Raw genomic sequence first — 144,179 nt, forward strand, 5'->3', positions numbered from 1 at the left:
TAGAACTTTACATATAAAGGACACCTCAAGAATTAATGCTCTGGGCAAATGAATAAGTTTAACATCTGGGTAAATTAATATTTCTTCTTTTCTTAAATCCATCTCAAAGGATGAAACACACCCAACCTCGCCTTGTAATACATTACTCCATTTTATCCACTTAATAGCTAAGAAGTCCTTCCTTATGTCATCATCACTATTTATTAAGCATTTGCTGTGTGCTACTAACTAACTACTAACTAACTAACTAACTACTAAGTAGTTAGGAGAGTGCAATACAACAGAGTTGGTAGACATGTTCCCTGTCCACAGTGAACTCCGTGTCCTAATAAAATATCTGTTGCTTTAATTTCAGACCATTTTATTTTGTGCAATAAAAACTGACATAAAAAGCAACTGATGAGACCCAGTCCTTAAAAGTCTCGAAATAGGTGAAGAGTTAATATTGTCCAGAGGTTGGATGAACATCATATTTCTGGTTTAGGGAGACTAAAGATCAGGTAAATAGGCTAGTAATTCTAATATGTTGGGACTTGAATATGTTGCATTTACATTTTCTGAGTTCACTGTAAATAGGGACTAAAATACAAGTTTAAGTCAATAAGGAGGAGTCAAGAATCAATCTACATCTTGGCATACAAAACAACTCAGTAGCAGATTCAGATTGATTTTAATTTAAAATTGACTTCCATCCCTCAAAATGCTCTTTTTCCCATTATACTGATTTTATTCTGAAGTGTTGAATATTTCATTCCAAGGTACAATAAGATATTGTTTCCAGACTTGAGAAATTTAGGCAACCCTGACATCTGGAAACCAGTCATGGACTAAGTGCCTGTCAGCCAAAAAACTGCCACCCTAATTAGAGTCAGAGCACCGCGTATTTTATTGGGTAAGCTAGAAAGGAAGTCTTACTAAAATGAGTTTTTTGGATTGGATACTTCCTTTCTATCAATCTTAAAAATAGCATTAAAAGATATAATAAAATACTTCAAGTATGTATTTGATTTGATTAAAAATTAAAAGTCCTTCAAAAGAGAATCAGCAAGGGCAGTGCCATATGATATTATTAGAAGTGCATTCACTGTAGTATAAAAGTTTTAGCTTTGAGCAGTGATATTTTTAAATAATAATACTAATTGTGATATTTGGTAAGTGCATACTGTGTGCCAAGCACTGTACTAAGCATTGGAGTGGGGGAATTAGGACTGTAAGCCTAGTGTGGGACAGAGACTGTGTCCAACCTGCTTACCTTGTTATTACCCCGGCACTTAGTAGAGTGCCTGGGAAGCAGCATGGCTTAGTGGAAAGAGTGCAGGCTTGGGAGTGAAAGGACAAAAGCCTCCAAAGATTAAGGCACATATGCAAATCTTTATTACCTGATTAACCCAAGTCCAATCACCAATCTCTTGGTCACAGAGTAGCCATAAATTTTGGCTTGGAGTAAGTGACTGGTAAAGATATTCAACTAAAGACCCTAAATCTGCTCTCTCTAGCCTTACTTCTTACCCCAGGAACAGTTTAGTGGAGAGAAATACATTACCACCTGAACCATCTTTTACCTGAGTCCCAAAGGAACAGACAGAGAACAATAACACAATAAACTAAAAACTAAGCTTTTTCTACAAGCTCTCACTGATCAAAATGCCCCAATACCCACAGGGAGTAAACTTTTCTTCTATTTGGCAAAGTTCCTCCCATAATATCTCAATAATAATTTAATGAAAATAATTTAATGATGACAATAATAATGTGCCAAGCACTGTACTAAGCTCTGGGGCAAATACAACACAATCAGGTCAGACTGTCTCCATGCCACTTAGAGCTCACAGTCTAGAAGGACTACAGTAGCTACAATACCTTCTGAGAAGTATAAGCAAAGCCATCCAGGGTTGTTAACCATCTGAGAATTCACAGAAGTGTCATAAAAATGAGCTAAAAGTGGTTGTGCTTGTAAAGCCCATAAAATATGGGCAACAGTGACCCTGGAATAGAGAGGGACTTCTGGATACATCACTGCATAAAGTGGGCTCTGGTATCGCAGTTCATCATGATACCTAGGTAGGAAACCCCACCTGGTTTAGATCCCAGGTCCTTTGACTCCCAGGCCTGTGCTCTTTCCAGTAGGCCACACCACTTCCCACTAACTACAACATTTTGATTCCCTGAAGTAACAAATACTATCTGGGCATTGGTTAGAAAGCTAAAGAAATTTTTTTTGGAGAAGAGCAGTTCAGCAATTTTTTAAATTTAGAACTTTATGATTATAAAATGTACAAGTACGATGAATGGAAAAGTTTCCTTGGAAATAATTATTAATATAATCCACGGAATTTTTGTAAAGATGTAGGAAGAAAAAAAGTAACCTCGAAGAGAATCAGATTTAAGAAAGTCAGAGTGGTGCCTGTCAGCTTATTTTTTTTTTCCTAAGGCTACTAATCAGGTAATATGCAGTCCCAAAGCATCATAGTAGGAGAGGGGATATATTGTTATAACACACATTGGCAATTGTAACAACAATAGCAGGAATATAGGAAGCTCAAACAGTAAATAACTGTTGCACATTAAAGAGCAACCAACTGGTTATTTCAAGGAAACAAGTAAATCAACGGATTGGCCTCCTAGAAAATCATAGATTACCAATTGTTTATCTAAGAAGCTTCTACCAAGTTCCACTCAGTGAGCTGTGAAAATTCTATCAAAGGCCCTGGTATAATAGGCTGAAAAACAATGGCTTTGAGATGTTTTATGAGAAAGAGCAATGCTGCTAAGTAAAAAATAATTGAAATAATGCCATTTGCCTTGCAGTGTCTATGATTAATAGTATGCAGCTCTAAACAAAGGTTACAGCTCTACAGAGTTTTTTTACACCATAGTATACATAGTATATTTTTGGTTAAAAATAATGAAAATACAATTAATCCAAACAGATGAATGGAGAAAATAAAGTGTCTTACCAGAGAGAGTTGAGTGTTCTCTTTCTGCTGTGGGTCAATCAACAATTTCCTTAAAAAAATATATAAAAGTCTCATATAATATGCTGCTTTGGGGAGGTGATCATTACCTAATCTTTGAATGAAAGTTTATGACAGACATATGCTTACAACTTCAACATAATAGTATGGGCTTTTACGGTCTGATTCAATTTCTACCTTTAATTCATTTTTCTTAAAAATTAAGGTTAAACTTGAAAATTAAAACCCCAAATCTAATTTACCAAAATGAATTAAAGTTAATTTTTCACTGCCAAAACGTACTTAGATCAATTTACAAATCTATCCAAATTTTGACATGACTGACATTAGTGGAAGGTTTGATCAATTTTTAAATGGCTCATTCATCTCCCCACTCATCCCAGGATTTCCCCTTATCCTCACTCTATAAAAAAGTTATAATTATACTTATCCATGTGTTTATCCTTAGCATAAAAATGTTTTTATATTTTGACAATTTTCATCTTAATTTTTAAGTAATCTTATTGGCTTCCTTAGCAAGCGTTACAATGCTTCTTTAAATATAAGACTGCATTTTTACTTTCTGGAAGAAATTCAAAAATATCAGATTTCAATCAATTACCTATATTCCGATTCAAATTATTTTAAAGTAATAAAGTGATGAATAAATATTTTATTATTATTAAGGCTAGAGCACTGTATTTTCATCACCACTTTTTTAAGCTTCTGGACTCTGGAAGTCAAATTAGAGGAGACTGTCATTAAAAAGGTCCTAAATTTAATTTCAGTTGATTTTAAATAGTTTCAAGATATTGGTTTGCCTGTAAAATATCTATCTTCCCTCTCCTTCTTTTGGCAATTTGATTTTCACCACCAGACTTGGGATTTATATTTGACTTATAACTTTAAAATCAAGCAAATGCAGAACATTTCAAAACTCAAAAGGCAGTTGAAAATCACAGTGTATTAAAGGAAAAATATACAACCAGCATAGTAGTTTATTTGAAAGGAAAATTATCCATTCGTTGAAGAATACTGGTAGCACATGATCCAACTGTTCATCAGTTCCATTAATATTAGAGATCTCTTTGAATGATACAACATCCCATAGAGGCACATTTTTTCAAAAGTAGAAGCTTCAACTACACTGACTAAAATACCAGTTGAACAATAATAGTATTTTAAGTCAACTAAGCATTGAATTCATATTGTGCTTTTTCCCTGAAGGGCATGAAGTGCTTTCTAGGAATGCTTAATACCTCTATAGCCTAAAGCAGGAAGGACATAGACATTTGAGAGACAGATGAACCAAAACTTTCATAACTATAGCCCTTCTACACTGAATTGAATCACTACTTCAGAGTTCTATGCAAAAAAAGAGAGCCTTGCTTTATCACATCAACCTATGGGATTTTCACTGGTAATGATAGTAAAGCTTTCATTCAATATGATTAAGGGAAGTCATAGTTGTGCTTAATAATACCAAACCAGATAGGAGCTTCTTAAAATAATCATAGGAGAGAAAAGAATTATCAATAGGTCATTTATGCTTTTTTAAGCTTGTAAATGCTTTTATGTAGGGACCATAAAGCATACTTTGGTCAAAGTATATTTGCTAAAAACATTGACACAGTACTAGTTTACTTTCTTTTCTAGAGTCTTTATTCTATATCTGGATGATACTCTATAGTTTTATCTAATTATTTTTATGTCTAAGATTTTAATGAATTTGCTCTTCAATTTTACTAGAAGATAAAAGGAGGGAAAATTAGTAGATGGTGAAGCTACAGGATAATTGAAAGAAGGGAGTCCTAACTGCAAAGCGCATAATGAAAAGGGGCTAGTTTACAAATAGTGTGATTAAAATTACTGACTTCAAAAATTTTAACTGGTTTATTGAAAGCACTGGGAACAGACTTTAGGATTGGGGAGCTCAAGAATAGGGGTTGGCTGCTCTTTCAATGAGAATAGTCAGCCACAACCACAAGTCTTCTCTGAGAGGGGAAGTAAAAGTAGCAAGTAAAAGTAAAAGACAGACCAAATGAGGGCTCCCTGGTTTCTCAGAAGTCCAGAGGAGCCATGTGTCTTTGAATCCCCACCCCCATCCCCACCCCCTACAACAAAATTAGTCTCAACAATCTTCTTTCAGCTGAGCCCTCTTAGAAAGGGAGCTCCCTAGCCCTGACCATGTTTCCAATTGTCCTGGCCATCTCCCAAGGATAATTTGCTCTGCAGGAATCCTGCATCTTGATAGTTGGCCGTATTCTTCAGAGCAGCAAGTGGGATTCCTACCTAGGCATCACGATGAGCTGTGATACTAGAGCCCACTTTATGCAATGATGTACCCAGGATTCCATCTCTAGTCCAGGGTCACTATTGCCCATATTTTATGGGCTTTACAAGCACAACCAGTTTTCGCTCATTTTTATGACACTTCTGTGAATTCTCAGATGGTTAACAACCCTGGATGGTTTTGCTTATACTTACCAGAAGCTACTGTAGCTACTGTAGTCCTTCTAGACTGTGAGGTCTAAGTGGCATAGAGACAGTCTGACCTGACTGTGTTGTATTTGCCCCAGAGCTTAGTACAGTGCTTGGCACATTATTATTGTCAATATTATTATTTTCATTAAATTATCATTGAGATATTATGGGAGGAACTTTGCAAAATAGAAGAAAAGCTTACCCCCTGTGGGTATCGAGGCATATTGGTCAGGGAGAGCTTGGAGAAAAACTTAGTTTTTAGTTTATTGTGTTATTATTCTCTGTCTGTTCCCTTGGGACTCAGGTAAAGGAAGCTTCAGGTGGTAATGTATTTCTCTCCATTAAACTATTCCTGGGGTAAGAAGTAAGGCTAGAGAGAGCAGATTTAGGGTCTTTAATATAATATCTTTACAGTCACTTGCTCCAAGCCAAACTTTATGGCTACTCTGTGACCAAGAGATTGGTGATTGGACTTGGGTTAATCAGGTAATAAAGATTTGCATATGTGCCTTAATCTTTGGAGGCTTTTGTCAACCTCAACTTTGGTATATTTTTGTTAATGGTCTTTATTAAGTACTTACTATGTGTCAGGCACTGTACTAACTACTTAGGGTAAATACAAAATAAACAGGGTGGACACAGTGCATGTCTTACATTGGGCTTGCAGTTCTAATCCCCATTCAACAGAAGAGGTAACTACGGTACAGAAAAGTTAAGTGACTTGCCCAAGGTGACTCAGCAGGAGAGTGGCAGTGTCAGGGTTAGAACCCCTGATTCCTAGTCCCATGCTCTTTCCACTAGGCAACACTGCTTCTTATCTTTTGATGGTATTCTTTCTGGTTTCTAATATTTATTAAATCTCAATTTTGGATGTTATATTTTATGGTTATCTGGTGTGACCGTGAATACTAGAGGATTTCACAGACTGTGAACTGGATTCTGCCTAGAGTTGCTCAATACTGTACCTTTCTTTGATGTGTCTGAACAAAGAAAAGATAATTTTAAAATGTCTTAATGTGCTTATACTAAATGGCTCCAATCCCAATGTCATGCAGCAAAAGCTTCTGTGAAGTTTAGTAAAAACTCACTTGATATTTTTTCTCCTTAGATGTATAAAGCCACAAAAATATATGACTACAAAAATCATAATTGATCAAAAATGATAAAAATGCCACTTGTGAATTATCTCATGCTAAATTGAGATATATTATCCTGTTTTTAGGTTATTCACATCTAATGTCATTTGAAAAATATTATTTAAATTAATATTAATATAAATGCATGACTGAGGAGTAGTCATTAAGGGTACTGTGTTTACCAAAACCTAGGCCTTTTTATTTATTCTCTAAATTATGATTTTGTAGGTTTTTAAAGCTTCCTACACCTCCCCATTAACACAGAGACTCTTAGGAGAGGAAATACAGCCAGAGGAGATTTCACACAGTTAATAGAGAAGGTATCTTGTGTACTTAGTGTAAATATCATCATTGCTCATCTGAGTATGAAAACATGCTGGTAAGCAAAGAGGAAATAACTAAATTACTAGGAAAATGTGTTCCACCAAGACAGAAGTGTGGAGCGATGAGTACAGATAAAAAACAAAGATGGAAATCAGAGTCAACAGTGATCAAAGAATGAAGATATTAAGTGAATTCAGAAGAATGAAAGCAGTTGGAGATCTTTGGATACAAGGAGAGTACTATCTTGAAGAGCCTATGAACAGATGCACTCCATACCAATCAATATATCAATGGTTATTAGTTGAGAGTTCGTGTGTGCAGAGCCCTGTACTATAGGCTTGGGGGAATACAATAGAGTAGATAGATAAGATTCCTGCCCTCAAGAAACTTGCAATTTACTGGTAAAAAAGCAATATAAAGACACTGAAACATTGATGGTAGGCTTTCATCGAGAAACAAACAGGGTCACAAGAATAATACAGAGGATAAGAGGTCAGGTAAATGAAAAGGAAAAGAGTATATTGTTACCTATGATTTATCAAACCTTTCCCAACAAGGCTAAACTATTGACCATCAACAGTCATGGTTATCTGGAAATTGATGGTTTTTGAAATAGTCTGGTGCAAGTACACATTTTAGTTTAATTTCAAAAGATTTTTATTTCTTCTTTTGCCTTTATGTTTAATCTGACTGCATCATGTTTTCACACAGTACAATTTTTCCACCTGCAATTTTCTAATTAATTTTGTTCTCAATTAGTCAACCGATAGTGCAATTCATTATATATGCATTTATTCCAACCAATATGCACTTGCTAGTTTTAACATAAGACTTATGTTCTGGCAAATATCCATCTAAATTAAAAACACATTTCTCTGAATCTCCAGATGCTATTTTTCAATGGATCAAAGCATGTACAATTACCTACTATTCAAAAGAATTTCCAAATTTGCATTGTTCATAACTATTATTGGCTGATCTATTTCTAACCATACATGCAGATTTACAAACAAATCTTCAAATAATTTGGGTTCTTATCATTTTTAGGATTGAGATTTTGCATAAAAATTATTGGCTTGAATTTTCTTTTTTGTCCCCTAAATACCACATTGGTATGGAATAATTTCCTTGTACATGGATTGTTTTATTGAAGTATAATAAAATTACTGTTAAAATATGCTGAAACAGTAAAATTATGGTTGCTTGTGTGGAAAGCTAAAAGTGGTAAAAAAGAAAAAAAACCTTCTATTGTGCTTCACTTTTATTTGAAAAACGTTTCAAGAACAAAGCAATTGTGAAATACTAGGAAATTTCAGTGTTAAGATAGTTGAGTATGTAACAAGTGAACTAAAAATACAACAAAGAGAAAAAGCCATGAAATTATTAATGAAAGAACGAGATTAGAACAAGGTGTTCCCAAGTCTAAAAAGCAGCACCATTAAAATGATAACTTTTGGGGCTGTATTTCATATTTTGTAATTTCAACCAATTAAAGGCATTATGAGGATTTGCTAACTAGGTCTATGAATAGTCACTAGAGTGTTTGGGTTGATGGTACAGTTCTTACGCTTCCCCTGCCTCCCTTGAGTGTTTTGGAAATATTTGTAAAGGAATTTGCTTTAACCTAAGTGGGTGAAGAGAATTCTCCCAACTCTGGAAGATGGGACAGAATCACATCCTGGTGGGAAGGAGAAAGCAAGAGTGTTTCTCACTTCCTGGGACCTGAGCATGAGGTAGGAGGTTCTAATCTGACAAGACCTAGGATTATTTCCTTGCAGCTGACACATTTATTCTTGCTCCCAAAGCTACGTAATTAATCAATCAGTGGCATAAAGCTGTTTGAATGCTTACTGTATGCAGTTCTTGGGAAAGTACAGTACAATAGAGTTGATATACATTATCCATGTCCTCCAGGAGCTTAGGTTAGAATGGTTTAACTTTGGTTATAGGTTTCAGGATAGATAATTACAGTTTAAACTCAAATTTCCAAATATTGCTCAAGTGTCTCAGGCCTAAGTCACATAGCCAGATGATTAGGACTGGTTCTTTGGTGGAATTGACCTAAAGACCTTCAGGAACTGAGGATAGTTACATTTTCAGCTACAGTTACATCTCCTTTAACATTCTGTGTTTGTTTCTCTGTGTTCCAAATTAAAATCCTTCTTGTTTTACTTATTTTTAGGTTAAACTCAGTCATGATCTCTGAAGCTTTAACTTGATCAAGCAATGGTACTTACTGAGTGCTTACTGTGTACAGAGCACTCATGGCTCAGTGGAAAGAGCCCGGGCTTGGGAGTTAGAGGTCATAGGTTCGAATCCCGGCTCTGCCACTTGTCAGCTGTGTGACTGTGGGCAAGCCACTTAACTTCTCTGTTTCTCAGTTATCTCATCTGTAAAATGGGGATTAAGACTGTGAGCCTCATGTGGGACAATCTGATTACCCTGTATCTACCCCAGCGCTAAGAACAGTGCTCTGCACATAGTAAGCGCTTAATAAATACCAACATTATTATAATGAGTGCTTGGGAAAGAACAATACAACAGAGTTGGTAGACACATTTCCTGCTCACAGTGAGTCTACAGTATAGAGTCTACAACAACTAGAGTCTATCATATCTTGAGTAATGGAATCCTGGGTGGAATTTCTAGGTATAGGGCAGTTAGGCAGGATCCTGGTTTATGTCTATACAGCAATGCAGCCCCCCAAATGATTTCTCCTCTGGATTCTAATGAAGTTACATTAATTATTCAAGACTGTAAGCCCGTTATGGGCTGGGAATGTGTGTGCTTACTGTTATATTGTACTCTTCCATGTGCTCAGTACAGTGCTTTGCACACAGTAAATGCTCAGTAAATATGACTGAATAAGAAACATCTTGGTAGGAGAGTGGAAATGCCCTACTTAATTTCTGCAGCATTAAGAAAATTCCAAAGGTACTCCTTCTAAAAAATTTAACTTTGCCCTTATTTACTTCCAGTTACATATTTCAAGGAGCATTTTGACATTTATATCAGTCTCCCTGTCTCCAAATGCAGCAAAGAAAAAGAAATTCTTAGTTCTAGCTAGTAAAGGAGAGAGGATTGCGGCCTTTGCTGAGGCATTCCCAAAATTCCATTGGTGTTATTGTAATCACTTGGGTTGCTAACTTTCTTGGATTTCCGTTTCCCATTTCAAGAGAGCTCATTAATCTCATAATGAACTGGTTTGGCAAAACTAATTAACACCTCTCCAAAATAGATTCCCTTTCACATAACTTCCACTGAATACTAATATAGTTTTTCTTTAGAATTCTATAGCTAGTTGGAATCATTTTCTTATTAGGTCAGTCCTAAAATGCACCATTTCTGAATAAATCACAAAGCAACATGGCCTAATGAAAAGACCATGGCTTGGGAGTCAGAGAATCTGGGTTCTAATCCTGACTCTGCAATTCCCCTGCTGTGTGACCTTGAACAAGCAATTTAACTGCTCTGTGTCTCAGTTTCCTCAACTGTAAAATGGGGATTCGATACATGTTCTCCCTTCTTTTTAGACTGTGAGTCCCAAGTGGGACAAGGACTGTGTCTTATCTGTTTAATGTGTATCTTCCCCAGTGCTTAAAATAGTGCATAATAAGCACTTAACAAATACCATGATTATTAAAGTGGTTTAGTCATACACCAAAATGCAAAATAATGTTTGCTTTATTATGAAATCTGATTACTCTGAATAAAATGTTGATATGAAAAGAAGCACTTCCTATATGAGGTAATTGGGGTTTATGACTTCCAATATCCATTTTTTGTTTCATTGCTTTATGCTTGCCAGATACATTATGGCAATCATTTAGTAGGCTTCATTAAAAAAATTGATATATTTCCCAAAGTATTAGAATCAGTTAACTATGGTTATCAGATAATCTCTGCCCCTTGTCAGCTGTGTGGCTTTGGGCAAGTCACTTAACTTCTCTGTGTCTGTTACCTCATATGTAAAATGGGGATTAAGACTGTGAGACCCACGTGGGACAACCTGATTACCTCGTATCTGCCCCAGCACTTAGAACAGTGCTTGGCACATAGTAAGCACTTAATAAATACCATTGTTATTATTCCCATTTCTTTATCTCTCACAGTTATTAATTTGAAATACTTTCCCTACTTTTTATTAAAATGAGGTGATGTTCAATGCAAGAGAAATAAATTGTGTTCACATGATTTCAACAGACTTTTGGTGAGTTTACTGAAGTGTTAAACTGGTCGATTCTTTGCTGTCATAACTTCATTTGTCCTGGTTGATGTTTTCTCAGAACATTAATCTCTCATCACAAACTACTAATAATAAAGGCCTCAGTAGCTTACTCATGTGCTTCCTTAATGTACCTGCATTCTCCATATAATGTTTGTGGAAAGAGGTGTGGGTGATGCTGGCATTTAGATGAGTATTCAGATACCATTAAAAGCTCAAATGATTAAAATATAATGATATCTCCTTGAAAAAAAAGATGATTATTTTCTATTAGGACAATTAGAAATATTTGTTAAAAAAAACTCTGACAGAGTTAAAATGATTTATTACCAGAACTATATTGTTGGTTTATAAGAAAATATGTTTCAGGACTCTACTAAAGAACAGAATTGATTCATTTTTGTCCTTGTTTTTTCTGGTTTGCACTGCTTTGAAAAATAAGTATCTTATTTACAATTTCATTTAATATTGGAAAACAGAGCTGTCCTATTGAAGCCCAGGGCTCTATTCTTTTACTATCATCAGCTGTCAGTAGTAATAATATCTGTATAAGTGTTATTCAGGAATATGGAGGGTATAACTATGTGTCATCTATTTAGCTACCACTCTTCTCAGAATAGCTCAAACAACTTTGTAGACAATGCCTCCCTAATCCATGTGACTGGGAGGAAGCTACAGACATAAAGCCACCAGGTAGGATAATTCATGCATATAAAGTCTGTAGGAAATTACCAAGAAAGCCCTGTAAATCCCTGAGTTGCAAATAATGAGATATAAGGCCACATTACTCCACTGACAGCACTGCAATTTTTACTAGGTTGATCCCCAGGTCCTATAAATTATGAGGTAATAGAGGTCTTTGGCAATTTTTGTATAATGGGCTAGGAGTGAGGGTTTGTTCCTGGCTGCGTGGATTGAATTTCATCTGCTGTACACTCTTGGCCTAGTCATTTAACATTGTTGTTTAGCCTTTTGTCCATTGGTTACCCTGCCCTTTACTGTATATGAACTGGTGTGATGTGGGATGCCATAAATCAAATGAATAACCCCTAAGGCTAAGCACTGAGTCTGCAGGGGGAAGCATGGAGGAAGAGTTGAAAAAGAGTTCAAAGAATTTGGCTGCTGTTCCACAAAGGCTAGCAGTGTGACTTATTAGCCAGTTCAGGATTTGGAGATTTACTATTCTAGTAGAACTGTGTTCTTACACAGATAGACTGTGAGCCTGTCTGTAGACTGTAAACTCACTGTGGGCAGGGATCACATGAACCAACTCTGTTGTATTCTCCCAAGGGCGCATGACAGTGCTCTGCACAAAGTAAGTGCTAATAAATACCACTGATTGATTACAACATGGATATCAAATAAACATGCTACCTATATGATCACCAAATCATTTATCCCTCATTATTTCACTGCACTGGCTGTCAGGATATGAAGGAGAACAAACTTCAGCATTGATTTTTCTTCCCACATGTTCTGGGTGACTTTATCATTATTATCATTATTTTGCCATATATGTACATTAAAGTAAATAAATCATTGTCAGATGGGAAGCAGTTCCTCTCATACATAGAAAATAAATCCATCTTATCCAATTTTACAAATAAGGAAGAGTTTAAATAATTTGCCCAAGGTCGCACTGCCTTTGCTTAAACTAGAATTAAAACCCATGTCTCCTGGCGCCCAGGTTTATGCTATATTCACTGTGTCAATACTGTTTGGAGTTTGTTCATCACACTCATCCAGAAGCCCATCACAGGCCCCAGGGGTGATCTATCCAAAACTGAAATGGGGCCACACTATGTCTGATTAAATAGGCAATTCCTACTACTACCCTTCTCAGGATTGCACCCGAAGACTTTCCGGTACTCTACCAGTCTCGACCATGGGAGGAGAGTCAAGCAGAGGCCATACATACCCATTCCATTCCTAGTTGGGCAGTGGCTAGCAAGTGGAGGGCAATCTACTACAAGTCAAAACTCCCTTGTGCTGGGCAGCAGTGGCATGGGAGAGAGTCGAGGACAGAGAATCAAGTTTAACATGTGGAAGAAGAAAATAGTAAACCACTTCCACATTTTTACCATGAAAACTCTATTGATACACTACCAGAAGGATTGCAGATGGAGGTGGGGCATTGTGGGAGAGATGTGTCCATAGAGTTGCGATAGGTCGGAGACAACATGACACCATAAGTCATGAGAAGACTACTTCTACTATTTCATCTCTATTGTGTTTTATTTTTCTGCACTAAAATAACTCCAGTTCCAGAGATGGAAAAGGTCATATGGAGCTATTCATTATGTATTTACATTCAAGGAAAAGTAAAGAGGAGGCAAAATTTGAAGGAATAGAAGGAAGGGGAAGGTAGAAGAGTACCTAGGAGTCCTGAAGAGAAGTACTCCGAGGGGTACACTCTGAGGGGTGAGTCAGGGAAAGCATAAGGGCCAGAGAAAGCCTAAAATTGGTGGAATAAGGAATGAATAGAACTAAAGCGATGGGGGTCAGATGAGTAAGAATGCCATAGATGATTTGAGAATACCTGAGGTAACTATGAAGTTTTCCTTGGATTCTCCACTGAGGATTATGATTATATGATCTACCTATAATCTTGGCATGTGGAAATAGGATACACGAGATTTGGAGAGCCCCAAAGGTCATTGGACATCTACATGAAGTACAAATTCCTAGGAATTTTTGTTAGACCATGTTTTTGTTCCTGCCAAATTGATCATAGCGAATTTTCTTGCTTTATTTCAACTGCAGGAGCTATTTTTTTCATTTATTTTTCTAAATCTTTATGCTTGGACAAAGTACTGTGTGCTAAAAGTGGTTTAATGTCCTGGCAATCTGAGTTGTAATAGAAGTGATAATCTTCTAAATGACTATCCTTTGCTAAAAGCAGTTGATCTAGGATGAACTTGAGAGAATGCTGAAACAGATGCTGGGACTACAACCCAATCCTGCTGATTCCCAGCTCTGTGCTCTATCTATAGGATCACCAGCAGGGCTAGAGAGGAGAGGCAGATGAAGGTTCCTAAGTATGTTTTAGATCCATATAGGCTCTGACTAAAGATTTCAACTCTGATCTGATAGTCTGATAGTGATCACATGGAGAAACAGCATGGTCTAGAGCATCAGAGACCCTGGGTTCTAATCCCAGCTCTGTCACCTGCTGCATAACCTTGGGCAAATCACTTAACTTCTCTCTGTTTCCTTTCCATAATCTGCAAAATGAGGATTCATTTCTTTTTAGACTGTAATCCCCATGTAGGATCTGATTATTTTGTATCTACCCCAGTGCTTAGGACAGTGCTCGGCACATAGTAAGGACTTAAAAAATGTCCCAATTATTATTATTCTGAAAGAGAATATATGGAAATTTATCTTAGTATGATTATCTCAACACACCTCCATCAATATTTTATTAATCATTTTAAATTATAGTTTTCATGTTGTGTTAATGTTCTACCCCTTCAGAAATTTATTTTAATTTATGGAGATAATGCTTGAGTGAAGTTACTTGGTTTTTCCTTGAAGTGAGTCTTGTTTTACATGTGTGCCATAGGATGAAAATTTTGGGCCCTTCATCCTTAACTAAATTTATTATTTATACATTTTATTAATAAACAATTGATTTAATTAAATCAATCTTCTTAATTATTATTAAGTAACAAAAACACATTTGGTATTTGTTGAACTATCTGCCAAGCACTGTAATAAGTCCTGGGTAGATATCTAAAGTACAAGATCAGAAGAAAGTTCTGTTCCACATTGCTCTCATAGTCTAAGGAGGAGGGAAAACATAGTTTCATTTTTCAGAAAAGGAAGCTGAGGAACAGAGAAGTTGTGATTTGCCTAAGGTCACATATCACAAAAGTGGCAGACCTGGAGTTAGAACCCAGCTCCCATAACTTCTACACCCATGTTGTTTCTACTAGTCCAGTCTGCATGTCTCTTTCCTTCTCTGTCCCACCTACAATGTATTGGCATAAATTTTTCTTTTAATACTAAAAGTACTACTGCAATAAGCTTGGTTAATTTGGAAACCTAAACTTCAGCCATCATTTTTCTATGCTATTAGGTCTTGTGATTGTTGAAATGAGGCATATGTTTTCCAGTGAGAGAATAAGTGATGAATAACCTAGCCCACCCATTCTCCTGTGGGTCTCTTCTCTATTATCTAAAGGGTAATTAGCAATACCAATTGGTGTGCATAGCTACCCATGCATAGCTGTGCAAATCAACTCCCTTGCAAGCAAATTTTTTGCTGTTTCATTTTTATAGAAGCAAATTAATATGGAAGGATAGATCTGTCTCCATGGAATTGAATACATAATCCGTCCAACCCAGAACTTCATAAACCATCTTCTGAACAACATTCTAATTTTAGGTTCAGGTGATCAGGTGTGGAATGTACCTCTCTAGAGGTCTTTATCCAGTGAAAAAAGATGCTACTTTTTCATTCAAGATACACCAGGATGGACACAAAAGACTAAAACAGACAATCTCGGAAAGTATTTTCAGGCCAATAATTCCAAGGCTTTATAATGTAGGAATCTGATGAATTTTTATTCCATTTGAACATAAAATGAATATACAATTCTAGTAAATAATGCTAATGAACTCATATCTGTAACCTGGACATTTACATTCCAGATGTGTCAATATCACAAAAAGAACATTTACATCATAGTGCTTCAGAAAGCCTTGCAATTATCATCTCTGTATAGGAATAGATGTGATAATCTTCTAAATGACTACCTTTATCTGAAACCAGATGATCCAGGATGAACCTAAGAGAAAATTCTGAAACAAAATAAACTTTTGAAGGGGAAGAGGGTGGAATTCTTTTAATACAATATGAAAAATATTAGTAAAAATGATTAATAAAATATTGATGGAGGTGGTGTTACAAGATAAACTACTGTCAATTCCCATGTAAATATCCTCTTTGAGAATGATAATAATTGCATTACTTTTTAAGTCCTTACTATGTGTCAAGCACTGGGATAGATAGAAAATAATAAGGTCCCACATAGGGCTTACAATATAAGAAGAGTTGAATTCCCATTTTGCAGATTAGGGAACTAAAACAAAGAGAAGTTATATGATTTGCCCAAGGCCATGCACCAGGCAAGAGCCAGAGCTGGGGTTAGACCCCAGGTCTTCTGACTCCCAGGCCCATGCTCTTTTCCCTGGACTACGCTGCTTCTCCATGTGATCACTGTCAGACTAGCGGATCAGAGAATTTGAATCTTTAGTCAGAGCCTATGTGGATCTAGAACATACCTATGAACCTGCATCTGCCTCTCTTCTCTAGCCCTACTGGTGTTCCAGTGGATAGAGCACATGTCTGGGAATCAGGAGAATTGGGTCCTAGTCCTGGTTCTTCCTGTGGCTGACTACTGTGAGTGGACTACCCGTTCAGTTTGTAAGATGCTGCCCCCTTGTCAGACTACTTATTCGTTCCACCCCCTCACTGAATCATGACTGACCATGCGGAAAGATTGAAAGTGATTCTGCCCAAATCACTAACACTATAACCAATTATTCTGTCCAGGTTCTCCAGATTGAGACTCCTCTGTCATTCCAGACAAGAATTCAACAACGTCAGTGCCTCTCTTTTCTGCGGTGACAGTCAAACCATTTATTTTTTGGGGGGTTGGGAGGCAATCATCAGGAAATAATTAGTGGAGTAACAGTATAAAAAAACAGAGATTTTAATACTCAAGCATTCTCCTAAGAACTACTTGTCTCCTATTATTGGCCATAGCTGTCCTCAGAACCCCTAGCCTTAGGCATGTCACTTTCATTCCTGCAGATTTCTATAAGGATCACACCAGTAAACATGCAAATACATTCCTTGCACAACTATTAGCAACCTATTGGGCTATTAACTAGATCAGAAGGCAATAAAACTGGCGACTAGAACTATTTTCTTACACATTGGATACTACTTCTAGGGACATGGAGAGAGTGGTTCAAGATTAATAGAGAAAAGGAAGGAAAGGGAGAAAGACAGTAAATAGAGACAAATACTTTGAAATCAATCAATCATGGGTATTATTGAGTACTTACTGTGTTTAGAGCACTGAACTAGGTATGAGGGAGAATACAATTCGGCAGAATTTGTAGACATGTTTTGTGCTCCCTCAAATATATGGAAAGAAACAGCCACAGGGAAATAGAAAAGGAGAAAAAAAGAGATCTGGAAAGTTGGATACAGAGGCCAGAGAGAGACACAAGAAGAGAGAAACCCAGAGAGATGACAGACATAGGAAAAGACATAGAGATAATGGCTTTGACACAGAGCAGCAAGGACAGAGTCATAAACATGCATACAATGTTTCTACTGTCTAATGATGGCAATTGAGCTAGAAAAAGAGAGTGAAAGTGGAGAATAGCTTTCCCCCATTACTGCCAAGCACCTTAACTTTGAATTTAATGGTCCAGTCCTGCTGTAAATTGCCACTAATCCCTCAGGATTCCATGCATAGCTTCTGACTTCACTTGATGCAGAAACCTGCAAATTCTGGGGGACAGAGAAGTAATCTCAGCCTAGAGCAGGAGCCAGGGATTGAACCAGGTTGTTGGACTCCTCTGCTTCTTATTTCATGCTTTTAGAGATCCCCTTTCCTTTCAGGAGGCTAAATTTAGATGTTGAACAGTGCATATGACTTACCTAGTTCATCTCATTTGATGTAAGGATATCTGCATTACTGTATCTTCTGTGACATAACTGCCAAAGTTGTTGTTACTGAAGTTGTATTTAAAAAAAGATGATCCAGAAGGAAAAATCTTGGCTTGAGCATTGAAACAATTATGAGGCAAAAAAAAAATTCACATGAAACTAAAGTAATTGCTTTGCTCTTTTTTTCCCCTTTTGCTCTTGGGGAAGTAAAGATTGTATTTACAAAATGCAGATAGAAAATTATGTGCTAAAGTCATTACCATAAGATACATTTTGTGTTAAATCCAGTATTGGAAGATTGTTTCCTTTTCTTTACCCACAGGCAACATAGTGGATTAGAAAGCTTGGCATGAGTCTAATTCTTTTGAACTGCTTAGTTCACTTAACCTGGATAATTGCTTTATAAATCTGTATTTTCAACTTTGGGGTAAGGTGTTTTTAAAGCACTCATTCTAAGTAATTGTCAAGGAAAGCTTTAAATAATGAACTTTGCTTCACATTGGGTGATTCATTACATAGCCAACAGAATGTTCTAAAAGCTGTTTTGCACATCATCAGTAGAGGTTCATTTAAATGATATTTGGATTTTTTTTTAAATGGTATTTCTAATTCCAAATGATAAGAAAATATCCATTAAATGAGCAACCTGAACACTCAGCACTGGTGGTGATTAGTTTAATCATATAAAAGCTGTTTTTGGCTTGGTACTTTCATTATTAAAAAATAAACTAGAAGGCAGCCAAGGGCAAAAATAATGTTATCCATCCAACCCATTTCCTATGGTGCAAATCTTAGCAGCCTCTTTTTCAGTGACCAAAGGGTTTGATAATGACTTTTCTTGCAGTTCATCATGGTTCACTTGGAAAATATTAGTATCATTTCTTTACTGGGTTTGCAACCAGTCTGTCTAGGCAAGATGAGGATTGATGTTCTCCATCAGTGAGATACATTTTTCTGATTTCAGAATTCCTCTCAGAGCCATAAAAATACACCCACCCACCCTTGGGCACCAAGAAAAATTAATTTGGGGGACCTCTATGTGGCCTGTAATATCATTTCTATCTCTGTGATTTGTATAAGCAATGTGGGGATCACAAATGCATCTGGATGCTTTAACAAACTACCAATCCCTAGTGGAAGGGTGCAATTCCAAATGAAAGTAATTAACCTATTATTTTTCTCTATGCTTTTAACATCGCTAATTATTTTATTTATTCCCCTTTTAATATCATTTAAACCATACTACTATGACCCAACATAGTTGCTGTGTCTACTACAATTGACATTGCCCAGTCATGTGATGTGATCAGACACTGGCCTGGTGCCCACCACCACATGCGCATTCAGGTTAGACATAGTCCCTGTCCCACATGGGGCTCACAATCTTAATCCCCATTTTACAGATGAGGTAACTGAGACAAGGAGAAGTTAAAAGACTTGCCCAAGGTCACACAGGAGACAGGTGACAGAATCTCTCAGTCCTTTTGCCTGCCAGGCCCATATTCCATTCACTAGGCCATGCTGCTTCTCTATTCACTGCACTTCTTTGTTGATGCTTCCATTTTTGACTTCTGGCTAATGCTCTTTTGCTGGCCTGGAACTTCCTTTTTCTCCCTCTTCAAATCTGCCAGACTTCAGATCTCCCCTGCAAAACACTTCCAAAGTCTCACCATCTCCAGTTTTTCCTGAGGTAATTTACTTTTTTTCTAGGTCACATCCTTCCTATTCTTATTTCAACACTTTCGCACTCAATACTTCTCATTCTAGTTCTGCACATATTGTTTTACATGCTCTTCTATTTAAACATTATTTCCTCCTATTTGTAAATCATTTTAGGTCTGTTTCCCCATTAAATTTTAAGCTGTTTACTAATGCGTATTAAAGATATCATGCTCTCTCAAGTGCTTAGTACTCTCTCAGGATATTGTACTCTCTCTCAAGTGATCTGCACAAGGTAGGTTCCCTATATATACGTAGATTGATAGACTGATGAAAGACCAGCAAAAGGTTGATGAAGGCCTACATGGAACCTTAAACTACTATTACGGGGGAGTTGTCTGAAAACCATCTCCCCTTTCAATGAATCCTAAATTCATAGGTGTATAAACCCTTCTATTCCATCATTGTGTTTTTTTGAGTTAATGATAAAAATATTTTTAAATAAATTGGTATGTATGAGCAATGCATCCCTAATGAGTAAACAACTTTCTATACCTTATAAGATAATAATAATAATAATGTTGGTATTTGTTAAGCGCTTACTATGTGCCGAGCACTGTTCTAAGTGCTGGGGTAGACACAGGGGAATCAGGATGTCCCTCGTGGGGCTCACAGTCTTAATCCCCATTTTACAGATGAGGTAACTGAGGCACAGAGAAGTTAAGTGACTTGCCCACAGTCACACAGCTGACAAGTGGCAGAGCCGGGATTCAAACTCATGACCTCTGACTCCAAAGCCCGTGCTCTTTCCACTGAGCCACGCTAATGGATTTTGAGCGCTCTCAATACTCTTGAAAGGAGTTTAAAATACAGTCAAATGATTCCTGTTAGCATATTTTATATATTTAATGAATGAGTTATTAAATGTTTCCATTAAAACATAAAGGTAATGACTAAGAGCATAAACTTATATTACTAGTAACTGCAAACAGTCTAAAGTAAAATTATATGTAAAGATCAATCTACATTGACATTAAGCATAAAAATACAAATAAGCCACTATATGTAAGATGAGTAAGGAAAAACAACATAGAAAATATGAATGTGAAAATTATTTCTTAAAAACTAATTATAACAAATGCATTTTAATCAGTTTAAAATGCTTGAAAGCAAAATCCCAGTGAGCTACAACCTTTTTCATTAAACTGAAGGGATTAAAAGAAGCATGAGGCTATGAATTTAAAGATAATATGTACTTCATTAAAGCAACAAGAATGTTGGTTATCAGTTACTTCTGTGTGTGTATCATATATGTAGCCAATTTATAGTCATTCTGCCATTCATTCAGTCATATTTATTGAGTGCTTACTGTGTGCAGAGCACTGTACTGTTTGGGAGGGTACAATATAACAATAAAGAGACATATATGTGGGTTGGGCTGTTGTAAGAAATCAAAGGGGTAAAGGAAGAGGGGAAGAGCTGATTAAGTGGATGGCAAGGAATTCCTGTTGCACTTCAGGGTGGAGAGACAATCAATCAATTGTTCACTCCATTCATTCATTCATTTGTATTTATCAAGTGCTTACTGTGTGCAGAGCACTCTAAGCATTTAGGAAAGAACAATACAACAATAAACAATGATAATCCCTACCCACAGCAAACTCACAGTCTAGAGTGAGGGAATATTTACTGAGCATTTACAGTGTGCAGAACACTGTACTAGCATGGAAGAGTACAGTACTATAGAGTTGGTATTCATGATCCCTGACCACAAGTTTACAGGACAATTGGGAGTTTCGCCCCTACTCCCTCCCTCGGCACTACCCCCTTCCCCTCCCCACAGGACTTGTATATATTTGTACATATTTATTGCTCTATTTATTTTATTAGTGATATGCATTTACCTATGGCTCTATTTATCTATTTTGATAGTAGTGATGCCTGTCTACTTGTTTTCTTTTATTGCCTGTCTCCCCCTTCTAGACTGTGAGCCTGTTGTTGAGTAGGGATTGTCTCTGTTATCAAATAGTACTTTCCAAGTGCTTAGTACAGTGCTCTGCACATATTAAGCGCTCAATAAATATGACTGACTGAATGAATGAATGAATGAGTAGAGGGGCGATATGGACAAGCAATTTTTGAAAAGTTGATTCTGGGAACAGAGTGAAGAATGGACTGGAGAGGCAAGAGAAAAATGGCTAGGAGGTCAGTGAGGAGATGAAAGAGGTAGTCCAAGTGACATGTAAGTGTTTGGATCAGCAAGGTAGCTGTTTAGGTGGAAAGAAAGAGGCAGATTCTAGAGATAATGTCAGTGTATAAACTACAGGATTTGGTCACAGACTTAATATGTTGGTTGAATGAGAAATGAGTCGAGGATAATGCCAAGTTTACAAAATTGAGAGACAGGGAGAATAGTGGTGTTGTCTACAGTTATCTTAAAGTCCAGGAAAGAAAGTCCGGGAAAGAACAGGGCTTGGATGGGAAGATCAGTTCTGTTTTGGACATTAAATATGAGGTGATGGGACATTCCAGTAGGGAGATCCTACAGGCAGTAGGAAATGTGAGACTGCAGAGAAGGAGCAAAATCAGGGGTGCAAAGGTAGATTTGAGAATCATCCAACTAGAGATAGTAGTTGAAGCCACGGAAGCAAATGGGTTCTCCAAGGGAGTGAGTTAGATGGAGGATAAGAGGAGACCCAGAAGTAAACTTTGAGCAATTCCCACAGTTAGAGGGTAGAAGGCAGAGGAGGAGCCTGAGAAAGAGCAGCCAAAGAGATAGGAGAACCAATAAAAGACAGTATTAGTGGAGACAAGGTTACATGGCAGTTCCAGGAGAAGGGAGGTAGTCCTCAGTATTGGAGGTAGCTGAGAGGTCAAGGAGGAGTAAGATGAAACAAAGTCTGTTGGATATGGCAGGAAGGAGATCACTGGTGAACCTAAAGAAAGCTGTTTCAGTGAAATGTAGGGCAGAGGTCAGATTGCGGGGGAACAAAAAGAAAATTAGAGGAAGGAAGTGGAAGCCGTGAATGAAAACACCTTGCTTGAGGGAGTTTGGAAAGGAATGGTAAGGAAGGAGAAGGTTTGGATAAACGGGGGTCAAGGGAGGGCTTTTTTAGGAAAGGGATTAATGAGCATGCGTGAGCCTGTTGTTGGGTAGGAATTGTCTATCTGTTGCCGAGTTGTACTTTTCAAGTGCTTAGTACAGTGCTCTGCACACAGTAAGTGCTCAATAAGTATGAATGAATGAATGAATGAATAACAGAAGTGAAGGAGCTCCTGTCATTATGATACTCTTTTCTTCCTTCCACAATCTCTCTCCCCCCATAACCTAGGCTTTAAGACAAGTTTCTTGAAAAGAAAAGATCCCCTTTCCTGTAATTATTTCTAAGTGTGTGACTGGCTAGTGTGGCTGTAACTGTTACTAAAATTAGTTATATTTTTAATGTTTTAACAAATTACAGCTCAAAATATAGTTAATATTTTTATATTGGTTCTTTGGATCCGAAAGGCTCAGATGGGTTCCGTTGTAAAAATGGAGTTCATCCTCCTCTCTGATACTATCTATGATTAGATTTCCAGGTGTTAATTGCTCTATTAAACATAATAATTCCTTTTGTGGAAGATAGTAAGATTGGGGGCCACTTAAATATATTACCGAAGACCCTAAGTAGAAAGGGATCCTGTATCAATATATATTTTTTCCAAATTTCCTAAAATCATTCATTAACATTGACCCGGCAGTGTTGAATAAATCAGAACACCAGATCAGACCAAATTAAGAACAGAGAAAGGATATACATGAGCAATATATAGAAGAATTTAACAACTTTTATTACTTTTATTACAGTGAATTATTTTCTTACAATTTAGGAAATCTAAAGCTTTGAGTTTTAAACTAGTCTTGAACCAATAAGTAAATGGTATCCATTCAAAATTCAGTGGGCAACATATTTTAAGGCCTAATAATGGAAACCTGTTTGTTTCCAATTTGCTGTTTCTCAAGATTATACACCACACTGAGGCTTCAAATGTTAAGCTCAGGTTCTGATGGATTTATGATTTGGGGAAATGGGGGAGTGGAATTTTAAATAGGAATTTGACAATCCACTTAAAAACAAATCACATTGTTTTTACACACTTCTCAATTTAATATTATAGGATTTCCTTTGAGGAAAAAACATAAAGCCTTAGTTGAAATCTAATGCCATGGTGGGAGCTGAAGAACAGCTCAAATGATGAGAATTAAACAGGGATACTTGTGAATTCAATAAGTGTTTACTCTGTGCAAATAATGATTATAGTGATATTTCTTAAGTGCTTATTATGTGTCGAACCCTGTTTTAAATGCTGGGGTAGTTACAAGTTAATACAGGTTGGATACAGTCCTTGTGCCACAAGGGGCTCATAGTCTTGATCCCTGTTTAACATATGAGGTAACTGAGGCCCAGAGAAGTTAAGTGGCAACCCCAAGGTCACACAACAGACAAGTGGTGGAGCCGGGATTAGAAACCCAGGTGCTTCTTTCTCACGGCCCATGCTCTGGAGTTGGTAACAATAAAGCAGATCTGGACACAGTGCCTGCTCCGGACTGGGGTTCACTGTGTTGGAGGGACGGAAAATAGGCATGTAATCGCCATTTACAGAAGAGGTAAATGAGACAACGGATAAGTTAAATAAGTTGCCGAAGGTCAATTCAACAAGCAATTGGTGCAGGTGAAATTCTATCCCAGGTCTTCCCAATTTCCAAGCCCATGTTTTACCCAATAAGCAACTCTGGCTTCCCTAGTAATTCCCTACGCATTCCCTAACAAGCCTATATTTTCATGTATAATTTTTGGTGTTTACAAATGATTTGCATTGTGATGCTTCTTAAAATGGAGTACTAAGCCTCCAAGCATCAGTCAGTAGCATAGGAACTGTTTAGTTGAAAGATTACTAAGACAAGGGTGAATAATGTCATAAAATTCATTGAAAACAGATGTGTTCCTTTTATATTATTTTGTTTACATTCAAGAGTTGGCAACAGATTGCAAAATTATCTGCCTTGACTTGGGTGTGATGAACTTGTAAGTGTGTCTTTATTTCAGTGAAGTAGTAAGATACCAAATTTCTACCAAACAGAAAGGGAAGGGTGGGGAGAGGTTGCCAGACCATTATGCTGAATGAAGTTCAGACATCTATACTTTTTCCTCTTTTCATATTTATTACAAATCAATAGATTTATGTGCATTTTTTTTATGTTGTGTTTTGTTTTTCTCCTTGGTTTTGTATTTTAAAGTGCAAAATCCTGGGCTAATATAATTTGCCAAGAAAAGAGTCATTAGAGAATAAACTACAGATGGGTGGTTTTGCATTTCTCCCCTTATGCACTGATGACTTAGGTGATTGTCATTCTATTTAGTAGTATGGTGATCTGAGGTAAAAAGATATTTATTAAAATATGATCTGAAATTTGTTTCAGCATAGTGAGAAACCAAACTTAAAAATTTAGCAATTGACTAATTAAGAATATCAATTCTAAATTGATATTAATTTGAAAGCAATATACATATATATATATATATATATTCCTACTTTATGCTGACCACTTGACTTCTAAATTTGAGAACATACAAAACAAGTGTAAATCACGGTCCTAGAATTTGAGACATTTCCACTCTAAAGATTAATGTATCATCTTCTGTTCAAAATGATAATCATGATGATACTCATTAACTGCTATCTAGATTTAAACCACCTTTCTAGGTACAGGGGAAGATACAAGAGAATCAATTCAGACAAAGTCTCCTGTACATAACCAGCTCACAATCTAAAAGCTATAGAGAGCAAGTTAATTTTATTCCCCATTTTAAAAATGAGGAAATTCAGGCAAAAAGAGGATTTGACTTGCCCAGGTCTCATAGCTGGCTAGTGGCAAGGTTGGGATTAGAAGCTGGATTGCCATACCTCCTGTCCCATGTTCTCTCCATTAGGTCACACAATTGTGTAGTGCTTTTCAATATCAGATTAATTTTTTATAATAAATACTTTTCAACAATCAATATTAACAAAGAAATCATAATATTAATAACGATAATACGCTTTGATTATTCAGAGTGCTTGCTACATACTAAAAACTGCACTAATCAGTGGGTAAATATGACATAATAGATCAGCACAATCCCTATCCCACTTGGAGCACATAGATCTAAGGGAGGGGAAAACATGTATTTCATTCCTACTTTACAGATGAGGAAACTGAGGTCTAGAGAAGTTAAGTGACCCTTCCCCCAAAAGGTGGGAGTGGAATTATTTATTATGCAGGTTCCCTGACTCCCAGATCCATACTCTTTCCACTACAACAGGCTACTTCTCTAAGTTTAGTGATGCTGTCTCCTATTGTAAATTAGCTCCTCGTCATCAGGGATCATGTCTACATAATTTATTGCATCATCCGCTCTTGATAAATACCACTGATGCTTGAATGATTGACAGGTCTGTCTGGTCAGCCTGGTTCTGGAGTCTTTGGATCCAAGAACTTGCATGAAGGAATTGATTATAGTGCAGGAGGTTTGTGCTGTACCACTTTTAATCTTCCTTATGCTTCATTCCCCTTTAGGAAAGTAGTTCTAACAAGCAAGTGGGCTGGTGAGGTGGCAGCATATTGCCGAGAGAATGTAGGAATTTTACTTAAACTGATTTATGACTAAATTTTCAGGTCTCAGGGGATTTTTTCTACTTTATACCTAACTTAAATCTGTCTTCCTTCAGTTGAGCCTATTTCTTCGTCTTTTCCTCACAATGAACAGCTGGTCATCATCTTTATAATACTTATAAAACACTGAAGATAGCAACAGACAGAAGTGTGAAGAAATGCAGGAGAGTGCTTGTCCTCCTCACAAATATTGTCCATACTTGTCATTAATGAAATTAATTCTGGCTGCTTCTTGTGAATATTTTAACTGGCCAATGCCATTTTAATTTGTTTTCATGGTATTTGTTAAGTGCTTACTATGTGCCAGACACTGGACCATATGCTGGGTTAGATATGAGCTAATCAGATAGGTCACAGTCCCTTTCTCTTTCCCCCATAGAGCTCACAGTCAATCTCTATTGTACCGATGACACAACTGAGGCACAGAAAAAGTAACTTGTCCAAGGTCAGGCTAGTGATAGAGCCAGAATAGAAGCCAGGTCCTTCTGAATCCCAGGCCTGTGCTCTATTCACTAGGGCATGCTGTTTCTCTGATCTTTTGATTTTGATCTTGAATTCCCAAGTTTGCATTTCCATTGCTCTGTGCAGAAATCAATGAGATTATTAAGAGATGTCATTTTGGGTGAAATGCTGTTAGATACCCATTTTGCACACTACTCTAGTTGACCTGTTTATGGCCAATCCTTAGAATGAGGAAAATCTGTTACTTGGTTAAGTCCTCATTTCAGTCACTTGGCTGGCTGGCAGGATCCACATTTTGGTAAACATGAACACAACACCAACTCCACATGAAGTACTTTAAGAACTCCTGCCCATGCTGTGAAAGCAGCAGGTCATTACCACAGAGCACTTTCCTCTGCTATTACATATTTCAAATGCATATACTTCCTTATCTCTCCTATATCAGCTTCCAGACTACTGGTGTCCTTCCTACTGTGCATAAAATTAAACATTAGTTGACTGCTTACCAGTCCTGCAGTTGTCATTTATTCATTTATTTGTGGAGTGAGAGGGATTACTGCAATGATCTCCATTTGCTGTAATTAATTTAAAGAACATTAAATGTAAATCGACACTCTGTGTGAAAGCAAAGACATCACCCAAATCAAGGGTTGAAACTTCCTTTTCTACAGATGAAGGTTTTTTTTTTTCTTCCTGTTCATTTCCCTTTGCTCATTTACAATTACAGATCAATGAACTTAAAAAATAAAAAGGACTTTGAAAGCTGTTCTCTCTCCGGTCTCTCAAGGCTATAAATGCTTTCTACAGGCCCACTAAATCCTCTGAGAACCAGTAAAGAATACCACAGTAAGCGAAGATCTAAATTTTCAATAGGTCATAAATCCCCAGGTAAATGCATATTAAGCTCAGTGATCAACTTATTCAGACTGGGACACGGGCTACTTTAAATTCACAAGGAACCGTATGTCTAAAGATATTCATAAAGTCACTGATGTTCAATACCTGGTCCAAATTTTGCATGATAAAACCTAACTTTTGAATATTATTTAAAAATCTATGTGACTCTGTAATCCCTTATTTCTGAATGGACTGGTTTGTAAAGTGTTTCCTCTTTCTTCCATATTTCTGAAATGTACACTTAAAAAATAAGAAGCTTTCAGTATTAATATATTTTGGTTGGTCAGTCTTTCGACCTGCTATAACTCCAAGAAGTAGTTTATTTCATAGAGAGTATCTGAATTAGCTCCTCAAGTATTTAAATTTTTCATTTGTTGATTTTTTCATATAGGTGTATTTTCTTAAAAAAGGATATGTGATTTCAACTAGATTTCAGTGTTCTAATAACTGTCATAGCAGTCACTAGTGATAACAGTATTTATGGAATAATCATTTGGTGTACTACAATGTGCTAAATTCTTGAGAAGTACAGCATAACCAAATGGTATTGTTCCTGTTCCTAGCTTATACTTAAATGGAGTAGAAAAACATCAAAATATTTGCAACCAGTGTGGTCAAAATAAATAAATGAAAACAAATACAAATGAATACATGAGGTCAATGGAGGCTGTAAATCAGTTTGTAAGTGCTAGAGTTGACTGACAGGATGATAAGCCTCAGATTTCTGGGAAACTAACTGGGGAAAACTTGTCGGAGTGTAATGTTTGAAAGGCTTTGAAGGAGAGAAGAGCTGTGGTCTGTCTGATGTAGGGAAGGAGGAAGTTGCAAAATAGGGGGGACAGACTGGGTGAAGGGGTTGAGAAGACTGTAAGCCCCTCCAAGTTCATCGTGGGCAGGGGACATGGCTACCAACTCTGTTATATTTACTTTCTCATGTGGTTAGTACAGTGTCATGCACACAGAGCTCAGTAAATACAATTAAGTCATTCCTTCATTGATTCAAGAGTATTTACTTAGTGCTTACTATGTGCAGAGCACTGTACTAAGCGCTTGGAGTTTACAATTTGGCAACATATAGAGACAATCCCTTCCCAAAAACTGGCTCAGTGTAAATAGTCAAGATTGTGGAATAGTTACTGATTGATTTGATTACAGTGAAAGCAGCCAACTGGGGAATAGTGGATGAAGAGAGCTGATCGGTGAGCTTCTCTAACTAGGCCCTCATTTCCCCTACCTTATGCATCACCTGTACACTTGTATGCGTACCCACTTGATATTTACCTGCCTCCAGCCCCACAACACTTATGTACTTATCGATATACTCTCCCATTTCCCGTATCGTTATGTATTTTAATTTCTATCTCCCCTTCTAGAATGTATTCTCCTGAAGGCAGGAATTTTGTATACCAATTATAATATACTGTACTCTCCCAAGCAGTTAGTATAAAGCAATCAATTGATCAATCACTGCTATTTACTGAGTGCTTACTGTAGGCAAAACACTTTTTGTTTGCAATATAATAGGGTTGGGTGACAGGTTCCCTGCCCTCAGGGGCTTAAAGTCTAGAGGGGGTGACGGGCATTGAAATATATTAAAGATATGTCCATAAGTGCTGTGAGGCGGGGGTTGAAGTGAATAAAGGATAAATACCATTGATTAACTGGTTGACAGGAGGAGAGATATTGACCAAGCAATGCTTCAGGAAGACTATCTGTGCTGCAGAATGTAGTATGGATTGGAGGGTGGAAAGGTTGGAAGCCGGAGACCAGTGAGGAAACTAATGCAATAGCCTAGAGAGATGCTGTTGTTCCCTTCAGAAAGCATACTTAGCAGTTTTCCAAGTGCCTTATAAAATATGAATTAAAAACAGAGGTTGAATGGCTTGTCAGCTGTGTGATGGTGGGCAAGTCACTTCACTTCTCTGTGCCTCAGTTGCCTCATCTGTAAAATGGGGATTCACTTTGAGCCTCACGTGGGACAACCTAATGATCGCATATCTCTCCCAGTGCTTAGAACAGTGCTCTGCACATAGTAAGTGCTTAAGAAATACCAACATTATTATTATTATGGACAGAATAGACAATTGTCAGTACTTTGAGGGTAAATTGCTCTCTGACTGATTTCTGGCTTTAACCTGTTTTTCTTCTTTTTTATTAGCTTTCCATTAACTATATATAAAACTTGTAAAAGGAATAGAATAAAAAATAAAGAACAAAGATTTGTTTTTCAACTGATATCTGAGAAACATGGTTCCAGGTTTGTGAAAATGGCTTTAAGGATTAGGTGGTGATATAAGATTATGTGGAATTAACATTTTAGCACAAGACGCTGACACATTTACACATCAAATTCAAACATATTTGTAAATTTTTTCTGCTAACTGTACATTTATAACCCATATTGGGATCCCTTTCTAAACTAGTGATTTCCAAGTCTGGCCACAGAGGTTGCTTGCAACCTCTAACCAAATGATCAAATAATTAAACATAATAAATACTCTTTATAAACAGCTAAAAATAAAGGACTATTTTAAGAATGTTATAGTAGGCCAAAAGTGCACATCAGAATATTCCTTAAATACCAGTGATCTAGACTTTTCTACTGCATTTTCTATATTGAAATCTTAGAAATTATTAGACATCGTGATAATTGGAAGAACACTGGATGATTTTATGGACTTTCAGAACTCACTTCCTGTTGCTTCCTGGGTAGTCAATAAATATTCATTTTATGCATGTATCTCATAGATCCAACATCAAGTTATTTATAAATTCTGTACATACATTGTGACACTTGATTTCCTAGGCAAAAGCACTCTCATTATTCTCCTATATTCATCCATTCAATTGTATTTTTGAGCACTTACTGTGCGCAGAGCACTATACTAAGTGCTTGGGAGCATACAACACAGCAATTAAAAGATATATACCCTGCCCACAAAGATCTTACAGTCTAGGGGTGGGGGAGACAGACATCAATATGAATAAATAAATTAGAGATATATACATAAGAACTCTAGGTCTGGAAGGGGGGAATGAACAAAGATAGCAGGTCAGGTGACACAGAAGAGAATGGGAGAAGAGCAAAAGGGGACTTGGTCAGGGAAGACCTCTTGGAGGAGATGTGTCCTCAACAAGGCTTTGAAGGCAAGGAGAGTACCCAATGTTGAGATAAGATTAAATCGCCCTATTTGTAATGACGATTTAAGATAACTCCTCCAAACCCCTAACACTCATTTTTAATACCAAATGATGATATCACAAATGATGTGTGAATTCTCAGGTTAAGCATTATCAGTCAGACCTTGCAGATATAATACTCTTCTAAAGTCTAATGTCCAAACAAGAAAATAAAATAAAGAATTCATTATCACTTTATTATTATTATTTAATAAGAATAATTTATTATTATTTTCACTTAACATTTTTCAACTATTTCATTTTGTCCTCACAACACCCAGTTCCAAGACAGATTAACAGATGTTAGTTGGGTGAAATCCTTAATGATGATCCCATAAAGCAGTACTTTATAAAGCCTGCTCAATATTTCTCTGTAAACTTAAATTACAAAGTCACCAGACCTCCAGGGCAAGGGGTGGCACAGGGGAAGAGGGAGGTGGAACTTTCTGCGAAGCTTGGGAAGAAAGAACCCAGGCTGTGCAGGTGCACTTGTGCTTTCCTTCAAAACCTAAGCTTGGGTGCATGATTCTGAAGCTGATCCCAGTCTTGGCCTGCCTCTGCTAGGGCTTTCTCAGTGATTGGGGAGGGTCTGTGCTGCCCAAGGTCCATCTTGATACTTGTAAGCCGAAAGTATGGCGACCACTGTGAGAGTGGAACCTGTAGCTCAGGGAGAGCTGCTGATGCTATCACCAATCTATCTGGGTGAAGAGAGATATTCATGCACATGGGGAGAAGAGTGTGGTCCTTCTCCCTTTTCTCACAGCAGAAAAATGGAACAAACTTAAGGGGCTCTGAATTGGCTCCTTGGAAAGGTTTTGGTGCTGCCCAAGAACCAGAGTTCCCTCAGATGCTTTCCTGATTTCCCCACTCAGCTCTGATGATCAGGGAAATGTACCGTGGGCAGCATTACCCCTCCCAGGGAGCTGCAACAGAGCTCTTTCAGTCTGTGCCACTTTTATGCTTTGAGGGGAGGGAAAAGGACCTTCTACTGCATGTACTCATTGTGGACAGGGAATGTTTTTGTTTTATGGTTATATTGCACTCTCCCAAGTGCTTAGTACAGTGCTCTGAACACAGTAAGCGCTCAGTAAATATGATTGATTGCTCACCTGCAGTGTGCTGATAGCATTAACTGCTGTCAGCTGGGCTTGGTCCGGGAATCAAATTGTGTCATATGACTGGAAGGAGGAGGAAGTGCCATGTTGTACCATATTCGATCCCCTCACCATGAGATTGTTATAATTAATAGGTCATGCAAACAACTTCTCAAGACAGTCAAAAGCTATTATGCAAACCGCACTCTCATTTTGGACTTTCCAATGTCAATCAACTCCAGGTCTCCTGAGTCCCCAGACATGTGTTCTTAACACTAGATCACATTACACCATACTAATAGCTTTTGCAGTAAACCCTACTTTAAAGAAAATTTCTAGTATCATTTATGGTTCCTGATCGCTATCACTCTGAATTTCATTATATGTTTCATTGCCTCAGGAGTTAAACTTTAATGCACAGTAATACCATAAAGCTTCCTTCTGCCTTAATATTTAAGAAAAGGTTCCCATCTCTCGCTGACATTAACTTTGCCAGTAGATGGAAACCTTTAGAAAAAGATAAGGCCTTTTTTTAAAAATGAGGAATGGAACTTCCAAATGAAAACATATACTCTATTATAGTAAATTGCTGATTTTTCTTTGATTTAAACAAGAGATAATAAAATATCAAGAAATGTGTCCCCAGTAAGACCTTTGTGGATTCATCCACCGTATTACCACTGTTCCACCAAATATGATAGATTTATTTGATTCTCGACTAGGAATTTAGGCCTCTATCACTGTGCAACTTTACAGAATTTGGCAATGTGCAATGTATCAGATTTTTCCACGCCCTGAGCAGATTTCTACCTAAGTCAGCGAAGCCAAAACACGTCCTTTTGGCTTTCGGTATACTTCCTAGATGCCATAATATTAGATAAACTGCTTTCTGCAGCTGTGGATCACCAGCTGGGATATTTCACCCAGCAGGCAGAAATCTGAACATAGTTTTCTTTAAACAAGAACACAAAAAATGAACTGAGATCACCCCAGGGGGAGTCATCTCTTGACTCAAACAGCAAAAAAGGTGTGTGTTTGATTTGAAGATTAAATCCATAAAAAAAAATCCTGACTCTAGAGACAATGAGAGCTAGCACTTTCATCTAGAATGGTTTATTGGGATGAATTACAACATGATGAAATGTTTATCTGTCACTTAGGAATACATCAACTCTTGCGACTGTTGTGACTGGATTTTTCAAACATGTTTGCCTAAGATTTTGTAGCATCTAACATTTGTGTTTCTAGTTATTCCATTAAGAGAAAAGTAATTAAACCTATCATTTCCTAAGTGTTAAGAGATCTCTACAGGGATCTATGAGATGTTGCCCACAATACAGTTCCTTGGTACTAACTGGTGGTATTCTGAGAAGTTTGGGCGTTTCTCCCAAGCATCTGGTATTAATTGTCGGTGACAGCAGGAGCCCAAATGTGATGCATCAGTGACCAAATCTGGAATGGAAGGATTATTTTCCCTTTTGGAGAAAGATCCCTCACAGTCTGTGCAAAAATTCCTTCCTAGGGGATGTCATATGTAAACTATCCTCAAGCATTATTCATCAAATATCATTTTTTAGTGTCCTGTAGTGATATTTAGCAGTTTATGAAAATACTGAAAACATGTATTTGAACAATTTAGGGGACAAATTGCAGGTATCATAAATTAGTGTTTGAATAGCTCTAATGTGATTTATTCATGCAGTTTAGAAAGCTAGAAAAGGCAGCTGAAAATGCTGCTTCAGGTGTGCAGATACACATTTGAGGCCAAACTAGCATTACTGCTTACTCATTACTTTCTTTTATCTTTGGTTGTGGTGCCTCAAGGAAAGACTCTCTTCACATGAGGGCACAATTTTCTGGGAAGAAAATACTGAATAATTTCAGCATCATAAAGAGTCTAGTAAAATGCTTAAAAATTATATTTTTAATTTTCTTTCAGGGATTAAATCTTAATACATTAAGATCTGACAAATGCAAGCATATTAACTACAGTTTCTAAAACCATTAAACATTTGGATGTGATTTTGAATATTGTGTAAATAAATGACATCTCTTTCTTAATGGGACTGCAAATTGCCAGTGAAGTGGCAGTGACCATACTCTGATTTGACTGGGCTGTGGCTATTTAAGGTGGGAAGGAGACAGTAAAAGTTCAGTTTGCCATGGCTTTTGGTAAATTTGATCACGTTCAGTTATTTTTCTTGTAAATCTTCCAGGATGAATTCCATGGGAAAAATATCTGAGAAACAACTTTAATTGTATATGTTGTCCTGATGAAAATCATCCCCTTGATCTCTATTCCCAATATGATCGGAACATGATGATTATGGAATTCAGGTCCTGGTTGACTGGGATCTGCTTAACTTTCATTCATTCATTCAATCATATTTATTGAGAGCTTCCTGTGTGCATAGCACTGTACTGAGCACCAGAGTCCCATTCTGCAGACCATCTTCCTTGGATGGTAATTTCCATTTGTTTCTTAAAACAGAGAACCATGTAGGACCAAACTCCTTGGCCAAACAAGGGATTTAATTGGATACATTTGTTGTTCCCTGACCCAGATAACACATATAAATCAGAGTAATAAAATTAGGTGACCCTCAGGCTAGTACTATGAGTTCTGAACATCCCTTTGTCTACATAAATTATAAATATATTGGGACATTTCCTTTTTTAAATTTAAATAAACATTTAGAAAAACAACCTGCTGTCAGTGGCAAAAGCTGACATTCACAAATCACTTCACAAATTATAAGAGAAAAAATGTATTATCCATTCCTGTCAGAAGAAACATTTTCTCTCAGGGAAAAAATATGCTTAAATTAATTGAAATCAACTCACATACTTGACAGAATAAAAAAAAAGTTCCCCTTTCACAGATTAAAAACAAACCTTTGTATCAGTGATATAGTACCTTTATACTGAGCCTTTAAACTGATGTATTAGCACAATATTTTCCTTTCACTGATCATTGGAAACATAAATCTTCTTCAACAGCAGTGAGGATTTTTACATAATATGCTAATTGTAAATATCAAACTATCAGACACAATGACATAGGTTTTTTTTAGGGTTCACACTAATTCTAGAAAGATTATCTTTCACTGTGGTGATGACTGTTGAATTCTCAAGTTACTTGAGAACATGTAATACTTTACAGCTTTAGTCTGCAAATGTACACTTTAGGTGGGAAAGTCAAGACACTTGATAAGCAGCCAGTTTTATGACTAGGAAGTGGTTTTTTTTTTTTTACATTGGTATTTAGTAATATGTGCAGTGTTCAGGAGTTGCCCTTGGGAAGGAACTCAGTGGTAACAAGTTTAACAGAATAACCTGTAGAAATATCTTTACTCTACAAATCTAAACAAATCAATTCTTGGGAGAAACATGTAAACATGTGTAGGATACAGCAGTACTCCTCTGCTTGGTAAATATAACCCCTGTGCTTCTGGGAGCGGTTCTTTGATAGCTGGAAGTCAATTCAAATCACATTTAACTTCCTCTTCACTTCCAGATTTAAAAATCACTTTCCTTGCAACTGTTTCACTTTTTTGAACTTCGACTAGCTCAAATTTGTGTTTATCAATCCATCAGTCATATTTATTGAGCATTTACTGTGTGGAGAGTATTTCTGAACGAAACTATTGCTCAATACAGCAGTTAACTTTCCTCATATCAATACAAATATTGGTGTCTTTCAACCTTCACCAAATCCCCAATAATAAAATAATTCCTTCATTTTAATTTTCACTTGGCTTGTAACTGAAAGTAATGGGTACTGCATATAACTTTCCTTTTCACTACTGTGAAACATGTCAAAAAGTGGTAAAGATATGATTCTGTATGAGGTTGGTATGGGCCCATTAAAGTTAAGATTCTTATGAGCTTGGGTTGAGGAGGAAGCCTCAGGTTAGAGAGAGAGTGACCTGTCCTCCCCCTTCCCTAGTTTGGTCCAGTCCATTTTCTTGCGTTTGGGAGCCCTGGAAATACAAATAGGGATAAAGTCATCTTTGGCTATAGCAATGAAACAAGGCTAAAAATAAGAATAAGCTGAGTTGATTGGGGAGCATGAGGGAGAGGAAAATCCATGGGAAATGCTGGGAAATGAATTAAAAAAATTAAGGAGCTGTGATTTGTAGGGAGGTGGGAAGAGAGGAAAGTTAGAAGAGTAGCAAGAGGTGAAGAACAAAGGGCAGGAGAAGACAATTGATGGGATTAAAGTAGATATACCATCTGAAGATCCCAGGGTGGGACAACATGACAATTTTTCTTTTATGGTGGCAAATGTTGACTCTTAAATCATGTAATACAAAAGAAGCAAGGATAAAGTATAAAAAAATGATGTCCTGGATGCAGTCATACCAACAGTATTCAAGCAATATTCATCACATCACATCTTCACTGGTTGGGTATGTGAGGAACAAAATAGTGCTCCATGTTGAGCTGATGTGAGGTAAATATAAACAGGGCAGAAAAGATACAAGATAAACTTAAAGACCTAAGCAACCAAAACCTCAAGCAATATGGCAGTAGTAGAGTAGTTGGGATATAGTCCATCCTGCCTTCTGCTGCTATGATTCAACAATCAGAAATTGGGTGACTAATAGTAATGATAGAGAGCAGTATTACCTAGTGTAAAGAACACATGCCTGGGAGTCAGAGGACCTGGATTCTAATCCCAGATCTGCCATTTGCCTGTTATGTGTCTTTGGGCAAGTAACTTAACTTCTCTATGCCCCCTTTCCTCAACTATAAAAGGAGAATTCAATCCTTCATCCTCCTATTTAGGTTGTGAGCCCCATGTAGGATATTAGCTGTGTCTGAAGTAATTATTATCTATCCCAGTGCTTATGATCATTATTATTATGGTCATTAAGAAATACATTTATGAAAAAAAACCTTAGAAAATAATCTGAATTGTGCATCATATTCTGTTTTGAATAGGAGAGTTTTCACAAAATTATAAAAATTATGAAGAAAAATTCCTCTCAAAGAATGGAAATAATGCTGCTTAGTCAAAGACATCATTAAATATACAGTTGTCGAAGAAACCAGAGTTTCCAGCTCCAGGGCAACTTGCCATTGTGAAACTCTGCAGTAGTCCTAGCTTATTTTACCTCATTTGGTTCAGAAAGGAAATAATTCAATAACTCAATTCTCATCCTTTCCAGTACCTCCACTCCTTGTCTCCTCAAATTAGAAGACCCATTGATTGCTTAACCCAAGGGGGTGAAGAAGGCAGTTTAGCAAAGTGTATTTAACAACTTCCTATTAGTCTATCCCCTTCCATCATACATAAGGAAAATCCCTGCACTACCTCTCTCTCCCACATATACAATGGTCCAAACTCAATAATTAACCTTGACTTTGAAAAGTTCACAAGCATTAGTCTCAAAAACATTTAAAAATTTGGTTTTATGGGATAAAAACCTTCTACCTTTTGGAAAAATGCTACTTTAGGGATCAGAAACCTACATTTTTTAATAGGCAATCTCAAAAGTCTAATTTAAGCCTCTTCCCTCCTAGTATAATTTGCTAGCTTCTTCAAAATATATCAAAGGGAAATGAGTTCATCTTGCCCAACTACTGGAGTACATTAATATTACCTCTACAGAATATAAACATATTTCTTCTACTGACCAACTAACTGCTTTTTTTCTTTTTCTATTTTCATCTTGGAAGATATCATTTTCTTTTAGTTAGCTCACAGGATGAATTGGACATATTCCACATCAGTCTTTTTTGTTGCAAGTTAAAGTTTTTCTAATTTTTTTCTTATTTTCTTGGTAATTAGGGAAATTATTACAGATTGTCCTCCTCACACCTTCCCTTAAACATAGTGTTGAAAATAAGGAAAATGATGGGCATATCCAAGGGACTACACTTCTGGCATAATCAGCTGTATAAATATATAAATGGATAAACAGGAATATATTTCATCTCTCTTTGTAGACTGAAACATGCCTTATTAACCTTCCTTAGTCTTCTATTTCCTAGATTGTGCAAGTCTAACATTTCAGGGGGTTTCTGGTACTATTATCTCAAAAATAAACTCGCCGTCAAATCTGTTACCAAAAGTTGGACATGACTCTTGCTAACATCCAAGAATGCTGCACAAAGTAAGCACTTTATTAATATTATCGATTTATTGGATTTATTGATATCACATAGTATCTGTTACAGTGCCAGACACATGGCATATGGTCAAAAATGGTTTGAGGCTGATAAAGCTACTATCACTCAACTATTTGATATTTCCTCATTTGATTTATCAGAGCATTCTGAAGTGAAATGTGTTGCATTTATGACTGATTAATTCCTTTATCCCTAGCATCCAAAGCCCTGTTTCAAGTGCAGAGACTTTTGTAAGGTGTTCTTTTCCACTTTGTAATGCCTATACATCCAATATTAATGATAAAAGAAAATCATAATGATTATCCTGAGATTTATGCCCCATATTTCAATAAATTAATCAGTTGTATTTATTGAATGCTTACTGTATGCAGAACATTTTACTAAGTGCTTGGGAAAATAAATACAACAATACAGAAGACACATTCCCTGCACACAATGAGCTTACAGTCGAGAATACCAACATTAATATAAATGAATAAATTATGGATATTTACATAAGTGTTATGGGGATAGAAGGGATGATAAATAGAGGGAGAAAGTCAGAGCAAAATAGAAGGATGTGGAAGAAAATTTATAGAGGGATAGTTAGGGATGCTTTCTTGAGATGTGCCTTTGATAAGGCATTAAAGTGGGTGAAAGTAATTGTCTGTTGGATATGAAAAGGAGGGGTGTTCCAGGCAATAGACAGGGCATGGACAAGAGGTGGGCTGTGAGTCTAGATTGAGGCACAGAGAGCAGGTTGCCATTTGAGGAGTGAAGTGTGCAAGCTGAGTGATAGTAGAAGAGTAACAAGGTGAGGTTGGAGGCAGCAAGGTGACAGACAAAGTGTTTTAAAGGTGATGGGGAGGAGTTTCTGTTTGTTGTGGAGGTGTATGGGCAACTCCTGAAGGTTCTTGAGGAGTGGCAAAACATGGACTGAATGTTTTTGTAGAAAAATGATCTGGGCAGCAGAGTGATGTATGGACTGAAGTAGGGAGAGGCAGAAGGCAGGGAGGTCAGCAAGGAGGCTGATAAATTAATCAAGGCAGAATGGGATAAATGCTTGGATTAATGTGGTTGCAGTTGTGATGGAAAGGACAGATTTTAGCCATGTTGTGAAAGTTGAACTGACAAGATTTAAAGATAGTTTGACTATCTGGGTTGAATGAGAGAGAGGAGTCAAGGATATTGCCAAGGTTACGGACTTGCAAGACAGGAAGGATGGTGGTGTCAACTTTGATGATGGGAAAGACAGGGAGAGGATAGGGTTTGGGTGGGAAGAAAAGGATAAATGCCCATTTAAAATACCAGACAATTTTGGTACTTCAAATAATTTCTTTGTACAGGCATAGCAATGATACAACCATTTTTTCCCACCCTCTCATTCTTATGATTTCTTCTCACTTTTCATAAAATGGAATATTTCAGATGAACTTGATAATTAAAAGAGGGCCTTCTTTACTGTCACAGAAAAGACCTGGCTGGAACAAATGTTTGAAATGAATCTGGATCATATTGAGAGTAGTGAACCAGCATGATGCCAAAGTGGAAGCTACCTTGAAATGAATTAGGTGAAATCATTTTGTGAACATATGGCCTGGAAATTTAATTGATTTAACTAAACTTGTTATTCTAAATGGATTGGGTAATTTTCAGTGAGCCAGTCAGATGATCTTGCTATAAAGCAATTTTACTAATTTCAGGCTTCTCAAAATTGAAGTTTGTATGCTGGGTGGTGAGGAATGAGGAAAAGATGAAGAATTGCTGAGAAAGAGTTTGTCAGAGAGATAGCCACAAGTGTAAGCTGAAATTCCTACTATATTATAGAACACTTGATGGTAGCAGTTATGTCTGTTGTAAACTCCCAAGTAGTTAGAACAGCATTTTTTAAACAAAAGATGTAAATACTATAGATTGAAAACAATAATTTTGGGAATTCCCTCTAATTTAGTCCAAGAAACTAAGCCCTGGGTTAGATACAACATGATTAAGTTGGACACAGTCTTTGTCCCACACAGGGTTTATGGTCTAAGAATGAGGGAGAATAAGCATTGAAATCTCTGTTTTAAATATGAGGAAATCAAGACTCAATACTCTGTTATACTGTACTCTCACAAATGCTTACTACAGTTCTCTGCAAATCATAAGTGCTCAATAAGTACAATTGATAGATAATTGATTGATTGAATAACATATCCAGGGCAACACAGCTGGCAAGTGACAGAGGTAGGATTAGAACCCACAACTTCTGACTCCAAGTCCCAGGCTCCTTCTACCAGGAATTACTGCTTCTTTTATATTACATGAGACATTCACATAATCAATTTCTTACAGTTTGTATCGTCTTCCACTAGAAATAAATCATTCAGGCTACCCATACAACGTCTTTCTGGTTCCCTTACCTTTGCTTTTACATGAAAGCTTAGTTTTTTTCTTTGGTGAGAGGTATTTGAATTTTCAATTAACATAAACGCTGCTGAACTCAGGTAGTATCAATTCATGACCAGTTAAGTGAACTGCGTATTCAAATGAATGCTCATTATGTTAATGAATTCTTTGGAGTCCTTGTCCATGTCCACTACAAGTCCAAAACCAACTCCTCATCTTCCCATCCAAACTCTACCCACCCCCAGACATTTTCATCCCTACAGACAGCACCAGCATTCTCCCCATCTCCCACGGCCATAAACCTGGCATTATACTTGACTCATCTCTCTCATTCAACCCACATATTCAATCTATTTCCAAATCTTGTTAATTCAACTTTCACAACATTGCTAAAATCCACCCGTTCTTCTTCAACGAAAGTGCTACCACTTTAATCCAAACATTTATCTATCCTGCCTTGATTACTGCATCACCCTCCTTACTGACCTCTCTGCCTCCTGTCTCTTCCCATTTCAGTCCATATTTCACTCTGCTACCCAGATAAGATCTTTTTTTCTCCAAAAATGTTCAGTCCATGTTTACACACTCCTCAAAAGGATCCAAAGGTTGCTCATCTACCTCCACATCAAGCAGAAACTCCTAACCACTGGCTTTATAGCACTCCATCACTTTCCCCCTCCTACCTCACCTCACTTCTCTCTTACTATTATCCAGTCCGCCACTGCTCACAATCCAGCCCACACACTTCTCTCCTCTATTGCCAACCTACTGATTGTACTTCAGTGTCATCTATTTCACTGCCAACCTATCGTCCATGCTATGCCTCTGGCCTGGACATATGGCTCTATATAACATATGTAGCAAAATACATAATATACATATATTGTGTATTTCATGTCCATTTCTTTACCTATTTATCTAAGTTGTAGGTGAGGAGTAGTTGAGGAATTTCTCCTGGAGGAAGTGATTTTTTAGAAAGCCTTTGAAACTGAGGTAGGATGTGGTCTGGGAGATAAGCAGGGAGGGAATTCCAGACAAGGGGAAAGGCATGCAAACAGGGTCAGAGATGGGAGAAATAGCTCAAGGAGGTTAATATAGGCAGAAGGAGAAAGAACTTTCACTTAACATAGCTATAGTCTCCTCCTGCTACATGTGCCACAGTTCCTTTGACCTTTCAATTTGTGCTCTGCACCTAGTAAGTGCTCAATAAATATGATTGAATGAATGAACTTTGAGCAAAGAGGTCTGTCCACATAGAGGCAGAAGCAATCCAGAACATTTACCTTCATCCTTAATTGGACCCCTTAGCCCTCTTTTCCCCAAGATGTCAGGGGTGTGGAGCAGCTAGGGGTTACAATGGGAAATTTTCTGTAGGGAAAACAGCAGAACTGCATTATCAAAATTTGTTAATAAAAAGTGTTGTTACTTTTAATTTACTTTAATTTGTACATTTTCTGAGATTATTAATAATTTTTAGACTAAATGCAAATCATATTTTTTAGAGTTAAAAAGATTCAACTTGTATGTTCAGAGAATTCATACATTCAGTACTGAAGAGGTACTAAATGGGAACAGTAGCTGTTTCCAATGATCACCTATATAAATAATTTTCTTAATGTGGATAAGTAAATGCAAGGTCCATTTACAGTGTACATGTATTGTTAATGAAGCATGAAATTGGAATCTACTCAGCTTCATAAAGTAACTTCCCATTAAAGGTTAACATGATAAAAATATGATCATGGTGATGCAAACAGGTAACAAGGCAAGAATCTTATGTCACTGAACTGCTTGTATGTTCAGCTATTTTAAATGATTTAGCTACTTTGCTGGTCCTGCCAAAGTGATGAATTGTCATTATAACTGGCTCACTTCTACAGAGGGGAAATAGTTTGTTACTTTCTACTTTGGAAAGTTTGACTCTAGAAATGAATTTTTCTGGTGTTCAGAATTCTTAGGAGAACATAAAACAAGTCTTCCTCTAGAAAAACAAAATACAATTCTATCAAATGCGTCCATTTCCTAAATCAACTGCTTCTTGCAAAAATCTAATGAAAATAATTTAGAGTGCAAACATAGCACAATACATACACATGACAATAATTTATTTTTCATGCTTTCACAGCAAAACAAAATCAAGGTGTTCAAAGAGGCCATCTTTCAACATCCCCAGTTTAGCTGTGCTTACTGAACATCTGATCCTACATGGCAGATTAATATAATTAAAACTTTAAATTTGTTTAATTTGGGATTCTGCCATGATTAAAAAAACATTCTTTAAGATTTCATGAAAAAGGAAAATCCTACCTTGTCTAAAAGGCAGGAGTGCAAGAAAAGTCTTTAAAATCTCCTCCGTAGATTACAATCTCCTTGAGGCCAGGATAGTCTCTACTATCTATTGTACTGTACTATCTCCAAGTGCTTAGTTCAGTGCTCTTCATCCAATAAGCACTCAATAAATATTTATAGATTTCAGTGATTGATAAAATTCTGCACTGGCTCTTTGATGTTCTTCAATCAGGTCAATTTCGGATATAAATTAGTTATTCCTTCATTCATCCATTCAATTGTATTCATTGAGTGCTTACCGTATGCAGAGCATTGTACTAAGTGCTTGGAAGAGTACAATACAACAATAAATAACACATTGTCCATCCACAATGAGCTTACAGTCTAGAGTCATGGAGACTGAAATCAATATAAATAAATAAAATTACAGTTTTGTATATAAGTGCTGTGGGCTGACAGGGGAGAAGGAAAAGGGAGCAAGTCAGGGTAATGAAGAACGGAATAGGAGATGAGGAATAGAGGGGCTTAGTCTGGGAAGGCCTTTTGGAGAAGCCTCAAGTGAATAAACCATTCTGGAATCACTTAAAAAATTCAAATTTAAATTTTCCTTAATCCAGGTGCCTAAGAGCAAGCTGAAATGTGATAACTACTATGTCCCTCTAACATGTAGAAACTTCCTCATTCAGTACTGTAGCAATGTCCTTTGTTCTGTGATATTTTGAAACCTCACATGGAGTCTTTAAATGCTAGTTTTTAAAAAATAATAATAACTGTGATAGATATTAAGTTCTGGATAGAGAATGTGTCTGTTACATTGTTATATTTTATTCTCCCAAGACTGAGCACAGTGCTCTGCACATAGTAAGGGCTTAATAAATACAACTGACTGACTGGGTGACAAGTTCAAAATTCTACTCTAATAAGATTGTTACCATCTGTTTGGATGGTCAGTATTGACCTATATTCTCTTGTAAACAAACCTCATTTGGAGATGGAGCTATTGGATTGAAAGCAAGGAGACTCTTGTCTAGGGAATTTTTTATATTTCCCAGGTAGCAAAGAAAACCTTCTGTTCCTAAACAGGAACCGGAAATAGTGAAATCTTCTTCAGAGATTGCATTCCTCAACATTTCCCAATGCCCAGGTGTGCGATAATAATTGAAATGACTGAAAATTTTATTGCTGAATTGTACTTTCCAAGTGCTTAGTACAGTGCTCTGCACACAGTAAGTGCTCAATAAATATGATTGAAAGAATGAATGAAATGATAGTAAACAATACATTATTTAAGTGCTTACTACAAGCCAAGAGCTGGAATAGCTAGAAATTATAATTGTCTGACTGAATCCCTGTCCTACATAGGGCTCACAGCCTAAGTAGGAGGAAGAATAGATATTTAGTCCCCTTTTACAGATGAGGAAACTGAGGCACAGAGAAGGTTAGGGACTTGCACAAGGTCACATAGCAGGTAAGTGGCAAATTCAGAATCAGACCCCAGGTCCTCTGACTCCCAGGCTTATGCTTTTTCCACTAGGTCCCTATGCTTTTTAAAGATCTTTAAAATGAGGTGAAGGAAGTGAAGCACTCCAAACATTCAGTCAAAAATCCGGCTGAAAATTGGCCAGAAATTTCAAAGTAAAGTTTAAAATACTTTATTTTCAGAGACAAAGAATCTGATTCACTCCATTTCACTAAATTGAAGCCCTATTCACGGCTTAGTTGAGCCAAAATCCCAGAAGTCTCTCAGTGGCGTGGAGTCAAATCCTGGCTTTTTTTGCCAAGATTTTGATGCAAGAAAGCTGCTCTTGTTTATGCTGCCCCTGTCCTGGAATCAGGTCTTACAGGCAGTGAGATCTTTTTTTGCTTTGGAAAATTGGGCCAGAAAAAAAAGGCTTTTTAGTTTTCCTCCTTACTTCCCTTTTCTAGGAGGAAACTTACATGTAAAGTTGTCCTTTCTGGAACTAGGAAAGAAAGCCTTTTATAACCTAGTCAATCTTTTAGGAAAGCCCCTTAAAATCAATAAGTGGCTGTCACTAAATATGGGGGTATTTTGAGAGCTTTCTGGTTTATTTCTGAGTTTTTTTATTTCACTCTGAATATTTTCCTGTATTCCTTTTTAGGATAGGTATTTTAAATAACATAGTATTTGTTGTTTGTTTTTGGCTTTGGGTTTTTTGGTCTGGAAATTCCCACCTCTACTAAGTCAGAGTTTTGTCACTCTTCAAAAATGCATTGGTCATTTTACTTTGCCATTGTTTTTACGAGATGTTCTTCCCCTTGACGCTGTTTAGTGCCATTGTTCTTGTCTGTCCGTCTCCCCCGATTAGACTGTAAGCCCGTCAAACGGCAGGGACTGTCTCTATCTGTTGCCGACTTGTTCATCCCAAGCGCTTAGTACAGTGCTCTGCACATAGTAAGTGCTCAATAAATACTATTGAATACTTTGAACCATCGTCAGACCGCTTCTCTTTCTTATTTCTTCTGAATTTCTTGTGTGGAAGATAAATCTGTTCAGCACCCAAGAAACTTTAACAAGAAAATCCCAGACTCAGAGATTTGATACTAACACAGCTGCGACAAGAAACATTTCAAGTACCTATGAGATAGAACTAAGGGAGCACTATTGAGATTTTGGTTATCAGTCACACTCTACAGTGACTGCCCAAGAGCTGAGATACATTCTGATGATGAAGTTCTAGCAAGGTTCCAAGTATATTTGTGGAACAACTGGAGATCATGGAGGAAAGCAGAGAAAAAATAGGTATAGGAATTAAACGAAAAAGCCCAATAGTTTGAGAACCAGAATGTGGTCATTTTGTTGGAGATTTCTGAGATATGGCAAAGAGGAATGTTCACAATAAACTAGCAGAGGTGGGACATATTTAACGTCTTCAAGGGGAATTTACAAGGAATGATAAATGTATGATTCTTGGCACTAAAGGGTTTTAATTTGATGATTGCTTGAATCCAGTTGGCAAGAGTTTATAATTGTTAATGGAAAGCCTGCCAATTCATTGAAGAATGCACAGTAATTTCATCAAGTATAGTTCCAGGACCAACAATAATGTTATCATTTCATGCAGGTATGACTTTGCAAAGCACAAAACAGTCTGCAGGCACAATGTATTCATAAAGGTTAACTACGAACCTTTTTAAAAATGCTACTTATTGTTAAAAATGAACCTGTAACATTCTTCATCTACATACTTTATTACTGAAGTAGTCTTTTTCTAGTCAGAAAATTTGCTTAGCGATTGCTTTCCTGTTCAATTCAGATTTTTTGCATTCAGTGTTTTGTAGAATTTACAGCATACCCTGAATATCCCTAAAAAGGTTTTAGACTGTGGAAGAAAATAATCATTGTTTAACAATTTGAAGAAATGTTTCCGGGTATTGACTCTAGTTGTATAATGTAGCAAAAAGCCAGAATCTTCTTTTCCCAAAACTTCCCTCTATATAGCTCCAATTTCCACACTCCCTGCTCTCTTTTCCACAAATTTGATTGCTCTTAACTCATGCATAAAATCAATACTTAAGGTATGATATTGAAAATCTATTTAAATTGTGTTTATGTGCTCAGAATAATTTTAAACATGGATTTTTTATGTTAATTTTGAAAAACAAACTAAAAATAATTTGAATATATGATTTCATCTTTATTAGGATATTTTATAACCATATTTTAATAGACTTCCTAAATGTAAATTAAGGATTAATTCTCCAATTGAAACGATCTTGGGTATAAAATTATAATGCTGGAATGCAACTTAAAAGATCATGTAGTCCTGTTTCCTGTATTTGGGGGGTTGGAAGGAAGGTGTGTGTGTGTACGTGTGTCCGTGACTTTCATTCTACTAATGGTGTAGTCCCATGCAAGTGTGGCTGGAAATACTCAGATCAACAAACACTCCCTCACTGCTTAATCAATAAATAGTATTTGTTGAGTGCTTATTATATTGAATACTCTGAAGAGAACAATACTGTATGAAATGCTTTTAAAATTGTATTCATATTTTTTAAGATTATTTTTATTAGTGGTAGATGAAATATATTGAGATCCCTCTTGGTTCAGTGCACTGCACTACATGCTTTTGAAGTGCCAAATAAACAAGTGATATTTCTATCCATATTCTAATGGAGACACAAACATAAAATATTTATCATTAATATAGTCAAGTCAAACAATGGAATAATCACATGAATATGGATGTCAAGGATGACACATAATTAGTAAAAATGATATTATCTCTCGAGGATCTTATTGTTTAAAAACATAAATGACATCATCCATGTCTGAGGCTGTCTGTTCTTCCATTAGATAATCTCCAGTGATAGAGACTCCCTAACTTTACTGATAGCCTATTCCATCATTTACTTCATAAGTATCAAGAGTTTCTTCCTGTTGTGTAGGTGAACTCTGTCCTGTTTAAATTTAAGCCAAATTCCCTTATTGGATGTGGCAAACAATGATCAATTAATTTGCATAAAAACCTTTTCTATACTTGAAGATTATGATACTTTGCTACTTCCCTTAGCAGCGTGGCTCAGTGGAAAGAGCCCAGGCTTGGGAGTCAGAGGACATGGATTCTAATCCTGACTCCGCCTCTTGTTAGCTGTGTGACTTCGGGCAAGTCACTTCACTTCTCTGTGCTTCAGTTATCTCAGTTATCTCATCTGGAAAATGGGGACCAAGACTTTGAGCTCCAAGTGAGACAATCTGATAACCTTGTATTTATCCCAGTGTCAGAAGAGTGCTTGGCACATAGAAGCGCTTAACATCATCATCTCTCATTAATTTTAATGTCAGCCTTCACCACTGTAAGCTCCTTATCAGCATAGGTTAGGTCTACCTCTGTTACGATGTATTTTCATAAGTGCTGAGTTCAGTGCTCTGAACACAATAAGTCCTCAGTAAATACCGTTGAATGATTGATAATTATGACCCCTGTAGTCTTATCTATCCTGGCTAAATGATCCCAATTTCTTTAATCCTTTCTTCTAGCACCTATTTTTCAAATTTTTAATCATTTTTGTTATAAAAATCATTTTAATCATTTTTGTTTTGTCTTAAACCCTCTACAATTTGTCTACATCATTTTAAAAGTAGAGTATCAAAAGCCCCACTAAATATATTAAAATATAGCTCATGATATGACCATTCATGATACAGCCACATTTTAGGGGAATTTATTACATACTTATCCTGGAGCAAACCTGCATTAGAAAATGAAACTTTGAGTTATATAATTCCACCATATTAGAAAATAAATATTGATACCATATAATAAAGTGTGTATAATTATTTGATTATAATCATTATGACATGCATCAAATCATTATTATGTGCTAAATGCTGGAGCAGATATAAGATTATCAATCAATTATTTACACTGAACAGTTGCCATAATCAATGCACTTAGATCAGTGCTCAGCACACAGTAAGCACTTAATAAATATTAAAAAATGAACTGGATTAAGTGCTTGGGATAGTACAGTACAATAGAATTTGTAGACATGTTCTCTGCCCACAGGTCCAGAAGGGAAGTCAGGTATCAACAGAAATTACAGATATGTACATAAGTGCTGTGAGCCTGAGGGTGAATGCAAAGACAATTCAGAAAGGAGAGGGAGTAGGGAAAATGATGGCTTAATTGAGAAAACCCTCTTGGAGGAGATGTGATTTTAATATGGCTTTGAAGATAGGGAGCATGATAGTCTGTAAGAAAAGAAGGGGAAGGAAGTCCCAGTCCAGAGGCAAGATGTAGGCAAGGGTCAGATGGTAAGAAAGATAAATTGAGGTATAGTAAGTAGGTCACCATTAAACTGAGCCTGTTGGATTGTAGTAGGAAATCAGCAAGGTAAGTTAGATAGGTCAGTGAGTTGCAAGGAGTTTCTGTTTGAGGTGGAGGTAGATGGGCAACCTCTGGAGGGTCTTGAGAAGTGAGGAAACGTGGACTGAACTTTTTTTTAGAAAAATGATCCAGGCAGCAGAGTGAAGCTTGGACTGGAGTGGGGAGAAACAGGAGGCAGGGAGGTCATGTGGAATAAAATGAGTGTTTGGATCAGCACAGTATTCATTCAATAGTATTTATTGAGCGCTTACTATGTGCAGAGCACTGCACTAAGCACTTGGAATGAACAAGTCGGCAACAGATAGAGACAGTCCCTGCCGTTTGACGGGCTTACAGTCTAATCGGGGGAGACGGACAGACGAGAACAATGGCAATAAATAGAGTCAAGGGGAAGAACATCTCGTAAAAACAATAGTAGCATTTTGGATGGAGAGGAAAGGACAGATTTTACTGATGTGAAGATACAGTCAAAAGGGTTTGGTGGCAGACTGAATATGCTGTTGAAGTTGAGAGATAATAATAATAATAATAATTTTGTTATTTATTAAACACTTACTGTGTGCCAGGCAGTATAATATGTGCTGGGTTGGATACAAGCAAATCAGGTTGGACATAGTCCCTGTCCCACATGGGGCTCACAGTCTCAATCCCCATTTTATAGATAATTGAACTGAAGCTCAGACTAGACAAGTGACTTGTCCAAAGTCCAAAGTCAAAAAGCAGACAAGTGATGGAGCGGGATTAGAACCCACAATGAGTTGAGGTAAATGCCAAGGTTATTCATTTCAATTCAGTTATATTTACTGAGAGCTTACTGTGTGCAAAGCACTGTGCTAAGTGCTTGGGAGAGTACAATATAACAATAGACACATTTCCTGCCTACAACAAGCTTACAGTCTAGAGATGAGCATACAAATCCCTGGGATGGTGGTGCTGTCTAAAGTTAAAGGGGAGACATGGTTTGGGTAGGAAAATGAGAGTTTCTGTTTGGAAAATGTTAACTTTTACGTGTTAGTGAGGCATCAAGGTAAAGATCCTGAAAACAGGATGAAATATGAGACTGCAGATAAGGAAAAAGATCAACACTGGAGATGTAGATTTGGGTATCATCCTCAAAGAGTTGGCAGGTGAAGCCATGTGGATGAATGAGCTCTCTAAGGGAGTGGGTGTATATGGAGAATAGAAGGGGACCCAATACTGAGACTTAAGGGACTCTCACAGTTAAAGACTAGAGGGTAGAGGAGGAGCTTGTGAAAGAGACTGAGAATGAGTTGCCAAAGAGATAGGAGGAGAACCAGGAGAGGACACTGTCAATAAAGCCAAGGTCAGATAATGTTTCTAGGAGAAGGCGAAGGTCCACAATGTTGAAAGCAGCTGAAACATAGAGGAGGATCAGGATGGAGTATAGGCCATTGGCTGTAGGAAGACACAGATCATTGGTGACTTTTGAGAAGGCAGTTTCCATGGAGTAAAGAGGGTGGAATCCAGATTGGAGGTTGTCAAGGAGAGGAAGTAGAGTCCTAGTCCCACACAGGGCTCATAATATATCATATTCCCATTTTACAGATGAGAGGTTAAGTGACTTTTCCCTCATCATATAGTAGGTAGGCTGGTGACAAAGTTAAAACTCCACAAAGAACTCATGGCTCTAAGTTTTATGGTATTTCCAGTAGTTTTTTCCTCCCGTGTTTTTAATTCACATCACCTTTCATGCTCCTTTAAGTGTTGCACATTTGTCAATTTATGCCTGCTTCTCTTCCCAATTAGACTGCAAACCCGTAGAAAACAGGGAGCAAATCTTCTACTTCCATATGCTCCCCAAGCACCTAATTCGTTCTCTTCTTTAGCACGGGCCTCTAAGATATAGTCATACATATTAAAAGACCTGAATGACTCTCTTGAACTTTTGATGTATTTTTAGTCTAATGAGTTGAAAAGTTTCAAGGAGCACTGGAAAAGTATTATACACCAACAACCAAATCTCTTTTTATATTTCTCATCCTAGTTTAAAAAAAAATGAATGGGGCAGGTCCTATTCTGTGGGAACATTATACCAGAAAGGCAAAAGAGAATCGATCAGAAAGAGCACTCAAAGCTCTACTATGGCTAATCATTTACTAAGTCATTACAAGAGCCAGGATCTGCTCATGGTGGCAAAATTAATTTGTAAGGTAGGTGCAAGTTTTATAGAGGTATCAATTCTGCAGCCTAAAATTCTCCAATTTTGCTGCTGTATACATCCTATCTACTGCAATACACCACAGTCTGAAAGTACACTGAGACTCCAGAATGGCACAGTTGATGGCAATCTTAAGAATTAGCTAATCCAGAAGGATTCTAGCCTTGATTATACTTTATTGGAGAACAGTGAGATGTGATAGCTACTTCATTTGGGGCATGGCACTTTTCTTTCTGAAGTTGGGGATGCAAGTGGCATCTTTAAAGTCATACGGATTTTCCTCAATACTGAAGAGAAACAAGTTTAAATTCACCAAAATATCTCCATTCTAAGAAGAGGGCTGTAATGAAGGGATCATCTAGGTGGGATGAGAAGAAAATGAAGAACTGCGGCAAGTCTTTTGGAGCTACTGAGCAAAGCTGAAGGATTCCAGAGCTAGTGAGAACAGAAAATGAATTCAACTCTTTTCACCCTTTTAGGTTTGCCTTCAAAGGACATTTCTACTTCATTGGTTTTGTTTGTTTGAGTGAGACATATTCAACTAGTTTGTCAGAATGATCTCAAAATAAATGAAGCCATTTTCACATTTCTTTCAATAGGTCAATGGAATTTTGATAGCCAATCATCTATCTCAAACAATGACTGAAAGTACTGTGTTGATAGCAACATTTTTCTGCATTATACTTAACTCTGTTAACAAAGTGAGTACATCATTTAAGGGCTTAGTACAGTGCTTTGCACACAGTAAGCACTCAATAAATATGATTGAATGATTCATTGAGTAAATAAGTTGCTGCTCTGCTGCTCAGCAGAGACAAAGACATCTCAGAGCATAAAAATATGAATTTCAGAAAAAAATGAACTAAGAACAGACATAAAAGCAAATATACTCCATCTCTCATTTATTTTTCAAATTTTCCTCATGAATAACTACACATCTCATTCCAAAACATTCCAAGGCTAACTGCATTCCTAATTAATAGTTGGTAGGACTCAGGTCCTTTCTGCAACTATTCTCAAAATAACTCACCATTTTACTGTGGAGAATAAACACATTGGCAAATTCAGTTTAAATAAGTCCCCAATCAGATGTAAATGCCACTGAATGTTACTTTGTCTGCCCAATCCCTGAATCTTCTTAAATTTACACACACACACACACACCAAGAAAATGTCTTATCAAAATGGGCTCACAGGTGGACATTCTACTTATTCTCTCATGCATTTAATTCTTTGCAATTTCATGTGCATTATAATAGACTTCCTTTACACCATCAAGAAACAAGGTTTTAAACATGGTGCTGTGCATTAAACATCACATAAATATTCAGCAAGGAAAAGAAAAACAGTTCTGGAGGAGTATAGTAATTTTACAGTCTCTGGTTTCTAATAATTTTTTACAACAATCCTAACTGCACTAGCAAGTTTCAGTTTATTGTCAAGCTTCTACATAACATCCCTCAATGACAAGTCAAATCCCTATCCTAGCCATTGAACTCCTAAAGCTATTCTCATTGGCAGGAAACTTGTCAGATTAAATTGCCACCTCTTGTCAAGTGGAGATATGTGATCTGATATTTCTCTGCTGATTATGACATGAGCTGCCATTTCAATTTGGATATATTATAGATTTAAAATGTATCCCAAAGTCCACAGAGGTTTTGTTAAGAATGGGAAGAGAATGACAATTATTTGACCATTGAAAAATTTGGTTACTTTTGTCCAGATTTCTAATGATTTTCTGCAACCATGACTCTGTTTATGGTGCATCTCATTAAAAAAACAAAAAAAAAAACCCTTTAACTCACTTCATTCATTCATTGGTATTTATTAAGCGCTTACTGTGTGTAGCACACTGTACTAAGCACTTGGAAAGTACAGTTCAGTATTGCAAAGTGTTTTTTCTTAACTTTGAAATGAACTCTGATGAAGCAGTGGTTTCTAACTATCATTTTCCATTTTTGATATGTAACATTCAGGCGTGAGAACTTTCTGGCTTTTACCTTCACAATGTTCATTTAAAAAAAACACATTTTGAAAGCAAAACATCATTATTATGGCTTGCAATGAAATTCCTCTGGAAAGCTAAATATTTTTTCCCATTAAGGGATATTTATTACTGATATTATAAGCCATTATCTACAGCATAAATTGATGGGAAATAAGTAAGATTTTGGAATGAAAACACAAAATTCTTTTGAAACCAGTGAATTAGATCCTGGACATGGTAGGTAATATATTTGTACTTATATAAGCAGTCCAAGTCATGGTTTTGGGAGATGTCTTAATATACTTCCATTATCTCCAACAGATTCTATACACTGAATGTGCAGGTAATGTAAATGGATCTAAAACAATGCCAATAAAGACAATAGTGCTGTTAATATTGCTGCAGAAATAGTCCTCTGAAGATCTGGTACACAGGAAACTTTCCAGTAGCATTCACATTACTTTTTCATGACACTGATTTTGGAAATAAAGAACAGCTAATGCGGATGTACTGTCACAGTAGTATCTTACCCAATTATTTCTCCATTTCATCAGTATCAAATTTTGAAAAATATGAGCATTCAATGCATCCTTAACATCAGTTTGTTTATAATTTCAAAATCAATCATTCTTTCAAATTGAAACAACTTCTAATCAAGATGAGAGTTCTTTATAAATTTTCCAGAGTATTACAGAATTGAATTTTAGGAGTGGAATTTAAATGACTGTTTCCAAAGCAAATACCTGTAGCAGGTATATTTATGATTATTTGACATTTGCATTAATCATATTCACAAGTCTTTCAAGATAAATGTCTGTAGCAATGAACTTGGCATGTCAGCACTGATTCAGCTCTGACTCTAAAACCAGATTAATATTTTGTGAGACTAGAGACTCATTTAATTTTAGAATCTTAAACCTACCCTAAATGTACAATTACTCATTACTCATATGGAACTTGGGACTCTTATGGGACTGGGATGACATATTTTAAATGTTTGCTTCTGCCTAAATTTAGTCAAACCTCAAAAGCAAGTCAATAAAAACGCTCAACTAGTAACAGTGAAAACAATAATGATGATTACTTTCCTGCTGTAAAAAAATGGAATTATTGGATCTAAACTCTATAAGACTTCAATTTCACATGAAAAATATTCCCCTAAAACCAACTACTGCATCTTTCAGCTCCAGCTACAAGCTACTTACTTAAATGAATATAAATTTCAAGATGAATAAAAAGAAAACATAATCAAAAATAATTTTATATTCATATAAATCAAATATTTATTGTAGATTAAATTAAATATAGGCTCTATAAGAAAATAGTTACCTTGAAGGGATAGGAACAACCCCTTCCAATCCAAGTGCACAGATAATATTTTTCCAATCCAAAATAGGGATTAGAAGAATATGGAGAGAAGTCATAATGTTTGGTGGAGATAACTTCTCAGAAGTACTTTTCTATTATTTTATTTTCCACAGGGCAGCTCCTCATGCTGAGGAAGGTTCAAGTCATACATTAAAAACTTATAGCAGGGTTGTATGATATTAGTCTTGAATATGAAGCTAACCTGATGTCAGAATACACACTGGAAGTAAAACAATCTTCTGAACTCAGTCCTGGCTTGTGGGGAATCCTCAGAATCCACAGGCTATTAGCAACATGATGTGGGAAAGGGAGTATGGGCCTGGGACTCAGAGGGACCTGATTCCTAATTCCTGCTCTGCCACCTGTCTGCTGTGGGACTCTGGGGAAGTCACTTCACTTCTCTGTGCCTCAGTTACCTCATCTGTAAAATAGAGATTAAGATTGTGAGTCCCATGTGGGACAGGGACCCTGTCCAACCTGATTATATTGTATCTACCCCAACGTTTAAAACAGTGTCTGGCACATAGTAAGCAGTTACAAATACCATGAAAAAGGGCTATGATAATCAGGAAAGATGAAAAATCATATAATAAAATTGTGTATGTTAAGTGATTACTATATGCTAAACATTGGGACCAGATTATCCTGTAAAACAAGAGACCCAGTACTTAGTACAGTGCTTGTCATATAGTAAACATTTAACAAATACCACAATTATAATTACACTGAAATAAGCACTAGGGTACCTACAGTGTAATAAGATTGGACACAGTTTCTATTCCATATGGGACTCATAATCTAATGGGGGGACATCCCTTGCCCTGTTTTCACAAGACTGTTTTCAGCCTTCATTATCACAAAAAAATTCTAGTTGACAAACCTATGAATTCATGATGTTGTCATGGTCTAAGATAAATTACCTACTCTCTAAGATGAATTACCTACATTTGTTGCTGTTTTGGGGGATGAAATCACAATGACAGAAATATGTGTAGTTCTGCACATTTTGGCAACCTCAACGAATCAGAACGGCTTATTTTTTTTTGTCAGTAAAATACAATAATCCTGTAGTCAAAAATTTTCTGAGACAGGGAATGGAATGACTATTACTCAAAGAAATGGGTCTAAGCAAAAGTCCATTAGTAAACTACATGCAAAGGAAATAATAAATCAGCAAGGAAAAAATAGATTAATGCTACCTTATTAAAATCTAATTTACATAGAATTTACATAAATATGAATTGGTAAGCCATATGCTACTACATCTGTTTCCCAATGTATTAATAACAAGCTGTCCCCTATAGGATGCTAAAATGAATACATATTACAATCTTTTACGTTTAATTTTTGGTTAGCTACTCTGCAGAAACCTTGCTATCTCAGTAAAGTCCAACATCTAACAGTTAGCAATTTACTGTTCCTGACCCAAGTCAAAGCAACAGAACAGCCAAAAGATTCTGGTGAGACAACCTCTCGCCAGACCTAATTGGAAAATCATTTTTTAAATAGTGAAACACTTGTGAATTAAGAGAGAGATGTGTTTAATTAGCATACATTCCCCTTTAGACAGTAAGCTGGTTCTGGGCAGGAAATGTGTCTGTTCGTTATTGTATTATACTCATCCAAGCACTTAGTATAGTGTTCTGCACAACAATAAGAACTCAGTAAATATGACTGAATGAACACTTCAAGAAGAGTATCAATGCATCAGTGCGGAATGTGGACTTATTTGGTCCATCAGAGAATTCTGCAATGATATTCAGTTCTGGGTAGTCGTTCATTCATTGTCAGTCATATTTATTGAGTGCTTACTGTGTGCAGAAACTGTTCTAAGCTCTTGGGAAGCACAATTCAGCAACAAATAATAATAACAATGTTGGTATTTGTTAAGTGCTTACTATGTGCCAAGCACTTTTCTAAACGCTGGGGTAAATACAGGGTAATCAGGTTGTCCCACTTGAGGCTCACAATCTTAATCCCCATTTTACTGATGAGGTAACTGAGGCACCGAGAAGCAAGTGACTTGCCCAAAGTCACACAGCTGACAGGTGGCAGAGCTGGGATGAGAATCCATGACCTCTGATTCCTAAGCCCGGGCTCCTTCCATTGAGCCATGCTGTTTCTCTGAGCAACATGACAAATAGAGACAATCTCTGCCCACAATGGTCTCACAGTCTAGAAGAGGGGGAGACAGACATCAAAACAAGTAAACAGGCACGAATAGCATCATTATAAATAGAATTATAGATATATACATATCAATAAAGATGTTTGGTCTCCAGTTTCCCTGGTGTATGCAGTTACCTTTATAGGGTGTCTTCTTTTGGGTATACTTGTAACTTTCTTAAAGTTTTGTATAGTGCTTTACATAAAGCCTGTGAAATAATTTTATAATTGTTACTGTTTTTATGTTAATGCTGATACTATTACGAACTAACAGAAATAGTGATAGTGGAGCTGCTTTAATATTGTTGTAGATCTAACAATGTCAACCAAGTAGCCTGGGGCCAAGTGCAGCTTTAAGTAGCCCAGGTTCTTCTGAGTATGTACACTGCCCAAAAAACAAAAAAATGGATTTTGGAGGAAATTAAACCAAAGTGCTCTTTGGAAGGCCAAATGACTCAACTTAGATGAGCATATTTTGGGCACATAATCAGGAGGACTAATTCTTTGGAGAAGACACCAATGCTAGGAAAAGTCCAGGGAAAATGTGGGAAAGGCAAACCTGGAGCTAGATGGATAGAGACCATAAGAACAATAATGGAAGAACCATTAGAAAGGTTGCTGATTATAGCAGAAGACAGGACGTTCTGAGGAAAGTATATCCATGGAGTTGCTGTGAACTGGAAATGACTCGACAGCACTTAATAATAACAATGTCCATAGTGTCAAAGCCCTTTCTCATTCCAGACATGGCCTTTTCTGTACAACTCTCTGGAGTGACTGGGGTAGTTTGCCAGACTCAACTTAATTTTGGAATCTGAAATGAAATAGGATAGTGATCTTACCAAGAGGACTTCTCTAGTGGAACTGTGTCCTGTAGCAAAGATGTCCCAAACTTGTGGAATTCCATGGAATCAGAAGTTTCCATGGTACTCTCAGCTAAGTCAGAAAGCAATCAGGTGTCACACAGTGTTCACTTGAATGTGACTTAAATTTTTTCTCTGTGAAATTGACTGTAAAAATTAATTACAATCTCACTAGATTGAAAGCTTTGTGATAGCAGAGATAGTGCCTACCAATGCTTTTTCATTTCACTCTCCCAAGCATTTAGTGTTCTGCACATAGTAAACATTCAATAAAAGCCACTGATTGGTTGGAACGATGATTTTCCAAAATTTGAATTCTTTTTCATATGTATTAAATTTATGATGATACCAATATCCTGAATTCTTATCCCACAAAATGGAATGACTTGCTATATTTCCAACATATTACTTTCATGACTTAGATTGTGATTTTGGTCAAGCTGTAGGCTACTGATAGGATTAACCAAATTTTGGTATTTCTGTCATGATCAAAACTGCATAACATCATGATTTCAAAACAGATTCAGATAATCAGTCAATTCCTTCTTCTTCTGAACTTGACCTTCTTCTTCTGCAATGACATTCAGTTCTGGGTAGTCGTTCATTCATTGTCAGTCATATTTATTGAGTGCTTACTATGTGCAGAAACTGTTCTAAGCTCTGGGAAGTACAATTCAACAACAAATAATAATAACAATGTTGGTATTTGTTAAGTGCTTACTATGTGCCGAGCACTTTTCTAAACGCTGGGGTAAATACAGGGTAATCAGGTTGTTCCACTTGAGGTTCACAGTCTTAATCCCCATTTTACTGATGAGGTAACTGAGACACCAAGAAGCAAGTGACTTGCCCAAAGTCACACAGCTGACAGGTGGCAGAGCTGGGATGAGAATTTTTTGCCTGGGAGTAGGCACACAGGGAATGGATAAGTGTAAGAGACAAATACTTTTTTCTTTACTAAAAATGGTTCTATTTCAGTTGATATATTACCATATGTCATACAAAAGGGATTCAGTGTATATATAGCTGATTCTGACAGACAACCAGCCAGTGCCTCATTTTGAGGCAGATGTTGGTTCTTGTAGATTAAAATAGAACTATAATACCTGGACGTTTTAATCCACTCCCTGTTCAGTTCCCTGGAATTCTAATTATTCAGTCACAGCACAATGAAAATACAGCTGTTAACTCCTCACCTGTTTGAGTCAGCAATCATATTCCTCCCATTCTTTATTCATTAGGGTCATTGGCTAGCCATTCAATAGTCTGTATAATTTTTAAAAATCCAGGTTGACATTCAAATGTCTTCATGGTTTTTGCTTCTTATTTGATTGAACTACTAGAATTATACCCTCTCCCTTGTTATTTTAGGTTGGGCAGTAATAATCTCTCCAATGGTCCTTTGGCTAAGTTTGAAACACCAGGCAATCAGGCTTTTAGTTGTCAGATTGATGTTCTGTGAGGTGCTCCCAAATGCCATTAGAAATCATAATATTTTAATAGTGTTGAGGAAACTTCCTTCATCCATTTTTAAAAATATGCTTACTGGATCTAAATTTCTGATCACTTACAATCTTCAAAAGCAGTAATAGTAATAGTAAAAGTATTAAATGCATATTGACAGCAGAGCACCATACTAAGAGCTGGGAACCAATACCCTGGTGATAATTAGAAATAGTCTCTGACTCTCAAGTGGCCCTTAGGTATCTAAGAATAAATGGGACAGAAGGGACTGGATTCAGGCATATAAGGAGGGATGAAAGAGTAAAACACTAAAACAACATAAAAGCAGTAATACACAAAATAAAAACAAATCAGTATGATGCTGTGACTAGAGAAGAATTTCATACTCCTTACGGCTCAGAATCGAAACATACTCCTAACCACAACAGCAACTGCTACACAGTCACCAGACTTTCCAAGGTCTGTGAAGACCTCATTTTACAGGTGCATTTCTTTTTCCTGTCAGAAAAGACAAGGCAGGATGAGGTGGAAAGACCTTAATAAGGAAGAGAGGAGATGGTGCAGGTTCTCAGGGAGGAAGCATGGCTGATGGATCAGTGATGGGACCCTATGAGTGCATTACTTCTGTCTTGCTCTTTCTGTGGTGATGAAAGGGAGCAGCGTGGCCTAATGGAAAGAGCAGAGGTCTGGGTTCTAATCTCAGATTCCCCACTTGTCTGCCATGTGAATTTGGACTTAACTTCTCTGTGCCTCAGTTACCTCATCTGTAAAATGGGGATTAAGACTGTGAGCCGGGACGCATGGACTGTGCTCAACCTGATTATCTTGTATCTGCCCCAGCACTTAGTACAGTGCCTGGCACACAGTAAATACTTAACAAATACCATTTAAAAAAAAGAAAAGAAAAAGTATGCATGAAAAAGAAAATTGCAAAACTTGGGGCACTAGTAGATCTTTCAAATTTTCATGTGAATGCACCTCTACAGAAAGTATAATAGTGCTGGCAGTGCAGCCACCTTTGATGTTGGGAAGATATAGTTTTAAAAAGACTTCTCCTTGGGAGGTATTTTTACATGCCTTAACTCCATTACTGTTACTGCCATGCTTTATCTGAAATAAGATCCAATAGACTAGTCAAAACAAGGGGGCAGGCAAGCTAAAGGAAATCAGAAAGATGGGGAGTATGGTTCATCAGCCAGTACAACTGTGCTTCCACAGAGGTTTTTCTTCAATCCTATTCATGCACTTTAAAATCTAATCAACATCATTTTTGTGTTTTCTTAGGGTCCAGTCATTTTCAAGTCAAAATACAGAGGTCTTACATATATTTTTGAAATGAGCTTGATATATTAATTCCTGAAATTCCTATTTAATTTCATGTGTCAAATTTTAGGGTTTTTAAAATGCATAATCACGGCTTTATATTTCCTATTTGCTTTGATAGCTATGGTATTCCTGCCCTCTTAGCATTAAGTAGTGTTCAGTCACAATTTCATAATTACGGAATACTGACCCTGTATTTGAAAGGAATTGGATCAATGGCTACAAACAGGATTTAATAAACCATATGCTTCGTCAGCTGTTCTTCATTGTATTAATATTAAATCTGTCCCCTAAAGGACTCTTCAATTAATGCATGTTGCACATGTGTCCTAATAACCAGAAGCAAGCACAGTTGTAAATGACTTACTTATGAGAAGTAAATAGAACATTCTTGTAATGACTTTGGTGAAACATACGCATGTCTGAGTATTCATATTTAAAATGAGTGAGGCTAAGAAAACAAACCTGAGGAGAGTCTTTCTTTGCATGTTCATAGTTTGTTATACTAACAATTTTTAAAAGGCTTAAAGTGAGAGCCGAATAAAGGGAATGCAATGGTAATTATGGCATTTGTTGCCTGTGCCAACTTTAATGGCCTCCTGGAACACACTGTGCCTTTGCCCCGCCCCCCACCCCCAAGCCTCAGACACTTGTCCTAATAACCTTGCAATATATTTCATTGATAAAATTGAAAGCATCAGCCATGTACTTATTTCCTATTATCTCTCTAATCAGTACCTCTCCAGTCCCGCCTTCCTCATGCTCATTTATCAATTCTCCCAGTCTTTCCCAGCAGTACCACAAAAAGAGATCTGTAGCCTTCTCTTAAAATTTGAAACCCAACATATTGTTCATTACTATGAATTACAGCACCTCAATCATTTAATATTTACTGAATAGCTCCTGATTGCAGATGACAATAGAAGAACACATGATCTTACACAGACCCCAGCTGTGATATAACATCTTGTGGCTTGTGATTGTCTAAGAATATGCAATATATATATAATATATATATATATTATATATATACACTAAACTTTGTTTTTTGTTATACAACCTGTGATAAGTTTTCGCTTCTACTATATTTTCACAATTTATATAAATGCACCTGCCCAATATCGTTGCATAGGAACTGCTTCCAACCAGATTATCCTGTATCTACTCCAACGCTTAAAACAGTGGCTGGAACATAGTAAGCACTTAACAAATACCACTATTATTATTATTATTATCCATTTGATCTAACAGGATTCATTTCAAACTCAATTCTGCCTGACCAAATCTATAGTTTTTGCATATTCATTTGGAATCCTCCTACAATATTTGCAAATATAAGAGTGTCAGAGAAGAGGAGATTGTTGGTTGCTTTCCCCTGGCACTGATTTTCTCTCCCAGGTGAGTTTGTAAGGACTCCATTACATTTATTGGTAGTTTTAGTGATAGTTGGTCATATGGCTTATCTCCTTTTTTCATTCAGAATAACACTGTTATTTCTGTTTTTCATTTTCAGCTCACCTCCTTAAGAGCTATTTTCACTGAGTGAATTACAGTTTCTTTGAGCATCTTAAAAAGAGTGTTGTACTCATTCAATGGGCAGACACTTTCAATCTCCCAGTCAATGGTATTTATTAAGTGCTTACCATGTGCAGAGCACTGTACTAAGTGCTTAGGAGAGTATAGTGTAACAGAGTTGGTAGACTAATCCCTTTGCCCACAGTGAGCTTGCAGTCTAGAGAACGATGAAGTGGAAGGAGGAGATTTTATAGCCTCATATTTTTTCTGCTAGCTAGAAGAGGGTGTCAGTCATTTTTAAGTAGAATCTGGCTGGCCCTCTGATGAGACATATTGAGATCATTTCTATGTAGTTGAGCATAACTCTAGTAAAACATTATGTACCAGTGGAAAAACATTAAAAATGACCTTTATTTATTGGTTTGTTCTATCCAATCAGAATATACTAGCTCAGGATGTGGGCATTCAGTGACTGTGCTAGATCCCCAATAAAGCTTTATCTCCTGGAATATTCTATAGTTCCAGCATTATGTTATCCTTGTCTGAGCATTTTCTGCATTTCACTTAAAAACTGGAAATTCAACTTAAATTACTTTGAGTGCTGACTCCTGGATTACTCTTGATTGAATGTGACTTTAGATAAGTAAAGGTGTTCCAGTACCTTGGACATATTTAATCAATTTTGATTCCGTTCATTGTCTTTTCTTCCAATTTCAGTTTTCATGGGCATTGGTGAATGCTATTTCTCTCCTACATCCCTTCCCAGGCTCTTCAAGCTCCTCTTCATTTCTTCTGCAACTCTCAACTTCCTTCCCAACTCTTCACAATCCATTTTAATTTTCTTCCAATTGTTCTTTCAAAGCAGTCTACATTTTTCATCACCTTTTCCTTCAGTTTTCATTCATGCTCTCCTAGTCATCATTTTCAGTTTTTTTTCCTTGGTACTTGATGTTTCATTTTTGTATCACTTGCTGAAAAGGTTATTTGTGTAAGTAATATATCACAGTCATTTCTATTCCCTTGGCAGATAAATTCAAGGCTCAGCATGTGTATTTCCCTTAAGAACACTATTTAACTGAGCTGGCATTTCCTCATGGGCTTTTGAGTTTGTTTTTTTTAAATTTGATATTCTTAGGTATTGTCAACTTATAACTTTAATCACAGAATCTTCATGGCCTGAATTAGTCAAATGATGGTCTTGCTTAATGTTTAGTCTCAAAAAATTTCCTTTCAAACATTATCAGTTACATAATCAATCTGAACGATTGGGCCTTTTCTAATTTGATCTATATGATTATTTTCTGTGTATAATTTTTGTGAAATTTATTCAATTTACTCAACAAAAGCAACCTTTTGTGATCCTTACTGCTTTCTCTGAAGCTATCCATGTTATCCTCACTGCCTTCTATGAAGCTTGCCAATGAAACATTTTTAACAGCATATTTCTATCCTAATAGCAACATCCTATTTGTACCTAGAGGCCCAAATATGCTATGCTAAGAATAAGAAGTTTGGTTGTCTTGCTCTGCCCTGCCCCCAATATCACTAAAATCCACCCTTTTCTCTCCATCTAAACTGCTACAATGTTAATACAATCACTCATCCTACCCCTCCTGGATTACAGCATCAACCATCTTGCTGACCTCTCAGCCTCCTGTCTCTCCCAACTCCAGTTCATTACTTCACTCTGCTTCCTGGAGCATTTTTCTACAAAACGCTCAGGACGTGATTCCCCATTCCTCAAGAAACTCCAGCGGTTGCCCATCCACCTCTGAATTAAACAAAAATACTCACAATTGGCTTTATAGCACTCAATTACCTTCCCACCTGCTACCTCACCTCACTAATCTCCCATTATAAACCAGTCCACATACTTCACTCTTCTAATGTTAACCTGCTCACTGTGCCGCAATCTCATCTATCTCACCACCAGCCCCCCCTGGGGAGGCTGTCTCTGGGCTGGAATGCCCTCCCTCCTAATATCTGACAATTACTCTCCCCAACTTCAAAGTCTTATTGAGTACACAACTCCTCCAAGAGGTCTTCCCTAAGCCCCCTTTTCCTCTTCTCCCACTTCCTTCTGCATCACCCTGACCTGTTCCCTTTGTTAATTCCCTTCCCAGTCCACATTATTTATGTATATATCTTTATTATATTTTTTATATTACTGTCTCACCCTCTCTAGACTGTAAGATGCTGTAGAAAGGGAATGTGTCTGCTTATTGCATTGTACTCTCCCAAGCACTTGGTACAGTGCTCTGCACACAGTAAGTGCTCAATAAATACAATTGAATTGAATTATATTAATCCATCTGTCTCTTTAGAAATACTCATTGAGTCCTTTAGTTATTCATGCTTTGCCTGTTGCATTACACTGAACACTTGTTTTATTTTCAACAGCTTGTTTTATTTTCAACATGCTATACTATCAAATGCATATGATAATTACTCTCAGATAAATTATATAACAGATTTCCATTAGTCGTTCTACATCTTTCTTCTCAGTATTCATTCATTCATTCATTCATTCATTCATTCATTCAACTGTATTTATTGAGCGTTTACTGTATGCAAGGCACTGTACTAAGCACTTTGGAAGTACAATATAACATGAGATACATTCCTACACACAATGAGCTCACAGTATAGAGGGGAAGACAGACATTAATATAAATACACAAATAAATAAATAAATTAGAAATATAGTCCTTGGCACATAGTAAGTGCTTAACAAATACCATTATTATTATATACAGATATATACAAATGTGCTGTGGAGATGGGAGGGAGGATGAATGAAGAAGGAAGTAAGAGTGGTGCAGAAGGGAGTGGGAGGAGAGGAGGGTTTTGTCATATTTAGAGCATAGCACTCTACTAAGCAAACAGTGCTTGGCACATAGTAAGGGCTTAAATACCATTATGTAATTAATTTTGGATATTTACATAAGTACTGTGGGGCTAAGGGAGGGGTGTGCAGAACACTGTATTAAACCCATGGGAGTGTACAACACAAGACAGTTTGTAGAGATGATCCCTGACCTCAAGGAGCTTACAATCTAGTGGAGGAGAACAAACAAGCTTAAATATTCTTATCTAAAAAACTCCACCAGGATAAGTTCACTGAATTGAAATGCCCGGTCTCAATTCATTTTGCTGGGCTGGGTTTTAACCACATAACACAGAATACTTCTTTTCCTGACAAAAGACAATATGGTTCTGGCAGTGGAGGTGACATTGCATTCATTCAATAACGATACGAGGCCCTGAGGTCCTTCAGCAAGAAAGATAAAAGAGACAATCTTCATTAACTATGGAAAAACGAAAGCCATCCCACAAAGAAAATCTCATGCGTTTCCACAGTTAGAACATTTGTTCTTCACTAATTCTTTAAACCCAAGAAGGGCTAACATCTAACAATATTTTAAATCCTCATCCTCTGTCAGAAATAATTATTAGAGTGTTTGTTTTCTTTGTTATATACTTGCCTTCACACTGCCCATAAGCACTTGCCTTCACATCAGTGGGCACTAAGAGTGGTTTATGATTGTTACATGATAGGATTTAATGTAGGTAATAATAGTTGGAATTCCAAAATGAAATAAATGAGAACTGCAGTAATCTATTTGAAGAAGCTCATTAGACATTGCATAAGGGTATTATAATTCATGCTTATGTTTGTGTCCCAAACACCAATTTAGTTATATCAAGGATATTGAAAAGGTGAATGCATCTTTTGGGGGGTTTATAACGAGCAGTAAGATTAAGTTGTTTTATCTGTAGCAAGTAAAATTAAAGCTTCCACTGTTGGCTGATAATTAATTAGCAGTATTTATTAAGCACTAACTCTATGCCAAGTACGGTACTAAGTGCTTTGGAGAGAAAATAGTCAGTAATTTAATTAAAGGTAACAAATAAAACATATAGAATATTTTATATAATTAGGTGTCATTTTTTACATTGTTTCTTTTGATTTTATTGTAATTTATTTGGAATGTTTGAGACAAGGCTACTCGATAAAATCATCGTTATTCATTCACTTACCCAGTGGAAATCAGAGTGATTAATCCTAATAAAAGATAAATTACATTATTATTATTCCCAATGATAAAAAAAGTAAATAGGAAGTGGCCTTGTTATTCATGTGCATTCACCTCATAAATTTTTCAGTCTTAATTATGAAATGTATTTAAGATGCCAATAATGTCTAGAATTTTCAGAATCATATCATCTTGTAATGCATTATATAAATTGCGTCTTTCAAATCTAGAAATAGCAATGGTGACATCATGTATAATTTCAAAAGCCATTAGCATATATTCAATGAATAAAATTGAATTAAAGATTAAGATTATTTATAATTCCATTAGAAAAGGAAAATAGCAATAAGAATGTCCTTAAACTCCAGGAACCATTCAGAGTCAAAAGATAACTTCTAATTTAATTTGAAATTTTTATTTCCTTGCAATGACTCATAAAAGATGCCTTCCTCGGATACACTGTCCATTAGAGCTTGAGGGATTTATCCAGGTTAGTTCTAGGAAGAAGAATTCTGAAAAAAACACTTTATTATCATTACTATTATTACAATTGCAATATTATTATTATAATAACTATAACAATTAATAATTGTGATATTTGTTAAGTGCTTTCTATGTGTCAGGCACTGTACTAGGTGCTGGGGTAGATTCAAGCAAATTGGGCTGGACACAGTCAATGTCCCACATGGAACTCACAGTTTTAATCTACAGATGAGTTAAAAAGCACAGAGAAATTAAGTGACTTGCCTAAAGTCATACAGCAGCCAAGTGGCAGAGCCATGATTAGAACCCAGGTACTTCTGATTCCAGGCCCGTGCTCCATCCACTAGGTCACTCTGCCCTCCTCCTTTAAAATGTGTCTCAAATACTCTAAAAGCAAGAAAGATAAGCCTTATTTCAGCACAGCTGTAGAGTGAAGATCACCTAGTCATTCATCCCAATCAATTCTAACTCCTCAAAGATGAAAATGGGAGTTGTGAAGTGTTGCAAATCCCCTGATTCAACTATTCTTATTTGGTCAGCAGCAGGGACTCTCGGGAATAGCTCCTACTTAATGGAATGAGGAATGTAAATGGATTAAAACACACAGCCCATAAAAACAAAAGTAAAATTGACTGTCTTTCCTGTTGGTTTCTGAGGCACATTTTTTTGGTTCTCATATGCATCTGGCTATAATTCTGTTATAACTCAACTAGAAACCTTCATGCTTTGAAATGAACTTAACTGAGATTTGTCTGTTAAGCAAATCAAGAAAAAAAAACGAACTTTCTTTTTACATACATTCCAAGACCTTTCATTGCAGGAGAGTGATGCTACTTGGAAGAGCTGTTGTTTTGTCAATGGACATATCATATCCCTTTAATGTTAATGTACAAAGAACATAAAGAATTGAGGTTTGTGGAATTGCAAAAAAAATTTAAAAATCCTATTTTACTTACAAACAAAACAATACAAAACAAAAAAAAAAGCAGACACCAATGTAAACCATGAATAGGTCAAATTCAGCTACCTTAAAATATATAAACACTAAATATTTGATGTTTAATGTGTCCTATTCATTTCTGAGAATTTGTATATCTAACTGGCTTTTTGTTACAAAGAATGTCCCTGAAATGATAGTGGCATTCTTTCAGAGTTTCATCCAATCATGCAATTACCATGTAAGTGAAGTAAAGATCTGAGGGAATTTTCTGGCAATTAAATGTTAATGGTTTGGTTTTCTTTATTTTCTCTGTTGCTCAGCTGAATCCCAAAAGAAACAGGCCCCACTCAGAAGTTGTTATAGCAAGCTCTCTATTTAATAAATACCTCTCTGCTTGAGTGCTAAAAATTCTTGGTGACTCTGTAAATAATGAATATGAATTAATACAGCAGAGTATTAAATATCAACAACCATTTGAATTTATTATTATAGGCTATGTGCAATGTGGCTGACATAGAAAACAGTAAATTTTATTTGAAAACGCCAAATATTTCAGTTCTTAATATAACTCAAGGGATATAAATGGCCTAAGAACTACAGAGCTTAGATTTTAAAACCTATTTTCATTGTAGGGAACTCTTAGATTCTATATAGTTCACTCCTTGCCTTGGTCTACCCATGGGTAAAATGCAACTTAAAGAGTAACATACTTCAGAGCTTTAATGCTTGCAATCACTGATTATTGAAGTTTTTATAAAATGATATATTTAAATGCTAAGGAACAGTAACTCACTCCTACTTTTAAAAAAATGACTTCATCATCATCATCACCTACAAGCATACTGGGAGTACACAGGGTATAGAATACTGAACTTGACCACTTGTATTTTCAGGAGGAAAGGGAAGAAAGGCTTCTTTTGATAAAACAGTCATGTCCAACCCAGTCTAGCCAATTTTCAATGATTTGTAATGATTTCCTCCATAAAGGGGCATATCATTTATATTACTTCAAAGCACACTTATAGCTTTTCCCCATGATAAAGCTTCATCACCTACTTACTTATTTTTCTTCAATCACTTATTGTTTCCCATGGTCCCACCTATAGTCTGTCAATATCTTGATAGAAAAATAAAATCTATTAAGTGGAAAAAAGTAGTTTTCTTGTAGGAACAGCTTTCAAATTATTTTAATACCGCATTTTCAGATGTTGTTATTCCCAGTTTCTTGAGAGTTGAAATCAACAGTATAAATTGCATGATTTTCTATCAAGTAAAATAGCCACCTTAAATTACAATGAAATTCTAATACTGCCTGGCAATATGAATGCCGTTAAGATGATTTGTTTTTATGTATGATTTCCCACATATAAACAACCTAAATATTGTTAGTTAATGGAATAATGACATGCTCCTCTAGGACATGACAATTAGCCCTAATTTTAATGGGGACATGGAAGAAATAAATAGTCTTATGGGAAAATAAGAGATTTTCAAGGATCTAATCATTTCTGCAGGGCTTATTTCAGCCAGATATTACTATCCTGTGCTATTTAACTTGCTAGGGGAAAACTGTTTTTCATTACATCAATCTCAGTCTATTTATTTAGAAATTACTGAGTTATTAGGGCTACGGTCTAGTCTCCTGTGTTTAATTTTCATTCTGCATCACAGTTCTAGCTGCTGAAGAACTGCTGTATGGTTCCAAATTATGTAGCTTCCAGTACTATAAAATGATTTTCACTGTGAAAAATGAAGATTAATGGGCTTCATAATGATTCTCTTCTGTTAAGGCCAATCTGAATATCGGAGTGTGCGTACATTTTCGTGTGTGCACATATGTCTGTGTGTTTGTGTGTGGGTGTCTCTGTGTGTATGGTCATCAATGTATGTTAGTTACAAAGGAAGCAGAGACAGGACAAGGACACAGTGATAAGGGTTGTGTCAAGAAAATATTTTGATAGCTTCGGATAAAAGCAAGCATGTACTCAATTACAAATTCATATACCAATTGTCCCTTTACTGAAGCCCAAGGTCTTGGGAAACATCACAGCAGAATTTATTAAGGAATTTTATAGCCACCTCTTCAAATTGTTAAGAATGTTATGAAGTTGGCATGGCCTCTGGGAAAGGAGAAGTGGTAACTACCACAGATAGCTAGATATATACAGTACCTGTTGTATCTCTTGAGACTGATTAAATTTGTCTTGTTTCCTTAAAGCAAACAAAAGAATGCTCATCTTCCTTCCAAAGTGACTCTAACTTGGCTATTACAAGATTTTTAAGATATGATGAATTTATCCAAATTAAGATGTGAAATGCTGAGCTGTGGATATACTATTCAATTAGTAATGTGACTGAACTGTATCATTGCTCATTATTGCTGATGCTCATGGATCTGTTTTCCCCAGTTTACTGCTGAATCCCCAAATGGCACTTGGTTACTTTTTGATCAATGAATTGTATGTATTTAGGATCCCGTGTGTGCAGAGGACTGTAATAAATACTTGAAAGAGTGTCCTCCTGGACTTGGAAACATCGGCTCATTGTCACGTTACAGATATTGACACATGCATTATTTGATGGGAAAGTGTGACGTTCCTAAGGTTGCCTTTTTTTCTTGTTAGAAATTACAAAGAGAACTTGACATAAATTCATTTAACTGATTGGAAATCTTACTGTCATACGAGAGGAATCTATTTTGTGCCAGGACAGGAGTAATTCCCAACTCAGGGAAGCAGTGCTTTGATTTCTGTTTGAAATATTTCGACTCCATTAAACAAAATTTCAATAACTTCTCTTCTCCATTCCCACAATTCAATACAGCTTAAATGCATTTGAGCTTTTTCAGACTCCTAACTGGTCCTGTAGAGTGATGCCGAATTGTACATTTCAAGTGCTTAGTATAGTGCTCTGCACATAGTAAGCACTCAATAAATACTATTGAATGAATGAATTCAGACTTTGACTTTCTGGACCAGGAAAACAGGGGAATGAAGACACAGACTGGTGATTGAAAGTTGATTTAATCTTCCTTTACCCCACTTTTCTCAATTCCTGATCTGCAACCTGCTCCTCTCTTAAATGCTCATGCATTCTTAAGTATTCTGAAAGAGTTTTGGCCAGAACTCAAGTGACTCAATCAATCAATTAATCATAATTATTGAGTACTTACTGTATGCAGGGCACTGTACTAAGCATGGGAGAGTAAAACACAACAATGTAACAGACACAGGGAATGTCTTGCAGGGAACGGCAAGCTAAGAGTCTAGAAAGGATTCCTACCTAACTCCCCATTGGAGGCATGTGGTTTTAGATATTCATTGATTCATTCAATTGTATTTATTGAGGGCTTACTGTGAACAGATCATTGTTCTAAGCACTTGGGAGAGTACAGGACAACAATAAGCAGACACATTCCCCATCCAAAATGAGCTTACAGTCTATTGGAATGGAACAGATTTGCTTGTTAATCCACATCCCCACTGAATCTTCCCCTGTGCACCAGACAGTAAAAAGCTTTCTCCGTGTGAAGAGAGTTGTGTTTATTGCCTGGGTCACCCAGCAGGCCCCTCTCACCCAGCAGACTGTTTTCTACCAGCAGGCCACTGTCCTGCACTTGGGACCACATTTTTAGAAGCAGCATGGCTTAGTGGAAAGAGCACAGGATTTCAGGTCAGAGGATGTGGGTTCTAATCCTGGATCCACCACTCGTCCGCTGTGTGACCTTGGGCAAGCCACTTAACTTCTCTGTGCCTAAGTTACCTCATCTGTAAAATGGTAATTAAGACTGTGAGCCCCATGTGGGACAACCTGATTACCTTGTATCTACCCCAGCAATTAGGAGAGTGCTTGGCACATAGTAAGCACTTAAACACCAAAATTATCATCATTATTATTATTATTTTTAGTATCCATTGCTCACAAGAGTTCCAGCCAAAGGATGGAATTGTGTTGAACACTTCCCTTCCTGTCCACAGAGTATACTGCACAGGATTACCTTCTGTTCTTCTTATGGCTCTTAATCATCAACAGAAGGGATTTCTTTCATCCTTTCTTTCCTTCCAGTACTACTCCATCCCAGTGCTTTTTGCCTAATAGAAGGGATGACCTTAGACAAGTCTAGCTATAACTCTATCCTAGTTAAGCTTTGATCCAAGAGCATCTGCCTTCTTCTTGATGCAAAGTGAATACATCTCTGCACCAAACGAAAACTCCTCTCCATTGGCTTTAAAGCACTTAATCACCTTGGGTCGTCCCACCTCACCTTGTTACTCTACCTCCACCCAGCCTTCACACTTGGGTTCTTCTAAAGCTAACCTGCTCACTGTTTGTCGATCTCACCTATCTCACTGCCGACTACTCTCCCACATCCTACCTCTGGCCTGGAACACCCTCCCTCCTCATATCGGACAGATAATTGCTCTCTCCCAATTCAAAACCATATTGAAGGCACATCTCCTCCAAGAAGCCTTCCCTAACTAAACCATCCTCTTCTTTTCTCCTACTCCCTTCTGCACTGCTGTCACTTGCTCATTCATTCTTCCTCCCTCCCATCCCTTCAGCACATATGTGTGTATATATGTATATATCTGTTATTCATTTATTTATTTATATTAGTATCTTTCTCCCCCTCTAGAATGGAAGCTCACTGGGGGCAGGAATGTGTGTGTTTCTTGTTATACTGTACTCTCCCAAGTGCTTGGTATAGTGCTTTGCACACAGTAAACTCTCCATAAATGATATTGAATAAATGAATTTATCTCCTTTTTATATTCCTTTTCTACTTTATTTAAAAACTTTCAAGACTGTCCATGAATGAAGGATATTCCATGGTCATCTACAGGAAGAATGTTTCACTGTTTATTTTTCATCTTCCCCACAATAATTTTAACTTTAATGTACACATATAATTACATATATGTATCTATGTTATATATATATATATATATATATATATATATATATATATATATATGTATATATATATGTGTGTGTGTGTGTGTGTATATAGATAGATATATATCTATATCTATATATCTATACATATAGATATAGATATATATAATGACTATCACATCTTATGCAACATTGACTCAGTTTAACTCTAATTTATTTTTGGGTTTATCTTCCCTGTAAACTCCTCAAGGACAGAGGTCATGTGTACTAACTCTGCTGTACTCTCCCAAGCTTTTAGTATAGAGCTCTGGATAAGTACTAAATAAATACTACTGACTATTGATTTATTACACTCATTGAAGTTGGGCCATCATGGTGGAATCAACAGTGCAGCAGCTTCTTGCTTCTCCTATAAACCACTTTTCTGTTTTATAGTCACTATCATTATACCAGAGGATACTATTAAAAACACTGATGTGTGACCTATGATTTGTTGGGATATATGTGCAGCCTGGAATAGAGAATTGAAAAAATTAATTACATCTATGATGATGGAGTCTCCCTTTGTGAAAGATGGCTGAACTTCAGTTGAATCATGAAGATATACAGACTAAGAATCTATACAAACTTTTGTGTTAATAGCAGTCACATGCTTCTTTTCTTTGCCAGTCATATTCTCACTGGGACAATGAGCACAACCTGCAAATCTGTGGGCTGGATTGCACAACACTGTAAATGCAATAATACAATTGTGCCATTAATAATATTGGCGTCCCAATATCTTTAAAAAGATACTGGGTGAATTCACTCCCATACTCAATTCATATAAGGCATTTCTGTTCCATTATGTTATTATTGTCATGTTACAGATATTGACACCAATGCATTATTTGATGGAAAAGTGTGATGCTCCTAAGATTGCCTTTTTTTCTTGTTAGAAATTACAAAGACATCTTGAAACATAAATTCATTTAACTGATTGAAAATTTGTACAGAAGTGTACAAATGCATGTATCTGATCAGTATATCAACATGGAGTTAGGTTCAGGAAAGTACCCACAGTTGCTAAAACTGTGGTCGGTAAGACTTTAGAAATACGGGGCAGGGAATTAGCTCAACTTCTATCACACAGTGAAGCAGTGTGGTCTAGTGAAAATAGTACTGGCCTGGGAGTCAGAAGACCTGGATTCTATTCTCATCTCTGCCACTTGCCTGCTGTTTGACTTTGGCCAAGTAAATTAGCTTCCCTGTGCTTCAACATCCTTAACTGTAAAATGGGGAATCAATACCTGTTCTTTGATACCCCTCTTTGATTGTGAGTCTCATGTGGGACATGGAGTGAGTGCAACCTGATTAATTTGCATCTATCCTAGTACTTAAAACAGTGTTCAACACATGGTAAGTGCTTAACAAATACCATTAAAAATAAAACAAATAGTAGTTTACAAAGAAAATCTTTGAGTAGAATGTCTGGTAGCCCAACTCTATTTACAGGACCCTTGAAAGCAGGGACTATATCCTTCCCATTCAGTTTCTTGTTTCCCACATTAAAAATAGCTGTGATATTTTCCAAGCTGTCATTAGATTTGAAAACCTATTAATTTGTTACTCATTTCTTGTAGTTATGACATCAGACAGTTAAATTTTGTGCAGTGGAGGCAGCCAAGTCTAGTGAGAAGAGCGCAGGTCTATTGATTGGTTGTTTGGATTCTGATTAGTTATTGAGATGGATAGTGAGCTAGAAGGCAAGGGAGAGAGCACTCTGGTTTTTCCCCTACTGCATGAGAAAGGTTATATTTCCACAGGTGCCATGCATTCACCTTGGTTTTTCTCTAACACTAGAAAGAATACTGCTTCTCCTTTCTGGAGACCTAGAGGGATTGAAATTAGGAAGATCACATTCAGGGGCTAGGACAAATGATTCCTGTACCAACTACTTACCACCCCATTATTTCCCTGTCCCAGTAATCCCTCGCCATCCAGTGGGCAAGGATTAGGGTTAGGAAATGAAAAACTCCTGAGGTTTGGGATGAATTCAGCCAAGGGATGGAATGGTGTCTGATTTTCCTCCCATGACCAGGTGTTCTGGACTCTCCTACCTCATCCGCTACTCTTTTCCTCTCTTCCCATTCCCAATTGTCCCTGATCCTCTTCTTTCCTAAACTTAAACTGTTCCTGATGATTTCATTATTTCCCTTTTTACCTAGGACTGGGGTTGGAGAGGACAAAGAGAGGACCAGGGAACAGAATCAGAAACAGATTGGTGAGGAGTTATGGACTTGAGAGCCTGGAAAGAAAACAAGACTGGGAATGTTTGGTGGCAGAATCAGAGATGAAGAAAACTGTTAAAAAAATTCAGATTAAAAAAAGTATAAATGAAAGTAATGAAATGAGAAACAGAGTGCCCAGTGGATGGATCATGGTCCTGGGATTCAGAAGGATCTGAGTTCTTGTCCTGGCTCAGTCACTTGTCTGCTCTGTTAACCTGGATAAGTCACTTGCCTTTACTGTGCCACAGTTAACCCATTTGTAAAATGGGGATTAAGACTGTGAGCTCCATATGGGGTACAGTCTGTGTCCAACCTGATTACCTTGTATCTATCCTAATGCTTAGAACAGGGCATGGCATGGGGTAAGTGCTTAGCAAATACCATTTTAAAAAAGGAATGATCCATTCCAGGTGGTAATACAGAGACAAAAGATGAATTTTGTCTTGGGTAGCATGACTCCAAATCATTTGGGGGCTAATCTTCATTTCTGAGAGAGAATGAATAGAATTTTTTTAAAAAAGGCAGTATGTCAAAGAGGAATTTGAACAGCAAAGAATATCATGCTCAGAATCTCTTTATTTGTGCTGCAGAAGACCAAACCTCTTCTTAATCGTCCAATATTTTCTTCTTTTTAGATTTTCAATGGAATTTTCTTCAGAAATGATTCCATTTTTAGGGCATTTGTTAAGTACTACTTAATATACCAGGCATTGTGCTAAGTGCTGGGTAGATACATGATAATCACACAGTCCTGATTCCACAGTCTAAACTGGGAAGAGGAGGATTTAATCCCCATTTTATGGAGGAAATAACTGAGGCACAGAGAAATTAAATGACTTGACCAAGGCCAGAGAATCAGTAAGAGGTTGAGCAGGGAGTAGAATCCATATTCTCTGACTCACTAGGCCATGCTGTTTCCATTTAATTCCTTATTTAATAGTATAATCTGCATAAAAAAAATTTCTCACTAAAGTCAGAGATTCAATCTTGCATAAATCCTACCAAGCGTCCAGAATTTAAGAGGGCCAAATGGGAAGTAAATAATAATCAAACATATAAAACTAAGACTTTAAGAGTGAAGTTCAGAATGAGAGTGAAAAATCTTAGGAAAGGAAGAAATGGGGAAAAAGATTACTTCATCCAAAAGTGCACAAGAACATAACCATCTTCTTAAAAAGTAATATGTGTGGTGATAAACACTTGTCAGTTTTGAACTAGAAAGAAACCTGGAGTTCATGTTTCACAGCTATTTTTTAAACACTTCCCATACTACTGAATATAGGAGTTGACAGTTCTCCATCTGGAAAAGGTGAAGGGGAATATGTTGAAGATTGAAAGTGGTAAATTATAAAGAAACATGAAGAGACACTTCACCCAGATGGCGGAAAAATTTAGGACTCACTACCTCACAGTGTTGTATGTATGTGCTAAAAACATAGATGAATTTAAAAGGGATTTAGATATTTTCATCAGCAGTCAATGGAAAAACTGATCATTGATCTCAAGGAGAGCAAGCCTCCATTGCCACAGTTGGAGACTGGAATAAATCAGTATAGTATTTACTGAGTGCTTACTTTATGCAGAGTTCTGTACTTGGTGCCTGAGAGAGTGCAATAGAGTTGGTAGAACAAATATCTGCTTAGACAGAGTACCTGCTGGTATACATTAGATCTACCCTAAAGGTGTTTATCATTTATTGGATGGATAAGTGATGTACTCAATATTTTTAGATTCACATTTAGATTCATTTTTTTCGGAGGTAAAGGATTCATGATTTCTCAATTCTTTCATTTTCTTGTTTCATTTTTCATTTTTAAACTTTTGTACTTATGTTAACATTATTCTTTTACTGTTCACCATTTGTCTTTTGTAAAAGCCTGGTCAGGAAGATGTCTTTCTTATTTTGTTTTATACATCATGTCATCATTAGATCATTAAACAACAGCTCTTTTGGTATCTTATCAAATTATCCACTCCTTTTGTATGATTGAAAGTTATAAGCTTATCTCATCAGGTTAATTTTTCTACTAAAAATGTTTCTTTTTTCCTGTCTGTAGCTATAAAATAATAATTTTAAAAAGATTGACCTTTTAAGTACCCATGTGAATGAAATCTTAGGCTACTCTCTCCTGCTGCAGAAGAATAAGTGGCTGGACAGCTCCTCTCATGCCAGTCCAGGGAACTCAGGGTGGATCTCCCCAACCTTGGATAACACGGAGACTCTACCTCACAGAGCCACAGGACTGTGACCTGCTGTCAAGCAACCCTCAGTCCAGAGAATATGGGGCCTTTCAATCTGCTGGGAATCTACCCACAGCCCATGTGACCTTGACCTGCTGAGAATCTACACTCAGCCTGGAGAGTGGAGAGCATGGAGCTTATGACCTGCTGTGAATCAACCCTTAGTCTGAAAGATCATGAGGTGTGATCTGCTGTGACTCTACCCTTAAGCTGGAGACCATGGGTCTTGACCTGCTGAGAATCCATCCTCCTGTGAATCCACCCTCAGACTAGAGACCAGAGTCCAAAGGCTTGTGACCCACTGAGAATCTACTCTCAGTCTAGAGACTGCAGGTATATGACCTGCTGTGAGACCATGGGCCAAGAGATTGAAGACCCAGCGCTGTGTCCTCTTGCGAATCCACCCTCAGTTCACAGACCTCAGGAGGAGACATGCTATGAATCCATTCTTGGTGTGGAGACTATGGGATTGAGACCCATTGATTCTTAGCGGCTCCTCCTCAGCCCAGAGACCTTGGGATCGTGACTTGCTGTGAACCTATCCTTATCCTAGAGCTCTGAGACTACTGACTCTGTCCCCTCCTGGTTCTCCTATTATCTCTCTGGATGTTCATTCTCAGTCTCCTTTATGGGCTCCGCCTATTCCTCCCAACCCTTGTGAGGGTTTCTCAAGTATCAGTTCTGGGTCCTCTTCTAATCTCTACCTACACCTACTCCCTTGGAGAACTCATTAACTCCCATGGTTTCAACTACCACCTCTATGCAAATGATACCACCTCTATGCAAATGATACCTAAATCTACATCTCCAGCCCTGATCTCTCTCCCTCTCTCCAGGCTAGCATCTATTCTTGCCTTCAAGACATCGCTACTTGGATGTACTCCCATCACCTTAAACTTAACTTGTCCAAAACAGAGCTCCTTATCTTCTCACCCAAACCCTGTCTTCCCCTTGACTTTCCCATCCCTGTAGTCAGCACCAATATCCTTTCTGTCTCACAAGTCCACAACCTTGGCATTATCCTTGACTCCTTTTTGTCACTCAATGCATATAGTCAACCTGTCACCAAATAAGTCAGTCTCACCTTCACAGCATCGCTAAATCTTCCCTTTCCTCTCCATCCTAACTGATGCCACTTTAATACAATCACTCATCCTAGCCCTACTGCATCAGTCTCCTTGCTGTATCTCCCCACTCCAGTCCATATTTCACTCTCCTGCCCGGATCATTTTTCTACCAAAACGATCAGGACATGTCACCTCCCTTCTCAAAAATCTCCACTGGTTGCCTATCCACCTCTGTATGAAACAATAACTCCTACCCATTGGCTTTACAGCACTCTATCACCTTGCCCCTTCCTACCTATAGAAGCAGCGTGGCTCAGTGGAAAGAGCCCGGGCTTGGGAGTCACAGGTCATAGGTTCGAATCCCTACTCTGCCCCTTGTCAGCTGTGTGACTGTGGGCAAGTCACTTCACTACTCTGTGCCTCAGTTCCCTCATCTGTAAAATGGGGATGAAGACTGTGAGCCTCACGTGGGACCTCATTCCCCTGTATCTACCCCAGCGCTCAGAACAGTGCTCTGCACGTAGTAAGCGCTTAACAAATACCAACATTATTATTATTATTACCTCACTTAGCTTCTCTTCTTCTACAACCCAAACTGCACACTTCACCCCTCTAGTGTTAACCTTCTCACTGTGCCTCTATCTCAACTGTCTCACCACTGACCTCATGCCCACATCCTGCCTCTGGCCTGGAATTCCCTCCCTCCACAAACCCAACAGACAATTATCTCCCCACCCCCTTCAAAGTCTTATTGAGGGCACATTTCCTCCAAGAGGCCTTCCCTGACTAAGCCTCCCTTTCCTCATCCCCCACTCGCTTTTGCATCGCTCTGACTTGCTCAGTTTGCTCTTCCCCCCTCCCAGCCCCACAGCACTTATTCACATATCTGTAATTTTATTTATTTGTATTAATGTCTCTTCCCCCCTACACTGTAAGCCCCCTGTGAGCAGGAAATGTCACTGTTCATTTTTTGATTTACTTTTCCAAGCACTTAGTACAGTGATAGGGAGAGACAGGGATTGTGTCTGACCTGACAACCATATATCTACTACAGCACTTAGTATATCCCCCACGACATAGTAAGCACTTAACAAATAACATTGAAAATAATTCAAATGTACATCCAAATTTCTCTTTCTCTTTACATAGGTACAGATTCTGATGGTTCAGATGCTCTTTTTAGAATAAAGTTGGATCTAGAACTTAGAAAGTTATGGAATTGAGAATGGTAGTGTCACAGCTTTATGCAAAAAATAGGTTTTCTAAAGAAAGGAAGAAATTTTAAAAATTCACTGCTAATGGATGAGGTACAAGATATTCACCTCTTCACCGTAGTCTCTTTCCCCGTTCATCCTTCCTGACCCCACTAAAATTTGTGAAGTCTTTTGGATTCAGGAGATTCATCCAGGAGAGCAATGATCAACTCCAGCCTTGTATCCACTTCAGCTCAGTATAGTGCTCACTACACAGTAAGTGCTTAATAAATACATCACTGTTGGCTTAGTGGAAAGAGCCCAGGCTTGGGACTAGGAGGATGTGGGTTCTAATCCCAGCTCTGCCACTCCTGCATTACATTTTTTAGGTCTTTTTAAAGAAACACAAAGACTAAAATTTTCAGTCAATGAAGAATCCTTAGACTTTTCACTATAACACTGAGATTACTGGCAGGGTGGAATAGCTTTGCAGAGGTATTACTGTTTAGTCATATTAAATCCATACTTAGAAGCGTATGCTGTCCACATACCACCCACTGATAGGAATTGCGTGAAAGTTGATAAAAGCCAATATAGGGCACTTAGGGAGATTTATAATCTGTCCCCTACAGATTTATAATCTGTAAATCCATTTTTTATTCTAACAGTGTGATGGTGATGGAAGCAGCAAGGAACATTTATGGGCACTCAAACAAACACATTTAGAGATACAAGCATCATAAATGCATAATGAAAATGTACATGCTATTTATATGTTAGAGTAGAAAATAGATGGAATGTACTTCTTGTATTAATTAATGATGTCTTCTAATCACTTTGAATTCAACTGACACTTGCAGAGAACTAGATGTACAATGGATAGTTATGTGTCCTTGATGTGATTTCTCTCATTAGAAAGTAGATATTGAACTTTTCCCAATTGCTACTATTTTCTTTAAAATCCCTACCACTTTACGATGTACTGTATAATTAATTTTATTGGTACATTGAAACATTTGGTACTCTCCATTTTATTTTCTACCTTTGGTTTTATTATTTTTCTCTATAGCAATAAATGAATGATCTCTAAAATGTAATACTGAATCGTAACTATTTTTAAAGTTGTATTCCTATGAAATATTAAATCTCTTATATTAAAGATTAAGCCTTTACAGGCAGACTTTATTTCACATTAGCCTAGATTTAGACACATAATTGCTACTCTGGTAGATATAGATATGTAGCCATTTATTTCTTACAGTTTATTTATTTATTTATTAGTTCATTGCCAAAAAATAACAGGAAAAGGTAAAACCAATCCCAAATGGAGAATAAAGAAAGGTTAACTAATTCCAGTGCAAAAACTAAGTAAAATTTCAGCAGCCCTTGATCTCTCTCCAAATTTTGGTATTTAAATTCTCTAAGTTCTTTGGTGAAAGATAACTGATTGCTGAACTGAAAAGAACCTGAAAGAATCATTTCTGGAAAATTATGTATAACTACAAATCCCCCAAAATGATAGGCAAGAAAGGAAAAAAGACCCTGGCCTCCTGGATAGAGCACAGGCCTGGAAGTCAAAGGGCCTGGGTTCTAATCCCAGCTCTGCCACTTGTCTGCTGTGTGACCTTGGGCAAGTCATTTAACATCTCTGTGTCTCAGTTCCCTCATCTGTAAAATGGGGATTAAGACTGTGAACTCAATGTGGTACAGGGACTGTGACTAACCCGACTTTCTTGTATCCACCTCAGCATTTAGAACAATGTCTGCCATATAATAAGCACTTGAAACATTTAATTAAAAAAGGAGCTGGTAGAAGCCTTGGGAATGACATGGTTAATAAGCTTGTTTTGGGCTATGAATGTGTCTCCCAACTCTGTTTTATTTTTATGTTGTATTCAAGAGCCTAGTTCAGTGATTGGCACACAGTATGTGCTCAATAAATACAATTGCTCAAAAACCGATTAATGATATAAATTAAAGAAATGATCAATCGTATTTTTGAGTGCTTACTATGGGCAGTGCTAAGGGCTTGAAAGAGTCTAATACAACAGAATAAGCAGACATAGTCCCTGACCATAACGAATTTACAACATCATAAACCATGTGCACCTTACTCTGCCTATCAGAGCAGAGTTTTCCGTTTCATCATTCTTTTTGTCAGAATCCTGTCTGACCAGAAAAATATTTTTCAATAAGCTTTCTCTGTCATTGAATATTGACTTCGTGCATGACAAAACTACTTTTTCAGATGACTTGCCAGCCACTTTTTGGAAAGCTAGTTTTCAGATTTAACAGCGGGACCCTGATTACAAACAGCTGTTTTCTGTGTTACAGAGAATATTTCAGTGCTCCGCATTGATACACCTTGAAAGATCCCAGATGTTTGGGTACACTATCCTAGCTCTCTTTAGCCTGAGCCTTTCTTAAGGGCATGAGGACCACAGAGCTAACCAATCCTACACCATATAGGGCAAGCCGCTGAGGTTGGGAGGGAGTGTCTACTGCAAAGCTCCCTCACATTGTGAATCTCTCCAAGCTACAGAGATTTTCACAAAGTGAATATTCAGGTACTATGTTTATAAAGGAATAGATAACTTGGATATATATCTGAGGTTCCAGATAACTCAGAATAAATACCTTATCCATGGATGATAGATAACTGTACTAACTTGGTACAGAGACTTCACAATGCAGTGCTAAATGAGATGTATGGATAAACTCACCTATACCTAGCCTTCCACTTGTTTTTTAACTTTCACCTGGTTTTCCAGTCACATTACATATTTGCCCAACAACTATATTTCCTTTAGCAGATCCCCCCAGCTTTGATCATCCCGATCCACAGGTCCCTGGTAACTCAATCACCTTAGTGGCCCACAGTCTTTTCAAGAAAAATACTTAGTTTAAAATATCTTTAATTTCTGGTTTTAGAAATTTTATAATCTTTTCTAGCTCCTATTTTTGTACGTAATTCCTTCCTGGAAAGTGACTGCTCTCCAGCAGATGATGTCAGGTGATTGAATGACAAGTTTTTTAGGTAGATTCCCCCTGGTAGGGTCTTGAAGAATGAGTATTTGCCCATTCTGCAAGCTTCCAGAAAATTGCACAGTTTTATATATGGGAAGGATCTGACCTGGACAGGGTAATGTAATAACAAAAACTATGGTAACTTTAAGCACTTACTATGTCCCACAAATCATACTAAGCACTGGGGTGGATACAAGCTAATCGGGTTGGTCACAGTCACTGTCCCATGTGGGGCTCACAGTCTCAATCCCCATTTTAGAGATGAGGTAACTGAAGCCCAGAGAAGTTAAGCGACTTGCCCAAGATCACACAAAAGATGGTGGCAGAGACAGAATTAGAGCCCATGACTTTCTAACTACCAGGGTAGCCAATTTCAGATGATCCTTTTGTTTTGAGTTTGTGGGGTTTTTTTGTAATGGTATTTGTTAAGCATTTACACTGTGCTAGGCATTGTACTGAGTCCTGGTGAAAATTCAAGATTGGATACAGTCCATATCCCACTTGGGGTGCTCAGTCTTAATCCCCATTTGGCAGGAGGTAACTGAAGCACAGAGCAGTTAAATGACTTGGTCAAGGTCATAAAGTAGACAAGTGGTAGATCAGGATTAGAACCAAGGTCTTCTGATTCCCAGCCACGTGCTCTTTCTACTAGTTCGTGCTGTTTCCAATTACGTGTCATTCTATTTCTCAGGTTCTTCATTTTGTAATGCTTTGTTTCTAAACCTTCAACCTTTTCATTCTAACACACACAGTAGGCAACACAGCAATACCTGCTTGCTCTGCTGACCTTTAATGTCATTCCTAAGAATATAATTTTAAATTAATAGTGTCTTCAAAGACAAATGAAACTGAGACTGAATACTTGATTTTTTTTGCTATTGTTTTGATTTGTGTTCCTATATTCAGTGCATCCTATATGGTCTAGGACATCTTATTGGCATTCCAGATACCTCAGGAAATAAAATATGAATCTATATTCTCTGTTAAAGGGTTATATCAGTAGAAATGATTCATGGAACATATTTTAAGAAATTGAATGAGATTTTTTATGGTATTTCAAAAGATGAGCATATTTTCTTTCCCATAACTGCTAAGATCTCCATTTGAAGCAAGTTTGCTGTATATGAAGAAGGGAGGTTGCACTCACAGCAGTCACTCAAGGCCACGTTAGCAACAACCTACATTAAAAAAAACCCAACAAACATGGCTTGGCTGATGCCTTGTCCATTCCTTCTGGATTAATCATGGATTACGTGCTATCTAGCTAGATGGTCACTGTTGGGGAGCTTTCCATAATTCCCTAAAATTTTCTACCTAAGACAAGTATTAAACACACATTATAAAAAAACTGACTATAATCTACATTACAGTGAAACATACCTGGAGTTTTCAAATTTAGAATCTGGAATTCCTTTGTATTTAAAGATTGCACTAGTAGTGAAGTTCACCTGTGTGTGCATGTGTGTGGTGACTGAAAAGCCCTATGAAAGACCTACAGTGCCAATTACATTGCATAGACATAAAATCTGTCTCTTGCCGTGTTGTCACATTATGGAATTCCATAGCAATTGCCTGAACTTCCAAAACAAATGTCTAACCGACCTTTTACAGGCCTGGCTCAGGAAACCTCCTTAGGAGGTTTTAACTCAAAATTTTTAACTCAAAAGTTTAAAGAACAAACTGAAGGCACAGTTTTTCATTACACATGCTTACATCTAATTCTAAATACCGGTATTAATGTAAGAAGAGCTCAATTATCATCTATTTAATCATTATCACTCACTTACTATTGAATGTAGGTCAAAATTATCATATTTCCCAATAAATTATCACATAATTGGCAACACTAGATTGAACTCCAAAAGCCCTCAAGAACATTAGGCAAGATGCCAGTGTGAAAATTCCTTCTTCATTAAAATAGATCTAAAGCTTCTCTCCTGCTCTTCCCAATTCACTCTGTACCTATGCTTGTTTAGAACTTCTCAATCTCTGTTTTACCTTCTAACATATACATGTTTGTATATACCTTACAATTTCAATATTTGAAACAATCAGAGCAACATAACCATCTGCTGTACTTGACTTCATATTTCAAATTAAAAAAAACAGTTTCATTTGCAGACAGGTTGCAGATTTTTGCAAGCCACTAAGTTAACACATATTTCCTTGAGTATACAATGGATGATAGTTTTAACGCATTCATGAATTAAAATGCTTTATCTTTGTGTTTTAATTGCTTCCGTCTGTAAAGATAAATTCCTCTCATATCTGTTCCTTGGGATATTGTGAGGGCAAATAAGCAGTTGTAACTCCTAAGGAGAAAGATTCTACAACATTTAAGGGCTTTTATTAAATTATGATAAACAAGACTAGCATGTTTCTAAATTTTATTTTTACCCCAACCATGAAAAATTACAATGGTATTTCACTGATAAGATCACATGTTCTTCTCAATGATTGTTGTGAAAGCCTGAAAGTGTATTCTATTCAGTTCATCAATGTAAGAACTCTCCTTAATTGAATTACATGAAATTAGAACACCTTACTTCACTGGAAAACAAAACAAAAACATTTAACTTTGCTTCTCCTTTTACTTGTTAGCTTAAAAATTATCATTAATTCTTGAATGTTGTGGATAAGAAAATTCCTATGGTGAAATTGTTCTTGAAGTCAATATATTTGAATAAGCTACCTGCTTGAGCTGATGTATTTTATACAAAGAGAGTCCATTTGGGTAGTTCACTTGAAAAACACCAACTCATGTGGATGTTCAAGAATAACATTTAAAAATACAAATTGAAGGGTTAATGGATCATAGTAAAAAAAAAATTCCCAGACCTACATCTTGACCCTATTCTTCTGGAACACTGGTCAATGGATTTCCACTAATCAGTGAGCTGCATTTCTACCATCCCAAGCAGCAAATATAATGGAAAAGAAAGTATAAGGCAGAGTAGAAATCTGCATATTTTCTAAATTTTCATAGAATTTTTTTGGGTTTTTTTTAGGAGACTGAAGCCCTTCAACTCTTTGTTCTCCCTTTCTTCAGCGCCTGATTTCAACAGGACTATGATTTTCTTTAAAAAGCATCAGGTCTTTTTCTCTGCATTTCAGTTATCTCCTTCCGACCATGGGCAAAATAAAAACTAAGAGATTAAAGTTCCTGTACTTTTAAATTTTGATCAGTGAACTTTTTTTACAATGAATTCAATTATCTTTTTATCCAAAGAATATTCTGTGGAATAATTTATAAAATGAAACTAAAAATTCCAAAGAGTCACACAATTTATGAAAATGAATAATAGTATTATTATCAAAAGCATTAATTTGAGCCATTGCTGGGTGCCAAGCATTTACAACACACTTGGTAATATGGTTGTGAATTGCTTTAGTGTATATATTCAAATATATTTCTTAACACAAAATATAGCAAATAGATATTTTAAAATGCAAAATTCTATTGGCTATTTAAAAATGTCTCTACCCTTAATAATTTATTGGAGATGTTAGATTGTTTTTTACCAGTGTACTCTCCCCATGTAACTAGATATTAAGGGCTATTTCAGTCTTTATTTACATGAATGCCACTATTTATATGAGTAGAGACAAATATTTTTTCAAATAACCTGAAGTTGTAATAATGTTTCATCATACATATTATCATTAATCAATTTTGCCATCTTAAATTCACCTTTATTGGATTTTTTCTGAGTAATATGTTATGCATTGAACAAACAACCTAAGAACTTTACAGTGGTAAAATGAAGATGACTGCATATTCAGTATTCACATTCATAATCTATTTTGAGCTGTTGCCCACTGCATGAATAGTCTATTCTTATGCTTTTATTAATACTGTTGACTAGCTACAACAGGTGACATTTTTATCCCCTTAGGCTGTCCATTATCCAAATGAAGGGCCATCTGGAAAGGGATTCTGTTCACTGAAAAATGTGACAGGGCTGATAGCTTTTTAACTGCTAGTCATCTATGATTGCTAGAAAACACTGAAAATTAATGTTGATCATACAGAATGAAGAAGTTATTCAAGAACCTAAAGAGATGAGGCTTTGGAAACACCTTTGCCTAGATGAGCAGCTGAATGTCTTCAGAGGTCAATGTTTCTTTCAATTTAACATTAATGGAATAATTTTAAAAGCTTATATGAATGTGGCTGAAAAAATACTTTTCTCACTGTTGATGCAATGTATATTGTTGAAGGAATTGATTGAAATTAAATTCAAACTTAGGAAGATGCTAATGAATGGTCATTAGTAGACCAGCGGTACCCTCATTTGTTGACACGTAGCTGGAAAGTTCCTGAAGTAAATCAAGGACACTGTTGATGCAATGGGAGATCCCTGTTCTTGATATTTCAGTGGCGGTGAATTCATTTTATACTCAATTCTATAAGTATGCAATAAAAATAGAGTTTTAATTGCTTACAGATTTCACTTCACCAGCTGGTGTAAGCATATGAAATTCATAACCGCAGGAAGTTATGCTTGAAGAAAACAGATGTATGAATGTTTGAATAAATTAATAATCTATAATCGGTAACTTGAGGGAAAGATAGTTAAGTAGAGGGAAAAGTTTGTAGTTCTGGTATACATACATGAACATTAGGATGCATATCAAAGAGGGCAATTATCAATCTTTCTCTCCCTCCAAATATGATAGACCACAGGTCTCTTCATCTAACTCCTCTAACAAGCTTCAACTATTTCCCAAAACCTCAAGGCACATCAACCTAGCAACCATCTCTATTAGTCAGTGGTATTACTGGAGCTTACCCTGTGCAAAACTCTTACTCTTGGGAGAGTACTGTGCAACAGAGTTGGGAGACACATTTCCTGCCCACAGTGCACTTAAAATCTAAAGGTGGATACAGACATTAATGCAAATAACTAAATGATTTGTTTATAAATGCTATGGGCCTGAGGATGAGGTGAATAACAAGTACCCAAAGAGTACAACTCCCAGTTCACAGATGGCACAGAAGGAAAAGCAAGTCAGGTAAAAAGGGTATAAACAAGGAAGACCTCTTGGAGAAAATGTGACAAACTCCTTAGGCTCTAGAACTATTATAATTTATTTATAGCCATCCTCAGTATTGGATTGCATTTAATTTTTTGCTCTGCTTACCCTATTTTATGTATTTTTTCCTTGTTACCATGTAAGATCCTTGTGGGCAGAGGACATGCATTATGCTTCTGTTGTTATTTCCCAAGATATTAATACAGGTCATTGCCAGCAGTGAGTGATCAGTAAATACCATTCCACTACTAGTGTTACTACTATTTTGTTGCTCCTATCAGAAATCTGTGCTAAATGAACACTGCTCCAACCTGCCAGGGGTTTTATGTTTTTAAATTAAACATTCTCCTCCATTTTCAATCTGAACAGAAATGAAGAAAATAAAAATACCCAGCCCATTCTCAGGCATAAAAAATTAATAGTATTTTTGGTTTGTCTCTTGATCTTTTTCTACAATTTATTCATGTGTCTGTTTAGTTACTTTTCTTTTCAATCTTGATATTATAAATTAATGTTATACTTCTATATGCTATGAGACAGTTTGCAAAATCTGTCCAGGAGATGTGATATACAAGTTTACAATTATATAATGTTAATAACTTTTAAAGGATGTTATAACAACTACGAACAATATTCCTACACAAAATCTCCCACACAAACTTTTACCTATATGTGATATTCCATCACAATGTTTATGGTAATAGTTTTCCCAGCTCTTACGGTAAAGTCACACTTTCTCTCTTAGCTGAATGGTACCACTAAGACTTGATTTAAAAAATGAGAGTTACAGCAAATGATACTAATATCAATACTGCTACTTTTTGAAGGTAAAGACCTTGGGTTTTAAGTTAATATTTTTGACTTGCCATTTAACTATGCAACCTCTGTTTCACAGGGCTCTGTATTTCAGACTACTAAAGAGGGTTTCTCATCGAAACTTTCAATTAAATTGGAAGAGGGATGGAATTTATAGGGAGCAGTGGTTCACAAGAGCAATAATTCTCTGCAATTGAGGTAGAGCTGGGGAGAATGCGATGTCAGCTCCTCCTCAGTTTGGGGAAGCAAATATCCCAATTAATCTGATTAATTTTCCAGTTTAGACTGGTTTATCCTGTTCTGAAATCCTCTACAATCTCAAGATATTTGGAAGCCTTTTCTTCAACTAGCAAAACACTGGAAGAGCCAGCACATCAATGCTGCTCAGCTCAAAGAACTAACTCACAGTAGATTTGTCTGATTTTCCAATTTGGTCTTCTCTTTTGACCTAGACATAGATGAGAAGCAGCATAGCCTAATGGAAAGTGCATGGGCCTGGGAGTCACAAGACCTGAGTTCTAATTCAGCCTCCACTACTTGTCTGTTATGTGACCTTGGGCGAATCACTTAACTTCTCAGTTTTCTCATCCACCAATGGGGATTTAATATCTATTCTCTGTCCTACTTAGACTGTGAGCTCCATATGGAACTTGATTATCCTGATTCATCACTTAGTAGAGTGTTTGGCATGTACTGTTATCAAATACCACATGCCAAAATAAGCACAAAGAACACTTAATCCTCTCAGGGTCATACCTGGGGAGTTTCCAGGACTCTACCAATCTCAACTATGGGAGAGAGAACGACTGCAGATGGTGGTGAGACATTCTGGGAGAAATGTGTCCATGGTGTCGCTATGGGTCAGAGAAGATTCAACGGAATAAAACAAGGCAAGAACACTTAGGGTAGGAAATATAATAGCTTTTGGATTTCGTTCTAGTCTTACTCTCAGTTTGGCCAAATGTTTAATTGCAAAAAAAAAATAAATTGGATTCTACTTCAGAGTTCTAAGTCCAGTTCTTGTCTGATTAAGTCTGAACTAAGTTATCTGTTTATGGGTACCTATGAGGGTGAATATGAGGTGCCTAGATATAGGCTGTAATACTATTAATAAGTACCTTCCTTATATTTATATAGAACTTTTGTTTCTCCAACCACTTTCATATCTTTTATTTCATTTTATCTTTACAAAATCCCAGTGAAGCAGTTATTATTCTTTTCATTTTACAGATGAGGAAACTGAGGCACATAGAGAGTTTAAATGATGTGCCAGAAGTTATAGATCATGCCAATGGAGGTTCTGGGAGTTGAACATATTTCTCCTAACCTCCAGATTATTTCCACTAAATCTTGCAGCCTGACAATATTTTCGGCAAGGTCCTTTTGAAAGTCTCAAAGTGTGCTATAATAGCCTTTCTGAGAAGGCTGATTTCTGAACAGATGGAGGGAAAAGCAACTTGGTGTTCCATTACCCCAAAAGATCCATGATTGGAGGGAAATCCAGAAAAACTTTAACCTATGTTTCATTGTTATTATTGTTATTATTATGGCATTTGTCAAGCACTTATTATGTGTCAAACACTGCTCTAAATACTAGGGTTGATACAAGTTAAACAGCTTGGACACAGTCTTTGTCGGTATTTTATGTGATTAGCTATGAGCTCTACTAAGAGGTCACAGTCAAAGTAAGAAAAATGATAACAATAATTGTCGTATTGGTTAAGCACACATTATATGCCATGCACTGTACTAAACGCTAGTGTAGATAAAGATAATCCATTAAAACACATATCCTGTCCCACACAGGACTTGCCATCTTAATCTCCATTTTACAGATGAGTAAACTGAGGCAAATACATATGAAATGGCTTGCCCAAGATCACATCGCAGTCAAATGGCAGAACTGGAATTAGAATGCAGGTCCTCTGACTCTCATGCTGATGGGCATTGCACTAGTCTATGCAGATCCTCTTAACATTCTTGAGAAAACTCCCATGTGCAGTGATATTTCCAAACTACCCTTTACCAATTGGCAGCTGGGGCTCAACAGGATGGATTCAGAACTACAAGGAAAATAACAAACAGTAAATGCGTGTCTCTCACTTAATGCAGAACTTTTCCAGTATATTTGAACCAAACTTGTATCCACAGCTGCCTCATGCACTAAGAAAAAAAAATACTAAGATGATCGTTTAATGACTATGAATTACCTCTTGAAACTGTAATTATTATGATGCCTATTTGTAGTCATTATGCAAGAAATGGTTTCATATGGGACAAGCAGGTTTATGATAAAAGCTGCAAAATTTTGAAGATCTTGCAGAGACCAAAGTCAATGGAATTTTAAGGGAAATTTTCAAAATAGTGAGATACCTACAATTCCCTCCCCTTTCTAGTTCAACAGAACCCAGCTCCCCCCATTTTCAAAGCTAGTCTGAGATCATATCTTAAAGAGGAGACCTTCCCTGCGGTCTGTTTTTTACTTAGCCCTGGCTTCATCCTTACCTTGGCTGTGAAGGTGACTTTTGCCTACTTCTGGGGTTCCCAGTAGAGCTCTGGGGCTCCAGTTGGGGTGATGTGAGAGAAAGAAAAGTCTCCCCTTCTTCCTGTATGGCACTGTGAGAAGCCCTTATAATATGTCAAGCACTGTTATAAATCCTGTGGAAGATTCAAGTCAATTAGGTTGGACATAGTTCCTGTCCCACACTTTCTAAATAGGCGGGATAACAGGTACTGAATGCCTACTATACAGTTGAAGAAATTGAGGTACAGAGAATTTAAGTGACTTGCCCAAGGTCACACATTAAAAAATTGGCAGAACCAGGATGAGAATCTAGCTAATTTGACTCCCACACCCATGTTCTTTCCACTAGGTCCTACTGCTTCTCCTCCTCTCTCAAACTTCTTCACTTTTCTGGGCTGAAGATGAAGCTTCTCTTTCAGGGAGGAATTGAGGATTTTTTTCTTGCCCATTCTGGCAATCCTTTTCCTCTTCCCTTGACTGGTAGGAATATTTATTACCACTCCCCTTCCTTTTGGCCACAACCATCCCATTCCCTAAAGGAAAGTTAATGAGGTGTAATAATGGCTTGGTCGGGGGCAGTTCTTGATCAGACATCAAGGAAAATTCCAGCAACAAGAAAGGCAGGAGAAATGCTTCCCCTTTACAAAGCTGAGCAGATCAACAGTCCTTCAAGTCAAAGTTATATCTGATGGTCTCAATGTCCAATAAGTATGGGACAAAAACCTTAAATTGAGAAAACCCAAGGAGCTCCAAAGACTCTAAATAATCGATCAACTTAATCTGTGTGCATCCCTGGAGAGGAATTTTCTGTTAAAAAACATGTTGATCATTGGTCAGTATTCCATTCTGCACCTCATTTTTACTGTGAATTTCCTTAGGGTCACCCAAAGTTTTCAACTTAAAGGACCACTGCCATTTTTTGCAGTATCCTGACTTCCTGAAAAATCTTTCAAGGACTGCAATCAGTCCCCAAATGTTGAATAAGGCAAGAACATCCGTGGTCATCTCCTAAGGAATTATCAGTGTCTGGCCCAAGCCCAGCCATATATAAAAGCCCCAAACCAGCCACATAAGAAACAAAAAACAAATGAATAAAAAAATTAATGAATCTTCTTTCTGCCTTGTTTTAAAAAGCACCTAACTGTATGAATACTCTGTGGACTACTATAACCTCTAGCATGAGAAGTTCTATCTGGAATCCTGACAGAGCTTCACCCAGGGAGTACTCTGTACCCTCATGTGCTTCTGCACTAGAAACTCAGGAGAAGGAGTTGGTAGACTGTAGCTTTCTTTGGGCTTTTGTTTCTTAAATCTAAAACTGGTTTTCAGAGATTTTAGTGGAAAAATAGAGAGGGCTCTCTTCTCTTTGGAAAGTTTGCTGTCACACAGAGACTACAGTATGTAGTTCCCACTGGATTACAAATTTGCTATGGCAGGAATGTTTCCCTGTTCTGAGCATGCTGCCTCACCTGGGCTCAAAGCATAAGGTTGGCAACAAAGAGAGGAATTAAAGAATTGAGAGCCTTGCACTACCAGGATACTCTAAATTCAATTCGATCTGTTACTTAGGCTAAAAGAGGGATAAACAGAAACAATAATTTATATTTTGTTTTAGACCTGGGTGTGTGGTGACTATTTAAAGTACTTCTAAGGGGGAAGGGAAGCCATGGCTTCTACACAGTCTAGTCGCAGGGGGCTATCATTGTAGGAAGGGGCGTACCGAGGCTCCTGCCAGATTGTACTGTTGGAGAGAGAGACCCTTGGCAGCTGAGACTGAGATAAGGAAGTCCCCAAGAGAGAAGATCTGAGCTGTGAGAGTCCTTGTGTGGCGAGAAGAGAAAGGGGAATACAAACCCCACAGCAAGCAGGAAAAGCAGAGTTAAGAGGATCTCCGCTGTTGAGGATTTCTGCTCCAACTTCTGCAACTGCTTATGACTCCTCTCGTGTTAGAATAATCAATTACTAAGTGCAGGTTCTTGGTCCTGAGTCTTAGGATGAGGCTCTCCTGTCATTCCCAAGGGGGAACTCCATCATAACTCTTCTTTCCCGTTCCTACTGATTGTTCAGTTGATAGAATTTCTGTTGTACTTTACATTAGTGGCTACAAGCTATTACAAGCTATATTAGTAGCTTTTCAGATGGATACAGACCAGATGTAAGCATAGCTCATTTAAAGAACTTTCCCATAAGTATTTATAGGTCTATCATAATTTCCCACTTGAATCACTAAGCTGTCCTACTGTGTGATAGCCTTTTTCAAAAATAACATATAAAATAACTACTTTGCTTTGTTTATACTTCTTGAGGTTTGAGAAAGTCACACACAAGATAAGAATGAATTTTGAGAATGAACAACGTATACTTTGTGGATTTGTGCTTTGCATAGGTATCTCATCATGCTGCTAGCCCAGAATCCCAAAAGGATATGAGAATTTAAAATGTCAACCAAACACAAAGGCATCATGGGGGTCAGAGATGAGTACTTGATAAGTAACATCTTTTAAGGCCAACTGTGTAAACAGTCTGGAACGTATGTTTGACAGACTACAACAAGATAAGTAAACATGATACCTGCCCTCAAGTAGGTAGATATAGATTATATTAACCAATCAATTTATCAATAAATCATATTTACTGAGCTCTTACTATGTGCAGAGGATCAGCACTTGGGAGAATACAATTCAACAGAGTTGGTAATAATAATAATAATAATAATGTTGGTATTTGTTAAGCGCTTACTATGTGCCAAGCACTGTTCTAAGCGCTGGGGTAGACACAGGGGAATCAGGTTGTCCCACGTGGGACTCACAGTCTGCATCCCCATTTTACAGATGAGGTAACTGAGGCATCGAGAAGTTAAGTGACTTGCCCAAAGTCACACAGCTGACAAGTGACCGAGCCGGGATTCGAACCCATGACCTCTGACTCCAAAGCCCGTGCTCTTTCCACTTTGCCATGCTGCTTCCTGTGGTACCTACTCACAATGAACTTACAGTCTTAGAGGGGGAGACAGACATGAATATAAACAAACAAATTTTAGATATGTATATAAGTGCTGAAGGGCTGAGGGAGGGGTGAATAAAGAGTGCAAATTCAAGTGCAAGGGTGAAGCAGGAGGGATTGGGAGAAAAAATGAGGGTCTAGTTGGGGAAGGCCTTTTAATAAGACTCTGAAGGTAGGGAGAGAGAGTGATCATTTGTTGGATATGGGGATTGGGGAGAGGGAGTTTCAGTGCAGAGGCAGGACGTGGGCTACGGATCGGTGGCAAGGCAGATGAAAGTGAGGCACAGGTTCACATCAGAGGAGTGAAGTGCAGGCTGGGTTGAAGTAGGAAATCAGAGAGGGACAGCAAGAGGAGGCAAAATGATTGAGTGCTTTAAAGCCAGTGGTAAGCGGTATATCTTAAAAGTAATGTGTCTGTTCATTTTTGTATGGTACTCTCCCAAGCGCTTAGTACAGTGCTTTGCACACAGTAAACTCTCAATAAATACATTGAATGAATAAATGTTAAATATGCATTACATTTAGAAGAACTAAAAGTAGATATTTTCTTGTCTTATGTCGTTGAGTCATTTCCAACTGTAGCGACACCGTGAACACATCTCTCCCAGAACACCCCGCTCTCCATCTGCAATCACTCTGGTAGTGGATCTACAGAGTTTTCTTGGTAAAAATACGGAAATGGTTTACCATTGCCGCCTTTCGTGCAGTATACATGTGATTGTTGCTTAAGTAACAAGGTATATGAGATATACCCCAAAGTGCTATGAGACTAATAGTAGCTACGGTACTAGCATTTATTGAACACCCATTGGGTGCAATGCACTATTCTAAATAATAATAAATGTGATATTCTTTAAGGGCTTACTATGTGTCAAGCAGTGTACTACAAGTAGAAATAGACAATCAGATTGTACACAATTCCTGTCCCAGAGTGGGCTCCCAGTATGAGGGGGAACAAGTATTGAATCTCCATTTTCACACAAGGAAATAGAAGTTAAGTGACTTTCCAGAGTAACATACCTTCTGATTGGGGAGGCAGACAAGAAGGTTTTACAAAGAGAATAATAAAAATAAAAATTGAATGTACAGTTGTGAAGATTTAAGTGCTTAGGTGATGCGTGAGTGCTTAACAGATTCTAGAGGGGATGTAGTCAGGGGAGATTAGAATTTGATCAGGGATGGTCTCTTCTGGAAGAGATATGATTTCAGAATAGCTTTGACAATAGAGGATAGCTGTGATTTGTAAAATTTGAAAGAGGAGGAATTCTAAGTGAGGGAAAGGTGTGAGCAACAGGCTGGTAGAGGACAGATGAGAATGGCATACGTTCAGGAAGTTAGCTTGAGAGGTAGCCGAAAAGTCAAGGACTGTTAGATTTAGTAAAATCTAAATCACTGGACAGTATGGAGGGCATAGTCTTTACAGCCTCAAAATGAACAGATTGAGTTATAAGCCTCTGAAACACTACTGAAACTATCTGTAAGAGAGTTGTTTTTTAAAATCACAATATTCAAGAGGGATTTTTTTAAATGTTCTGATTTTTTACAACTAAAAGTCAATAATACATGGTGATTTTCCATTGTGAATTATCTAAACTCTTTGGTTCTCTTCAGCCTCATTATTGCAATCCACCTTTGGAATCTTTACCAGTGATCAGTTCTTCTCCCTGAGCCACAGTGTACCCGAAAAGAGGTAGTGACATTCTCAAGAATCAAATTTGGTACTTGCCTTCAGCTGAAATAAAAGAAAGTTGGAATTAATGATTACAAGGAGATTTAGGTATTATCTGTGGATTTCAATGATTGAGTGTATTAGACAGTGAAAAACAAGCCAGAATTATCACCCAAAAAACAGTTTTATAAATTGGCAATTACTTTTCAAATTATTTTAGCTCCCTTAGTGTTCCACCACTTGATCACAATGTGAAACTTGTTTGTTTGCATTTTCCACAATTTTGACTTGCATTTAATACACACGTATGGATGAATATTTTAGACCAAATTGAAAAGTATGACAGAATGCTCGAGAAGCACCGATATTGATGGTGTTACTTTTTAAGGAATTTGAAAATGAAAATAATGGGTTTTGTCACACCAGAGGAAACAAAATGGGTTTAGTTCTTTAAGGGCTGCTCAGAACAATGTGGCAAGCTGTACAATCAAATTATTTGTCTGCTTGTCTAACATGAAGGTAACATTATCAACTGACATCCTGCAGTTATGAGATAAGACACTAGCAAAAGACATGGAAAAACTGTGTTTATCTCGCAACAGACAATGATTAGGTAATTTGGACATTTCATATTGAATAAAAACTATTTATATCAGAAAGCATCAGACCTGCATTGATGGGACCTACGCTTATATCGTACAGTGTGTCTATCTCCAAAAGGTGATTGAATCCTTTTCATTTTTAAGAGGCATCCTTTTAAAATGAAGGGAGCATGTTAAATGCCTGGAATTACTTTTAAATTAAACCACACAGCTAGCGTGAATAAAAGGAGACCTCCTAAAGTGTTTGGTAATGATGGGGATAGCAACCAGCTAGCAGAACACTTGACTTGTTTTTCTTCAGTAGATTTGAACTGCACTGTAATGAAAATATTGAAAATGATTTCTGGTCCTTCCTGATATCACAAATCATAACTTGCATAAAGCTATAAGAGTAATCAAAGATCCATTTGAGCTGTGATTCATATGTGCATGTGCTCACAACAGGTCCTGCTTGGTGCTCTATAATCAGAGCTGCAAACATTTTTCATTAGTTTCCCATTTTATTAAAGCTATGAAAAAGAGCAAGAGATGGGATCAAATGTAAAAGAGAATGAGGTTAGGAAGTAAGGCAGGCCTTTTTTCCAAGTAAAAAATTTTACTTGCTATACATACTCAATTTTCAAACATACAGTATTTCATAAAGTAATCAAAGAAATGGCTTTTTCTCAGAATAGGGTTTTCTGAGTTCTCAAATCAAAATGTGTAACGCACAAAGTTGGGCTCCTACTGCATAAATAATAATAATTACGATCTTATTCTTCAAGAAACCATATTACATGGGTGAATAGCACCCATTGAAAACTGTTTTCCTCCTTTCTAATAAGACCCAATCGCCATGGACCACAGATTGTATTTTGTTTTATATTTGGGAAAAATATTCTATCTGTGAATGCATACGCCAGTCTGCCTGGGCTTTGTCACAAAAAAATAGATGAAAGGAAAATAGTGATAACATTCAATCAAAATGAATTCATGTAACATGATTTGTTAAATATGTTTTTGTAAATTGATCTGAGCATCCTAAAGATTAAACAATTTTTAAGCATCAAATCATAATTTTGGAAAGACATACACATATCCCACAGAATGTTAACATACATTTTGTTACACATATCATGCATAGTTGTTGGCATTTACTTGTTACTGAAGAACCTTTTTTTGTTTTTTGGCTAGTAAGTTTTTTTTTATTAAATTACACTGTGATTTCCTTTGCCATATGGATCCTGGATGTTTGGTAAATAAGTGTTGGTGCAAAGTTGATGTGGTGAGGCAGAGTTACAGTAAATATGCTGTGTTTACTCACAGATGTACAATTTCTGGTACAATAAGGCACAGTTGGGGCAATTATGTTTGTCACAATCAGGATTAAGTCTCCAGTGATGGGATAAGGAGAAAAAAAGGAGGGGTAGAAGAGAAGAAGGAAGAGAAAAGTAAAAGGATACTTAAGATGGTGCCTCATAACTATTGCACTTTCCTGAGTGCTAAACACTGTACGCATTCAATTAATTCCTTCTACTGTGTTTTCACCCTCTTCCTCTCCTCCAATCACTACTCCGTTCACTCTCACTAGGCTGCAGAGCCAGACCAGGGGCTACTTTCACCCTGCATCTCAGTGAGGATGAGCCACCTGAAGCCACTGCTTTCCTTCCTGCCACTTTCAGTGAGTGAAATGTGGGAGGGCATGAGCTGCGATACCTCTGGCTCGGCAAGCTATCTTCTTGTTGCTGTGGCTTGGCAATAATAACAGCAACCGCACTGGCAGCATGACCAAGCGTGGCTTGAGCTCAACACCTCTGCCATTCAAAAAAACCTCCAGATATCACAATGTTACCTTCATAGACTAGGTAAAATTAGAGACAATCATCTGGTCCCGAAAATAATTTTTTCATTTCCTTTCAAAAATAGTGATGGAGGAAGGTGTGGAGAGAAAGTACTGGTTATTGGAATTGGTTGGCAGAAGTAAACCATCATTTAGGCTGTGGGCCCCAAATGGGGTAGGGCAGAGTATCTTGTATATGCCCCAGAACTTAGTAGAGTGTTTGGCATATAGAGATTAAATTTCTTACTCCACAAAAAGCTTGACTGGGCTAGCGGAAAGAGCATAAAAGCACTATGACACTGAGAGTCGGAGGATCTGGGTTCTAAATGCCATTTCTGCCACCTTTTTCTGCTGCGTAACCATGGGCAAGTCACTGAACTTCTCTGTGCTTCAGTTACCTTTTCTGTAAAATGGAGATTAAGTCTTTGAGCCCTATTTGGGACAGGGACTGTGTCCAACCTGATTATCCTGGATATACTAGGTGCTTAATACAGGACATGCCACATAGTAAGCATTTAATAAATACCATTAAAAAAACCAAAATAAATATTATAGTTATTATTTCTCAACATTATTAAAATAAAAAGAATGTTAAGAGATGTAACTAAATATTTATACGTACCAGTTCTAAAAACTCAATGACTACTTTGTCAGTTTTGTGTTATCATGAAGAAACTGAGGTATAGCGAGGTTGGGCGACTTGCCTGGGGTCACACAGCAGGTGGGTGGTGGAGCTAGGATTAGAATCCCACCCTCTCCTCAGTGCACTCAGTCCTGCCCTCCCCCTTCATATTGATCCATCGATAATATTTGTAAGGAGTTTGCTGTGTGCAGAGCACTGTGCTATGCGCTTGGGAGGGCATAATAGAACAGTTTGTAGACACAAAATAATAATAATAATAATGATGATTGTGGTGTTTGTTAAGTGCTTGCTATGTGACTGCCGCTGTGCTACGCGCTGGAGTGGTTGCGGGCAAGACGGGTTGGACATGGTCCTTGTCCCTCATGGGGTTCACAGTCTTGATCCCCACTTGGCAGATGAGGTGGTTGAAGCACAGAAAGGTTTGGTGACTTGCCCAAGGACAGCAGGCAAATGGACCCATTATTGGGCAGGGATTGTATCTATCTGTTCCAAGCACTTAGTACAAGGCTTTGCACACAGTAAGTGCTCAATAAATGACAATGAATGAAATGGTAGAGCCGGAATTGAAATCCATGACCTTCCTTCCGACTCCCAGGCCCGCACCCTGTCCAAAATGCCATGTTGCCTCCCGTACATCCGTGCCAACCTGGAGTTTATATTCTAGAGGGAGCAGACAGAGATCAGACAGGCCATCACATTCCTCACTTCCAAAGCCCTCCTTGACTTAGCCCTCATTTCCCCTACTCCCTCTCCCTTCTGCGTCACCCTTATACTTGGATCGGCATCCTTTACTTGCTCCAACCCCTAAGTACTTGTGTACACAACCGGAATGTATTTATATTAATGTCTATATCCCCTTCTATATTACAGGCTTATTTTGGAGAGAGAACATGTACCAGCTCCGTTGTATTTTCCCCTCTCGAGTGCTTGTTGCAGTGTTCTGCACACAGTGTGCACTCAGTTAATATGACATTGATATAGCACTGTTTCTAGTGGTGCTGCTGCTTTCATTTTCAGCACTGCTAGAGGCAGGCCTTGCAATAGCCCGATTTAACATTTAGGTACATGTCCGTCTGTAATTGATTTTAATTTGTGCTTCCCCCTCTATAGGGATCATCTATACCTATTCTTTTGTATTGTGGTTGATCCCCCTCAGGTTAATCCCTCTCAGGGTCACACTTGGTGAGTTTCCAGTACTCTGACAGTCTTGGCTCTGGGAGGGAGAGTAGAACACAGGACTATTCATACTATTCATTCCATTACTAGCTTGGGCAATGGCTAGGGAGTGGAAGGCAATCGGCTACACGAGTTGAGACTCACCCATGCTGGGCAGCAGCGGCACGGGAGAGAATCGAGGGCGGAGACTCGATTTTCATGTGCAGAAGGCGGCGATGGTAAACCACTTCTGTATTTTTACCGGGAAGACTCTATCTATGGATACACTACCAGAACGACTGCAGTTGGACAGTGGGACGTTCTGGGAGAGATGTGTCTATGGTGTTGTTATGGGTCGGAGACGACTCGACGGGATAAGACAAGACCAGTTCTAAAGTGCATTTCAAAGTCAACAATGATATCAGTAGAATAATAATGTTGGTATTTGTTAAGCGCTTACTATGTGCCGAGCACTGTTCTAAGCGCTGGGGTAGACACAGGGGAATCAGGATGTCCCACGTGGGGCTCACAGTCTTAATCCCCATTTTACAGATGAGGTAATTGAGGCACAGAGAAGTTAAGTGACTTGCCCACGGTCACACAGCTGACAAGTGGCAGAGCTGGGATTCGAACTCATGACCTCTGACTGCATTTGTAGGAAAGGCAGCAGAAAGAGGAAGAGAAAGGAGGGAAAGTAGAGATCTTGGGGGAAAGCAAAGGAAAGTTTGGCAGGGTCACTAGAAACCTAAATTAGGTTTCTCAAAAACAGTGTAAGAAAATTATGATCACTTTAGAGGTTGTCCCAGGTAACCCTGGGGTACCGACCATCTCAAGGTCAAATGCTATCTCGACCTCCTGACACAGCAGGTGGAACTCGGAAGTGAGGGTGGGACACCGCCCCCATAACCGAAACTGCCAGATTGACAGCCCAAGCTGGGAATACAGAAGGTGCCCCTCGCCCCCATGCCAATCAAATTAGGAATGGAGGAGGGGGGAGGGCAGAGATTGGATAAACTGAGGCCAGAAGCTGGAATGGCCTAAGGGCACAGGTGATAAATACCTGCCGCCTCTAACCTTCTGTGTAGAGGAACTGGATTTGCAGCAGCCGGCTGCAGGTCGCTTCTGTCCAGAGCGTGACAAGGCCTCTCTGCCTTCACCAAGTGAGGAGTCGTGGGATGGGTGAGTGTACTGTCCTGCTGAGAGCTCGTTGGGTTGGAAGCCAGACGCTTCACCATGGGTATGTAACGTTTAAATGGATTTGATGTCTAAGTCGGTGCCTCCCCAGTGGGATGGGAATATGGTGGGAGCTAGACACCTCACCAAGCACGAGTAACCATAAGTGGGTAATGCATAACTGGGTTTAACGCATAAGTGTATGTGACGCATAAGTGTATGTAACTCATTAGTGTTTAACACATAAGTGTATTTAATGCAAAGGTGGATTACTCCTGGGTGGGGCGAGCACATGGTGGGAGCCAGCCTCCTCACCACGTTGTGAGAAAATCATAAGTGGGCTCGTGTGTCCGGCCACAGGCAAGTAACATATCAGTGTATTCCTCCCATTAGGGAAGCTCTAACACCATGTTTCCCCCAAAAGGGAAGGCCGATTGTCGCGTCTGAATAATTAATTAATTCAATTCACCCCATGGAATAAATTCTATACAAAACTCAGGCTTTCCATTCCCGGCCTCTCTCTCTCTCTCGCTGCGCCGATTCAGAAAGAACCGGTCTCCACCGAAGAGTGACAGAGGTATTGTTACCTACTCACACTGCAAAATCAGAAAGTCAGCAATTAAAAGGCACTTCTGAGTCTACCAATCCAAGTGCTTATTGTGTACTATGTGCAGAACACTGTAATGTGTTCAAGAGAGTATATAATAAAGCCACAATTCCTTGTCCACAAGGAGGTTACTACTTATTGGGGTCACTAGGCATAAAATAATATACAAATAGGAAGAAGAACTACTCAAATATCTGAGTATGAAAACTCTATGGGCAGAAGTGCTAAGGTTAAAGGGTTTTGGAGTTAGGGAGAGCTGTACTTTGGAGGATTAGAAGTGGGAAGGAGTACCAAGGAAAAAGAAGGGTGTGAACCAGCAGTCAATGGTGGAAGAATCACAAAGGAGTAGAGTGAGAAGGTGAGCTGGGAAGGAACTATAATAGGGTAACTACATAAGAAGCAAGAGCAGTTGAAGTGCTTTAAAGCTAGCGATATTTATTATGGAGATGAATGGGCAATTACTGGATGGTTCTGAGGAGAAAAGATGTCCAAGCAAGAGAGTTGAGTATAAGGGGCAGACTGAGGAGGCTGGTTCAGCAGTCAAACGAGTGCCTGGGCCAGGGTATTGGCTCTTTGTATGGAGAAGAAGGAACAAATCCAAAAAACTGTTGTGGAAGAAAAAACAGCAGAATTTACCAGCAGAATGGAAGACTAGATCAATCAAAGGTATTGAGTATGTTTGCAGAGCACTGTAGTAAGCATTTGAGAGAAGCATCATTACTTGTTTTGATGTCTGTCTTCCTCCTTCTAGACTGTAAGCCCAGTGGGGGGCAGGGATTGTTTCTCTTTATTGCTGAATTGTACTTTCCAAGCCCTTAGTAGAGTGTTTTGCACACAGTAAATGCTCACTAAATGCAATTTAATGAATGAATAGGAGAACCAGGGTTCCAATCCTGGCTCCACCAAATATCTTTTTTATATGATATTTTGTTTAGGGCTTACTCTGTGCCAGGTACTATTCTAAGGGCCAGTATTGATACAAGATAATCAGGTTGAATACAGTTCATGTCCCACATAGGACTCACAATCTTAATCCCCATTATATAGTTGAGGTAATTGAGGAACAGAAAAGTGAGGTGACTTGCCCAAGGTTACACAGCAAGCAAGTGGCAGATACAGGATTAGAGCCCAGGTCCTTCTGACTCCCAGGCCAGTGCTCTATCCATTAGGCCATGCTGCTTCTGTCTGTGGTGTGACACTGGACAAGTCACATAACTACTCTGTGACTCTTACCTCATGTGTAAAATGTCCAACCCAATTTGCTTCTATGCCCACCCCCCAGAACTTAGTACAGAGTGCTCAACATATACTACAGTTATTATTATCATTATCATTACAATACAACAGAGTTATATATTATATATGAATAATGTTGGTATTTGTTAAGCGCTTACTATGTGCAGAGCACTCTTCTAAGCGCTGGGGCAGATACAAGGTAATCAGTTGGTCCCATGTGAGGCTCACAGATAATCCCCATTTTACAGATGAGGCAACTGAGGCACAGAGAAGTTAAGTGACTTGCCTACAGTCACACAGCTAACAAGTGGCAGAGCCGGAAGTCGAACCCATGACCTCTGATTCCGAAGCCCATGCTCTTTTCACTGATCCACACTGCTTATTTATTAGCACTTACTTTGTGCAAAGCACTGTGCTAAGCTCTTGGGAGAGTACAATAAAACATCAAAAACAAATTTTCTGCCCACAACAAGCACACAATCTAGAGGGGAGACACACATTAATATAAATTAATAAATAAATTACAGATATATACAGATATGTACATACCTGCTGTGGGAGTTGGTAAACAGAGTTGGCAAACACATTCCCTGCCCACAACAAACTTACAGTCTAAAGGAGACAGACATTAGTATAAATGAAGACAGGAAATGTGTCTCTTTAGTGTTATTTATTCAATTGTATTTATTGAGTGCTTACTGTGTGCAGAGCACTGTACTAAGCGCTCAGCACTTAATACAGTGATCTGTGTTCAATAAATACTAATGAATGAATTTATTAATATATGAGAGCATTGAACAAGACCAAGGAATTCAATATAATTACAAGGCCATGGGTTATAGAAACTGGGAGGTTGCTTAGTCTTGTCAAGTAGGAGGGGAAAATTATGTGGAGGAGAAGATTTAGGAGGGAAGATGAGGAGTTCAGTTTTAGACATACTGAGCTTGAGGTGCTAGCAGGAAATCTATATGGAGATAGATGTCTTGCAATCAAGAGAAGTTGCTAGAATTCAAATGCTGGGAGAGCTAGCAAGATAGATTTGTCTTCCTCACTGAAGTACTAGCTGAAGCCATGGGAGTGTATGAGCACTTCTAGGGAGTGGATATAAAGGTGGAGGCTCTGGGGATCCAGGACAGACTCTTAAAGCCGTAAGGCATACTTACCAGTAGCAGATGAGCAGTGAAGAGGTACTGTTAAAAGAAGCTGAGAGAGAAGAAAAATCAAGTGTAAAATGAGTTGCAAACCCAAGATTAGAAAACATTACCAAGAAGAGGGTGCCTTCCTCCATGTCAAACATGGATAATCAGTCAAGGATCATTAGAATGGAGTAGAGACCATTAGATTAGGTGAAGAGGAGCTCATCGGTGGCCTTGGAGAGTGCAGTTTCAGTAGGGTAGAGAAGACAGAAATTGGATTTTAAAGGATCAGTGTAGCCTAGTGAAAAGAGCACAAGCCTGGAAGTCAAAGGATCTGAGTTCTAATCTCAAATCCATCATTTCGCCTCCCATATGAACTTGGGCAAGTCACTTAATTTCTCTGGCTCAGTTTCTTCATCTGTAGAATGGGGATTCAAAACTTATTCTCCCTCCGACTTAGATTGTGGTACAGGGATTATGTCTGATCTGATCCTCCAAGCCTTTTGTGCAGTGCTTGGTGGCACATAGTAAGTGCTTCACAAATATCAAAATTATTATTATTGTTATTGTAATTATTATCATTATTATCAAGAACCGGTTTCATTCATTCATTCAATAGTATTTATTGAACACTTACTATGTGCAGAGCACTGTACTAAGTGCTTGGAATGTACAAATCGGTAACAGATAGAGACATTCCCTGCCCTTTGACGGGCTCACAGTCTAATCAGGGGAGACAGACAATAACCCTCTCCTTCCCCTCCTTCGAAGCCCATATCATTCGCCTCTACCACCCACTCCAGTTACTTGTCGCCGTCATCTACCGCCCTCCCGGTCCCACCTCCGACTTCTTCAACCACCTTGACCCCTTTCTCACCTTCCTTCTCTCCTTCTCTCTGCCCACTCTGATCCTTGGAGACTTCAACATCCATACGGATGTACCTGACGACTCCTCTGCCGCCCGCCTGCTATCCCTCCTCGACTCTGCCGACCTCCTCCTCCACCATACCGCGCCCACTCACCGACTCGGTCACACCCTCGATCTCGTCATCTCCTACCGCTGCACTATCTCCTCCCTCACCAACTCTGAAATCCCTCTCTGACCATAACCTTCTCACCTGCCTCATCTCTCACACTCCCTCCCCCTGCAAATCTTCGCTACTGCCCCACAGAGACCTCCGCTCTCTCGATCCCATCCGTCTTTCCAATAGCATCTCTCCTCACCTCGCCGCCCTGTCCTCTCTTCCCACTCTCGACGATCAGGTCTCCGCTCTCAACTCCACCCTCTCTACTCATCTCGACTCTCTCGCCCCCCTTTCCCTCCGCCGCTCTAGCTCCACTAACCCACAGCCCTGGATCACCTCCTCCGTCCGCCTCCTACGCTCCTATGCTCGAGCTGCCGAGCGCTGCTGGCGAAAGTCCAAGCACCAAGCCGACCTCACACACTTCAAATTAATCCTTTCCTGCCTTAACTCTGCCCTCTCCTCCGCCAGGCAAAGCTTCTTCTCCTCCCTCATCGACACCCATGCCCGTCACCCCCGCCGATTGTTCTGGACCTTTAACTCTCTCCTTAGGCCCCCTGTTCCTCCCCCTCCCCCATCTCTCACCCCCAATGATCTGGCCACCTATTTCCTCACGAAAATCAACACGATCAGGTCTGAGCTCCCCAAAGTCACCCCTCCGCCTCTCCCCTCCCCCCCAACAACCCCCTCCCCTACTTTCCCATCCTTCCCTGCAGTATCCTCAGAGGAGATCTCCTCCCTCCTCGCAAGTGCCACCCCCTCCACCTGTGCCTCGGACCCCATTCCCTCTCACCTTCTTAAAACCATCGCCCCTGCCCTCCTACCTTCCTTAACTTCTATTTTTAACCACTCAATCTCCAAGGGCTCCTTCCCCTCTGCCTTCAAACATGCCCACGTCTCCCCCATCCTAAAAAAACCCGCTCTTGATCCCACTTCCCCCTCCAGTTATCGTCCTATCTCCCTACTACCCTTCCTTTCCAAAATCCTAGAACGAGTCATCTACAATCGATGCCTAGAATTCCTTAACTCCCATTCTCTCCTGGACCCCCTCCAATCTGGCTTCCGTCCCCTCCACTCTACCGAGACTGCTCTCTCTAAGGTCACCCATGACCTCCTTCTTGCCAAATCCAATGGCTCCTACTCCATTCTAATCCTCCTTGACCTCTCTGCTGCCTTTGACACTGTCGACCATCCCTTCCTCCTCCATACCTTATCTCACCTTGGCTTCACGGACTCTGTCCTCTCCTGGTTCTCCTCTTACCTCTCTGGCCGGTCATTCTCGGTCTCCTTCGCTGGAGCCTCCTCCCCCTCCCATCCTTTAACTGTTGGAGTTCCTCAAGGGTCAGTTCTTGGCCCTCTTCTGTTCTCCATTTACACTCACTGCCTCGGTGAACTCATCTGCTCTCACGGCTTTGACTACCATCTCTACGCAGATGACACGCAAGATCTACATCTCCACCCCTGTCCTCTCCCCCTCCCTTCAGGCTCGCATCTCCTCCTGCCTCCGGGACGTCTCCACCTGGATGTCGGCCCGCCACCTAAAACTCAACATGAGCAAGACTGAGCTCCTCATCTTTCCTCCCAAACCCGGTCCTCTCCCAGACTTCTCTATCACCGTGGATGGCACGACCATCCTTCCCGTCTCTCAGGCCCGCAATCTCGGTGTCATTCTTGACTCATCCCTCTCGTTCACCCCACACATCCTATCCGTTACCAAGACCTGCCGGTTTCACCTCTACAATATCGCCAAGATCCGCCCTTTCCTCTCCACCCAAACGGCTACCTTACTATTACGGGCTCTCGTTATATCCCGGCTAGACTACTGTGTCAGCCTTCTCTCTGACCTCCCTTCCTCCTCTCTCGCCCCGCTCCGGTCTATTCTTCACTCCGCTGCCCGGCTCATCTTCCTGCAGAAACGATCTGGGCATGTCACTCCCCTTCTTAAACAACTCCAGTGGTTGCCTATCGACCTCTGCTCCAAACAAAAACTCCTCACTCTAGGCTTCGAGGCTCTCCATCACCTTGCCCCTTCCTACCTCTCCTCCCTTCTCTCTTTCTACCGCCCACCCCGCATGCTCCGCTCCTCTGCCGCCCACCTCCTCACCGTCCCTCGGTCCTGCCTATCCCGCCGTCGACCCCTGGGTCACGTCCTCCCGCGGTCCTGGAACGCCCTCCCTCCTCACCTCCGCCAAACTGATTCTCTTTCCCTCTTCAAAACCCTACTTAAAAATCACCTTCTCCAAGAGGCGTTCCCAGACTGAGCTCCTCTTCCCCCTCTACTCCCTCTGCCATCCCCCCTTTACCTCTCCACAGCTAAAGCCTCATTTTCCCCTTTTCCCTCTGCTCCTCCACCTCTCCCTTCCCATCCCCACAGCACTGTACTCGTCCGTTCAACTGTATATATTTTCGTTACCCTATTTATTTTGTTAATGAATTGTACATCGCCTTGATTCTATTTAGTTGCCATCGGTTTTTACGAGATGTTCTTCCCCTTGACGCTGTTTATTGCCATTGTTCTTGTCTGTCCGTCTCCCCCGATTAGACTGTAAGCCCGTCAAACGGCAGGGACCGTCTCTATCTGTTGCTGACTTGTTCATCCCAAGCGCTTAGTACAGTGCTCTGCACATAGTAAGTGCTCAATAAATACTATTGAATGAATGAATGAATAAATAGAATCAAGGGGATGAACATCTCATTAAAACAATAGCAAATAAATAAAATCAAGGTGATGTACTAGAATGAAGAACCATAAAATGAGGCAATAGCTGGAGGTGCCAGTGAGATGGAGAAGAATTTTTGGTAGGGGGGAAACTTGAGCATGTATGTAAGCAGTTGGGGAAGGAACCACTGGAAAGTTATTTTAATAATGATGGTATTTGTTAAGCGCTTACTATGTGCCCTGCACTGTACTAAGTGCTGGACGCAGTTATTTGAAAGGGGGAATGAGAGTGGGAGCCAGTGTTTTTAAAAGGAGGGAGATAATAGGGTCAGAAGCACTGACTGAGAGGATAGATTTTGAAAACAGTGAGAGAGACTTCCTATTGAGAGCTCTCTCAGAAAGCTGAGAAAGTGGGTATGGGGTGGAGGAAGTTAGAGAAATGAGGGAGCATCTTTGATGAGCTAAGCCTAATGATTTGAATTTTGTCAACAAAGTAGTGCAAGGTCATTAAGACAGAAAAAAGGTACTGGAAGTTTCAGGAAGGAGTTAAAGATTTTAAATCCTAGCCTTTTTTCATCTTTCTAGTGAATCTTTTGAAAAGAGTATGATTTGGTGACAATTACTGTGTTTGGAAACTCTCTCAGACATATTCATAGTGTTGCAGCTTTTATGTAGAGCTTTCAGAGTTTCCATTTTAATCCTGGCCAGATTTCTTAACCCCTTTACTCCTTTAAAATACCTTTAGCTTAGTAGAGGTATTTAAAGTGGCCAAGAAAAAATTTCACAAAATCTCCCAAAGGCTCTCCTTATAACCTTATTTCACCACAGACTAGCAATCTTAATAGTCAATCAATCAGTCTATAGTATTTTTCGAGGGTTTACTGTGTGTGAAGCACTGTATTAAGCACTTGGGAATACAATACAACAATAAACTGACATATTCCCTGTCCACAACTAGCTAAATTATAAACCAAACTCTATTAATCTAGGAAATAGACATAGCAATTGGACAACACACTGGGAGATATCCAGGTTAACAAATGGGAGCAACATAAATAAATTCTTAGTGGTTGTTTGGGATATTGTTCAGGCTTTTGGTGGAGAGAGAGCTCAAGTTACAGAGTTGAGATGAAGGAGGAAGCCTGCTTGGGGACTGCATTTCCCAGAATCATGAGCACCTATCAAGTTGGGCAGAGAGCCTTGCCTGTTTCTCTTTTGTTTGGTCTGCGTTGCTGATGAATCATACTACTATTTCTGTGGAAGATCCTGCCAGGTGTTTATTTGTGAGTACACATCCTTAGAACTTTATCTAATGAATTTTTTTTCTAAAGATGAGAGTTTATTTCCAGACCCTGGAGTACCTAGGGATTTAGTGTCATTTGGATACTGTTAGTTTTCCCCAAATTTCTTTTCCTATACTTTAAAATAAGCAGATTACGTTCCTTGGTTTTGAATAATTTCAAATGTCTGGTGTGATTCTCTAAATTCCTTTCAGATCTCCACTTCCCGGAGCATACCAATTAATAATGAATGCTTCACGGATGTCCACTGCAGACTTATGTGTACTATTCATACACTGAGACATTTTACAGGGGTTCTGGGGCCCAGGACAAAGATTTCTTCTGCAGCAGAGAACAGCTGGGCTAAAAGAACTGAGAAAAATCTATTCATTAATGTGGATTTCAAGGATATCGCCAAGCAGGCCCATCTTACAGCCCCCATGTTGCGAGGAAAGAAAATCCCAGGAATTTCAAAGAAGCTTCTAATAATTTTATCCTGAAAGAACAAAATAAATGGTTGTACAAACATTGCTAAATATATTTAAGTATGATTGCTCCTTGTACAAGTCAAGCCTCTATGACTGAAAAAGATGCCTGCTGTTATTTTGACACATCTAACAGTTCTTGTTAGTTAAATATGAAAATCACAGAGCATGAGTTGTCATCCTCTCTCTGCCATGAATCCTTGCTATTACTACATTTCCACAAGCTATATAGTGACCTTACAACTAGTTAATTAGTCATCAATGTAAGCATCGTATGAAATGAATTCTGAAAGCTTTTCCTCCTATTGCATGCTTAGAGTAATCTTGTAAAAATATTCCTCTTGGGAGACTATTATACCATCCATATCCCCAAGCATTAGAGCATTCTTTATTTCATTTAACTTAACTACATCTAAACACCAGTATATTCAGGATGTCTTCTTCAAATCATGCCAGAAAAATGTCATTCCTTTGTTTTTAATGTCAGGTGTTTAAACTTGATTGGTTTACTGCTATTATATTCTTTTCATTCACAAAGGAGATTGGATACTCAATTTAGCTAACCATTCTACATTTCTGTAAACATGAACTACTTTAAAAATAAAGCATCCACAAGTTTGGTTTAAGAGTAAACAACTTTTGGAAGGTTACATTAGTTCAGAAAGATCTCTAAACTGATGATGAAAATGATGTTCATGCTCAATCTATCAAGCAATGCTATTTATTGAGTGCTTACTGTGTGCAGAGAACTATACTAAGACACGGAAAAGTATCATGTAATCTTTCTAATCCTTATCCTCTCCCCTCTTCACATGCCGGCCTTCATCCTCCACTACCTCCCGACAGGTCGATGTGATACCTACCCACAAGGACTTCACAGTCTCCACGAGAAGACAGATTTTAAAATAAATTATGTATATTAATTCATTCATTCAATTGTATTTATTGAGTGCTTACTATGTGCAGAGCACTGTACTAAACACTTGGAATGTACAGTTTGGCAACAGACAGAGACAATCCCTGCCCAACAATGGGCTCACAGTCTAAAAGAGAGAGAGGAAATAATAGAGTACAACTATATTTACCTAAGTTCTGGGTTGAGTATCAAAGTGCTTAAGAAGTGCACAGCCAAGTAATTATATAGTGGAATAGATGAAATGGCTTAGTGAGGGAAAGTCTCTTGGAGATGTGATTTTTGGAGTGTTTTGTAGATTGGGAGACTAGTGAACTGTTGGATATGAAGGGGAGAGAGTTCCAAGCCCTGAGAAAGAATGTGGGCAAAGGGTTGGGGGTGGGATAGATAAGACTGACATAAGGAGAGTTGGTTGGTGTTAGATGACCACAGTCTATGGATTGGGTTGGAATAAGAGATCAGCAAAGTAAGGTACGAGAGAGCTAATTGTGTGCCTTAAATCCGTTGGCAAGGCATTTCCTTCTATATTATGCAAAGGTCGATGGGCAACCACTGGAGATTTTGACGAATAAGGAGATATGGACTGAAAATTTCTTCAGAAAAATCACCTGAATACCTGAGTGAAGTATGGACTGGAAAGGGGAGGGACAAGAAGGCAGGCAGGTCAGTGAGGAGCCTGTTGCAGTAACGGCAGGATGATGATGATGATGATAATGATATTGAAGATGTGTCTCTGACAGAAAATGACAGATTAGTCTCGGTTGTATTAAGTAGCATTAGGACCATGCAGGCTTACAGCTGCCAGCCACACTCCTGCTGTGGCACAGAACGCAGTGAGTGAATAGGAGGGCAACGTATTTCTCTTACAAGAGTTTTAAGGGTAGAACTCACATATGGCTAAGAAAATCACATGTAGTTCTGGTGCTATAACATAGTACTATAGCAGGGAACATGTCTACCCAATCAATTTTATTGTTCTTTCTAAACTACCTTAGTAATGTGCCCTGCTTACAGTAAGTGCTCAGTAAATACAACTGAATGATTGATTAAGTGAGGGATAAACCAGGAGTCACTGGTCCTTTATCTTTCCTGTTATGTGCTTTCAGGATTCCTGCTGAGCCCAGTTGGTTCTTCACTCAAATGCCTTAACAAATGAGGGCACATAGTCATAGAAGGCATTCCCCTACTTCTGGATGATATAACCTTACACCATTTTGAAGTGAAATTCACCATCAGAATACTGCTATTATTAAATTTACTAAATTCAATTCTTTAGTGCAATTTTGGGTACAAAAAGTAGTCAGCGTGGCTCAGTGGAAAGAGCATGGGCTTAGGAGTCTGAGGTCATGGTTTCAAAACCTGACTCTGACACTTGTCAGCTGTGTGACTGTGGGCAAGTCACTTCACTTCTCTGTGCCTCAGTTCCCTCATCTGTAAAATGGGGCTTTAAGACTGTGAGCCTCACATGGGACAACCTGATTACCCTGTATCTACCCCAGCGCTTAGAACAGTGCTCTGCACATAGTAAGAGCTTAACAAATACCCACATTATTAGTCCTCTGTCAATATGGAAACAGTGTTAACAGTGTCCAGTGATTTTCTTAGGCCTCGCCCAAAGGTAAAAGGAGAAAAGCCTTTCCAAAAGTACTCAATTCATTTACTCGATTTACTTGAGTGCTCATATTTACTCGATTATAATTCTATATTGTCTGGGAACTAAATATGTTTCTCCAGAACCGAGAACATTAAGAAAAAACTCAATATTTTCAATTAAAATATTTGAAATTGTATTTTTCTCTATGTAAATCTTCCCAAGGCAGTGAACCTCAAATTTTTGCTTCTTTTTTGCTTCATTATAATTGCTTCAAATTTCATTATGGCAAACACTAATGATATAAACAGGCCATGAAAAAACATAAGAAATCTAGTAGTTGAATTGCGACAGCGTGTCAACAGAACATATGAGAAACAAAGCAATCTGGGATAGAGTTGATCATGGTGTTACTTGCAGCAAATTTATTTCTGCACCTGTAATTTCTGGCCTATAAAAATAGCCTACATTTATCTAATCCTTTTCCCTACCATTTGTCTACCATCTATCTATCCAATTATCGATAGCCAGTTCAGGCCTATCTGGAAAGGTAAATGTTTATATGGCCTTTTCCTTTGATACAAGCTTATAATTTTGTGATATTTCTCCACTGATTTTTCAATTCACTTTCTGATCTTTACAGGGAGGAAAAGTTTCCTTCATGTTGTCACCTTTTCTTCACAATGTGGTCTCTCTTTTCCCTGCTTGTAGCTGCGTTCAAAAAGATCTCTGGGGTGCCGTAACTTCTAATCTCACCTAGGTCGTATTCCAAGCAGTAGTTCAGTTTTATCCCTTATTCTTACTGAAGGTAAACTGCAATATCCCATCTCAGGAAAGATGTGTGGCTCAAGATTTATCCTACAATTTACTGTTGTAAGAAAACTGGCTGGAGCTGGTGGCATCTTTCCGATTGTCCAGAAATAGTTCATATTCAATCAGATGTATAATCACAAACACATTAAAGCTAAAACTATGAGTATCAGTATTGGTATTGCCTTACCATGTAGATGGCCATTCATGAAAAATTTACCAATTATATTTGAAGATAATAATTGTCTTAAAGAATGTGCCCATGGTGCATAAGTAAATCACTGTATTTTGAAAAGTTTGCTAATTCAGAAAATTCTGATGAGTAAAATGGACTTTTTCTTCTCACATTATTTTATTGAGGGGAAAGAAATTTGCATTTGTCATATGAATTGGAAACTGAGGATTTTGATACTATATGTAACATTCTGTAACCTGCAGATATTCTCTTCATGCTTTATTGAAATTAAAAAAAAGGCTGTCACTTCAGTTCCTTTCAACTTTCCCTTAACTTTTTGAATTTCATTCTTCATATCCTGAAGAAGGATGGTGGATTTGTATAAAGGATTAAATGAATGTACATGAAGTATCTCCCCCAATGATACGTTCTGATTTTCTCCAAAACCCATATGAACTGAGTCTAGGTCACATAGAGCTGAAAATGTGATATAGAATTGTTGTGTTATTATCAGCCAATGGACCAGATAATTTTCAATAATTATCTGTTTTTGAAATGTCCTCTGCACTAATAAGAAAAACAAAAGCTAATGCAGAACCATCTACCCTGCAGGCAATTGAGCATTTCTACTCTCTGAGGATATTCTGGAAGCTGTTGTAATTGTCATTATGTTGAAATAATCCACCAGTTCTGTGGCTAGATACTCAATTTTAATGCAGTTTTTCAGGAAACAAGGCCAGTTTCCTCTTGCACAAATCTAAATGTGTATTGTAGACTAGTGAACTTGTTATTCCCAAATCTTTTATGTAACACTCAACAGGGCTTTAAAGCCAGAAAAACGAACCCCAGGTATTCCTTTACATGGACTCTCTGTCATAAATTCACATAATTTTCATCATCTTGTCAAACTACATGCAAAAGAAAAGGGATAAGAGCATGCAATATCGTACCTTTTTAATTATCCAACTAGGCTATTTGATAAGATATTTGTGGTATTTGTTAAGTCCTAACTATGTGCCAGGCTCTGTACTATGTCCTCGGGTGGATACAAGCAAATCAGTTTGGACACAGTCCCTTCCCCACTTGGGACTCACAGTCCAAATCCCCATTTTAGAGATGAGGTAACTGAGGCCCAGAAAAGTGAAGTGACTTGTCCAAGGGCAGACAGCAGACAAGTGGCAGAGCTGAGATTATAACCTGTGACCTCCTGACTTTCAGGCCCATGCTCTACCTACTCTGCAATTATTTTTGACTTTAGATAACTTTCCGCCTCTGAAGAGTTAGTGGAAAATCCAAACCCAAGAGGAGTTGATCTATTAATCAATTGTATTTATTAAGTTCTGTGTGCAAAGTGCTGTACTATGTACTATGGGAAAATTCAAAATAACGGAACTGATAGACACATTGCCTTTCCACAAGTTTACCACCTAAAAGGATTTGGATATAGGGTTTCTGTGCATGGTAATTGGACTTTATTACTACAGTATAACTAGGGATTTGAAAACCACATCCATTTCTGTCCCTAGTAAGAGAACAAGATATACAATGGATATTTTATTGGTGGTGGAATTTCTATTTCTATTCAAATAAACTAGTTATTATGTTCATATTCTTTACTCTTCTGCTGTTGCTGCAGGAAAGTTGACTTTTTGAAACCTTGAGCCATCCCTATGTTGCCACCTATAATGATATATGGAGCATCAAGCATGATGCTCCAGCACAACCTACTGGGTGATCTATGAAACATGACTGGCGTGATAGCTATGCTGGCAGCAATTCATCCATCTTCCTAGGTAGTGGTAACAAGCCCATATAATGTATAGTTATCTAGGAAAGAGGCCTGGCAGAACTAACTCTAAACCCTGAGTGAAAGAGAAGGCTGGGTGTTAATCTGGATATTATAGGGACACAGATCTGTGACCAGAATTAAATTCAGGCGTTTGATTTAAGAAATCAAGTCTGCAGCTCTTCACAGATAAAGAGTATCAGCTAATGGAGTGTGCACTGAAATTCAAATCGGTCACGGTCTCCGTCTGGGACTTGGAATGAAGAAAGCAACTTAATCCTGGAGTTGTATGGCTTTACCTAGCATGAACTGACTTTACTGACAGAATTTAAACTAAATCCTAAAACAAAACTGACTGATAATATATTGACTTTGGTGTGGAATTTTCAATAAGTGATATTATGAGGAACAGTGGTTACGAATATACACCTCTGATGTAAGAATCCAAACTGTTTAAAAATTAAGTTTACAGTGTTTATAATTCATTAAGTAAACCTTAATGAAGCAAAGGAAGTGTGGCCTAGTGGGAAAAGCATGGGCTGGGAGTCAGAGAAGTGCGCTCCAATCCCAGTTCTGCCGCTTGTCTGTTATGTGACCTTGGGTAGGTGACCTAACCTCTATACCTCAACTGCCTCATCTGTAAAATGGAGATTAAGACTCTGAGCTCTATGTGGGACAGGGACTGTGTCCAAAAACCCAATGACCTTGTATCTACCCCAGTGCTTAGTACAGTGCCTGGAACATAATAAGCACCTCTCCAAATCTAGATAACTAGATGAAATTTCTTTTTACCAGTTTAACTAATAAAGGAATACTAAGTGTAAGTTACTTTCCACTAACCCAACATAAAATATTTTGTAACAGATTCCATAAATAACAATTTTACATCAATTAACAAAGAGCTAAACAAAACATTTTGCTAACTCAAGGGACTAGGACTTGAGATGTCACAAATTTTAATCAATCAGTGGTATGTATTGTGTGCTAAATGCTTGGGAAAGTATAGTACACAATTCCTGCCCTCAGGAATTGTAGAATTTACAGTCTAGTGGGGGGCAGCATTAGAGTTAGGAGAAATAGCAGAATAAAAGGCTATGTACATAATATAGACTAAGTGCATAGGTGTTGAAGAAGAAAGGGTGAATAGCTGGGGAAATGAGAGCTTAGTCAGGGAAGTCCTAATGGAGAAGATGCAATTTCAGTAAGGCTCTGAGGACTGTGAGAGTAGTAGTCTGTCATATATGAGTGGGGATGAAGTTGCAAGCTAAAGCAAGAGATCATCCATGACATAGATAAGATCAAGCTATAGGGAGGCAGTTGGCATTGGAGAAACAAAAAAGTGCAGGGTGGGTTATAGTGGGAGATTAAGGAGGTTAGATAGGCAGAGCAGGGTTGAATGACTTAAAACCAAAGCCTTCTTCATTAAAAACATATTTCCTTCAAAAGGCCTTCCTGACTAAGCCTCATTTCCTCCTATCCCAGTCCCTTTTGTTTCACTGTTGCACCTGGATTTGGACCCTTATTTACCCCTCCCTCAGCCCCCAGAGCTTATGTATATATCCATATTTATATTCATTTACATTAAGGTCTGTCTCTCCTTCTAAACTGTAGGGAACATGTCTACCAACTCTGTTATACTGTACTCTCCCAAGCACTTAGTACAACACTCTGCACACAGTAAACACTCTAAATAAATATGATTGTCTGTGTGATTGAATGAATGAAAGTGATTAGAAATGATCAGAAAAATCATTAGAAAAGTGATCTGGGCAGCAAACCGAAGTATGGGTTGGAGAGGGGAGAGAACAGGAGGTAGAGAGGAAGCGAGGAAGCGTAGAATCAAGGCAGGATAAGATAAGACTTTGATTCAGGGTAGTAGCAGGTTAAATTCAGAATAAGGAATTACTGTGGAAAGGGACTGTTTCTTCCAATTCTGTTATATTGTACTCTCCTAAACTGTAGTGCTCTTCCTGCAATAAGCACTAATAAATACAATTGATTGATGAATTCTAGAGATGTTGTAGTGGTAGAATTTGGGGACACATGGAATATGTGTGGGTTGGATGAGAGATGAGTTGCAGATAATCTATTTGTAGATCTAGAAATAGCTCCTCAATTCGAGGATGACACTATTGGTATATAATCCTTGACCACCACGGATATTTTTATATTTATATATTGGAATTTACACGTTCATATATATAAAATGAGACATCATCTAGTTTGAAGTTGCGTGTGTGTGTGTGAACCTTTTATGTTATTTATTAAGCACGTTCTATATGACTAACCCTGTTATAAGCTGTAAATAAATTCAAGTCAATCAGCTTACTTATAACTAAAACTCCCAGAAAGGATATCTACTGCCCCTACTTTTTTGAGTCCATCCCGTCATTATAAAGATCATTCTGCTTCCAACAGAACCAAACCTGGCAGCATCCTATACAAATACAATCTTCCAAGAAGGAAGTGAAAGGATAGATTCAATTTTAATGAAATGTGCAAGACTGCAGCTAAGAAAACTATTCTTTTAAAAATATTTGAAACCCAAAATCCAAGTAACAAGTATCCTAACCAGTTTTATCAGTGCACTTTATGTACAAAGTGAAGAAGTCCAAATATATACAGATGGCAAGCCCACAGCTTAAAATTTTAAAATTCAGCCTTTATTATCGTGAGTTTTCAATTTCTGGTAATAATGCCCTAAGGAATTAAAAAAAATTCAAGCCCATACTGTTTTCTCAGTTCAAGCTGGGGGCATACCATCTGTGTATCCTAAGACTTTTTCTTTGCCATTTTGCAATAATGTAGGAAAGTCACCATAATCTTAAAATTCAGTACTTTCACTGAAAATGTGTTCTATTATTTTTGGATTATTATGTTATTAGGTAACTTTTATCAAACTATACTCAAAAATTCAAAGCCAAAATGACTTTTCTTTCAAATGACTAAAGCACTGATAAAAACTATTGTCATGAGGGTTATTTACTTAGGTCATTTTGCTTTGGGGATGTTGTTTCTTCATTAGCTGGGTGAAACAGTTTCTATTATGTTAAAATGACATGAGTTACAACCATCATAATAATAATCATTGTGGTATTTAAGTGCCTACTACGTGCCAAACACTGTGCTAAGACTAAGGGGGTGGGGGGAAAATAAGCCAATCAGGGTGGACACAGTCCCTAGGTCACATGGGGCTCCGAGTCTTAATTCCTGTTTTACAGATGAGGTAACTGAGGCACAGAGAAGTGAAGTGACTTTCCCAAGCTCACACAGCAGACAAATGGCGGAACCGGGATTGAGAACCCATGACCTTCTGACTCTAAGGTCCATGCTCTATCCACTACGCCATGGTACTTCTTTACTGGGGAGGGAGCATAGCCTAGTAGAAAGGGTCTGAATGAGCATGGAAGTCAAGAAGCTAGGGTTATAGCCCTGATTCTGTCACTTGCCTACTCTGTGACTTTGATCAAGTCTCTAAACTTCACCATCTTTTAATTTCTTCATCTGTAAAATGGAGATAAAATACCTGTACTATCTTCCTCCTAAACTCTGCCAGAGACTGTATCTGATGTGATTTTCTTGACTCTATTTCAATGCCTGGTCTAGCATAAGTGCTTAACAAATGCCATTTTTTAAAATATCTGATGTTGGTTATGTAATTTAGGAAATGAAAAAAGATATTTTATACAAATTAATGGGATTTGATTTCAGGCAGGTTTGAAGGTAAAAAAAAAAAGCAAAACAATTACCAAGGGCTTCCTTTTAATTTTCTGTAAGACAAATAAGTCCCTATCTAGGTCCCTAAAGCTTATTTTCATTTCATTGTTCTCCCTCAACTGTGACTTAGCTTTTTCATTTTAATGCTCTTTTTCTCTTCACTGACTATAGCTTCTTAAAACAGTCTGTTATGAAGGATCTGAAAAATGAGCTTCCCTTTTTGTGTTAGTTACATTTTCATATTTTGTTCCTAAATCTCACATTAAATTATATAAAAGATATTTGAAAAATAAATCTCTAAATTAGGAGATAAGTTTATCAGATCATTACAGTAGGCCAACTTTTGACCACTGCCTGAAGGCTAGATTAAGACTGTAAAAGTTTTAGGTGGGACAAACATTCATTCAATTGTATTTACTGAGAGTTTACTGTGTGCAAAGCGCTGTACTAAGTGCTTAGCACTTTACTAAGCCATGGAGTGGCTGGCATATTATTACTGATGGATAATGATTTAGCTCTTCCATAAGGTGGTGTCTACATCTGCAGGATGAAATGGAGATAATGGGGGCAAAGCATGTTTTCCTATATCTGAACCATCTTATTGCACACTAACATCTAAAATGCCCCAAGAGTTCATTAAAAATACAAATAAAATGTTTCTCCATTAATTTTTGTCTTCCCTTTATACCTCACATCCCAGTGTGATAAATTAAAGTCCATACTCTAAAGAGGTGGCTATATTCCATCACGCAAAATGAATTCTCTGGAAATTTATATAAAAAACTCATGTTTCTCGACTATTACGAAACATACATGAATTTATTATTCATTAACATGAATTGCACATAGAATTCTCAACTGACCCTCATTATGTGGGGCACCCCTCATTTTAGAGCCCCATTTATCTCCAGTCCATATCCAAGTTGCCATCTGGCTAGTTTATTTATTGGCTCAGCTGGTTATTTTGATATGAGAGGCAACTGAAGATTAATAGAAGCCAGTTGTTTAGCAAGCCAAAAATAAGCAGAAATAAAAATGTTGCCCAGTATTAAATGGGAAAAAATGGATTCCGTATTATTTTACTAGCATGAAAAATAGTAAACATATTTGAATAAACTCAGGGAGAATCAGTGCAAAAAGCAGATAGCAGAACTGATACAAGTTGATACAACTTTAGTTGATACAAGCTCAGTATATGTGTCTTGAAAAGCATGAATATAATCAACCAATTAATTTACAGGGTGCAAAGCATGGTACTAAACACTTGGGCAAGTACAATAGCATTTGGGAGAGTACAAAAGCTTCAAATTTTCTGGTGAAACTTCCAATAGAGTATCACACAGTACCTATGCAACAAGGGGTCATGGAGCATATTCTATATGTGATTGAATACTTAAAAGCCATAAATGTTTTTAACTATTGATAAAATCTGAAATAATCTTTTTGTTTTGTTTTTGTTTTTTAATGGTTTTTGTTAAGGGCTTATTATGTGCCAGGTGCTTGGACTAAGTTCTGGTGTAGAAACAAGCTAATCAGGTAGGAAACAGGCCATGTCCCTCCCTTTTATAGATGAGGTAATTTGAGACACAGACAATTTAAGAGACTTATCCAATATACACAGCAGACAAGTGGTGGAGCTGGGATTAGAAACCAGTTCCTGTGACTCCCAAACCCATGCTTTATCCACACGGCCAGATGACTTCTCAATTTGTCTGTTGGGAAGCATTGTCTTTACAAGTATTTTCCAAATATCCTTTATTCATTCATTCAATAGTATTTATTGAGCACTTACTATGTGCAGAGCACTGTACTAAGCGCTTGGAATGAACAAGTCGGCAACAGATAGAGACAGTCCCTGCCCTTTGACGGGCTCACAGTCTAATCGGGGGAGACAGACAGACAAGAACAATGGCAATAAATAGAGTCGAGGGGAAGAACATCTTGTAAAAACAATGGCAACTAAATAGAATCAAGGCGATGTACATTTCATTAACAAAATAAATAGGGTAATGAAAATATATACAGTTGAGTGGATGAGTACAGTGTTGAGGGGATGGGAAGGGAGAGGGGGAGAAGCAGAGGGAAATGGGGGAAAAGAGGGTTAAGATGCAGAGAGGTGAAGGGGGGGTAGAGGGAGTAGAGGGAGAAGAGGAGCTCAGTCTGGGAAGGCCTTTTGGAGGAGGTGAGTTTTAAGTAGGGTTTTGAAGAGGGGAAGAGAATCAGTTTGGCAGAGGTGAGGAGGGAGGGCATTCCAGGACCGCGGGAGGACGTGGCCCAGGGGTCGACGGCGGGATGGGCGAGACCGAGGGACGGTGAGGAGGTGGGCGGCGGAGAAGCGGAGCGTGTGGGGTGGGTGGTAGGAAGAGGGAAGGAAGGAGAGGTAGGAAGGGGCAAGGTGATGGAGAGCCTTGAAGCCTAGAGTGAGGAGTTTTTGTTTGGAGCGGAGGTTGATAGGCAACCACTGGAGTTGTTTAAGAAGGGGAGTGACATGCCCAGATCGTTTCTGCAGGAAGATGAGCCGGGCATAGGAGTGAAGAATAGACTAAATTCAACTCATCTGTAATTGACATTTATGGTTATTACTTATGGTAGTTATTACTATGTGTCAATAACCATTCTATGTGTTGGGGTAGATACAAGTTAATCAGATTGGAGAGATTCCCTGTCCTAATTAGGGCTCCCAGTCTAAGTAGGAGAGAGAGCATGCAGGTCCTATGACTTCCATGCCTGTGCTTTTGCCAGTAGGCCACACTGCTTCCAATGACTATATTTGCAAGTTCTACAATATGTTCAAGTGTTAATAGTTTATATTGTATCCCCAGTGTAAACATCTGAAAAAAATTGCCCAAAATACAAAGAAGATGCTAAAAATGGCATTGTTCATAACAACACAATATGTAAACGTGTCTCATTATACATACAGTATGTCCACGTTAACAGGGAGAAAATGCACAACCTCCTTAAGGGCTTTGATCAATCAATCAACTGTATTTATTGAGTACTTACTGTGTGCAGAGCACTGTACTAAGTTTCTTTTTCGTGCAGAGGTGTATAGGCAACCATTGGAAGTTCTTGATTACTGAGAAAAAATAGAATGAATGGTTTCGTAAAAAAAAAAATCCAGAGAGCAGAACAAAGTATAGTTTGAAGCAGGGAGATACAGGCAGAGAGGTCAGCAAGGAGGCAGGATAGGATAAATGCTTTGATTAATGCTCTAGAAATTTGGATGGAAATGAAAGGATGGATTTTAGGGATGTCATCTTTTACTCATTTTATGTTCCTAATTAATAGCATTTATAGAGTGCTTACTATGTGCCAGGCACTGTACTACACACTGGGGTGGATACAAGTAAATCGGGTTGGATATAGTCCCTGTCTCACGTGGGACTCAAAGGTTTCAATCCCCATTTGACAGATGATGTAACTGAGGCACAGAAAGTGAAGTTACTTGCCCAAGGTTAGATAGACGACAGGTTGGAAAGGCAGGACTAGAACACATGACCCTCTGACTCCCAGACCTATGGTCTATCCACTACACCATGCTACTTCTAAAGTTCCTGAGTAATTTGTACAGTGCCATGCTCATTTCCAGCACTCAATAAATGCATGTAAATGATGATGAGACAAAGGAGACAAGAACAACTTTAATATTTTGTCTTTCTTAAGTAAGCATTCTCAGAATGGCTCTCTGGCTCTCTGGTGATGATATCAGAAAAGCACTGTGCATTTGACCATTCCCGAAACTGTTCAGAGAATCTTTTTGAAATGCTGAGGAAAACAACTCAACAAAGGAGCAACTTACACTTGCCTTAGATCAAAAATAAGACATCTACATTTATCAGATCTGACACACTGAGGAAACTGTAATCCCATAAGAAAATGTTCCAGGAAACTAAAATTCCATCTTCATAATAAATCACTAAAATCACAAAATCCTCATGGGATGTTATGCACCCAGTTGGCACAAAAAACATAGTTATCATCCTGCATTCAGAAAAAAGGCATGAAAGCAGATTTGAGGGCATAGGCCACCCTCCTCTCCTCTGAAAGTAAAACTGTGAGAAGCCCCAAAGTCATGTTTCCTTATTGTGAAAAGAGCATGGAGGTAGAAAATCACAAGGCTTGAATTCTACCCTTCATTAACTTTGTGGCCCTGAGAAATTATTTTATCCTTTCTGTGCCTCAAAGTTCTCAGTGTGAAAATAGAAGTAATACTACCTACTATTCCCTAGTGGACAGAAATTTGTTTTGAGGAAAAAATAGATTTATGATGTACAATAATCTTTGAAAAAAATTTTAAAAATTTTTGAATCTTTGAAAAAATTGTGTTATTCTTACTTATCTTTGAACCAAAGAGATTTAGTTTACAATGATTATTTGAATTTGGAACTTCCAACAAAATTTGGAAGGCAGATCAATGTTTTACTTTTGCCAGGTTGTGTATTTGGAAATATTTCCTGAGAAAGATAACATTTTGATACAGAACCCCAAACTGCTTCTCCCCCAACCCCACAATGACTCGTGACTTAGAGGCTTTTTCCTCTATGCTGTGATTAATGGGATTCCTTCTTTTGATCACTGCCCATCTTTAAATCCCAGTTTTGCAAAGAAAATTACATATATACAGTTTAGCTTCCTCTGTTGAATTTATTTTGAAGGATAATAAGAGCACTGAAAAAATTTGCTAGTTTTGACTTCTAAGTTTGACTAATAAAAAATAATCACTTGCACTCTCTCATGACTTGTATAATTAACAGACATAGGCAGTACAAATAATTTGTATATAGTGTATTTATTGTTTTAAGAATTATGAGAAAATTAGCCCCTCACTAGATGATTGGGTTTTTAGATCTAGTAATGAACAAAAATAGTCTTCCTGTGCCATCTTTTAATGGGTTTTTAATCACCAGCTAAATAACAAAGAAGTGTCTTTTAAAATAATTAAGACTACATAGTGAGTCTCCATAGGATGTCAACAATAAAGGGGTTAATGATGCATCCAATCATCATGGAAACAATCAAAAAATGTCTTGCTTTAAACAACCCAAAGCAATTTCTACAATCTAAGTGCATCTGTGCCAGAATAATTTCCATAGCATCACAGCATTTTTCATCCTACAGAGATTACTAGAAAAAAAAAAGGAAAGCTTGTAAATGATGGCAACCTTCTATGTTAGGGGAGCCAAATATTTAAATGAAAAATCTGTCAAAAAACCCCAAGCTATTACAGCTTCACAAAACACGCTAAACATCATGGTGTGACCCCAGTCATGGCACCATTTAGAACCATGAAAGAATGTTGCAATGAGAGATTTTCATTTACACTTTGTACATTCCTTTTCAGAATATTAATAGAAACTTCTTTCTGTGTTAAAGCAACAGACACTTCTTTTTCCTTTAATTGAGATCCATAAGATCAATCCAGGCTGAATTGAATTCCAAAAGCTGCTGAAATTTTGTGCATATATTAGTTTTAATCTCTCACACCATCCTCATAGGCAGGTGCCAAAGACCAAATGAAACAACAGCTCATTTGATACCCTTAAAAGCATTTGGGAAGTATTGTCTTTTTTTTCAATCCTGATTTTGATGGAGTTCATTCAGAAAAACAAATCAAGTAACCAGTCTGTTTTCTTTTTGCTATTGGGTAATTGGACTAAATAGCTCCTAACTAATACCAAACTGAAAACAGCAATGGGGAAGAATGCATAATGTGTTAATATCTTTAAAAACAACGTGACTTTTTCTCTAAATGTCATCCATGAACAAAATCACAGCACTTTTACAGTATAGATGGCTTAAAATGGACTATATAATGGACTGCATAAATGTATCAAAAATATGTGTGAAATATGTATGAAAAGGAGCAATTACAGTTACAATAATTCATGTGTAAATAAATGCTATGCGCTTTAATCTCTTTCAAGGTGGTGTTCACCATTGGAAAGCATAGGTAATTGCTGTCCTCATTTTTCAAAGGTCAAAGAATGTTTACCAAAAAATGTGTAGTAACAGCTTAGGTGAAGACCATTTGCTCAATGGAGAAAGAAAAACATATTGATGATCTCAGCCAAAGTTCTCCAGATGACAGTGAAAATCCATGATATATGTTTCCTAGTTTTTTCATGTGACGAAGCTCCAGAGAGAATATGATGCTCTAGGTAGATGCAGGTGCTTGAAGTTAAATTACATGATGCATCCTACTTTAGTAAGCTCTATGTTACTCATTGAAAGTTACAAAGCTTTTAGGATTCAGTAAGAATCTAAAGCACGTAGCTGATCTGGCAGTGGTAAACCTTGGCATTTGCTCTTGGATACTCTCCTTTCAAACTGCGTTAGTTCTTTTCTACTTTTCCAATTTATTTCTATCAAGAGATATACAAGAAAGATTTGTTTAGTAAAGACTTCATTTCCCTGAACAATTTCCTGCAGTGATTTGGAAAAATAAACCTAGGAAAATAAAACACAAATTTTTATTTTTATCCAGTATGAATATTTACCAGCCTTTCAAATTTAAAGATGGTATTGCTGAGTGAGATCATATCAGTGTGTGCGAATGAAGCTAAAACCAATGAATGACTGACAATCTCTTACATATACTGTGCATGTAAAAATGCTCTTTGCTACATTGCATTTATTATACATAGTATCTGTCACTGGTTTTTTTTTTCAATCTACTTGTTGGCATAATCTTTACTAACCCTCTGTACTAAGATATTCACTACATTTCTAATTTCTGTATGCCAGGCTAACCTGTCTTCTGCTTGTTTCTCCCAGTTACCCACTGTTATACCATTCATTTGAGATTTTGCTTAATTAACTTTTTAAGATATTTCTCCTGTCCACCCTGTGATACTCCATTTTAATAATAATAATGTTGGTATTTGTTAAGCGCTTACTATGTGCAGAGCACTGTTCTAAGCGCTGGGGTAGACACAGGGGAATCAGGTTGTCCCACGTGGGGCTCACAGTCTTAATCCCCATTTTACAGATGAGGGAATTGAGGCACAGAGAAGTTAAGTGACTTGCCCACAGTCACACAGCTGACAAGTGGCAGAGCTGGGATTCAAACTCATGAGCCCTGACTCCAAAGCTCGTGCTCTTTCCATAGCGCCACGCTGCTTCAGTGTCGCCTCTTGCCAGTAATTCTCTTCAGTGACTTTCCTAAGGGGAGTGGGATGTAATAAACACTGTATTTATATACTGGCCTACTTACTCTAGGTTTCAATGCTTGTCATCCTGTGGAAAGTCCTGTACATAGATAATGAGGGTAAAATGGCACTGTAAGTCAGATATGGCTTCTGTAGTAAGTGCATATTTCACACAGCTGAATAATAAAGCCATGTGACCACTGCCCACTATTGTTGAATCTTCCAAATAATAGACTAACATTCTGGATTTTTATATCTACTTTTCTATTCTGTCCGCTACTCAGGTAATAGAATCTGTGACCGTATTCAACTCTAATGTTTATGTTGTATATTTTTTGCCAAGACCTGACTAATGTATCATCCTAATCTACAGACCAACTGCCAAATGATGCCACATTACTGATTTTGAAAACTTTTTTTCTGTCATCTGCATATCTTCTTGTGAAGGTATCTGCAAGGCACAGACATCAGCATATCTTAGCCAGTGGTACTCATATGCTTTATCTGTAGTTGATAACGCTTACAGTAATCAATTTAGTCTCCCAAATGGAAATTTGAACATTCTATTACTTATAGAAACATTTCCAATATGAAACGTAAGATATGTGGAAATAAAAGCAAGGGAGTGACAATTTTTTTTCAAATTGAACACATTCCAATATTCAATGATTCCAATAAATCAAATCATCAAACAACTAAGGCCTCATTTACCCTACACTATGTCACCTAGGCACTTAGATCTGCACCCCTTAAGCACTTGATATTCACCTCACCTTCAGCATCCACAACACTCATTTACATATCTTTATACAATGCCATTTCTCTAATCTGTAATTTCTTTCAATGTCTGTCTCTGCTTCTAAATTATAAACTCCTTATTGGCAAGGAACATGTCTACTAACTCTAGCATGACCTAGTGGATAGATCCATGGGTTGGGAGTCAAAGAATCTGGGTTCTAATCCTGACTCAGTCACTAGTCTGTTGTGTGACCTTGGGCAAGTCACTTCACTGCCCTGTATTTTAGGTACCTCATCTGTAAAATGGGGATTAAAACTGTGAGCCCACGTGAGCCCACGTGGCACGGGGACTGTGTCCAACCCACTTTGCTTGTATCTACCTCAGTGCTTAGTACAGTGCCTGACATAGTAAGCACTTAAAAAAAATCTCTATAATTATCATTGTTATCATTAATGATCATATCGTACTTTCCCAAATGCTCTGCACAGAGTAAGTTTGTTTGGGGAAGGCCTCTTGAAGGTGATATAATTTTAATAAGTCTTTAAATGTGGGAAGAGTGGTGATCTGTCATATGTGAAGGAGTAGGGAATTCTAGTCCATTGAGTGGGCACAGAGTTGGCAGTGAGATAGACGAAATAGAACTAAAGTGAGTAAACTGGTGTTAGAAGACAGAAGGGTGCAGCCTGGGTTGTAGTAGGAAATCATTGAGGTTAGGTAGGAGAGAGTGAGCTGGTTGAGTTCTCTATCAGCTATTATAATAATAATAATAATGTTGGTATTTGTTAAGCACTTACTATGTGCAGAGAACTGTTCAAAGCTCTGGGGTAGATACAGGGTAATCAGGTTGTCCCACATGAGGCTCACTGTCTTAAATCCCCATTTTACAGATGAGGTAATTAAGGCACAGAGAAGATGAGTGATTTGCCCACAGTCACACAGCTGACAAGTGGCAGAGCTGGAATTCGAACCCATGACCTCTGCCTCCCAAGCCCATGCTCTTTCCACTGAGCCACGCTGCTTCTGAATTATCTATTATCTAATATCTAATATTATCTAATATCTGCTATTATCTACTAGCACTTATGGATTTATTCCTATTCCTAATCAGTACTATATATATACATACGTATGTGCATATGTGTGTATACACACACATACACACATATACACACAATTGTGCATTCAAATATTTATCTTGTGTACTCTACTTATAAATACTTTCATCTGTCTTCTCCACTGAATATAAGCTACTTTGGGGCAGAGACATATCACTTCTTTGTGTATACTTTCTAAGCTCTTAGTGCAGAGCTAGATACAGCATAGAACTGAGACAGAACCTTAGTTTCCTGATGCTCATTTCACTAGGTCATAGTGATTGAGTTATTAACATTTAAACAAATTGCTTCTCTACTGTGCAAACAGCATAAATTGCACACATTAACAGAAATATGAATGCTTGATATCAGAGTGTTCAATGTACCTTTTCTTTGAAAGCACATAATTCTATCATCAACTGATTAATCGTAAAGATTGCCAAGCCGACTCGAACTGTTAAGTTGATTAGACTCAGCAAACTGAAAGTAACAATATTTTCAAGTGCTTCTTTTTGCATTTTTCATTTTAGGGTAGGTGCTTAGCTATGACCTAGTAATACAATGATTGGAGATATTCCAAAGACAGGATCAGGTTTTGATAAAAGAGAACACAAAGAAGCAAATTGTCACCATGTTCTCCACCATATTCAGCCATGTTCCTCTATTTTTCATTCTACTTTTTATTCTCTATAACGATATGTATTCAAAATACTTCAAAAGCATTGCCAAAAGAGTGAATTTCAGCATGGTCCTTTCATGCCTTTGATGTACAAAGCAAGTCAGCCATCAGAGAATTGTGATGACAGAGGATGGGCAAATGTTAGAGTGATCAAAGCATTCCAAGTCAGTGGCATTTGCAAGGAAATTAATGCTTTTTCTACAAATGCTTTAACCATCCTATAAACAGGATAAATGCATGAATCCTAAGATGGATGAATCAGTGTCTCATTCATTAAGGCAACTTTCAGCTTCTTCATTTATATCCCACAGAACAGACAGGGAGCAGCCTTTTACTGGGGGGGTGGGGAGGAGAGGGGTGTCTTGATAATATACTCCGTAATGAGAAATTATCCACTGAAAATATTATTTTCTGTTTGTCACTATCAGAGAACTATAAGGGATCATTAGTCTATTTGAAGGACATAGGGTTACTGTAGATAGATCATATACTTCTTCTGTGGTTGGAAAAGGTCTGATCCTGGATAATGGTTTCCCTCATAAGAGCTGCTATAATGAAGCTAAATAACTAAACTTGTTTTAATGAGTCAAATGACAGTTATTACTTCTAGGAGAAATGTTAAAAGATACTGTTATCCTTAATATGATTAGAGGTTAAAGGGGCAGATTGTAAATTCAAAAGTGGCATTTGCTTTACTAAAGACTTTTTAAGCTTTTAGTATGCTAAAATGGTTTTCAGTCTGGAGACACAGAAAGGATACCACCTTTGAATGGTTCTTAGAATGACTTCCATAATTGTTTTAGAAGTACTAAATTGCATGTGAAATATGTAATGAGTTGGTAGTTTATATGTTTGCTTTTGGCATTCAAAATCAAAACTCTAGAATTAATGAGGCTTATCCCCTAATCTGTGAATTGCAGAATGGACTGTGCTAAACTTACAGATTGAAGTATCCACAAGGTGATGAAGAGAAGGTGAGAATTCTTCCTCTGCTTATGTTGAGAATCTAAAGGCTATCCAGACAAATACCAGCTGGAAATCTGGTCAGCTGAATGTTGGTGCTGAAGCGGGAACAGAGTCCAAAAGACCAGGGATGCTGGAGAGCTTAACAACAGCCATTTCACTGCGTGTGTGTGTGTGTGTGTGTGTGTGTGTCTGGGGTGCATATGGAATCTGTTGCCAGAAGCTGCAGAGTCTGCCAATTCCTCGCTGAGCTTTTCTGATCCAGAAGGGAGGACAAATGAAGGTTTTTCTGCTTTGTTTTTTCCTTTGTGACTACAGAAGGTACACTGTTGCACCCTACACAACTGGAAGAGAATGGTAGGGCCCATTAGGCTTTAAGAAGCTCTAAATCAGGATTGCAATTAACTACACTTTTAGTATAACTTACCAAGTGTGTAGAAAAGAGTGATGATTTCATATATTTTAGGACCTTGGTACCTATTGGTGTAAAATGACAGAGGAAAGTATTTTGGAGGCTGGCAATTTTTAGACCTGCTTGTCAGGTTTCTCTGATGTCAAAATATAAAAGGCAATTCCTAACAATAAAAATAAGAGATAAATCCATTTTCGACATCTTTCCACAAAAAACATATATGTATGCACGTCAGTGCATGTATGTTTTTGAGACTTTTTCTGACAAGTTACCACCTTGGTATTAGCAAAATACATGTCACCTTGCTTGGAGGGGTGACCTCAGGGGGTAAGATTTAGTCCTACTGTATTTTGTTCCCAAAATTTTAAATTTTATTAAGGGGTTGGATTTTTTCCCCAGGATATTTACTCTTCCCAGATCTCCAATGACTGTCATAGTTATCATTCCCATCCTTCCCATCTAAAGGTGAATCAATTTCACTGACTTGATTGCCACACACTGAAGATAGGATGCAAAGCTAAGGGGATTAGTTGGCATGGATCCAGAGTGAATGGGGATGGAAATGGTCTTGATCCTCCTTTTGGAGTGGAGCTACTGGGCATATGGGATTTTCATGCTTGCCAGATAACCCAGAGAACCGTCATAAATAAACTCTGAAAATCATCCAAATTAGGCTGTTTTTTTTGTCTGGTCCAATATAGCTCAGCTGTTTAGGATCCACATGTAAAAAACCATGCTTCTAGATAGAGCCACTTGAAGTCAATAAATGCCAACTACAACACTGTAATGAATTCCAAATAACACAGCACCACACTGCTTTTTAACCAATCAATCACTCAACAGTATTAATGAGCGCTTACTAGAACACTGTACGAAGCACTTTGAAGAGTGTAACCAACAGCACATAAAGCTCATAACTTCAGTAATAGCTCTGAAATAATACATATGGATTTTATTGTCTCTTAGGAATGTGCAGAGGTCATTATCTAGATAGAGCAATCTAGATATAAAAGTTAGAAAAGTCATCAAAATTGAAAAAAAGATATCTCATAAACTTCAAGAGAAGATTTAATGACCAGCGATAAATCTTTCCTGGACCATCAGGTCTTTTACAAACTCCAAATCTACTCATTTTATTTCCTATGGACTCAGGACTGGATGATCAAGGACAAGTGTACCCACATATTGCATATGAGGTGGGATTGTGTCCACCAGATCTACTGTAGTGTGCTCTCCCAAGTGCTTAGTAGAGTGCTCTGCACCCAGTAGAAATGTAGTGTGGTGCAGTAGAAAGAGTATGGGTCTGGGAGTCCAAGGACCTCAGTTCCAATCTCAACTCTGTCACTTGCCTTCTGTCTGACCTTGGGGAAATCACAAGATTTTTGTGCTTCAGGTCTATAAGTCCCATGTGTCCAACCAGTTAACCTTGTAGCTACCTCAGAGTTTAGAACAGTGCTTTGGTACATAGTAAATGCTTAATAAATATTGTTAATATTATTATTACTAGTGCCCAATAAATGCCATTGACTAATTGATTGATAGGTAAGTGGGGCAGGCTTGGTCTAAGCAGAGAAAGCCTGCACTGGCTGAAGAGAGCCAAGAGATCATAGGTGGCTTCCAGCTCCAAACAGGATTGCCTTCTGCTTTGTATTATGGTCCCATTCCAACAGTACTCATCTCAACATGGTTTTGATGCTCCAAATGAACTAGCAGACACATAATAGGCAGACACACTAGACACACAGTACAGAAAAGAACGTTATATGGAACATTTTGTCCAAGTCTACCCAAAAACAGAGTATTTTCCCTGGAATCCCCCATCCCCATTTGCTCCAGAGTCTTTGTATCCCTCTCGCAAGTCGCATGGGGGCTACTTCCAAGCTTAAGAACTAGGTGATAGGAGCCAAGGCAGAGGGAGGTTGAGTGCTCAAAATGTACAATAATAACATCATAAAAACTCCATCCAATGGTGAATCCATACCTGACAGTTAATAGGCAATCTGAAAACCATGCTTTCTGATATAAAGTTACATGAATGACCACCTTATCTTGCAGTTCAGTTATTGGGTAATACTTGGAATGAAGTTGTCGCAGAAGTGGAAGCCCTCTGAATCAGACAGACTGCAGAGTATCTCCTCTGTATGTGATGTCACAAAGGAATGACATTTCACATACATCTAAGGCTCAATGACAGCATTCATCAGGCAATGGCTGGGTCCACCTTGCAGGGCTAAACTGAACATTTCACAAGAAACTTTATGGGAACTTCTAAACAACAGGCCCATTAGACAGGAGTGACCCTTAGGGATTTTCACTACAGTCAATATACAGGGACAGTTTTTCTGGGCTCGCTAAGTAACACCTCACAGTAAAATCTATGGGAGGAGCCAACTGCGGCAGCTTAGTTCCTTGAAGTCCAGCATGCCTTTGGCATGTTGGCAGCAGTGACCCAATACTACCAATCAAAGGTATTTATTGCATGCTTCCTGTGTGAAAAGCACTGTACTAAACACTTAGGAAAGTGCAACAGAGTTGAGAGACTTGCAGTCTACTGGGGGGCGTAGACAAGAAAATTGATTATGGTTAGGGAAATATTAGGGTATGAGAATATTTACATAACTACTGTGGGGTTGCTGTATCGATCAGTTAATCAATCAATCATATCAATAATCAATATAACAGAGTTGGTAGAAAATATTTCCCATCCACAACGAGTTTAAGATGTGACTGAAGAATCCTAGCTGAATATGCATCGCCAGTACTGGTAATGTCATCTACATCAGATTAAATTTGCACAGCAAGTAACTACCCCATTTATCTCAAATTGATCTAAAAGTGAATTCACTGTTTAGAAATCTAGTGGATCTGGCGGAGTAAGTGGCTCTTGAGATTTTCTGCTCCATTTCATGGGTCAGAGACTTGCCCTGTAGAACAAAGGACCTTGCCGGTTGGACCCTTCCCCAGGAGGAGGAGAAAGGGAAAATTTATCTGCAGGACACGGTGAGTTTCTGGGAAGCATAAAAAAGGGAGGCTATGTGTCCTAGATCTGAATTACACTTTGAGAGTAGGATTATCCATAATCAATACTTTAATACAGAGTATAGGCTAAGTATACTATCACTGACTTATTTAACCTCAAGCAGAACCAGACTAAAAGCAGTACTAAAACAGAGGGAGTAAAAGAAACAAAAAAGCTAAACAAAGCATCACAACAAAGGGCAATCCAATTGTAGTGTATTATAAATATAAGACCTGTGTATTTATATTAACTATGAAACTGTATACAAATGAACACTCAAAAGACATAAATAACATCATCTTTCCATCTTTCAAAGTAGTTTACTTAGAGGCTGTAAGCATAAGTTTTTCTCATTTCACTTCTATTTGTCCAAGAACATATGTTTTTCAACTCCCAGTCATATTAATAAAATGCAGGGATCTGAGTATTCTCTCATCCCTCAAAAAATTACCTGTTATTTTTGGTATTGATGACATACATTTCAAGTTTTTAAACTCTGAAATTAAGGTTCATTCAGGCATCTATAATACATAGTAAGCCCTCAATAAATACTACTGAATGAATTCAATAGTATTTATTGAGGGCTTACTATGTGCAGAGCACTGTACTAAGTGCTTGGAATGTACAATTCGGCAACAGATAGAGACCGTCCCTGCCCAATGACAGGCTCACAGTCTAATCAGGGGAGTCAGACGGCAGAGCAAAATGGAACGAAACAAAAACAACATTATCACGATAAATAGAATCAAGGGGATGTACACCTCATTAACAAAATAAGTACGATAATAATATATACAAATGAGCACAGTGCTGAGGGGAGGGGAAGGGGGGGAAGCAGCAGAGGGAAAGGGGGCTCAGCTGAGGGGAGGCAAAGGGGGAAGGGGGAGGAACAGAGGGTGGTGAGGGAGCAGAGGGAAAAGGGGGAGCTCAGTCTGGGAAGGCTTCTTGGAGGACGTGAGCTCTCAGTATGGTTTTGAAGAGGGGAAGAGAGTTAGTATTGTTAAAAAGCATATATAAGTGTAAATGAATGTGTGTGTATGTGTATCCTAACAGACTCTAACCGCAATACTAAGATAGGCTAAATACTAGTCTTGAGTTCAGAGAAATTAATCAAGTGTTAGTTCTTTGGGTTTGATTGTTCTTTGGACTTGATCTTAGAGCAACATATCCTAATATATCACGCTACTAGAGAATTCCTCACATGATGGAACTCCCTCGCATTTCTTAAATATGCAGATGAGACAATCTGAATGATGTCAGGGTTAATAAAAATATTTTAAATACAACCCTCTTCCTCTGGATGTTATTCATAATATTTATATTCTTTCTTACACAGTATGTATATGATGTACATTTTACTATTTTTCCCAATAGATTATAAGCTCCTCCCAGGGCAGGAATGTAGGGCTGTGTCTTTTACATTTATTGTACTTGCCCAAGCGTCTAGTACAGTGTTCCTAGCTCAGTAGGGCCGCAATACAAATGCTGAATAATAGTGCCTTCAATGAAGAACTTTACTCATCATCTGTCATATCTGATTCCAAAACCTTTTCATTTAACAGAAGAATTCTATTAATTACTGGTCTCTATTACAGGAAACATGGTCATATGGTTCTTTCTTGCAAAAACAGTTTTAGGGCTATATTCACAGACAAGTAAATTTTAGAGCAGACTTTTTATTTTGCTTTGTTTTGTCTAAATTCACTCATTCACTTGCATTTATTGAGTGCTTATTGTGTGCAAAGTGCTGTACTAAGTGCTTGAAAAGTACAATTTGACAATAAGGAGAGAAAATCCCTGCCGACACCAGACCTATATTCTAGAATGTAATGTAAATTTCAACGTATGCCACTTCTATCTTGTTATGATATTTTTGAAAGGATTTGATATTGCTGCCTTCCTGACATCATTCTACTAAATGGTTAGTCAGCTATTAATAAAATAATAATGATGGCATTTGTTTAGGGCTTACTATGTGCCAAGCACTGTTCTAAGCACTAGAGTAGATACAAGGTAATCAGGTTGTCCCACGTGGGGCTCACAGTCTTAATCCCTATTTTACAGATGAGGTAACTGAGGCACAGAGAAGTAAAGTGATCTGCCCAAAGTCACACAGCTGACAAGTGGTGCAGGCAAGATTAGAACCTACAACCTCTTGTATTTGTCCATTTGTTCCCACATCTTGTGGTGGTAATACAAAGTGTGGTTACCTTTTTTTTATGTGGTAAAATTGGATTTTAAATGTTTGATTCTGAAATATATTACTAAATTATACCACTTTCAAGAACATGCTCTGTATGCATCTGAAATTTCAGTCTCCAAAAAAATTGCAACTTGTATTTAATATTTATAGAGATGTAATGATATAATTAGGTAGACATTTAGAGGAGAAATTAAAAAAATCCATAAACACAGAAAAGGGTGGTTGTAGTCTTATTTTAATAACTTTATGGCTTTGTACTTCATGGAGCAGTTTATTTTAATAATAAAAGGCTTTATCTAAAGTTGATTCTTTTCCTCTATTGGCACAGGAACATTCAGAGTATTTCATTGCCCAAGTGTTAGAATTTATATCATCTGATTCATATATTTAGGATTATCTGATCATTACAATGTTAACATTAAAATTCACAGGAAATTAAAAAAATAGAATTCCATTGTTGTGAATAACTCAATACTCTAGATGTCAAAACATCTTTCTTAGCAACGATTAGTCAAAAAGCATCCCATTTTACACAATCTGTAAATTCATGGAAAAGCAATACATACAGTATTATATTCCTAGAGGCTATTAAGATTTTGGAATGGTTTAATGGATATGTATATATATATACATTTATACATATATGTATATACAAATATATTTTCACACATATAGGGATTGGAGATCAGCTAGAAAGCAATAATACTTTTCCTTCCAGTCTTCAGTCTGTTTTTCTTATTTGGAGTAGTGGGGAGTGAATTACAGTCACATATATAGCTTAAACGTATAAAATCAAGCACAGCTTCTCTGAAATCATGACACATATGACACACTGATTTCCTTTATCATACTGTCCTCTTCTGAAATAGTGCTGAATTTGTTTAGGGTGACTTCTGCACCCCTTATACTGCTAATTGAAAGATTAGATTAGATTCATTTCCCCAGAGATAGTAGTCAATGCATGGGATTGAACTTTAGTCATTTCTTGACTGCCCACATTTCAGATTTGATCCCCAGTGGACTGAGTTCATGTTTTTCTTGTGCCACTCATTCCTTTTAAGCTGACATTTTCATTTACTTACTAGGGAGAAGTTACGACCGGCCAAGCAGTCTCTCTAGTTCTGAGTCAGCAGTCCATGCCTTGAACAGAAATTGTTAATAAATAGATACTTGTAATTCACAGTCACTCTCTGAACTTTAGTAACCATGCAATGCTATTAACTATATGATGGACTCCATACATTGTACAGGCAATAGATTTTCATCAAGAAATGAATAACCAACCATTGTATACCTTTCAATACATGAACTATTGTCCTAAACATAAAATGAACACTAGCCCAACTTGGAAGTTTTTCAAATAGTGAACATTTTTCACAAACACTTACAATAATCCTTTCCAGAGTTTAGTTTCTGCCTGGATTTGTGAAGGCTCAGGCCGAGGGAGTGTTCAGGAGGCACTTCAGGGAAAGCACTCACACCATTTTGGTCACAGGCACAATGGGTAGTGAGCTGATTGATGCCAGGATTAAGGTGGCCAGTGGAGATAGACTATATCTCCACTGATAAACACCCTAATAAAGAGATCCAGAGCAGGGATGGTAGAAGAGTGTCTGCTCTTCATAACTTCCCTTCTCCTACTACTAATGTTGGTATTTGTTAAGCGCTTACTATGTGCAGAGCACTGTTCTAAGTGCTGGGGTAGATACAGGGTAATCAGGTTGTCCCAAGTAGGGCAAACAGTCTTTATCCCTATTTTACAAATGAGGTAACTGAGGCACCGACAAGTGAAGTGACGTCCATAGTCCCACACCTGACATGTGGCAGAGCCGGGATTCAAACCCATGATGTTTGACTCCCAAGCCAGGGCTTTTTCCACTGAGCTAAGCAATTGCTTCTTAAGCAATGAGAGGTGCCAGTTTGCTGGATTTACATGTTTTAGGCCCCTGGCCCTTCTAGTAAAGATTAAGCATTGCTCTTTGTGCACTTAGAGTTTAATATGAAATTAGAGACCTAACATTTACTTGACCATTCCAATTATAAAAGGCAACTAAATGGAAATTCAGTCATATAATCATTCAGTGGAATTTATTGTGTGCTTATTTGATGCAGAGCATTCTACGAAGTGCTTGGGAGAGTACAACACAACAAAGTTGGTAGACCTGCCCCCTGCTCAAAAGCCACTTTCAGTCTAGAAGGAAGAATACATATAAAGTGCTTATTTAAACCAACTGTGATGGTTAAACCCATTTTTCAAGAGTTCACTTCCATTCTACCACTGACAGTCATTTTTATACATGTAGCTGACCTTGGTTTCTGAAAATGATACGATTGAGAGTATAGTTGCACTCATGTATGAAAATGGCTGAAAAGATTTGATGAAGGATCAACACAGTCTTGACCATTTTGGAGAAGCAAGGCTAGATCTTTGCTGCACTAAAGCGTTTATCCCACATTGGTTGTACCTGTTTGAATTCTGTCTCTTTACATGACAATCTTCAAGAAGCTTTCATCTAAAAGAGTAGCTTCTCTCCTGGTTACTGTCTTCCAGGCTTGTCTGTCTGCTGCAGGGATCTCTCAACAGTCCAGCATGTCTCAAAATGTTTTCTTAGTCCTCCATAGTTGTGTTTCCCCACTACAGTAGCTGTTGGGGTATCCTGCCATTCTCAGTTCTTCTCACATGCCACCCTGAGCAGAGCTGTTGTTCTGTGTACATTGCTTTAACATTAGCATGATGACTGCTTACCAGGAACTCACTGATAATCTTGTCCAGCCATTGGATGTTGGTGATAATGTATAGTTAGTCATGATGAAGCAGCTCAAGCAGCTTGATGGGTCTTCTGTAGAAGGTCTAAAGTCCTTCTACAACCACAAAAAATATTGACAATCCTGTAGGTCTTCAACTTGTTTTGGTACTTAATGTGCATGTACACCACACTTTGTCTTGCCGTGACTCAACAAGAGTCAACAAGAATCACTCAACAAGAGTCAACAAGAGGTGACTCAACAAGAATGAGGGGATTCAGATTCTAGGACAGAGGACTTGGGTGACAGAAGCATGGCCTAGTAGAAAGGAGCATGGGCCTGGAAGTCAGAAGGACCTGGGACTCTAGTCCTGGCTCTACCACTTATCTGGTGTGGGAACCTGGGCAAGTCACTTAACTTCTCTGTGCCTCAGTTACGTCATCTGTAAAATGGGGATTATGACTGTGAGCCCCATATGGGACCTGGGCTGGGTTCAACTTGGGGATCTTGTATAGAACTTGGAACAGTGCTTAGAACAGTGCCTAGCACATAGTAAGTGTTTGACAAATACCATTAAAAAAAGGCAGAGGACCATGGTGACAAAATAGGCAAACAATTTTAAAGTATGCCTTCAAGTAAGCAGAAAGTTTAAAGACAGACAGGAGCCAGAGAGGGAGAAGGGAAGTGGGGAAATGGCAGGATTGACCTGTCAGAAATAATGAAGATATTCATTCATTCGATAGTATTTATTGAGCGCTTACTATGTGCAGAGCACTGTACTAAGTGCTTGGAATGTACAAATCAATAACAGATAAAGAGTCCCTGCCCTTTGATGAGCTTACAGTCTAATCGAAGATATTGCTACCATGTTAATCCAAGCACTTACCTTACCCTTGCTGGCTGCTCAGCATCCTGTTTCTCCCCACTCCAGTCTATATACTTCACTTTGCTGCTGGTATCATTTTTCTACAAAAACATTTAGGTCTTGTTCCCCTCACTCCTCAAAACTTCCAATGGTTGCCCATCCACTTCTGCATCAAACAGAAACCCCTCATCATGAGCTTCAAGCACTCAATCACCCTGGCCCCTCCTTCCTCACCTCACTAGTCTCCTACTATAACACAACCCACACACTTCACTCCTTTAATGTTAACCTTCTCACTGTCCCTTGATCTCATCTACCTCATTGCCAATCTCTTGTCCATGTCCTGCCTCTGGCCTGGAACACCCTCTATCCTCATATCCAATGTATATCATATCCATATATCAATCCTCATATCCTCTCAACCTTCAAAGCAATAATTGAAGGCACATCTCCTCCTAGAGACCTTCCCTAAGCTCTTTCCCTTTTCTTCAACTCCCTGACTTGCTTCCTTAATTCATCCCCCATCTCAGCCCCACAGCCCTTATGTATATATATTTATGATTTATTTTATATTAATGTCTGTCTCTGCCCACCCACTCCCTCCCCACTCCCCGACTGTAAGTTTGTTGTGGTCAGGGAACATTTCTGTTTTGTTATACTGTCCTCTCTTAAGCACCTAGTACATTGCTCTGCATATAGCTTAGTACAGTGCTCTGATTACAGTAAACACTCAATAAATGTGATTGACTGATGGAGTGTCTGGCTGATGATGATGATTGTGGTCTTTGCTAAGATCATATTATGAGCCAATCACTGTACAACACAGTGGTCTACATAAAAGGAAATCAAGTTGGATCCAGTTCCTATCCCACATGGGACTCACATTCTAAACAGAGAGGAGAACAGAGATACCTGGCTGTTCAAGAAGACAGTGCTTAAAAGGACTTGCAAGTTTGACATAAAAAGTTGGTGAAATTGATTGCTACTTAGAGTTTAGTGGTCTCCTATGGGCATCCCTGGGTTTCTGTGACTGATTTTGATGAAGTGCTTTGATTTGTCTTTCTACCGAGAGACTGCAGATGAATTTACAATAGAGCAGCATGCCGCCTGTTTAGCTTTGTCAGGCACCACTTGGACATGTTATAATTTATTTTCCAGCAAAAATATTTCTCTTGAGGACTTTAGGCTAACACAGTTATAAAGCAGCTGGCTACTGTTCAGACTGTTGTCTGAAGGCACTTGGCTTTCTCAGAACAAGCAGAAAAAGGCTGAAATGGATGGAGTGGAAGTGTAGTAGTATTTATGAAGAACTTACTGTGAGGAGAGCACTGAGTCCTGAAAAAGAACACACAGGTGGGAATTAGACAATATCCCTGTCCTGCTTGGGACTCACATTCTAAAAATAAGCAGGGAGAGAAGAGATCGCAACTAAACCATAAGGATAGAAGAAACAATATACGTAGAAAAACACACATCTGTAGGGTACTGTGGCTAGAAGTGCAGAATTTCAAGCTTTCAGGCTCCTCACCACTCAGTCTGCAGTCACAACTGCAGCCACAGTGACCACTACAGCAGCAGCCACTAGTCTTTCGGAGAGACAACAATACAAAAGATCCAGTAGCCATAGGCCTGACTCTTACCTTCTCTTTTTAGAGATTTTTAATCGGTTTAAAGTTGTGAAATTGCAGGAGTGGTTCAGGATTTCTCTACCTAAGTAGTTGATTGAAAAGCAGTTTCAGTTAACTGAGTCACTGAAATCAGAATATTTCAGGGCAGTTCTCTAAAGAAATGATATATGGCTTTAAAAAAAATGGTTCTTAAACTACAAAACTGAACTTCCCTCCTAAGATAATATTAATACTAATAATAAAATAGTAATGATAATTGTGGTATTTTTTAAGTGTTTACTGTGTGCCAGGCACTGTACTGAGCACTAAGGTGAATACAAATAAATGAGTTGGACCCAATCCCTGTTACACATGAGGCTCACAGTCTTAATCCCCATTTTAGAGATGAGGCAACTGAGGCACAGAGGAAGGGAAGTGACTTCCCCATAGCCACACAGCAGAGAAGTGGTGGAACAGGATTAGAATCCAGGTCCTTCTGACACACAAGCCCATGCTTTATCAACAAGGCACACTGCTTCACGACTGATGTGTCCGTGAGTATCAATTAAATGAAAACAGTGAAGATATTATTTAGTTTTGAGAAACTCCTATGCATCCAGCTGGAATTTCTAATCAACCACATTCTTCCTGCTAAAAGGTGGAATTGGAACTAGGCATATGTGGCCGACAAAATAAGATGTATTTGTGGGTGCAGGGGAAATGTCAGCAGGACAGACTCCCTCACCAGTCCTCTTGCCTCTTCTGTGTCCTGGTTTGGATGCCTTAATCTGACACTGCTCCACAATTTTCCCTTACTCTGTTGTATCCCCCATCATTTGAAAGGCCTTTACACAAAATCTTTAAAAATATGTTCATGCAGTATGGAAACATTTAAATAGTGCAACACTGTAGCTTTTGATTTACAAGGCAAAGTAGCCTGTGGGGATTTGGCATTCCGAGCTCCAAGAAGTCATTGCAATTCTTTGTAGGAGCTTTGGGAGAAAGGCAAAGCAGGAAGCTAAGAGATGGGTACTTCTGAACAAAAAGAACCAAAGTCAATTGCAAAGCAAGGAAAGAGGGAAGGATCACTAGAGAATGTATTCCTGGGTAGAGTTAAATTTGTCCTGGATTATCAGTTTCTCAGGGATTTTCAAGTTCAATGGTTGTCTTCAACCAGGGGTTCAGCCCTGTACCGTTCCAAATGTCTCGTTTCCTTTTCCTCATTATTCTCCCTCCAACTCAAAATGTTCTATTTGATTTTAAGCAAAGTGAACCAAAAGTGTCTGGCACCAGAGTAGTTCTACCAAAGGATCTAGTTTTCATACATTTTATCAGTAAGGTAAATGACTCCCCACAAACTCTACTTGCTCCTACTCACTTGCTTTTATTTCTGGCTACATAGTAAATATATACTGGGGAAAATGCATTTTAGGGCTATATCACAATAACTCTTTATCTAGAATGACTCTCCTGACCTTATAACTCTATTCATGGATGGGGATTTCGGCATATGGAGTTTCAGTAGACTCCTCGATATAGTTCCAGTGATTACCTTTCCTATAGTATGCAATAAAGTAGTCCTCATTTCTCTTTATTTTGAGGGAGGACTTTCATTTGAGTTGCATTGGTCATGCTTGAGTTTGATGTATGGTTGTTCCTATTGTTGTAGGAATAATAGATGTTGGATAGCAGAATGACTGCAGAGGATCAAATATTTCTGCTTTGATCACCATTGTTGTTATTCAAGACTAATTTCAGGGATGATTACAGAGTGAACACACAAATCAATTCTCTACACTTGCATTTCTATAGAGTCTGTATTTCTCCCTGTCGTCCTCCCCCAAACTTTTATCTGATCCAATTCAGAGGAAATGGCCATCTGTATTGAAGTGCTTTCTTTCTGATAAGGTAGAGTCTCTTACTCGCCACAAAATGGGATTGATAAGGTTATGTAATTAATGATCCTTTTCACTCCATGTTATACTATATTCTGCTAAAAGACACTGTATTAAATAAATATCAGGAAAACAACAGGAAAAATAAATACTTGTTTTCAGAAAAGCATTACAGATGTTTGTTTTCTTTAATTTGGGACTAAACCACACAATTAAGTTCTTGTTCCCACTCACAGTGGATATGCATTTGCAAGATACTCAATACGTACATTACAACACCTCTAAATAGCATTTATAGGAGAACCCTGAAACTGAAGTAATGTCACTTAACTTCTGATGCTGCAGCTGTGCCGCCTGCTCAGACCAAACACAAGTTCTTTGCTGAAATCTTACCATGATGCAAGATAAAACCTCCATGTACAATTAATGGTCACTTAGTCATAAGTCAATGAAATGGTGATTCAAACAAACTCAGTAACTGTATTCATCCTGCTAGCCCAATATTTTTTATCTATTAGGTAGGAGCAAATTATGGGCTTGTTCAACTATATTCCATATGTCATATAGTTGCCCATGGATTTTACATGCTTCTTGGTCAATGTTTATATTCCAGAATATCTTTTGAAGTACTTCTGTGAAATGCCCAATCAATCCAAATGCATCATCAGAGCAACAACTGGGATATTCTTTCAATTATCTGTTCTGCTGCTTTGAGTTTAAAAATGAAGGGGATAAAAAGAATGTAGGACAAATGGCAATCAGTGTGGCCTAGTGGATAAAGCTCTGGCCTGGAAGTCAGAGGACCTGAGCTCTAATTCTGGCTTCACCACCTGTCAGCTGTATGACCTTGGGCAACTTACTTCTCTGTGCCTTAGTTATCTCATTTGTAAAATGGGGATTAAGACTGAGAGTCCCATGTGAGATCTCATTAGCTTCTTTCTACTCCAGTTCTTAGCACAATACCTGGCATGTGGTAAAAGCTTTATAAACATCATTTTAAAAGCTGGTGGCTTATGGCCTCAGGGGTCACCGTGCCATTGAAGTCCCAAGGCCCTAGAAGAGGAACGAACCTCACCCCCATCACCCAAGCAACAGGATTGGATTGCCTTTAAGGTTCAGAGGGCTAACATTTAGCATTTTCCATCAGTAATACTAGGAACAAGAAATTTGCTGCATGATATTAGAAAAATCTACCCTAATTTATAGTAGAGACATTTCCATCAGTGGTGAAGGTTTACAACCAAAGAATCACCTAAAGCATTTTGGGAGGTTGAAAGACGCAGCAAAACTCTGAAAAACAGTTGGTCAATATAGACAAAAAAGACCACAGTGGCTATCAAGGCAACTACCCTAAATGTCATGGTGTTACTACACGTCATTGGCACGATTCTGCAGTCAACTTTCATGTCTACTTTGCCAAATGATAGATCCAGCCTGACTACTCGCACATTCCAAGAGAGTGTGAGAGATGCTGTGTAAAATATCTAGGGAAGCGGCATGGCCTGGGGGAAAGTCCACAGGTCTGGGAATCTGGAGACCTGGGTTTTTAAACCTAATTCTCCCACTTGACTGCTGTGTTACCTTGGGCAATTACCTTGGGCAACTCCTCTTTCCACAGTTTCCTCATTTGTACAATAGGTGGGATGATGTCTGTTCTCCTTCCCTTTTAGATTGGGTGTCCTATGTGGGTCAAGGATATTATCAGATCTATTCATATTGTAGCTATATACAGTGCTTAGGAAGAACTTATAACAAAATTATTATTGATGCATTCCTCCACATATATTCTAGGTCCTAAAATCTGAAGTTCATCTATCAATAAATGAATGAATCAATCATATTTATTGAGTATAAACTATATGCAGAGCCCCGTACTAAGCACTTGGGGGAATACAATATGAAAGAGATATGTTCCCTGCCCAAAATGAGGTTACAATCCTTCTTAATGGGAATCTCCTTCTATCTACTTTATACTGAGCACTGAGTACTACGCATTTGGGATTGTGTAACAGAGTTAGTATACATGATAGAGTTTTGTTAGTCGCTCAAAGAGAGACAGTAGCTGAAGCTGGATGGGGAATGTGAGCTCACCAAGGGAGTAAGGGTGGAAGATCCAGAGCAGAGCAACACTCATAGTTGGGAGGTAAGAGGTGGAGGAATAGGCAAGAAAAGAGACTGCCGAAGGGAGAGGAGGAAAACCAGAAGAGAATTGTGTCAGTTAAACCAATATTGGATGGAATTTCCAGAAAAATGGAATGGTCCAGAGTGACATAGAGAGTTGAGAGGTCAAGAAGTATTAAGATAGAATAGAAAAGTGTCATAAAAAAGTGAGGGAGTGGTAATTGGTGACTTGGAGAGTGAAGGGTCATTGAGATTTATAAAATTTAATACCAAATCAACACTTGAAAGGAAACAAGTTACTATTTGTTGTCTTCGCTTAGGCCAAATTGATGGATTTAGAACACTCATGAGATACTCCATGGAAATTTCCTTTGAGGTTCAAGAATAGGCCTCATGAAACCTAAACATCCAATCAACAATTAGTCCTTCTTCTAATCCTTATCTTCCCACATAAGCCTGTCCTCTCCATGACTTTCCCATCACTGCAGACGGCACCACCATCCTTCCTGCCTCACAAGTCCATAACCTTGCTGTTGTCCTTGACTCCTCTCTCTCATTAAACCCACATATTCAATCACTAAATCGTGTCAGTCCCACCTACACAGCATCACTAAAATCCTCCCTTCCCTCTCCATCCAAACTGATAGGACATTAATACAGTCACTTATTCTATCCGGTCTAGATTACTGAATCAACCTCTTTGCTGACCTTCCAGCCTCCTCTATCTCCCTACTCCAGTCCATACTTCACTCTGCTGCCTGAATCATTTTTCTACAAAAACGTTTTAGGCATGTTACCCCACTTCTCAAAAAAATCCAGGGGTTGCCCATCCACCTCTGCATCAAACAAAAACTCACCATTGGCTTTAAAGCACTCCACCCCTTTGCCCCCTCCTACCTCACCTTGCTACTCTCCTTCTACAACCCAGCCCACACACTTCACTCCTCTAATGCTAAGATTTTCACTGTGCTTCACTCTCACTTACCTCGCTGCCGACCCCTGGCGCATGACCTGCCTCTGGCTTGGACCACCCTCCTTGAATCTGACAGTCAATTACTCTCTTCCATTTCAAAGCCTTATAGAAGGCACATTTCCTCCAAGAAGCCTTCTCAGATTAAATCCCTTCTTTCTTTTTCCACTCCCTTCTACATTGCCCTGACTTGCTCCCTTCTTTCTTCACCCCAGCCAAGCCCCCCTGCACTTATGCATATATTGGTAATTTATTTATTTGTATTGAGGTTTGTTTATCCCCCTCCAGACTATAAGCTTGTCTGGGGCAGAGAATGTGTCTGCTTATTCTTGTATTATACTCCCTCAGGCACCTAGCATAGTACTCTGAACACAGTAAGCACTCAAGAAA

Source organism: Ornithorhynchus anatinus, chromosome X1, assembly GCF_004115215.2.
Source record: "Ornithorhynchus anatinus isolate Pmale09 chromosome X1, mOrnAna1.pri.v4, whole genome shotgun sequence".
In the NCBI taxonomy this organism is placed as follows: Eukaryota; Metazoa; Chordata; class Mammalia; order Monotremata; family Ornithorhynchidae; genus Ornithorhynchus; species Ornithorhynchus anatinus.